The sequence below is a fragment of the Xyrauchen texanus genome, chromosome 14 (assembly GCF_025860055.1).
Source record: "Xyrauchen texanus isolate HMW12.3.18 chromosome 14, RBS_HiC_50CHRs, whole genome shotgun sequence".
Classification (NCBI taxonomy): domain Eukaryota; kingdom Metazoa; phylum Chordata; class Actinopteri; order Cypriniformes; family Catostomidae; genus Xyrauchen; species Xyrauchen texanus.
The window spans coordinates 7,797,905-7,942,083 of record NC_068289.1 but is presented as its reverse complement, the minus strand read 5'-3'; the positions used below and the strand labels follow the sequence as shown (position 1 = coordinate 7,942,083).

Here is a 144,179-nt window from a genome sequence, read left to right as displayed (position 1 = left end):
TTTGTGTTCTGCCGAAGAAAGAAAGTCATACACATCTGGGATGGCATGAGGGTGAGAAAATGATGAGAGAATTTTAAGTTTTGGGTGAACTATCCCTTTAAGCACCTGTATGAATCCGACTGAAATTTTGGATAAGAAGATTTTCTGTGCAAATAAGGACACCATTTATTTGTGAATGAGACTTATGTTACTAGTATTAAATCAATGACACATACCTCTGTATATGAGGAGGTTTGTAAAAGAGGCTTGGTCGTCTGCATACAGGTTGACTAGGAAGTGAATCATCCCCTACAGACCACAAGGCATCTCACACAGACATGTGTGCAAAGCAGTGTACCACCACATCAGTCTTGGCCTAATCCTGCCTGCTCACATTCTCCTGACACACACGTACAGACACACAAACACATATGAAAGCTAGATGGCCCACCCGGCTAAAGACCGGAGGCAGTGTTCAGACCCAAACAGAACTACAATGTGCTGTATGCTGTCGTACAAAGTTACAAGAAGCTGCACCAACATGCAGGATGGGGTGGGGGCTTGTTCGCGGCTAATTAAAGCGTGTCTGCCTGTTAAATAACAAAACTGATTGCAAGGCGATGTCAGAGTCAGAAACATACCATTGGTGTATTATCATGATCGTGTAACTCAATTGAATGGAAGCATGACAACAAACTGAGATGCCGTCTAGCACTCTATTAGGAAGAGTCACCACAGTCTTTTTGCCAAATTCCACAGGTGATAGTAAAGGACAGATCATGAATCACTGCATGTTTAGAGGTATTATGATGTGAGAGAGTGCACATCTTCATTACAGAACATAAATACTATATTCTAGTATATTTGATACACAAGGTATTCTTAAAGCACAACTATACTGTATACTTCACTTTGTTTTCAGAGTTATGTACTTGAAATAATCAGTATTTGTTATTTCTGGATGGACCTTTATTTTGACTCAAAAGTCTAAATTAATTTTCCAATAAGTTCTTCTGTGTTGTCTGTATAACCTTTTTACGTGGGATTTATGCATAATTTTTTGAATGAGCTACTACTTCGTTTTACACCGCTCTATTATCAGCGATTTCAGATTTACCTGCCTCTTAAACATAACATAAATTAAAACCGAACTGTGGTTGGTCATTTTACATGTCACTCAGTTTAAGTGTGCAGTACTTGAGACTATATGATAGGTATACACTGCATACACTGTAAATGATACATAAGCCCTTTGAGATTAGCTGAACAAAGGCGAGAGGAGTGTTAGTCTGCTTATCTGACATGAAAAATCTCTAGAGAATGAATGTAGTTCAAAGCACAGTCACAGGACATTGCTATATGGGGGAAAATGTGTGTGTGCCTTTCTGTCTGTGTGTGCTTGTGTGTGTGTGTGTGTGTGTGTTTTGAAAGAGACTGTCAATTAAATGAACTGCTGAAGAATGATGAACCTCCCTTGAACTCTTGATGAACAATGGAATTGTTTTTTTTAAATAGTTCTGGCAGATCTGTAGTTTATAATTAAAGTTATATATTACTAGCCCAGTCCAGCTAAGTGTTAATAGGTATTTTATGAAGCAATAACATGCAGGTGTGCTCTCTGTAGTTGGACACAATGACACGCTTATAGACACTCTCTCAACTCTTCTCTCTTTATACTTCTGCATGGAAACCTGCCAGCAGCAAGACAGGATACTGAACTATGAATAATCAGTAGAGAGACTGTAAATCCAAACTTAATTAACATTAACGTGACAGTCGATCAATGAAATAGAAGAATACTTAAGGCAAAAAGCTGAGGCACCGCCATTGTTTGCTTTTTCTAAGTCTCCTAACCTCTCTTAATCTGAGACTTTCCTTCATGCGAACAGGTCTGCCTGTAAACTTCCTGCTTTGAGCACAAAGCACTGCCTTCATTTGATCTTTCTCCACTTCAGACATGACAAAGGAGCTGTATGGTTGTAATTAGTGAGAGGAGGAGAGGACACACCTCCCTCGGTCTCTCCCTTCCCCCAGCTGCCGTCCAGGAGCACAGATGAAAGGCTGGGTTTAGTGATTCATATCTAAGTGATGTGGTCCAAAGCAGCAGCAACAACAGCAGGTTCAAATGCCGGCCCCATAAATTGGCACCAAAGTGCACATGGAGCGTGGCGCTGACTGATGAGTTATAAAAGGGGCCAGCTTATCATCTGGATACAATTGTGTCATTACAGCTTACTGCTGTCTATGAGTGTGGGCAAAACTAAATATCCAGTTGATAGCAGTCGGAGAATGGTCCAATTCCTCCCACCCAGATGAGAGGGGGCAAGATTTTGAAGCCACACAAGATGCAGCATTGTGGGAAAACAGGTCTATAGCATGACGTGACCCCTCCTGACCTCCACTTTGCATGTCGATCAGCCACGGAATGACAAAATAATTCACAAGAAAAATCCACTCCCTCATTCCCATCTTCCTCTAATTGAAAATAGAGGGAAGTCATTCCAATCTAATTATGTTTGGGCAGTGATTGGGAATTTAGCAGGAGATGGATCGCACCTGGAATCACACAGTTAAAGCACGATAATATTAGCTAACATATGACAGATATGGAGGACAAAGGCTTGATATACATATAGTACAGCTGGAAAAAAGTAAAAATTAACACCCATTTGAAGCACCTTTGGGTTCTTAAAAGGATAGTTCACCCCAAAATGAAAATTGTGTCAGTATTAACTTGTAACACCTGCTTTTAAAACGCTTTTGGATGCTACATAATGAATTAAGGGACCAGAGACTTTCGCGTTTCAATGAGCCATGTGTATTACACCACAAATCACCATACAGACAGTAAACATACAAAGTACATAGGCATCCAGTTGCAAGGCAAACATCAAAATAGTTCAGACTTTCATAGTAGAGTCTTTGGCTACCAAGAGCTCAGTCTTAAGAGTAATAGGAGCAAGGTGAAACAGTACTTAAGTGCAATATGGATGAGGCCACGTCTGCCTGAATCCGAGCTTCCAAGTGGCTTTTGGTAATGTGAACAAACTGTAGCTGGTGGAACGCACAATAGATGCTTATATCTGGAAATAAAGCAAAGCAATGGGGAATGAAAATAGCGAAGTCTTCCTCAGATACCATGTTTGTTATTTTAGTATTGTGGGGAAATTATGTTGCTGTTGAGAAAGCTGCTTTCTGACCAAGCTGCAACTATATGGGAGTAAAGAATACACCACTTATACAGTGCATGTACTGTAAACAGGAATGCTACTTTCTTGCAATATGCCGTTGTAACACAGTTAAAGGATGGGCAAGGAGGAGGCGAGAACCGGCGTGTCAACATAAATAATAGTTTAATGATAAACTTAAAAGAAGACACAAACACACGCGACGGACATGCCCGTAATTCTCTCTCTCTCGAACCATCGTCACCGGCCGCCTTTATCCCTCGCGCGCCTCATCAGGCCGATTGGGGACCGGGCGCCACCCCCCTCCGCTCCACAGCCGTATTCTTGCAATAACCAGCTTTCTATCGGGAAGACACGCAGGCTTGAATGAATTTTAAGATGACATTTATTTGATAAATGTAAAACAGAAAGTAATGTCTCTCTCTTTGGCGTAGGCCCCGTCCGGCTTGTACCTGGAACCGTCATGTCCTGCCGGAGATAGGAGGCAGGGGCGAGGAGCCTACCCCCATGCGGGACAGGGCTCAACTGGTGGTGGTGGGGTGGTGGAGGTTGCCGTGTTAGCACACTGAAAAAGCAATGTGATAGATTGGGAGCAGACTTATAAAGCAATGGCTTACATGCGATTGGCTAGGAATTACCCAGCTAATGATGTACAGCTGCTAGTCTTCCCGCTAGAACTATGCTGCGCTTCCATTTCTGTGTCCATGTAAACATATTGATTGCTTTTTGCCATAAAATAAAAGTGAATTAGAAGTAATACTATATACAAAACCAAGGCAAAACTACAGTAAAAGTAAGTGATGCAAACTGTGCACTTTAAGCAAAGTCTAAATTCATACAATCACTTTGTGTGATAAACTGACCAAAATTAAAGTTGTTATTCACACCCAATGGCACCACCCATATCAAATTATGATGTCAAACGTAATAGTGTCAAACCTGTGTTGTAGTTGACGTATTTGATGTGAGAAGCTTAACAGTCGGGAGTCACCACTCACTTTCACAATGTGGCAAAAAGCCAAATGAAGATTTTTCCATTGTTTTCTATTTTATTCCACTGAAGAAAGAAAGTCATACAGGTTTGGAACAACATGAGGGTAGGTAATTTTTGAGTGAACTTTTCCTTTAACTTGGGCTTGTGTTCAAATGAAATAGAATTAGTTAAATTGATTAGAGTTCTATTACTCTTTTATCATTATATTTGTAATTATGATCTGTCTGAACAGTGCTTATTTAGCGGAGAAATAATTAAAATCTGAGACACTATGACACCTCCATTTGTATTTTTCAAACAGGAGAGGCATATCCAGTGTTTTACTTTGCCAGCATTTAGCGTCAATAAGGACCACACTGGTGTTATTTCAATCTTTAATGGTCTGACTTATGAGAAATAAGATCCGGACCAGGTATGTGCCTTTCTAACCACAAACATTTCAGGTGCAAACTACTCCACAGAATAGAGAAATAGCGTTTGTTTCATTTATATTTTTCTTGGAGAGTTTTATATTTCAATTAATGTCTAATTATTATCTTCTAAGCCTGTGAAGATGTCATCATAGTCACATCACTCTACTGTGCTGTGGTTTAGAATCTCACCTGAGCTTAAGTTTTTGTAGGCATTACTTCATCTCAGAATACACATTCTTTCGTCTAAACCACCGTCAACATGAGTCATTTTGCTACTCATCTTCCCCTTCTACACTGGTTTGAAATCTATTTATTCACTTGTACCAGTATATCATTTAGACAATTTAACTGTCTCTCTCTAAACCGACCTCAGTTTGATCTAAGAAGATATTTTATTTAGGTTGCGGTCATTGTTTAGCCTAAATTCACGAACAATTGCCCCCCTCCATTCAAGTCTTTGACATCTTACCTCTGGAAGTCTCAAGCAAGTCATTTTCAGTATTTTCAGTGTAGTTCTATCAAAGCACTCTTATACTTTAGGTCAGGAATGTTAGAACAATTCTGAGATAGTTCCATGCCTGTTAAAGATTAGTGCAATGCTTGTTCAGTTTGTGTGGTCTGATTGTCTTTCACTGCCTACTGACCTGCATTTGGCCATAGTAAAGATTACATCTTCATGATTGCAGTGAGATGTATAAACAATAATAATTATCTTCTACACTCACCAACACCCGTACTGTGCCACAAGTTTTTGCATTTCTGATGACCAGTGAATTGCCGATCTAAAGCAATTTACAGTACATTACAATTCACTTACAGTAGAGTACTGCATTAAAATATGACCATAGTGAAAAGTGCTGTGAATAGCCTAGTTTTCATCCACCTTTTGCGCTATTTTGTTATCGACAAAGTGAAAAAGCGCCTTCTGCCATTTTCCCTCTGCCCTTTCCATTCAAATGGCCTTTTATCGATAAAAATGGTGTGCATGATGATGTCATGCCTAAAAAAACACTTTGTCGCATAAGTTTTGGTTTAGCGCAAAATAAATCTGCCCTGAAGCCGTTTCCATTCTGAAATGTGTGTTTATCGCTAATTCGCCTCCCAGATGTCCCTAATTTTTTTCTTCTGAAGTTTGGGTAAAATGGGGAGATTATTGAGACAATTCATTTAAATTAGTCAGCTTATTGTCATTTTAATTAACAAATAAAAGCAATCAGAAGAGGAGGAATTGCAATCAAAAGGGAGCAGTTGCCCCTCTGATAGGACTGTTATATTGGTCCTGACGATGCACCTATTGCAGGTTGGCACCAGTTCTGACCAGAAAGCAGATCATCATGGCCCTGTTCAAGCTGGCAACCTGCCAGCAAAAGTAGTGGGGGAAACTTTTTGTCTCAGTAGAAGGATCATCCATTGGTGTGTAAATGAGGTGAGCACAGCTATTAAAGAGAAAAAATATATATATCAGAGTTTACATATGATACATTCCTGATATTCAATATTTTGAACAAACATCTAATCAAAAGCATCGCCATAACAACTGCATTGTGTCCTGCATATTTCTCCAGCAACTTTTAACGACCAACTGAACTCAATATCATCTAAAATTTATTTTAGCTTCATAATGCAATTTATTTTTTCTGAACAAGCAGTAAATGTGATTTGAGGTAAAGATGGTTAGATTTAAAGCATTTAAACATTTTAAAATGTTCAAAATCTCGTTTTCTGAAAGTGAACTCTGCATTGGACAAATAATTCTTGAAAAAAGTGCAGAACATTCTGAGAATGGCATTCAGCCGACTGTTTTCCTCCACAGAACAGAGTAAAGCTAATTTAAGTTAGAAAAGGCATATATAGGTCTAAAAATATATATCTCTTTCATTTGGTAATTAATTTTTTTCGTTTAATGTTTTCGTTTTTTGAATGGGGTGGAAAAGAAACTTTAATTAATAAAATAAAGATGGAATTCCACGATTAAATTAATCGCAAACAGTGACCATTCATTTGTTCAATGTGTGCGAGATATTTGTGTTGATACTCCTTGAAGTGTCACGTTTGCAGATCGGCTTTATATGCCGTAAAGATAAATCCATAATCAGGTACAATAAATTGGCTTTCAATACTGTCGTCATGATGAACACAGGCTAACGATTGGGGCAAACTCTATCACGTGACACTACATTTTTGCGTTAATGCCAATTTTATCGACAAAAAGTGTTTCCAAACCAGTTTTTTCACGAAATTTGATGTATCGACATATGCACTTGAGTTAAACGTAAAAATATTATGTCGACATTTGTGACATTTTAGCAATAATGTGCATTTCCATCAGCTTTATTTCGATGCACTAAAAATTTTTCGCAAAATATCCTTGGATGGAAACGTAGTTACTGATTGTAACTGTTCTTTTTCAACGAGACTGAGCAGTTGAATTTGCCACGCTCCCTCTTTCCAAAACTCCATGTATCAAAGATGCCATTGAGACCAACAACGAAAAGAAAAGAGTCTTTTCTCGCTGACCTACACAGGCCCCCCGATTGTTTTCTTTTTATATTAAATATCCTCATTGTCCTTCTCGCTATTGTCTCTGGTGCTTTCTTTATACTATTTTTGAATGAAGGGGAAAAGCAACAAATTGCTGAAATGTCAACAGAACGCAATAAGAAGTGTGTTGAAAGACAGTTTTGTCTTCATACACCTAAAGCATATGCTTTCATTTGAAACCACTTTGAACTTTATTCAGCAGGAAACAAATTATAAAATGTGTTTTTGCTACATTTATGACAAATGTGTTTTCTTAGTAGTGAAAGTTAAAATGAGCTTAAAATATTTATGTTGAGTTTATGTTTACAATTTGAATTCCGATTCATGAACAGATTCATTCGGACTCGACCTGTTATGGACTTGGTCTTGAGTCTGACTTGGCCCCTTTTGGACTCGGACTCAACTCAGACTTGATTGTTTAAAGATTGAACTTGACTCTGACTCGACTAAGGTGGACTCGAACCCAACACTAATATATAGTACAGTATTTTAAATCATCTTTGAATGGTCAAAACTGATCTTGTGTGGATTCTGTTCATAGAATGAGTCTTGTAGTCAGTAATAACACATTTTAATGTCACACTGGTTAATGTTTTACAAGTTGTCTGTAACAGACCATAATCAGTGTGTCCTTTGACAGGTTCATCACACAGAGAGATAATTTTACAAGTCACTCAGTTCTGTCTTTTGGGAATGTTGCATTCATACACACTGCACAGCCAGTTTAAGCTGTTTAGATGTGCATTCCAGGTTGATGACAGTACTTGTCTCTTAACATACTGTCCAAAACAATCTATTCAAAAAGACTTGAATCATTTTAAACTTCAGTATGTTTAAATTACCATGTACCTCAACCGTATCTTCAAATGTGCAGGAGAACACGTGCTACACGCTAATTGGCTTGGAGCAGAATGACTCTAAACCTGGCTGAATGTGAGTATAAGACCACATAGGGACCACAGTGCTCTCTCAGAAGCCTGCACATTCATCTTCATGGAGTCTCTGGATGTGGAGGGAGGGGTGACCTCAAGAGCAGATGTGCCGGCAGCCCAGCTGTGGTCACTCATATTGATGAGCACATCTGTGTCCAGCATTTTATTGCTTTATTTAGACCTGTGTGAATCTACAATACAGTCGCTTCTGAGCCTAGTTACATCCTGAGTCTAATCAGAGATGTGACACATGATTTAAGATCAAAGATTTTTGATCCAAGACATTGTTTTGCAAGTGAAAGTCAAGTCTCAGTTCCTTACCATTGAGGTTTAAGTTAAATTTCAATTAATGTTTAGAATAAGTTCTGAATGTTTCGAATGAAGGCACTATAAGCAGACAAACTGGCTAAAAGCATACAAACTGGCTAATCTGAACGTCTGCTAGCTGCCTTGAGACATCACATAAACAACAACACATGGAGACTGTATCACCTAGATATCACATAGAGATTGTGTCTGTTCCCTGAACTACCAAATGCAAACCCCTCCCTAAATAATTTAATTTAGTAATATTTATTAAGATAAAACTTGTAAATAAAAAATACAAATAGAAGAAAACATCATATAAAGCTAAACATTAGACCTCTTTCAATCAAAGCACTAACTGTAAATTAAATGATTAAAGATCATAGTTTGGATGCACTCTGTTTGACAGGAACCTGGCTTAAACCAGATCAATATATTAGTTTAAATTAATCTACTCCACCAGGTTATTGTTATAAACATGAGCCTTGCCTTAAGGTTGATGAGGAGGTGTCGCTGCAAATTATAGTGAAGTTTTTGGTGTTACTCAGAGGACAGGATATAAGTTTATGTCTTTTGAACTAATAATGCCTAATGTGACAACGTCAGATATATTTAAAAAATCTCTGTTGAGTTTTGCACTTGCTACATTATATAGACCATATTCTGATTTTCTTGGTGAATTAGCAAATTTTCTATCTAGTAGTTACTGTGGATAGAGCTTTAACTGTTGGTGACCTGAACATTCACATAGATAATAAAAGGACACATTGGGATTGGCATTTATCAATATTACTCAATCTACACCATCAGCTATCATTCAGGTATAACTATTCTTTCGACCACTAAAGATATCTTCACTAATAATCTTCCAGATTTGTTTCAAATACTCAGTAAACCAAAAAGTCTAGAAGAACTTGATGTAATAATAGAAAATGTAAATACAGTCTACTCTGGTGTCACCCCCTTCAATTAAATATATTTTTTTATTTTCTCCCCTTTTATCCTCAATTTGGCATGCCATGTTTTAAGTCCTCATGGTGGCATAGTGACTCACCTCAATCTGGGTGGCAGAGGACAAATCTCAGTTGCCTTTGCGTCTGTGACAGTCAATCCTCACATCTTATCATGTGGCTCGTTGAGCATGTTAGTGCTGAGACCTATTGCATGTGGAGGCTCACGCTATTCTCGCGGCATCCACGCACAACACACCACGCTCCCCACGGAGAGCGAGAACCACATTATAGTTACCACGAGGAGGTTATCTCAACGTGACTCTACCCACCCTAGTAACAGGGCCAGTTGGTTACTTAGGAAGCCTGAGTAACTCAGCATGCCCTGGATTAAACCTTGCGACTCCAGATGTGGTAGTCAGCGTCTTTACTTGCTGAGCTACCTAGGCCCTCTCGATTAAAGAAAATTAAAGAAAAAAGCACTGCACCACAGTACAGTGATCACTCTCATGCTCTCATAAGAGCAGCTTGTAAAATGGAGCCCGAGTGGAAGAATACAAATATTTACATTTGCATTTATGCATTTGGCAGACGCTTTTATCCAAAGCGACTTACAGTGCAATTATTACAGGGACAATCCCCCCGGAACAACCTGGAGTTAAGTGCCTTGCTCAAGGGCACAATGGTGGTGGCCGTGCGGTTAAAACCAGTGACTTTCTGAGTAACAGCCCTGTGCTTTAGCCACTACACCACCACCAAATATTAGAGGTATTTTGCAGTGCATGGAAGGATAGTGTCTGTAGCTACAATCCTAGGTATTTATTCAGTAGTGTGGCTAAATTTGGTATGGAATAAATCCTCAACTGAACCAGATATTCCATCACAGCAAAATAGTAAGGACTTCATGAATTTGTTTACTGATAAAACTGAAATAATCTGAAATAAAATAGGAATTATGGAATCGTCTGTCACAGTACCACAGAAAACAGTATCTAATAATTTTCCTCACGAGCAACTTCAATCCTTTGCTGTCATAGGTCACGAAGAGCTAACAAAATTTATTGAATCATCATAAGCCTCAACATGTATGTTAGATCTAATACCAACTAAACTCTTAAAAGAGATATTCCCTGTAATCTCAGAACCTCCTCTTAATATTATTAACTCCTCACTATCCTTAGTACATGTCCTAAGAATCTTTAAAATGGCAGTTATCAAACCACTAATAAGAAGCCACAGCTTGAGCATGGAGAATTGGATAATTACAGACTGATTTCAAATCTACCATTTATGTCGAACATACTGGAAAACTGAATGAATTAGAAGTATATTTATCATCTCAATTTCTCTCACTTTGACAGCTATCTTGGATTTATTTTTCTGCCAAATGGGATTGCCTACCTGGGCAAGGATACATACTATGCTACTTTAAAATTTGTCCAAAACGTGGTATCTTATGTGGCAGCATAATTAAGATAACTGCATTTTAGAACAGCCTTCGCGTCGGGAGCGCACCTAAGATGAATGAACTAAAGCCTAGTTTTAACCTTACACTAAGGAATTCCTTTTTTGCTTGTTGAAAATTTGCAAGCTTACAATAGCACAACTGTAGACATGTTAATGGGTTCAATTAGAATTTTAAAGGTGGAAAACCCTAAAATGGGGTAGTGATTCCAGTGCCCTAGGCATATATGACATGCTGGTTCATTAATTTTTTTGCTACTGATGTGAGTGGTCCCAGATTCAAAACCTCCAGCTCTGGTTATACAGCTTTTTAATAAACCAAACAAAATTGCAACTGCATAGGAGTGGATGTTAGAAACAGCGTCAGTTGGCTGCAAGGTTAATCGTGTACTGTTTATTTTGACCAACAGAGGGGGCTGCTCGCTAAAGCAGCTTTAAGTCATTCATCTTCCTTTACTGATTACTTGTTTATGCCAGTTTTGCCATTAAGAACTGGACCAGAGAGCAAGCGCAATTGAAAATATTCATCATCTTTATCTGCTATGAGGTGAGACACATACTAGATAAGTCAGCACATTACAGCATAGATTACAATGTGCCTTGCTGGGAAACAAGTGACTGAAAAGAACTGATCAAAATAAAAGGTATAATTAAGAAAAACTCCATGAGATACCATCTGAGATAACAGATAGAAACAGTTGGGTGTAATAATAATAATTATAACAAAATTAACTGGTTATAACTGGTTATCAGCATTTAAAAATAAAGTTTCACTTTGGAACAATTGAAAATAACTTTGTTCTGGTTTTCAGTTATGTTCTGCAAAACATTTTGTTTATTTTTGGATTTTGTTTTTGTTCCTTAAACCGTTTTTAGTCCCTGGTCAAAATACATAACATCTGAATTTTCCCCCTTTTTAATCATAGATAAGTAACGTGAAATTTCAATGGCATATTTACCACTGAACTACAAATGTCCCCATTTTTCATTTCAGAAATCTGGTCATCTTAGCCCAGGCTAGCAGTTAAGAACCATCAATACAAATGCAAAAACACCTTCTTTTTGGCCAGGTTTTGTTCTAAGTGACGTCACACCTGTTTCTTCTTCGATTTCATATGAAGTATAGTGGGCCTTTATACAGATCATGTCATGCATAATATTTTCCCTTGAGGTCCACTCATAATATTCTTAAAGTTTCAGGCACAACTCATTCACTTCCATAACACACTCACAGTTTGCAAATCAAATATTTAGAATTTTATAAAAATTTTTACTTTTGAAAATGTATTAAGATCAGCACTCAGAGCAGACATTACCACCACAGTCAGGACTGATTTGAGACAACATAAAATCAAAGATATTTATTCTTAGGATAACTGTTTTGGGGTTGAATACGTCAAACTCATTTGACAGAATTTGTGGCATAATGTTGATTACCAAAGAAAAAACTTTCGACTCATTCTTATTCTATAGAAAAAAATTACATTAAGTAAGGCACAAATATTTAAAGGAAAACGTGTCAAATAAAGAAAACATTAAATATACCTGTTAACATAACTCTAGTGTGATAAATTAGAGTTTACTAATCTTGTCTGTGTAAAATTATCCAATATTTCAATTTCATTGTCTTGATGACGGTATGTCGGTAAACCCAGTAGTCTTTCATCCTGGTAACTTTTGCACGATGTAAAGGATACCAAAAAGATAGTTGACACAAAGTCCCTTTCAATGTGTCGCTCCTATTGGCGGCCATCTTGGGAATGCTTCCGGGCAGCCTTTTTCTATGGATACAAGCACAAAAGTACAGCTTCTGTCTATATGAATGGGAAATGACCAAAACAGTTGGTCAAGGCTACAATCAAAGTACAATCAAATCAGAAGTACAATATGACAACAATGATAAATTGTGCCTCTTCAGCTCAGATCATGCTTGAAAGCACTATTTTTCAGGCTGGTAGAGCTGATGTGCATGCATATTCTCAAGTTGATTGACAGGCAATGTCTTTATCTAAATGGTGATTGGATCTTATACCTGTAAGTCGGGACTCCCCTTTCTAGACCCACCATATTGGGTCTTCCTCCTATTAATTTTAAAAGTGCTCTGTCAAAATAGTATCTGGTTGAGCTGACTTTTAGTTTTCCATTTTCATTATTATCATCTGTTTTTGAACAAGCCAAATTTTTGTCCTTGATCAGACGCACGGAGAAGACATGGTGGAATGTATGCATCTAAACAAAAAATGTTTTCACTCTGATCCGGTTGTGAACTGCGGTCCGTTCTGATGAGTGGTTTCAATCTCACAATGGTGTAGTGCAAATGCCCCTCTCAAATTTGTTCCACGTGTGCTGTAGAACTTGAGGCAGTCCAGAACTGCTGTCACGTCCGCATGTGATTTTGAATTCTCCATTGTAATGCAGTCTCATGCATGGGGCAGCGCAGTAATTGGATGGAACTGTTCCGTATCATGAGAATCTAGAGTCTAATAACATAGACACATACCCTCTAACCAATCACATCATTTACACATACACAGATGTACCAAAACATTATGACCACATGCCTAATATGCTTTTGGTCCAATGCATGTGCCACAACACCGCCGACTCGCCGAGGCTTGGTCTCTTCTTGACCTCTGAAGGTGTCCTGTGGTATCTGGCACCAAGACATTAGCAGCAGATCCTTCATCCTCCTGTAAGTTGCGAAAATGGAGCCACCATGAATCGGACTTGGTGGTCCAGAACATCTAAGGCTACTTCAGGAATCTGGAGGCCAGGGCAACACATCGAACTCTACATCATGTTCCTCAAACCATTTCCGAACAATCTTTGTAGTGTGGCAGGGTGCATAATCCTGCTGAAACAAGCCACTGCCATCAGGGAATACCATTGCCATGAAGGGGTGTACCTGGTCTGCAACGATGTTTAGGTAAGTGGCATGTGTCAAACTGACATCCACATGAATGGCCAGACCCAGAGTTTTCCAGGAGAACATTTCCCAGAGCATCACACTCCCTCCACTGGGTTGTCATCTTCCCAAGGTGCATCCTGGTGTCATCACTTCCTCAGGTAAAAGGCACATAGAAAGAAACACTGATCCAGGCATTATCAGCACCAGGGGCGATAATCTTTTCAGTGAATATTGTGGGCTGTGGATAAGATAAATAAGGAACATAATATACCTTTTAATAAAAGTTTTAATGTTACATCTGTGGGGTTTGATACACTCAGATACACTCAAAGATCAGAACTTGCATGCTTTAAACAGTATTTACTTTAAAAAAATAATTGTCCTTTTTGGCTTTCTGTAGTTCAATGCACATTGTGTACAATTGACCGTTTAATATACTATTAATGATTTATCGGGTGTTCTAAGTGATTTTTGAAGCTGTAAATAGTCTAAAATAGGTGCTTATGAGAAAATAAAAATGTTGCTATGATTTACCAAAATTGCAAGTTTCATGGCATTGTGTCTTAATAAAAGAGTTTTGCAAATGTGCTTGCTGGTGACTCAAAGTTTGCAAATTCCTTGAGCTTATTTTTATGTACATTACTCTTTGTTTTTAGGATTATACTGTATATCTAAATATTAAGTCATTACTGCATCTGGATGGACCAACTCAGGGGCGTGTCCAGATGGGTGGCCTGGTGTGACCCTGGCTATCTAGACAGATTGCACAGACTGATCTCATTGGAAAATCGGACATAAGAGGTTAATTGTTTTGTCTGCTAAAATCAGTCTATACTTTCTGAATTTCTGAACTACACCCAGTGGCCGAAGCTGGAACAACAGTTGTGCATATGCACAACAGTACTGAGTACACAACTGCATTCTTCACTTACTTCTTTAAATAGATGTGATGCAAAATGCACAGTTCATCAATTTTTTTGATGAAAGAAAAACCATTTTGGATTCAACCTGGGCCTAGTTTTTAGAGGGTAAAATTTGATTTAAACTTTTCTTTTCAAAATTTCATTTCAACAAATTGTTCAAGAATGCGGCACGTTAGAATGTAATATGTGTCAGACAATTGTAGACATTACTTGTATCGTTTATGCAAATATTTCAACTGATAGCAATTAGAGATGCTACTGATATGAAAAACTCTCCTAGGCATTCTAAAAGTTTCACTTTAAAAAGGTTGGTATCTCTCACACCCACCACCTTACTGCAATTTTAACTAATGTAAATCAACGTCATAAAAACCCCCACGTTTTTTCACCATCTAATTAGATATTATTATATTTATAGACCTCTGTATACACAAAAGTATAATCTAACTGTGGTATGGCTGCATTCCCCTCCTCTGAGTTATAAGAACTTGGCCTTGGGTGAGAAATGTATGAGTCATTAAACTTGTAAATGCTCCATCGCTGCTATTGTTACATGATACACTCCATTTCATAATCACAAAACATTAAATGTACATGACCAATCAGCTGCCTGTCATAGTTTTGCTTTAGAAAGATCATACTTTGTCTCAGTAGCAGCTCTCATGAGCTGTTGAATTGTTAGCGCGTGTGCTGTACTGTTCTGTCGTGAGAAGTGTTTACAATATGCCACTGAAACATAACAGAGCATGTCAGGAGGCCCTCGTTTTTGTTGAAACTGTGATTAAAAGGTTTGCTTTCTCTCTTTCTCTGCCACTCTGTCTCTCTTTTCTTTACTTTTTCACAGTTTCTCTCTCTCTCTCTCTCTCTCTCTCTCTCTCTCTCTCTCTCTCTCTCTCTAGTGGAAAGTCCCCTGGCTTGTACATTGAGAGTGATGGGGTCAAGGCACGCCACTTGCAGCTGTGTAACCACATGAGAGAGAGCAAAGTGGAGGACTGAGGAGATAATAAGAACCTCTGCCCTGTCAGATGCAGCCAGCTGCTGTAGCCCGATTAAAGACCAGCTTTACTGCTCTCCACACCAATCCGTATTTCACACTACTGCCTGCTTGTCTGTTTACTCACTCACTCACTCACTCACTCACTCACTCACTCACTCACTCACTCACTCACTCACTTTAATTTATTCACTTACTCATTCCTTCACTCTCACTTACTCACACATTAATTTATTCACTTAATCGTTCCTTCACTCACTCATTCCCTCACGCACACATATTTTGTTTTATTCAGTCTTTCACTTCCTCATTCACCCACTTAATCACACATTAATTTATTGTCTCTTTATTCATTAATTCTTTAACTCACTCACTCATTCACTCACTCATTCACTTACACATGAATTAATTAACTCTTTCACTCAACCACTCTCTCTCTTACTCATTCACTCACACGCTCACACATTCATTTATTCACTTACTCATTCCTTCACTCATTCTCTCGCACTCACTCACTCATTCACCAGCATACTCACCCATTCATTCATTGTCTCACCCATTCACTCAAAAATGTATTAATTCATTCTCTGTCTCACTCACTCACTCACTCACTCACTTACGTACACATTCATTAATTTATTCATTCACTCTTTCACTGACTCACTCATTCACTCACTCTCCCACTTGCTCATCATTTATTCACCATTACCAACTCTCTTATGCACTTTTTTTATTTATTCACTCACTTAAAAATTAATTCACTGACCCACCCTCTCACTTGATCACTTGCTCTCTCACTCACTCATTCATTCAGACTCCTTCTCATTCACTCACCCTTTCACCAATGCACTTATTCATTCACACACTGGTTTACTCTTTCATTAATTTACTGATTCGCTCACTCAGGTATTTATTTACAAACTCATTCAGACACTCTCTTAATCACTCACTCACTCACTCACTCACTCACCACTTCACTCTATTACTCACTCTTTCACGTATGTATTTCTGTAAATTACACATTCAGTCATGTTGTCACTGACTCACTCACTCATTCGTTCATTGACTCATTGCAGTAATTCATGCATATATTCACTCATTCATTATCTCACAGACTCATTCACATACTTATTTATCTTGTTTTCCCATTAAATGACTCATTCACTGATCCACTCACTCATAATTATGTCATTTTTCCACTCACTCACACATTAATGCACTCTCTCACTCATGCACATATTCACTCATTCACTAGTTCACTCATTTATTTACTTAAAGTCTCCATCACTAGCTAATTCATATATTCACTAACTCTAGTCACTCTCTCATTCACTCACTGATTCACTCATTGGCTCACCTACTCATTCACCATCAGTCACTCTTGCATTTACTCATTATTGTAATTTACTCACTCACTCATTCATTAATGTGATAATTAATTCATTAACTCATTCATTCATTCATTCATTTATTCACTCATTCACTTAATGTGGATTACATTTCATCACTATTTGATATATTCCCTATTGTTGCATCCACACATACTCATAGTAATTCGGCAGTTTCCACACTGACTCATGCTTTTCTTCCAGTCTGGGAAGCCCCACTCATCCATCACTCACACTCCTTTACTGCAGACCCTCACGCCGCTCCCGCATGATGGTTCTAAGACAGGCTGCAAGCTTTCAGTGCAACATAATTCAAAACATGTCTATCCCTGTTAAAAATGTTCCTCTTGCATTATTGGCAAATTGAGTAAACTACAATATTCAGAAATAAATATGAATGCCAGAATGCGCAGTGTTTTTTGTGCGTTGACTTTGATTTCCTTGCAAGTAATTTTCCAATATGTTACCATTGATTAAAATCTTCAAAGAGCAGCCCCACTCCCCTCTTCTCATCATGTTTTGCACAGACCCTTTTTATCAGCCGCTCTTCATGTTTTCCTTGTTTTGGTTTTATTACGCTCTAATGCAGGCAGCGTGTCATTACTGTCTGTTTCTTACTGAACATCCAAAGAATGTACAGTGACTCACTTGTCTTCATGTTTAACCACCAATCTGGCACAGGAGAACAGAGAGAGAGCCTACAAAGGGGAGACTTCCCTCTCAGAAAGAGATCAGACAATTAGCTATCATTGGCAGACACTTGCTCTTTAATGGTTTCGGGGGTGGAGAGGCTTTCCATTTTTTACCACATCATCTGAACAGTTAATAACAGTCATTTCCATGTGTCCAATCCACCTGACAATAAAACCTGCTGAGGTACTGAATGAACTGAAGGGGGGAATCTATCTTTTAAGAATTGACCATAATAAAATACCAGAGGAGACTTTACTGCCTAGCCCTCTATTCAAAATACAAAAATGTCATTTAAGACTAAGCAAATCTCATCAATCAAAAGGACAGGGAGATACCTGTGTGTTCAGTTGTGGTTGACACCTGAGGATGAAGCAAATATCAGGTAACACTTTATTTTGATGGTCCCGAGTAGGTATTTAAATGACTATAAGTGACTCATCAACTGGCTTGCTATAGCTAGTAAACAGTGTCTCAACATACATTCAGAACAAACTTTTTAAACTGCTTTTTAGCTCTGTTTATCTGTGTAAGAGAATACTCTGATGTCATAACCCTTACAGTTGCTGCTGGCCCTCATCCATTGTTTAAAATGGCACAGCTCATCTAGTTGGCAACTATTGCAAGAGAGGAGATGAGAGGTCACACCGCCGAAACAACTTCTTTATTTATCATTTAAGACTACATGTGCTAAAACACACAATAATCCTCAAACAAAGCCTAATAACGACATTTAAGGAATAGTTCACCCAAAAAAATGTATTATGTCATTGTTTACTCACTCTCATGTCGTTTCAAACTGCTATGACTTTCGTTCTGTTGTGGAACACAAAAAGGATTGATTTCTATCATATTTTTACAATGGTGACTTCAAAGTATTTCAAGCTGAAAAAAGAAGGTAAAGAGAACATACAAGTATCATGAAAGTTTTCCAAGTCTTCTGATCTCATAATGTACCAAAGATTTCATTGAGAAACGGACCAAATTTTTTAGTTGTTATTCACTGAAAATCTTTTCATTTACTCTAGCTCTCCTTGTCATGTTAATGAGAGTTTATAAAGTGATGTCTGATTTGTGAACACATCATTCTTTTGAGTCTGATCTTTTCAATGAATTGGTTTAATCAGTTCATGAACCAGACTGTAAAGAGATCAATAGAAAGCAGGAGGCGAGAACCGGCTTGACGATGTAAATAATAGTTTTAATGATAAACTTAAAAGACAACATAAACACACACATGACGGACATGTCCATAAACGATCTCTCTCTCCCGCACAATCCTCTGCAGTTGACCTTTATCCCTTTCGGGAGGCTTGATTAGCCTAATACGGGACAGGGTGTGTAGGATCACGACCTGGCCCCGCCCTCCTCCCTGCCACATTCCTCCCTCATTCTCTCAGGCTGGGGAGCCCCCAGCATGACGTACACCCCCCCCCCCTTTCCCTGGGGGAGGGCGTGCCCTAAGCCCCGTCTGCCGGCAGGTCATCCCCGTCTACCTGAACAAGGGAGGGGCAAGTGGATGGAAACAGAAATAATTAAACGGGGGGGGGGTTTAATAATTAAACTACACTGTTACTTCCTGTAACAGTGTAGTACCCCCCCAAAAAACACTGTTAAAGTTAAAAGAGAGGAAAAAGGCCAACGCAGAGCAGCAGTGAGAGAGAGAGAGGAGAGAGAGATGAAAAAAAACCTCTTACTCGCCAGTTCTCTGATACGCCGCAGCTTGTTCCTCGGCCACTCCTCCACCCTCTTTCGGATGACAGCCGTGCCTCTCTGGGCAGATCAGAGGCAGTCCTCCAGCCCCTGGCGGACGGAACGCCCCGCCGCATTCTCGGGGAACAGAAGGGGTCTCCCCCGCCCCTGGCAGCGGTTCTCCCGCTCCAGGCGGTCGGCAGCGAGCCCCTCCCAGCTCGCGGTCTGCGGTCTCAAACCCTGTTGCGTTTCAGCGGCCGGTAGGCGACTCCTGCGCCCCTGGCAGCGGCACTGACCACTCCAGGCGGTCAGCTAGGAGCCCCTTCTCCCCTCGTGGTCAGTGGCCATCGTCCTCTTCCAGCCGGCTGGGCTCCTCGTCCCCCGGCAGATGGCCGCGGCTGCTCCGTTGGGGTGGACAGTAGTAGGGTGTACATCTACTTTAATGGTGTTTTCACATAATTATTGAGATTTGAAATCATCAGTCTCCATTCATTGTATTGGCATGTACAAAATCACCAGTACGACTGTTTGAAATTTCTCCTGTTGTGTTCCACAGAAGAAAGAAACTCGTACATTTTTTGAAAGCCATAAGGCTGAGTAAATGATGACAGAATTATCATTTTTGGGCAAGCTAATCCTTTAAAAGGTTTTTTCAAATATGCTCTCTATTCAGTTGAGGTCATTAAAATAATCATTAACTAATGCTGGTTCTGTTTCTGAAGCCTAAGATGGCACCAGTGGTGCTTATGGTACAGTATATTCTGCATTACTTTTTGATGTAAGGAGAAATATTTAAGATCAGGCAGGTTCAATAACATTAAAAAACAGAGAGGCACTGGCACTCCCCTTCAGACATGTTCCAATTTGCCCTTTCCTCACTCTCTGTTGTTCTCCCTCTCTTTTATCTTTCTCTCTCTGTCTTCTCTTTTATATTTCTTCTCTCTCACTCCCCTTTTTTGTAGCTCAAGCTTAAGAAAGGGTTTGATGTGACACACACATGGTCATGTAGCTCCACAGTTAATCAGGGTTCAAATGGGCAGCTTGACTGTGGAGGGAAAGTAATGAACATTCCTTGCTAACCCACCTGTAGATAATGAGAGGACTAGCTAATGTTTGTGGCCAATTTACTCATGTCAAAGAGGCAGTTTCACAAATACATACAGTATGTTCCTCACATTCTTTAAATAGAAATATACTAACCAAGTGACACCCTTTTATTCTCCTTCATCTATTTGACTCTGTTGGTCTTTCAGAGATCTGCTGCCAGAAGCACTGTGTAAAATACTGTTCTGTATTTCATTTTATACAGAGAGCAGTGCACAGATTTCAGACAGGCTCATAAAACAGGAGGAAAAATGCAAGGAATGATCTTAATACACAGTGCGGCAGGTCTGTGCACGGCACTCTGAACCCCGTTTGCGGGAGCAGAAATGGCCCCGGGCTCTTGCCATTTTTCTTAACAAAGGGCTGAAAGTATAACTGATTAGTGCTTATCAAATATGCACTCTCTATAGACATAAAAATACTTGCTTTTAACAATAAATCATGCGATATGAAATATGGTGAATGATGTGTTTTATAAACTCCCACATTATGTTCTTTTAACAATCGAACTAACAATGAACAACACTTTTACAGCATTTGTTAATCTTGGTTAATGTTAGATTCAACATATTGTAATAGATATTTAATATCAAAAGTTATCGGCCTATATGTTAACATTAGTTAATGCACTATAAACTAACATGAATTAACAAAGTATAATTGTATTTTAACAAAGATTAATAAACACTGTAAAAAAATATATTGTCCATTGTTAGATCATGATGCCTAATGCATTAACTGATGGAACCTAATTGTAAAGTGTTACCAAAAAATTAAAAAAATTATATGTTAAACTTAGCATACATTTTCACAAATATATTGAATTTATTTTTGTTTGCATGCTTATCTAATGCAATTATCTAATACATATTAGAGTACTAATGTAGTAAAATGCCACAAAATTAAAAAATGTAAGATAAAAAGTGTAAGTGTTTGATTTAGTCATGCTTTATTTATTTGCAGATATAAATAATACATGATTTGTATCATGTTTTTTCATTTTGGTTATGTCATCATCAATTACTATAATTTCTCAGTCTAACATACCTTGGAAAGCTATGTAGACATGAATGGTTTATTCACTAGAACCAAACACAAATATAACCTTCTCTTGTTTTATGTTGCATAGGTTGCCACAAGAAAAATACCATTAATTTTAATGTAAATATGGCAATTGTCTGAATGGACAAACATCAAATGCAGTTTGCTTCAGTGTTACCAAGAAAGTATTTGCCTTTCAAGTTGTTGTTTGACATTTTTCACACTGCAATGTGTGTTTACTGGAATAGATAATCCAAAAATGTAACTTCTGTCAATATTTACTCTCCCCTATGTCAGTCCAAACCCATATGATTTTCTTTCTCCTTCGGAACACAAAAGGAAACATTTGAATGTTTTTCGCAATCACTTATTTCCATACGATAAAATGAAGTTTGGGCATATGGCTGGTGGCTTTTAAAAAAATAGCCATTATGCTTAGTTTACATAACAGAACCCAGAAAAAGTCACACACACACACACACACGTGCACGCATACACACACATATGCTACTTCTCGTTCAGAGCCAGTGTTTAGCTGAGGAAACTTAGAAGCGACTGGTTTTCCACTGACTTGAGAACCAAACAATGATCTAACTGACCACGTTACTACACAACCAGCCCACAAACAAACAATGCACATTGCAATTTTTTTATAAAAGGAATATTCCGTGTTCAATACAAGTTCAGGTCAATCGGCAGCATTTGTGCACAATATAAATATATTTACAACCTGCCCCCCAAAAAAAAAAAAATCTAGATCCATTGAGGCTCTTACAATGAATGGCAGTCAATTACATTAAAATACTCACAGTTTCAAAAGTATAGCCACAAGACGTAAACATTATGTGTGTTAACATAATATAATAGAATACTAAGCTTTTCTGTGTAAAGTTATAACCAATTTTACAACTTTGTTGCATGACAATATAATGTCAACAACACCTAAAATCCTAAAACAACTGTAAAAAATTATGATTGAAAATTTACAGCTCAAATAATACATGAGTTTTAACAGAATAATTAATGTAAGTGCTTTTATAAAATTATAAGCGTCACATTTCTGTGTCTCCATTTACTTCCAATGTAAGTGCTTCATAGCAACTTTGATTTTTGATTTTTTTAAAAGAAAAAGAGGGATGAGTCGAAATAATTTTTTGTGGTAATCAACATTAAACCACAAATGCTGTCAATTAAGCTTAACTTGTAATGAACCCAGAATATTCCTTTAAGATGAGACTGAAGCCATTGTGCAAGTCAATGCAGATTAATGAAAAACAAAAGAGGAAAAGATTGCAATATATCAATGTTTTGAATCACAATGCACTTAATCATAAAGAATAAAGATCACTAATTTGTGCTGTACAACCTCAGAAAACATAAATAAACTCCAGACACTGTCCTCACATCCAATTCCTGTGTTCGCATTCCATTCAGAAGTGATCACCCCTATGCCCTATTCTCTTAAAGACAACATCCACTGCAACAGCACCATCACTATTTGAAAAAAAGAAGTAATTTTTAATCAAATCTAGAGAGGCCCAATATCCAGCAGCCATCACTAAAACACCTTATCCTTGAGTAATCAATCAGTCTGTAATAACATTGTCTTTGTATTTGTTTTGTTTTTGAGTTGCCACAGTATGTAATAGACTGGCATGTCATTAGGTAGAAAATGGCAAAAAAGAAACAGCTTTCAATAGAAACTCGTCAGTCAGTCAGTCATTGTTTAGAGGAATGAAGGCTACGCAATGATTGAAATTGCCAAAAAACTGAAGATTTCATAAAAAGGTGTACACTACAGTCTTCAAAGTCAAAGGACAACTGGCTCTAACAAGGACAGAAAGAGATGCGGAAGGCCCAGATGTACAACTAAAAAAGATGAGGTACATCAGAGTATCTAGTTTGAGAAATAGACGCCTCACATGTCCTCATTGAATTCTACCTGCTCAACACCAGTTTCATGTACAACAGTAAAGAGAAGACTCAGAAGTGCAGGCTTTATGGGAAGAATTGCAAAGAAAAAGCCACTTTTGAAACAGAAAACAAAAATAAAATGTTAGAGTGGGCAAAGAAACACAGACATTGGTCAACAGATAATTGAAAAAGAGTTTTATGGATCTTAACCCCATTGAGCTATTGTGGGATCAGCTAGACTGTTAGATGTGTGAGAAGTTCCTGACAAGACAGCCACATCTATGGTAAGTGCTACAGGAAGTGTGGGGTGAAATGTCACCTGAGAATCTGGACAAACTAAAAGTTAGAATGCCAAGGATCTGCAAAGCTGTCATTGCTGCACGTGGAGGATTTTTGATGAGAACTCTATGAAGTAGTTTAAAAAGTTCCGATTTTTTTTTTTTTAAACTGTAATAGTAATTTTTCACGCTGTCAATGTCTTGAATATACATTGTGATCAGATGAATACCACATTGGTGAATAAAAGTACCAATTTCTTTCCATTAGAGAAAAATCGTCTCGGGTTACATGTGTAATGCTTGTTCCCTGAAAAAAGCGGAACGAGATGCTGCGCTGCTAAGCGCTACGGGGAACAACTCTAGCTGTGAACCGAGCTGAAATAGTGTGTGTAACACGTCAATGAACATTGACCGGAATTTATAGCCTCGGCTGATGTAATCATTAGATGCACCTGCAGCCAGGCTATAAATGGATATGTCACCAGGTGTCGTCAGATACTTCTTTTTGAAGAGCAGTCCTGGGACGTCCCAGTGCGGCAAAGCAGCGCAGCATCTCGTTCCGCTTTTTTCAGGGAACAAGGGTTACACATGTAACCCGAGACGTTCCCTTTACAAAAAGCTTCACTACGATGCTGCGCTGCTAAGCGCTACGGGGAATGCAATACCCACGCTGCCGCACTTGGGGCTGTCCGGACCCCTACGGTTGTGCAGTGTACTCACAAAAACGCAAGAGGTCTCAGACATGAGCTTGAGATGTCGACTCAAGGGCATAAGAGCCTGGAGTAGCATAAACATCTAAACCATTCAATTTTGATGAATGTGTGCGGAGAGGACCAGCCTGCCACATCACAAACTTGTTTAGGCATGGGCTGAGATGTCGACTCAAGTACATAAGAGCCCGGAGTAGCAAAGCATCTAACCCATAAAGTTCGATGAATGTGTGCAAAGAGAATCCTTTCGCAACACAAACTTGTCATAAAAACTGATGAATGTGAGAGGAGAGGACCAGCCTGCCGCATCACAAACTTGTTCAGGCATGAGCTGAGATGTCGACTCAAGGGCATAAGAGCCCGGAGTAGCAAAGCATCTAACCCATAAAGTTCGATGAATTTGTGCGAAGAGAACCCTATCTCAACACAAACTAGTCATAAAAACTGATGAATGTGAGTGGAGAGGACCAGCCTGCAGCATCACAAACTTGTTTAGGCATGGGCTGAGATGTCGACTCAAGGGTATAAGGGTCTGGAGTGCAGAACATCCAAACTAAAAAAGTCCAATGAATGTGTGCGGAAAGGACAACCTGCTGCATCACAAACTTGCTGCAGAGGGAGCCCTCTGGTAGAGTGCGCCCTGAAACCTACTGGCAAAGCTTGACCGCGTGCCTCGTAGGCCCGGGCAATAATGAGGATGCCTCTTTGAGGGCACCCTGCCCACCAAGCCGTGGTAAACCGCAGTGGCCACATAGAACCTGGCAGTGGTGAGGCAAGTGCCCGCTGACAGTTCTTTCTACAGAAAATCCAGAACGGAAGCAAACTGGCAGTTAGCTGGTTCTGTAATAAGAACTTTAGTAGAAGCGAAAAGCATGCAGGCGCATTTGCATTACTACGTTCAACCCCTCCCGATGGGGAGGGGGGGGGACTGGGTGACTCGGGGAGAAGTAGAGGAGACATTGCGCTATCAACAGAGGCGAAGAGGTCCTCTTCTGCCCTGTAAAATCTACCCAGATCAGTTCCAAGTGGAGGGAGCCCTAGCACTTGAAATGGTCTCGAAAACCTCAAGAGAAAACCCTGTGAACCTCATTTGGTACCCTTAGGGGTCAGACATGAAAGGTTTCACAATTCGGGCCAAGGATAAGAAGGTCCTCCCTGTTTGGAATCGCCCAAGGCGAGCCGTCGAGGAGAGGAATTAACTCCGAGAAACATATCCTGTTCGGCCAGCGTAGCGCCATTAATAGGAGGCAAGACCCTTGCTAGTGAACATTGCCAAGACTCCTGGGAGCAGAGAAACCGGGAAAGAAACGCATACAGACGCATTCTGGGTCATGTATGTGTCTTAACGTCCAGACCCAAGGGGGCTGGGTGATTTCAGGGAGAAGCAGAGGAGACATTGCGCTATTCATAGAGGCGAAGAGGTCCTCTTCTGCCCTAAGATCTCACCCAAACTTGTTCCAAGTGGAAAAAGCCTCAGGAGAGAGCCCTGTGTCCCTCAGTTGGTACCCTTAGGGGCCAAACATGAAAGATTCCACAATTCGGGGCAGGGATGAAATATTGCCCTGTGCCTGAGATAGAAGATCCTTCCTCTTCGGAATCGCCCAAGGCGAGCCGTCGAGGGAAGAAATTCGCTCCGAGAACCAAGCCCTGTTCGGCCAGCGTGGTGCTATCAGTAAGAGGCAAAAACCCTTGCTGGCGAACTCTGGCCAACTACTACCTTAGGGTGGAGTTCTTAACTCCCCCGTTGGTATTTTCTGTCTGGACAGTAAATCTGCTCCCATATATGGGCATCCAGGGATATAACTGACCTGAGTGACAGGAGCTTGCCCTGGGCCCTAAGGAGAATCCGACGTGTCAGAAATACAGCTGACAGGAACGTGGGTCTCCTTGATGATTTATGTAAGAGGCTACCACTGTATTGTCCACCCGCACCAAGACATGGCAGCCTCAGGAGGAGGTATTTCAGGGTCAGAAATACAGCGATCAACCCGAGACAGTGACTGTGACAACCGAGCTGACGACCCTCCTATCCCCTTAAGCTGGACGACCACTTAAGGCCGCTACCCCGCCTGTCAGGGAGGCATCTGTCGTTAGCAGCCTGCGACAACAAGCCGCACCTAGAGTGGGACCCAAGGCAGAAAACCAGGGTCTGAACCACATAGGAAGGGAACGAAGCCTGAGGCGCGTAACCCTATTTAGCCTAGAAGAAATCCCCTGGCTTTTGGCCACAACAAAAACGGTCTCATGAGCAGAAGGTCCAGAGGGATCACCGTGGACGCGGTCGCCCTGAGACCTGGAAATCGTTGATACTGATAGCAGTGCAACCTTGACCTTGCCTGACTTTGCTCAGGGTGATCTGAATGGACTCAATCCTAGCGGGAGACAGTTGTGCCCGCATTGTGATTGAACTCCATACGATGCCCCGATAGACAGTGTTCTGAGTGGGAGAGAGGATGCTTTTCTTGGCATTGAGCCTCAACCCCAGAGAAACAGATGAGCTAAGACGATGTCCCTGTGCTGAACTGCCAGTTCCTGGAACTGCGCTAGGATCAGCCAGTCGTCTACATAATTCAGAATGCAGATGCCCCGGGGTCGCAAGGAGCCAGCGCTACATCATGCATTGTGAATGTGCGGGTAAAAAGGGCTAGGCCGAGTGAAAGAACCCAATCCTGGAAGACTTCGCCCCCGGAAGCAAACCTCAGGAACTTTCCATGTTGTGGCAGAACTTCTAAATGAAGTATAGAAGTGCGTCATAAGATCGATGGTGACCAGCCAAACGAGTTGTAGGGCTTGAGACACGACCGTCTTGACAGGCATCATCTTGGACTTGAACACCCACAGGCAGTTCAAGCTTTAAGACCTAAGCCAGACGCCACCCCTCACCCTCCATGGGAAACGGGAAGTATTTAGTGTAATAACCTAACTCTCTCTCTGGAAGGGGAACACATATCATGGCCCCTTTAACCAGGAGATTGAGTTTTTTTTTTTTTTCATAAAAAACATCATAGAAATCCGGTTTACGGTAGTGAGAACACGCCGTTGAAACACAGAAAAGAGGCGAGTGAATTAAATCCTGACGCCCTTATAAGACCCACAGAAAAGAATATATCTGGCAGAAGTTTCCACGCTGCCAGGATCTCTGAGATGGTATTATATTTGAACACTTCCTGTTGAGGGGTTGTCGAGTGTTTCGCGTCCTGAATAAAATGCAGGAACAGCGAAAACACCCAATTTTGACGGAAGCCTCTGCAACCCAAAACACCAAGAGGTGGCGGGAATGGAGGGGCTTCGAGGGGGTACCGGGAGGGGTGAAGTGAAGCACGCGCCCCGTCCCGAGGGGAGCTACCCCCTAATCTAGGTGCAAGACTGTCAGGGTTTTCTCTTACTAGAAATGATAGCCCTGAGGTCTTGCTTCGGGACTGGCGAGGGAGGCGAGACTGTCCCCAATCCCTGGGAGGAGGAGCACGACTCGCCACGCTTTGCTTTTGAGCCTCCGTTCAGACAGGACTGAGGCGGGTCTGAGGCTTGCTCGTCAAGCGCAGAACCCACACTCAGGTCGTCTGGGAGGTCATTCTGGTACGCCTGTAAAACGCATAGTGTGCAGAGCAGCACCAGCCTGACCTGCTGCTTGATAAGCCCTTCCCACTAAAGTGGAGGTTATCCTACAAGGCTTTGAGGGGAGAGAGGGCTTCTTAAGTGACGATGCTGAGCCCGGCGAGAGATAGCCCGCAAGCGTCTCTATTCGACCGGCGGCATCACTGAATACCCCCGTGCCTCAGCACCCATGATGGTCGAATATAATGACGTCGAGGGTATGTGAACAAGGGAAGAAATATATATATATATATTTTTTTTTTTTTAGGGGTTCCTCCATGAGCGAAAAAGCTCTTCATGGAGGTTATCAAAGAAGGGAAGGGACTCATGAGGCGTTCCCTTTCTTAGACTGGAAGATAAAATCTATCCCCTAATTTGGGGGATAGATTTTTTTTTGCGTGGCCAGTCCAATCTGGCAACCGCTTGAGTAACAACATCGAGCAATTTCTCCGTAGATTTTTTTATCGCGGACGGAAAGCTCGGAGGTGGGACGCGCTTCAAGATCATGTGAAGGACCAGCTGGGTTTGGGGAGAGAGTGAGAGAAAGGGATCAAACCGTCTCTTGCTCCCCAGCCAAATCCATGCAAGAGCCCCACGAACGATCTTTATTTATTTTTTTTGTGAGTGCTGACTCCCGGAAGCAAGCGAGGCGAGCACGAAGCACTCTGCCTGTTAAAGCAAATCGCAGTACTCGCACCCGCCCTGCTGCAACGCGAGAGCAGCGTGCTCTTACCCCCAAACAAACAGAGCAAAAACTGATGTGTGTCCTCTTCAGCTATAGAGCAAGAAGAGGGGAACACGCACCGTTTGCGGCTTTCAGTCATTCTCTCTTTTTTCTTTCTTTTTTATATATATATATATATATATATATATATATATATATATATATATATATAATATTTTCTAAACAGAAGAGAAAAGAGAACAAAGGGAACAACGTTCACTGCGCACTGCCTAACTGATCCCAATGCCTAACAGAGGAAAGAAAGTTTTGACAGGGTTTGTGAAACAGAATCGCTCTGAAAAAAGAGTTTCTGACGACACCTGGTGACGTATCCATTTATAGCCTGGCCGCAGGTGCATCTAATGATTACATCAGCCGAGGCTATAAATTCTGGTCAATGTTCATTGACGTGTTACACACACTATTTCAGCTCGGTTCACAGCTAGAGTAGTTCCCCGTAGCGCTTAGCAGCGCAGCATCATAGTGAAACTTTTTGTAAAGGGAACTCTACGATATTCCACAATTTTGGCTGCCAGTGTATATGAACTAAAAACAAAGTAATAATATATATTTAGTGCATTTTCTCTTAGTCATTTATGTGAATAGTTAAATTAACTCAGTAATGTTTTATAACCCCCCCAAATGAGTGAAAGCAATTCAAACTGGAATTATAGTTACTTGAACTGGTAACATGAAATGCTGATATGAGAGTGTGGTAGCGGGGGCGTGGTCAGGCGACTGTCCGGAGAAGGAAGGCTGTAAGGATGCCTGCACCTGTCTCTAATTCCAGTGAGCATGGGGAGAGTGGCCTATAAACGGCCATGCCACTCCCAGAGCAGAGGGAGAGCCAGACTAGAGTGCCGTGTCTGTGTTGGAGAAGTTAAAGTGTATGAAGTTAAAGTGTTTGTGAAGCTGAAGTGTTTTATAAGCTAAGGTTTTGAACTGAAGGCAGAAAATTAAGAGCCTTACCTGTCTCACTGTTTGACCGTTTCCACTGATTACCCTTACAGAGAGTAAGGACTCTTAACCCTGATGCACCACCAACAATAGGTAAGCATAACTGCACTGTCGTGACAGTGACTCTGGGAAAGTAGCTCCAGCGGGAACTGCGGTTGGACAGGAGAGTTTCAGCCACTTCATAACTGGAGCACCCCCACCACTGCACCTGAGTCATGGAGCCCACAAAGAATGACAATGTGGTAGCCCACAAATGTCACAAATGGCTACATCCAAAGTAAGAGCCTACTCGACACACAAAGAAAGGAGTCCATTGTATATATTAAACGCGGAGCTCAAGCATCTCCCAAAAGTGAGGGCCCAAGTTACAAATGGATGAACAGGCCCTCTTTAATTGTAATATACAATCTTGATACCTCCAGTCATGAACCATTCGGACGGAAGAGCTTACACTGCGATTCGAACAGGAGAACCTCATGAAAATAAACATTAAGTATCACAGGGAGTTCACACTGCATTCGAATGGGAGAACCCAAGCTGTGATTCAAATGGAAGAGCCTGTGACTAATGTGCTGAAGCTCACACTGCATCAGAATGGGACAGCCCACACTGTGATCAAATGGGAGAGCTTGTGACCAATGAGCGGAAGCACCCACTGCATCCGAACAGGACAGCATATACTGCATTCCAATGGTGGGTGATGGCAAGTAAAGAGCCTTTCCGAATTGAGATTTGCGACAGGTGAATATTCAAGAGTCACGCCCCTAGACTTTTTATTAAAGGTAAGAGCCAATTGTGCTTGATTGATATATGTTTGTTACTGTGGAGATGGGCCGTGGAGGGGTCTTCAGCCGGGACCTCGGACCCAACTACATCCATGTCACATGCCACGCTGGTGAATATGGGACCTCCTCGTGCTCTTTGAGTGGATGGCTGGACTATGGAACTGGCCCAGCACTCAGTGGGGGCCTGCCTCCTGCCACTGTTGTCCGTTGAAGCCCATTCCATGGCCTAACAACTTCATGCGTCCAACCTCCGGGGGTACAAAGCCCAGAGCAGCATCACTAACACTGACACTCAGTGAGCTCAGCCGCCCGCTCGCATTCACTCAACAGCTCTGCAACACCTGCTGAAGGTGGCTGCTGACTGAAGATCGTGACACCGAAGAGGTACTCGATCTGGTGGTACTGGAACAGTTCATCGCCAGCGGAGTGTGTCCAGTGCCACCGACCAAGGAACAGGAGTGGGCAAACTGTGAGCTAAACCTTTTAACGTGTGGCCCGGAAACTGCATTGCTTTCTTGCTGCGGTCCATTTATATTGCAAGCAACCAGGAAATATTTAACCCTGTTGATCAATATTTCAAAGAATGTCTTCCAGTGTCATTCCCCATCTCTGCACTTGTGAGGCAGCTGTCACAGAGCCTAATCTAGAGTAAAGCTGAAGAGTCACTGGGGAAAGCCCCACTTCACATCTTCCCTGCCTGAAAATGGAAGTGAATTCACTGGCAGAGTTGCCTAAGGTCACCCCAAACATGTTGCAAATGGTGTTAAAAGCATGTACTTGCTGACCCGGTATCAATGTTTCATAAATACTGTGCTCAAATTATTTCTCATGCTGCCTCATTCACATCTCCATGCTGATGTGCCCTATTAAAATAGTCATAAAGAGCAAACTGTGATGGTAGCACAGATCAAGTATTTGTAACAAAGCTGACAGAATGAGGTATGAAGCCTCTGGGGAAGAGCTGCATGTGGCACAGATGTATGTATAAAATTATAGTGTGGAGTTTTCCTTAATATCTGTATCATTTACATTACATTTACATTTATTCATTTTGCAGACACTTTTATCCAAAGCCACTTACAAAAGATCATCACTTCTAAAGCTGGAGTAATTTACATGTCTCAAAAATGTGTTATTCTAAAGTTATTCTTAATTATAGTCACAAAAAAAAAGTAAAATTACAAAAACCCTTTTTTAATGTTATTATTGACCTTTTAGACTCTTGAAGGGATAGATACACAGTTTTGAGGGAACTGGAAGTAATTGAGAAATATTGCGAGCTGAATTCAAACTCTGATTTCCCACATGAGAACCAAGGCTTAATTGTGTCAGAGCGCATGCACCAATATTACCAAGACCTCTATACTGACAAGAAACTAAAGAAATGTAGTATGTATGTCGGAGAGAAATTTAGTAGGTATGTTAACATTTTTAGATTACGTAGGTTCAAGCAGTAGATACAGAACTCTATACCTGGAAAAAAGGACAACTCAAGTCTTTGGGGCACATTAAAGTGAGTTATTACAATGTGATCTTGAGGGATAAGTAAGGACTTAAGACGATTAAGACTGCTGGTCTGTGTGAGTTCTCTTCTGATCATGGCATGGAGGCTCAATTAGTGCTGACTGTGGCTTATCTTTAGAGCTCATCAACCAAACATGAACTTTTCTAATCACCTTGAATTAGATCAGGCGCTGTGTTTGCTGTAGGCCATGATCACCTAGACACTGACAGCTCATTTTCTGATTTAAAATTTATTTGGATATTTTTATAGGACTTTTAACTTTTGAGAGTCTAATGAAGAAATAATTAAGTCATATTAAAAGTGTATAATCTTAAAAATTATAAATAATAATGCATTATCTTTATTTTTATACACAAAACAGTAGTGAAAAATGCTGAATTGTGTCCACCAAATCAACGTAATTTTGTAAAACCTAGGAGGCCAGAACACCAATTAGCAGGAAGCCAATTTGTTGTCATGTGTCAAGAAAACCATCAAACATTAAGGCTGAGTTCAGAATGGTATACTACTTATAATATTTCTACCATTGACACATATGGCAGAAGTTGGAAGAGTAGTAAGGGTAGTGTGACGTTCCGAAATCAGCCTAAATGAGATTAAAGAAAAGACCCTAATGCAAGGGATAGACACTCCTTACCAGATGGTGGCAGTAATGAAACTTTCATTATATGCCAACCGATATAAAACTTCAGAAGAATAAGAAAGGACCCATAAATCCTCATCATTGACTGTCAAGGTAAGCCAGCTTCTTATTTATATTACACATTTTTACCTTATTTTATGACATGCCAATTTTTGTTCATTTTGTTAAATGGTTTAACAAATGAAGCCTAGCATTTCTGCCTTGGCCTCTGTTTTTTTTTTTTTTTTTTTTTTTTAAATTTTATTTTCATTTATTTAACCTTTATTTATCCAGGTAAACTGTTTGAGAACCACTTCTCATTTACAAACATGACCTGCTAGCTATTGGCGGAGAGGAGATGGTAGAGTGATGTAGCCAATTCAGGGATGGAGATTATTAGGAGGCCATGATATATAGGGGCCAATGGTCTGTCAAAGCTTCCCAACATTAGGAAAGAGCGGTTGAAGTTTAAATAAGTTCCTGTTTGGGTCAGTGCCGGATTATATGTGTTTGTGGAATATTTAAGCATGGATTGCTTTGAACCAACCAGTCACAATATGTTGCAGGCTATTTATAGAAAGATGGCACAGTTAAAACTATTTAGACAAGACATTGTAAGAACCTTGTAAGAAAGTTTCATTAATGAACGTTTCATATGTTGATGACTGTTTGATATTTATGGCTTTGAGTGCACTTGAGGCCTGTACCATGAAGGTCGCTGAATGAAGGGTTTCAGGATTGGTTTCAGGTTGAAAATTGGTACCATGATGCAGCTCATCAACTTTCTGTCAACTCAGACTTCAGTCCTGACTTTAAGATTAGATTGCGTGCTCCTACACATGAATGAGTGATGTTTGCAGCGCGCAACCAATCGTGTGAGAGAACGTGATTCACTTCTGGTGAGAGACTCAGCGGGATTTACCTCTCTGCTGAAAGCTGATGATTATGAAATGTACATTTTTAATTGATTCTAGTTTATTCCCATCCCTGCTTTATACATTTTGTCCTGTTTTTCCAGCAGAGGTGCTTGGCATTACGAGTAGGCCATGGAAAGACGCAGTTTGTGATGATTTTCTAGAAGAAATAGCATACACTGTATCACGACTGGTTTGACACTTCATTTGATATGTGCTTGTAAAGGGATTAATGGAAAGGAGGCGAGAACCAGTTTGACAATATAAATAATATTTTAATTATAAACTTAACCAAAAAGACAAACACACACACAGGTGTCAGACAGCTGTCTGTAAATCTCTCTCTCTCTGTCACACTGCCATCTTCGGTCGGCCTTTATCCCTCTGGAGGTCTAATTAGCCTGATTAGCCTACACGCCATAATGGCGATCGTGCCAAATTAACAAAACATTTAAAAAAAGAGAGGGAAACTCCAGCACGGAGTGGCAGTGGGAGAGAGACATAGAGAGATAGAGGGAGAGAAAAAAAACACTTACTCGCTGGTTCTCCGGTACGCCGTAGCTTGGTCCTCGGCCACTCCTCCACCCTCTAATGGACGACTGCCATGCCAGACGGAACACCCCGCCACATTTTTGGTGGACGGTAGGGGTCTCCCCTGCCCCTGGCAGCGGTAACAGCTCCAGACGGTTGGTTGGGAGCCCCTCTTCCCCTCGCGGTTGGCAGCCGTTCCTCCGCCTCCATGCAAACAGGCTCCTCCTTTTCTTGACATCCTGGGCTGTTTGATTCACAAAATAACCTGCGATGACAGCAAAAGCATGTGATGGCAGTTAGTTGTGTTTGATTATCAAAATTGTGCAATTTGAATGCAATTTATTTTAAATCCTTTTTTATTGTTCTGCGTAGATGTTAAAAGCTTCCTATTCACATTTACTAGCGAATTTGGTTCCTTCTTCATATGGCATTTTCATGGGCATGGATTATGATAATTATTAAGTAGTATGCATATGAGCCATATTTATGAATGTTTGGAATACACTAACATACACAAGTTTAACTAATAAATCTAATAAATCAAGGTTTTTGGAATGATTAATTTTATATACAAATTACTCCCAATTTACTCTTATTTTTACAAAAGTTTCATGAAAGAGTTCCAAAGAGTAACAATTTCATATAGTTTAAAAATAATAAAATATAATAAGCACTTTTTATCTGACTGCAGTCCAGTTAAGGAGGAAAAAAAGGCAAAATCTTATCACTGTTTAAACTAGCCATAGAGTTTTTTTCCCCACATGTTGTTTCTTCTAGGTTGTATCTTGACCTTCCTAGTGCTCCTCCCTTCTCTCTTCTATCTTCCTCCTTCCTCACTGTGCGTCATTCTCTAATCCTTGTGAGGCCTACTATTACAAATCAAAAGACCTTCCCTCTGCCTGAGTTTTGTATGCCTTTGTTGATTTTCTAAATGTTTATAGGTACAATCAAAGAGATGAAGAATCTTTATTAGCTTTAACAAAAGAGTTCGCTTTTGAATTCACATTGCAACCTTTTAAGGGGACAGATCAGTTAAAAAGGAAAGAAAATAAAAAATAAGGACAAATGGCAAATATTGTTAAGAAGTAAATATGTGACAGAGCATAGCCGATTTTAGACAAAAACTGGATAGTGGTGAGGTGGGTGTGCTTTACAATAAGGAAAAATCTTAAACAAGCTCAATCCTGCCTGTTCATTTTGAAGGTTCACAAAATCTTATGCATCACAGAACCACATAACGTAAGGGGGCAGACATTGCATGCCAAGTCTGACATTCAAACAAAGGGTGTCACCAAACATTATTACAATGCACAATTCAAAAAGTACTCTTCAAAATGATAGCATTGATATTAGAAGGAATGTGGTTGATTTCCTATGCATTATGATGTCATTGTCAATAACCATGCAAGTCTACAATGCTCATTGTTTATCTAGCTTTAAAATGCATTAAGGGAAGGTTAGGAAGTCAAAATAGCAGAATGGATCATTTTTAGCTGGTAACTTGCAGGTAAACTGATTCCACCACCCAGTGTCATTCATCCCAAAGAATGGACAGATCTTTACATGCTGAATTCCTTGTATAGCTGCAAGCCAATACCTACTAAAACATTCATGTGTGGTCTCTGAGAAAATAAAGAGGTTTTAGTTCACCTGTGTTTGCAAACAAGTAATTAAATGAGCCTTTGACACTCAAGTCCCTCACTAACACTCAAGTGGATCATAATTGATTTAGCATGGTCAAACAACCGTGGCCGAATCGTGTATAGGCCTCAATACACACATCATGCTCTCTGCCTGCCTCTTGTCATGGTTTTGATTCAACTAAGAAAATAATAATTACTTATCTCAGGCTGCAATAAAAAACTGTGTCATTGGAAGCTTTGCGTGGTGTGTACAGTCTCTCTGTCTGTTTGGCCCTGTGCTTGTAGAGACTGGCCCATCACATCAGCTTGACGTGAATCCACCCTTAGGGAAAAACGCAGAACACTTATATCACATCAGGCATTGGCACTGAGGTGCTTGTTTTCCATCGCCTGCTTTCCTTAGCTTTTCGAGGGCTGGTCTTTTTTTTTTTCCTCAATGTCTTCTCAAGCTTCACTGTGCGTTTCTTCATTTATGAGGGTGTCAGATGTGTCCAGCATAGTAGTATTCTCATCAAAACCAGAGAAAACGACATTCATGTGATTGATATACAGGATGCAATACATGCAAATATGCAAATATGCTTTTCTTGGAAGTCACACAGGGAAGAAGGTGACTGACAAAAACTGTTAATGCAAATATGAATATAGTGGCATAAATCATGTTTTTTTTTTTTTTTTTTTATCTCTGGAGTTCATTCTGACAGTTAAATATAGATTACAGTGTAACTGTGCAATTTTGTTTTCCCTGATATCATTACAACACAGATTTTTATTTTATTTATTTAGATACTTGTGAAAGAGTTGACTTTTGTAAATAAATCAAATTGTGTCCGAATTTTTAGAATGTGTCTCACCACAACCAATCGTATGCCTACAAAGGACTTGGAACATGATGCAGAGTCAACATGGACTACTTTTATGATATGTTTGGGACCTTTTTAAAGTTATAAAGTTAGTCACTATCAACTGCCATTGTGCTGAAATGACATGGTGGATATTCATTAAAACACCAAGTGAATTATGACAGAATTTTGTTTTCCCTGATATGATTACAACACAGATTTTTATTTTATTTATGTAGATACTTGTGAAAGAGTTGACTTTTGTAAATAAATCAAATTGTGTGTGTCCTCTTATTTTTTGTTATTTATTATCTTCCACATTGTCATTATTCCAATGTATACTGTTACTCAAAGATAAGCAGAGCTGAAGACACCATAAAGTACCACATCTAATACTCTTATGTTATGCGATTAAAATGCTCACTGGATCCTTTCAACTGATGTGACATCAGAATTAAAAGGCAGGGCCAGAACTGACATCATTGGTGTTTTCATGCTGCTCACCAGTCTGGACAAGCATCAGATGCTTCTTACTAAAATCAGTGTCTCAGATTCTGCAAAACTATATATGTTTAGCTTCCATGTGTTGTATAAAACAATACAATTATGTATTTTGATAAAAGCTTTTGCATAAAGATATGCTGTATGTCCCTCCTCTGGCCTGTTTGTATTATCCAGATATTAATGTGTGCTTGTCTATCAGACTTATGATACAGCATATTTCAGATATTTTACACTTTTGATTGCAAGATCATAATTATGCTGTACTCAAAGGATTAGTTTATCCAAAAATAAAATAAAAGTCATAATTTACTCCTAGTGCTCATGAATGCGCAAAGAATGTCCGAATTTTTAGGACGTGTCTCACCACAACCAATCGTATGCCTACAAAGGACTTGGAACATGATACAGAATCAACATGGACTACTTTTATGATATGTTTGGGACCTTTTTAAAGTTTTAAAGTTAGTCACTATCAACTGCCATTGTGCTGAAATGACATGGGGGATATTCATTAAAACACCAAGTGAATTATGACAGAATTTTCATTTCTATCGGGAAGACATGCAGACTTGAGTGAGGTTTAAGATGCCATTTATTTGATAAATGTAAAACAGAAAAGTAATGTCTCTCTCTTTGACGTAGGCCCCGTCTGGCGGTCCGAGGGAGTTGTACTCGGAACCGTCATATCCTGCCGGAGATAGGAGGCAGGGGCGAGGAGCTTATCCCTATGCGGGATAGGGCTCAACTGGTGGTGGTGGGGTGGTGGAGGTTGCCTTGTTAGCACACTGAAACAGCAATGTGATTGATTGTGAGCAGACTTATACAGCAATGGCTTACATGCAATTGGCTAGGAATTACACAGCTAATGGTGTGATGATGAACCGCTGCTAGTCTTCCCACTAGAACTACGCTGCGCTTACTTTTCTGTGTGAACTGCTCCTTTAACTTATCTCTCAAGGAGCTGTGATTTATTTTGTGTTCTTTATGAATGGTAAATAATGATTTAAAGAGCTACATAAATAGTAATATGATTTATGCTGCAACATGTTTATATAAAGGCAGAGATGATCAGTTTGGCTGCTGTATAATCTGCAGACTGTCGACTGACTTAAGCCCTGAGGGCATCTCTCTGCAGGCTGCAACGATGTACATGTCCTTCCTGTTAAAGCAGTTCTCAATGGGAAAAGTACTTTTGCCAGGGAACAAAAAGATTAAGTATTCTTTTGTGCTCTCTTTTTGTGTATGTTTACTGTAGATAAGATTTCTTGTCAATGAAATTAAAATATGCACAAACGGATAAATCTGTCATGATGCATCTGTGTAATCCTTTTACATGACTTGGTTTACATGATTTTATCCTACACATGAGTGCTTTGTAATGTGAAGTGTGGTTTACTTCATTTCTGCTTCACATACAAAGAGGGTAAAGTGAAATATCACTCTTCAACCATTTATAATGAAGGTCTTTATTGTTTTACAAATATTAAGTTATCCACAAAATAAAATAACTTATGTATTCAAACTTAACAAAAATATACAATTTTAAAATAAAATAAAAATGCATATTATCGCATTTGCCCCGCACAGTATTTCATGTCAGTCACTTCTCCAGGATATAATTGGTCAAAATGTGCAAACAATCAAATTGAATTAAACTTTTGTCCCTAAAATAAACAACAACAGGAACTCCAAGAAATAATTACATGACTTTAAATTAAATGTACTATTTTTATGTTTTGCCATATATTTGAACATCATGAGAAAATGACACAAATAAATAAATACAACAATACAACAGATAGAACAGAAACATAAAGGGATAGTTCACCATAAAATGAAAATTCTGATAATTTAATTGATAAATGTATGACTTTCTTTATTCTGTTAAAAGTTTTTGAAGATTTGTAGAAAAGATGCAGGTTCAGTAGGTCCTAAGAATGGGAGAGGATGGTCTTGGGAATACTCGGGTAAATTCGGCCATTCGTCAACACCTGACAGGAAGCGATCCTTTATAGTTAAAAAGGGCTTAAATATCAGTCTTTTTCACACACAAAGTGATCAATTTGCTTTAGAAGACATTCATGTCACCACTGGAAATAGGATGAATTACTTCATTTCTGACTATCTGTACTTTTTGGACCTACAAATATCTAATCACCATCCTCTCCCATTCTAAGGACCTGCTGCGCCTTGATCTTTTCTACAAATCTTCAAAAGTGCTTTGCAGAAGAAAGCAAGACATGCACATCTCAGATGGCATTTTTGGGTGAACTATCCCTTTAACAGATTAAAGTAAAATGACCAAAAAAGGATTTATTCTTCTTTCATTATGGGACAAAAATAAAAATTGGTTGGAGTTCTCTTTAAAATCTATTGACAGGTAAATGCTGATTACATCAAATACTACAGAAGAGTTCAAATGCTTACTGTTTGGTTTTCATTGGTCAAAATGATGTGTAACGTTTGCAGAAATATGATCCACATGAGTGCTGCAAAACAGAACATTTATATGACTTTTTAACTCATGTGAACGGTATCCTCAGAAAAACAGACAACTCAAAACTAACTGTATATAGGTTTCTTACACTGGCCATGAAGATTTCTTTCACTTTTAAATATCTAACTAATTATTGTTGGAACAGAGTTCAGTGACATATTATGTAAGGATGTGAGCAAATGGAAAAGATATTTAAACAACTTAAAGTGAAGCTTTATATTTTGAAATGCCATGTAGAAAAGTTAGCAGTGTCTCCTGTTGTTGGTGTGTTAAGGGGGCCTATACTGTAGCAACCACATTATGTGTGTGGTGATCAGAATGTGATTTATACATTTGTCTAAAAACCTACTAGCTGACTGACATTAAAAGCTCTGATGAATATGTTCCTGTTACAGTGAACAAAAGCACAACCAACCGTTTGTAGGGAATTGTCATACACACAAGTATCTGTGTAGGTTTGTACTGCTTCTTCACAGGTTCAGTTTAATGATGTGTTTTAAATGCCTTTGTCCAAAGCAAAAGTCCATATTCATGTAATAGTGATGTCCTGGTCACCACAGGACACTTTCAAAAGGACTGATCCACAGCTTGCACATGACTGAAATCCATTAATTTACCTGTGCTCTGCATAAAAAGTGTCAGGGCAAACAAGCCTTTGAAGACCAGTATACATTTTTACCAGCATTAAAGTGGTTATATATACAATCACTGGAAATTTAAACAGACATGATGGCCTTTTTGAATCAACATTAACTGGTATATGATACCGTTCTTAAACTCAGAGTTTGTTTGGTAAACTCTTCTGACAAATGGCTCTGTGCAAAGGTATATGTAACATAATTTCTCTTCTTTAAGTACCGGAATCCCATGCAGCTGCTTGGTGCTATCATACAGGACTACGAGCCATTGATTTCTTTAAAAAACTAAATAAAACAAACAAAACACTGTGTCAATGAGTGTAATGTTGGCAATATACTCCACAATATATTCATATTATTCATTTATTTAAATAAAAAATACTTTCTGAAATTATAAGCAGTGCAGGTCCAAAATCAGTCTCAAATCTTGTGCTTGGACCCATGCAGTGTGCAAAGACGTGCACACTTCTCTAGCACTGAATTCATCTTAGTCCACATTTGTGCTTTCCATTCTAATCATGGAAATGGCAGTCCATTGCAAAAAGGAGGTTTTTATCAGTCTGTCCCTAAATTTAATGTCCACGCTTACACATTTAATAGATTATTACAATTTGACATTTCATTTGCAGACGCTGACCCACTCTGTTATCCGGCACTCTTCGCACACGACGTAACAGCACCAATGGAACTTGCAATTGCAGCGTTCTCTGCGAGTCTGCTGTAAGATGTTGTGGCCCCGCCCACAGCAAAGACTCTCACAGTTATCCATGCCCTGGCTGGTCTTGTTACAGATCCGCCCCTGCGTCCCCGCGGAGTCCGATCTTAGGTCCCTCTCACAGAAATCCGGGGACTTTTCAAAGTAGATCAGATCGTTTGCGTTGGCTCTTCGTCGATGCGAGGGGTGGGCATGCTCCACCTGACCTGTGTTTCTGTTGTGGGCTTTGATTAATGTGGCGATTTTGTAGCGCTCCTTCAGCAGTGAGCCCACCGTTCTGAACTCTGGAGTCACCTGCCAGCAGGTCTTGAGCTGACAACTTCCCGATGTACCATGACATTTGCATTTCCTCCTCATGTGGTCCACCACAACCTTCACACAAGAAAAACAGAGGAGGAAACTGTTAATATATATGGCAATAACTGCCAATCTCTGCCTTGCAACTCTACGACTAACGGCTGGATTACATGTCATGACTTTAACACTATTTTAGCCCTATATTTGCAGTCGTGCAGTAGTTAATCCAGCTTTAAAGCCACGTCTGCACTAATCTATTTTTGTTTGAAAACTCAGTTTTCAATTACCTAACTACAATGAAGAAATTTTTCGAAAGTTTTAGTTTTTGGTGGAGAAAAACATACACATCACCATATGGATGAGAGAGGCAAATGTACAAAAATAAATGCGTTTTTAACCCTTTAACACATACTTCTGATCTTTAGTGACCGGGACCTCATTCCACCACCTGTCCCTCATAAGTTTTTTGGAGTTATGCCCACATATATTTAGTATTCCTCAACTTTTCTCTCCTGAATAGTGTAAAAAAAAAAAAAGAAATAATTGCAAAAATAATTGTAGTTATCAAAATAAGAGTAGTTACCAAAAGTGTAAAGGGTCATTAAAGACCCTAGTTCAGTCATGTCAACTCTTGAAAAGGTTTGCATGTTAATGTAGGTATGACATATTGAAAAGATAATGGTCTTGGCAGACATGATCGCTAAGCTGCTGCAGAGCAAGTATGGAGACTTGCTACTGTTAAAACAAACACAGACATACTGAGTTAAACATGTAGACATGCTGCTGCACAATTGAACAAAACGGAAGACATACTCCCTTAAGCTTGTAGGATATGCTGCTGCTGCACACTTAGATAAAATGCAAGACAGGCTGTAGCAGATATAGACATGTGAAGCTGGGTAGATGGAGGGTTTCAGAGAAAAACTCTTGCAGTTCAAGCAGACATGCTGCTGCACAAAAAGACATACATACAATCCCCATGTAGCAGATCTATACATGTGGATGTGGAGGGTTTCAGGTGCGCTGCATTGAAACTTTGAAATAAAGAAAGTTTAACTTGGAGCGGTTCACTGGAAAAAAGAGTTAGGAAAAGCTGATATCAGCTGTTCTAGGATCATATTACCCCCAGTTATTGGCTAATTTCGAGTGTCAGGCACGTCCGAGAGACAGGTAAAAATAATAGTTCACCCAAAAAGGAAAATTATCTCATCATTATTACCCTCATGACATTCCAGATGTTCTTCAGCAGAACATATTTGAAGAAAAATAGAAAAATATCTCAGCTCAGTAGGTCCTTATAATGCAAGTGGATAGTAACACATTTCTTATGCTCCAAAAAGCTCAGACAATCAGCATTAACAACATCCATATGACTCCAGTGGTTAAATGAATGTCTTATAAAGCGATTTGATCGCTTTTGGTGTGAAAAAGATCAATATTTCAATATTTTTTAACTATAAATAATTGCTTCTGTTAAACATCAGTATGCATGTTCACAAGAGGGCAGAGGTTATGCAGTCCCTCATGTGACGTATTGGCATTGGCATGTTCATGCAAGAAGTGACTTATGCACGACACACCCGAAAGAGCAGCGCTGTTTACAACTGAGTAGGAGGAACGCTGGACAGACCGAACACTGTAATCACAATATTACATTTAAACAAAGAGGTCAGAAGATTTTGATTTAAGAAGAGATACACATTTTAGCACAGCCATATTTATTTGAACCTAAGAACTCTGACCAGGAGCACAGGTAGATGAAGGAGGCTGGACCAACAGCAGCACAACAGGTAATGCAAGGCAATGCCAACATAGGTTGTGAGGGACTGCTGCAATGAATGGAACGTTGCCATGCCATCACTGGAAAAACCACGTGACCTCAGCCCTCTTGTGAATACGCATACTGCTGCTTACCGAATGCGATGATTTATAGTTAAAAGTACTTAAATATAGATATTTCTCACTCAAAAGTTTCCCTTTAAAAGAGATTCATTTAAACACTGGAGACATATGGAGGACATTAATGCTGATTGTCTGTGCATTTTGGCGCATGAAAAATCATGTCACCATCCACATACATTATAAGGACCTTTTTTTTTATCTTTCCTCAAATGTGTTCTGTTGAAGAAAGGGTGAACTATCTCTTTAAGATAGTTACTTGTACATCAGTGTCGACTCAAGACACAAACAGTTTTGAACGATTCAGCATCCATCAGTGTCGACTCAAGACACAAACAGTTTTGAACGATTCAGTCCAATTTGATGAACTGGTTCAACTCGTTCACTCAAAAGAACTGGTTCAAAGTAATGATTTGTTCACAAACTGGACATCTGTCATTTTTAGCTGTAAATTTCTGGCAAACCCAGCTGCCGGTACCGTAAATTGTATGTATTTTGATTTTACAGTTTAGCATTAAGATTAGTTGTCACTGGAATTAAGACACTTAGCTAAACCTGGTAATTAGAACTGGGTGTTCACATACTTATGACCATGTAGTTTATTACCTAAAAACAGCATTTTGTGTAGAGCGAGTCTTTGCTAGGATTATGTATAGCTCATAAAATGTCAGAGTTTAGTTACAGATGAGGATGGCTTGCTCACAAGCTCAGACCTCCCATTATCTCAACAATGCACTCATCTGTCAGCCCCAGTTATAAACTTTTAGATCCAATTACTGAGAGGAAGAGGGGCCACCCTTACTACTGACAGATGCTCCAGCATCCACCCATATCAACAACACAAGCACAAACATTAAGACTTAGCAGTCCCACATTTCACACACTCTGGCTTCCTCACGCACTGCAGGACAAAACACAGTATGAACATCTTTGGAGATAAGTCGAGTTTTTTCTGTCAAAACTCACCGGATTAGGTTTCACTGTATTAGCAGTCATCGCTAAACAAGACTAAACTGTGCTATTGCATGTCACTCAGCCATGGCTTGCCTCATGTTTTTTTTCTTCCTTCTGTTATTCCCCCTCCTGTGCAATGGCGTCATGGATGAGGATCCAGAACATTGTTTTTTTTTCTTCTCTGAAATAAGTCAAAACTAACTTAAATGACCAAGGGTTGCAGTCTGCTGGAAAAGAATGTTCTGATGATCTGCAGACAACTGTTGCCGTTTACCTCGAGCAGGAGTTCACTTTCAGCAGTTGTTAAAACCAGACATCTACCATCCCTGAAGATCATGAATTCTTCAGGCTATGGTTTGCATGCCGGTGGTTTCTATTTCAAGCTCCTACCCACCATAGGTGCTCATGCAAATGCATGAGGTCTGTGTTATATGAATGGACTCAAAGTGGAAAGCGAACCTTACCGAGGCCAAAGATAACTACCATCAATCATAACATTACGCCCACATTTGCAAATCAGGTACTACCAAATCTTTACTGGTTTTGCAAAACATAAACATAAGACTGTCAGATTAATCTCATTCTGTCTATCTCAATGAAACTTGAATTAACCCCATTGTGTTGCAAAAACAAGAATGAACCCTCTCTAGGGTCTCAGCAGGTTTAATGGAGTGCAGTTTATTACCTTTAAGACAACTTTACAATAAGGTTCCATTCGTTAACATTATTAAATGCATTAGGTATTATGAACAAACAATTAACAATTTATTGTTTACAGCATTTATTAATCTTTGTCAATGTTAGTTAATAAAAATACAATTGTTCATTGTTAGTTCATTGTGCATTAATGCAATGTTCCCCTTCTGTCACTCACTTGAGGTTGTGTTGATTGTGGTGACACTAAGAGTCTCTCTCTTGAGAGCATCAGTTGCCTCTGAACTTGAGAAAAGGCCAATTAAAAATTGGTGAACAGAATTTGCATGCCCCTCCCCTGGATATACAGGTATAAAGGAGGGCTCAATTAGGCTCGTCATTCAGATTTAATCTTCGGAGCCGAGTAGTTGAGTGTTCAGCAAGCTGACGTTTCACTACTGTTCCACACACCTCTGCAGAGCTTTGCTGTTGGATCCAGTGGCTTTTCTTTTCTCTGCACGCTAGTGCAGTCTACGCCCCTGGGTGCTTCGATGGCACTTCCAAAAGAGCAATAATCTCTAAAAGAGTAGTTTCTCTAAAAGAGCAATGCACATTGGCATTGAACGTATTTTTAAATATGCATCTTTTTAAACATAACTTTCAGCCTTTGTGTAGTTCCTGGATGCAGCAGATATCTCTCTCTGCTTCTGACGGACATAGACGCAGCCATGTGTGTCTGGGCCACGATGAGACTGAGGCAGTGTTTGTGGATGCTCTTGTTCTCAATGCGAGTACTTGACCATGGCAACGTTGCGGATGCGGCTTTCCTTTCTGAAAGGAAACGCCACTCCAGCCGCCCCCCGCATCGCGCCTTCTTCCCACAGGATTGAGGCTGACGTGGCTGGCAATGGAGGCGATTTGTGGAGTTCAGCGGGAGTGGTTTCACCGGGTAAATCTCCACGAACCACCCGCCCCTAGCACGCTCATTTGGTTCCATTCAGGCCAGATGTGAGACCGAGTTGGTCGCCCCATGGCCAGTCTGATGTCTCCTTCAGACCCCTCAAGCTGGATGATCATATTGCCACTGCATCAGAGAGCGTCGCGGCATCTGACATAGAGGACTCGACTGGGCTGCCAATTTCAGGTCTGCCCGCCCAGTCTGAGGCTGACGCGCAGATGTTCGATATGGTTGCCCGGGCTGCCATGGCCGTGTGGCTGGACTGGAACACTCCGTCCTCCCCTCAGCCCTCACGGCTAGACGATTGGTTCTGTGCCGCTTACAGCCAGGGCCATGCCATGGCCCTCCTGCAAGTCCACTAGGCCAAGGCACTAAAATATCTGCACTTGGGTAGTCCTGATGTGCTGTAGGAACTGTGCTCAGCAACTGACCTCGCCCTCCGGGCCACGAAGGTCACAGCGTGGGCACTCGGACAGGCGATGGCCACCCTCGTGGTCCAGGAACGACATCTGTGGCTGAACCTGGTTGAGATGCGGGACACCGACACAACCCACTTTCTCATAATTTGAACTAAATATATTTTTCTGCAAAGTAGATTACAGAAAACACATTTAATCCAATAACTAAAATATAATACAAATCTAGTTAAAATCTAGTTATTATTAAAATAACAATATTTATAAACAATATACATTTAATAATATGTATATTTAATAATGTAAATATGTTTAATATTATATTTATATATAAATACTATTTAATCATATTTATTTCTCATTATAAGTCTTCTGTCTTTTCATCCCTAAATTTAAGACCTCAGCAAATAGTATTTTTATATTTGAATATTTAAATTATAAAGACCTTTTAATGGTCCTTCATTTTAAAAAGTTAATTTAAACATTTGAATACTTTTTAAAGAACCACAAATACTCTTTATGGTGTTTTTATGGTCAGGATAATCAACACAATCGTTTCAAGAGACCGAAGCCTTCCAAAAGGAAGCTGAATCAGTTCTGGCCCCTGAGGGTTGATGCGATGTGGGTACAGACAAATAAGCATTTCAAATACTTTCACTTTGAGGACCTGACGGATATTTAAATCTCACACCTCCAGCAGTTAGGAAGCGGACCCGTCTGCTCTTGGCATGTCTGGCCCATGCTGAGGGAGATACAGTGATGAGATGGAACATTGTGGGGCCTGATTGTTCTCCTTCCTCTGCCTGGACTCGGCAGCACCCAAGGGCAGGAGTGGGTACATGGCAGTGGAGGAAGTGTGAAAGAGACAGGAAGTTATCTCTTGGAAGATGCGGCCCAGCATAAGTGACAACAGGATAATTTTTCAATTGTGCTCTGTATGATTTAAGACTGGCAAGCCGTCTAGAATAAGGAGCTACGGGTGATATGCAGGGATTAGAGCTCATTCCTGTGTCTGCCATGGAAAGATTAACATATTTTAAAGTGAATCCTGTCACCTGTCTTTACTGCCCTGCTTTCAAAGGAGGAGACTCAATAAAACAATAGGCTTTATCAGCAGCTCATTAGTTTCATTTAATGTATCCTACAGTTTTTATAGGAATAAAGATAAGAAATGTGGTTCATAAACTGAGGCACATAATTTAGAATGTAACAGCATGAAATCATGTGTCAGCAAAGAACAAATCAAACATTTAAACCTTTTATAGAATAGGGATTGGCACAAGTGTTTGGTAGGGACTGCATCAATCATGATAACATGATATATACTGTATAATAATGGACCCTTTTCCACAGATTGTGAAGACACATTTCTGCCTTATTTTGCATTATAAATTTAGCAAAATGTTTAATTATTTAGTGTATATTTCCAACATTATTCTTTGTGTTACATTACCCTGGCATTAATTAATAATAATAATAATAATAATAATAACTAAGCATGTCATAAAATATCGATATATCGATTAATGATTGGCATGTTATTTTATCGATATATTTTTGAGGCATCGATATATTAACAGTAGCCAACATTTAAATTATAAGCCTAATTTGCATGATTTCCAGTTCACTCAGTTGGGTTTCTGTTTAATGTCTGATGTAATAGTGTTTGGAGACCACAAAAAGAGGGTGATTTAACATTGAATGAAGCAGGTTGCAAGGCACATGTATCCTAACACAGGACTGGTATTTTAGAGCTCCTTGCACAGGACGCATGCACACAAAAGTTCAACAATCAAAGTGACGTTGATGAGTTTGCAGGTTAGTGTATAAAACTGAACAATTAGAAAACTGAACAATTATAAACTATTATGCAATTTCTCTGTATGTAGCTTTGAATAGGTTTCATTCAAGCTGTCAAACCAAAAAAGACATTCTTCTAACTGAAAATAAATTTTGTAGGCCATATGAAAGATAAATATACACAAAATATCATCCACTGATGGCTAGAGTAAATAATCTTTGTCCTTTGAAAATTGGAAAACTATGTGAGTTACACTTTGAGGCGCTAGCTATTTTTGAGCAGCCTCCAGAGATGGCGAGCCCGAGCTGTGTATGTACCTTCATAGAAAATAATCATTTTGAATTCTATAACCCACCATGTTATCCGCCACATGTGTAACGCCCTTTAATTTACCCTGCCATAGTTGTACTGAGAAATATGTTTGAAAAGACAAAGACTATTGTGCAATGGGTAACCCTATTTATATCTAAAAACAAAAACCCAGAAAAATTTCTGAAAAATCTCATCTAGAAATGCTTGAAAATGGCATCGATCCCAAGCCTAATATTAACTAGTCTAAATTGCTTGCAGTGGGGTTTCTAAAGCAGCTGCTGTAGGAGTGCCAGCAAATTTGGCATCCTTCTCTCTTTTGATTCAGAAGTTCTGAATGCTGTAATCCATCTTCCTCAATGAAATAAATACAATTTATTAAATTAAATAAATTAAATTTGCTGTGGTCTTCCGTTCACTGCTTTAGGAATTCACTCCGCTATAGTTTACTTCTGAATTCCAAACCTAGAAATGTGAAAAGGGATCATTATGTGATGTTTTTACAGCTTAAACACATTTCATAATTATTACAATGGCATAATGGCTGGTTCCTCATTGGGATAACAACTGTACACAGATAATGCCCTTGGGAAAATGTAATAACTCATAGTTTGCTCTTTCATAGCTCATGAGATTTTTTATTTAAGTATCCACTTTGTGTTACAATAGACACAAATAAGACAAAAGTTCACATGAAGAAAGAATATAGTAAAATGAATGTGAATAATGTATTGAAATTATTTGATGAGACATGTATTTTGATTGCAAACGCTGGTATCTTGGCAATTTCTGAGCACAGTTTGAGACATTTTGAGATCTCTTCGTAAACTATAGAGGACATAGGTAGGTGTGACATTACTGGGGTTTTCCCAGGAAAAAAAAGAGAGTTAATCAAATGTCTCCATTTGTTCTCCTCTTAACCTCAGTTTCTAGGGGAAACAATTGAGGTATTAAAGAAATCTAATTTGTCATTCTTTCTTTCCTAAGGTTGTACACAGTGACTATCAGTCCAGGGAAATCAACAATCTGTTTAGAGAGAATTATGGGGCATACACACACAGGACGCAGCAACTGAATGAAAGCAATGGACCCGAATGCAAGAGTCTAGAGAGTTTGGCTTTTTTAAACTTGATACACCATCTTAAAATTGTGGTGCACATGGAACAAGATGCTGGAAACACAGTGAGATGCAGTACACAACATAATATCTGTATAGCAACATGTGTGGGTCCAAAAGTTACAGTAACACAGCAGAAGCCACTATAAATGGGTCTGCAAGCAAAACATACTGTATTAGGACCTATAAATTTGCACATTTTCTTTTCAGACATGCAGTGGATGTGGATGTTTTAAAGAGTGTGCTGACATATCATTGGTGGAGAGCAAATTGAGAGGCACATCTGGGCCACTTTAATTGAAGAAAAGTGAGACAGACTTTCCCATAAACTGGCACCAGACTGAGATCAAGCAAAAACACATTGGTAGCACATTTGGACCACAGGCAGAATACAGCAAAACAGTTGTAAATGTAAAGCACCTCATTGAGAAACTAATGGTGTGCTTTTTTCCTCCATTTGATGCAAATATCATATTTAACTAAACAAATATTTACATTAATATCCAATAATTTTGAATAAATGCAGACTGGTTTGAATTCTTTTTTTGTTTTTTTTTTGCAAAACAAAATGACATGCCTTATTTCACATTTGGCTGATTTTCCCAGTCGAACGTCCTATGGGGACGCCAAAAGCAAGTGAAACGTGTCAGAGTCAGACGAGGTTTTGAAGGTGAATATTAGATGGATGTTTTAATGAGTAAACGTCACTAACCTAAAACTTTAACCTAAACCTAACCAATAGTGATCTAAATTCCAATGAGAAGTAGCTCCAAACAGGCATCCTTACAACCAAACCAATAGTGTCCAAAAACGAAAAATTACAAGCAATTTTTTAGAAGCAAGCACATCGTTACATTACATTACATGTGAGTCTTTATTATAAGCGTTAATAATTTTTCAAATGATGCGTTTGAGTAAAAGTGTTTCGATGGTGATTGTGAAAGTCGTGATTCGTGTGAAAGTGAATAAAAGGCACAGTTGTTGCAGCGCCTCTAGTGTTAATTTCATCAGGAAAATGTGACTAAACATAGAACGCATCATGTAGTAGTTAGTTTGCAAAAATTTTGTTGTAGAAACGTTCATTCTATGAGACAAGGTTGAATAAATCTATATAACATTTTATACTATTGAGCCACTATTACTGTTACCACTTTCTGTTCTCTTTATTTACTTAAGAATACCATTAGGGAATAACTTAAATTGATTTTGAAACATATCTAATTTCTGTAGTTATACATACTGTATTTCTGAGTGAAACAGAATATTCAGGGGAAATAATAGGAGGGACTTTATTTTATCCATTGGAATTTCATTTGCGTGAAACATGCTAGGCTATAACATTACTTGTCAGTATTACATTTCCTTGACTGTGATCATTGGTTACATCAGCAGAAAGTGGAGAAAGTCCATTTTGATGAAAGATAGTGAAAAAAAACAAATCTTTTGTATCACATCCACTGAGTCGCTGCTAATATCAACAGGGCCAGGGGACAACATTTTTATAATTGGGCTCCCTCTCCCCCTCTCCTCATGAGTAGGCTACACAATATAGGATCTCAGTGGACACCCCTCATTAAAAGGCCCAGGACAACATACACGGTTGATGATCATTTGCGGAACACTTTAATTTGCAGTAGTTAGACTGAAGTACACTGTTATGGTATAAGTGGAGAGTACACATAAGGTCTGGACAGAATGATGACAGGGTGGCTGACAACATGATCCTCCATCTAATAGCTCTTGATGAATTGCTGAATGAGAATTGCTCTATTCCTTTGATGTTACCGAGGAGGCGTTCCATCAAAACCTCAATGTCCCAACACACATCTTTCTTAAAGTCTGATAGACTGTAATCTGTTTTCAATTGATTATGTTTATAACACACACACACACACACATGTTGTGTTTCCATGTTTTATGGGGACTTTCCATAGACATAATGGTTTTTATACTGTACAAACTTTATATTCTATCCCCTAAACCTAACCCAACCCCTAAACCTAACCCTCACAGAAAACTTTCTGCATTTTTACATTTTCAAAAAACATAATTTAGTATGATTTATAAGCTGTTTTCCTCATGGGGACCGACAAAATGTCCCCACAAGGTCAAACATTTCGGGTTTTACTATCCTTATGGGGACATTTGGTCCCCACAAAGTGATAAATACACACTCACACACACACACACACACACACACACACACACACACACACACACACACACACACACACACACACACACATGTTGGGTTTCCATGTTTTATGGGGACTTTCCATAGACATAATGTTTTTTATACTGTACAAATGTTATATTCTATCCCCTAACCCTAAACATACCCTAAACAAAACCCTCACAGAAAACTTTCTGCATTTTTACATTTTCAAAAAACATAATTTAGTATAATTTATAAGCTATTTTCCTCATGGGGACTGACAAAATGTCCCCACAACATCAAACATTTTGGGTTTTACTATCCTTATGGTGACATTTGGGCCACACAAAGTGATAAATACACACACACACACAATTGTATATAATGTAACAAAGAAGAGGAGAGGAATTAGTGTTACTAATGTTTTACTAATGTCAAAACTCTGTATCTTGCCCTTTGCTTGCCTTGCACTAAAAGTAGAAACCTTGCCTGGCTTTCCAGCCAGTCTTCACTGAGTAGCAGGAGCGCCAATGAAAACATGCAAAACATTTAATTTACAACCCTACTAGATGTTGCCATGTAATTGGCAATTACAGCAAATATAAAAACATGCCCTGTTCTTTACACCCTGCCTGTCCGCATTATGTGCCCAGCAGCAATGGATGGTGAATACTAAAACAAAACAATTAAATCAATTCTCTTCATGCGATTTCCTTTTTCCCCCAAGTGTTGCCCTTGCCAGTGACAGACTGTTTAAAAGTTGTATTTGGGGAAGGAAGGGCGAATGTCTTTCTACTTCCCGCTCTGTTTGATGTCTAAAATCTTTTGCTGGCTTTAAACATCTGTTTCCATATAGACAGCAGCCACTAATTAGAGCTTTTAACAAGACTGAATGTCGTGAGAACCAGAGGGTGGGCATGAGGCGACATGTGCATCCCAATAAAGTCACTTCATTCCTCCCCAGGAGGGAGGCAGGGAGGTGAGCTAGTATTGGGTCTCATCACCAAGCCTGCACCGTAAGAGCTGTCTTTGGTCTTGCATTTACAATCTTTGCCATATAAAGCCAGGATCACAACAACATCACTTTGATGCCAAAAAAAGGGAATTAAAGATGGAATATGAATAATATGCTGTTGTCTTCCATAGCTCACTGAAATTAACCTGAGAGAACATGCCAACACTAACATACTTTGGTAGCTGCAAAGTTTCCTTTCAATTTTTTTTTTGTTTTTGTCTGACAATCAGGATTATATGCCAGATAGGCATATTGGCAGAAGCAGAAGAAATATTACTGAACACACCCTCACTGGCAGTTTGATCAACCACACCTCATCAAGCTTCTCAGACAAAAATCATGAACTTCCAGCATCCTTTATAGATCATCCAATGTAAATAACAATTAATCTGTTTAGAAATGGATGACAATAAGGATCTTTCGTTTCGCCGCGCAGAAAGAAGCGCCGCTCCCAAAGGCTGCCGGAACCGGTGTTAGAAGCGACTACCTCGAGCCTCGCTTTCACCCTCCCCGCCCCCCCAGGACGCGCAGTTGCCGCCGAGCGGCCGCACTGTTGCCATCTCGGATGACGAGGCGGAGGATAAGGGCTGCTGTTCCATCATGGCTTCAGACAGCGAGGAGTGGTCAGGCTCCCAAGCCTCCTCCTCGGCCCAGGAATCCAGCAGGACCTGCGCCGGAGTCGAGGAAGAACTAACGCGCCTCCTCACACAGGCCGTCAACCGCCTCGGGCTCGAGTGGTCACCGCCCTCTGAGCAGGCTCCCAACAGACTCGACGACTGCATTCTTCAGAGCCGTCGCCGCGCGGCGCCCGCGGCCCGGGCCACTCCCTTCCTGCCGGAACTCCACGCAGAGCTCTCTAAATCGTGGAACGCGCCTCTCTCGGCCAGGAACCGATCCCATGTCTCCACCTCTCTCGCTTCGGTGGACGGCGCCACCGAGAGGGGCTACTCTTCCATCCCCGGTCGAGGATTCGGTAGCAGCACACCTTTGCCCGCCCTCCGCGAGATGGCGGTCTAAGCCAGTGCTCCCGTCTAAGGCCTGCAGAACTACTTCCGCCTGTGTTGGCCGCGCCTATGCCGCCGCCGGCCAAGCCGCATCTGCTCTGCATTCCATGGCCGTTTTACAGATCCTCCAAGCGGACCTTCTTCGAGAGTGGGATGAGAAAGGCAGGCACCCAGAGGCTGTTTCAGATATAAGGAGCGTGACGGATCTCGCCCTTCGCGCCACCAAAGCTGCAGCTCAAGCCCTAGGGAAGTGCATGGCCGCGCTGACTGTGACCGTGAGACACCTATGGCTAACGCTAGCCGACATGGGTGAAGCTGAACGCTCCACGTTCCTCAACGCGCCGCTCTCTCTGTCCGGTCTCTTCAGTTCCGCGGTGAGTGGCATTGTCTCGGAAGTCCAGAAAGCCACCCAAGCCATGAATCTGTTCCTGCCTCTTCGCGCTAGCTCCTCTGCAGGCCGCCCACGTGACCAGCCTCCTGCACGAGCCTCTTCACAGCGCCCAGCTCAGCAAAGCCAGACTTCTCAGCGTCGACAGGGCGGCCGCCCTAGAACGCGCTCAGACAGCCGCTGCAGACCACCGCACCCCCACGGGCCTCGGCCTAAGATTGCGCTGAAACCTGAGCAACCAAAGTCCTCCTAGCTTTGTTAAGGAAATGACGGCTCAGTCCCGCCACGGACGGACCACCGTCAAAGCTTCGCCCCCTGTCAGTCCCCTTCTCTCAGGCTACTGCAGTGGTGGATTCAGCAGCCAACAAGCCGGTGATACTGCCCGCTTGCCTGCACTCAAATGCCGTTTTCACGGCGACCCAAAGAAATCTTGTGAAAAGCAAACATGCCTTATGTGTAGAAAATGTGCTCACAATCCAGTATTCACCCCTACACACAAGCATTACACTTCCCGTGTCCCTATCAGAGCCCACTCACATAAAGCGGGCACAGCCAGCTCAAGTGTTAGAGTCAATAAACGCGCCCACGAATCCGTGCGCGTGCCCCTTCTCTGCCCGCTCTGTCACACGGCCAGCAAACACCTCTCTGTATGTAAGTCCCATGCCCGTGACTATGCTCGCACATCACTTCACAGATATGACTCTTTCCCCATTCACCTCAATCGGGAAGTCACTCACAGAACAGCCTGTCCCTGCTGTCTGCGAGCAGTCATGCATAAGCACAGTAAGCACGCTCACACATTCTGTTCAGCTCGCTGTGTGCGGCAATCAGGGCGACTTGGCCATTCACCCTCTAGCGTTACGCTTCAAAGCGTGGAAAGCTATCCCAGGGATATCCAAATGGGTGTTAAGCACAATAAAACAGGGCTATTTGCTACAGTTCGATCGCCGCCCTCCCCGCTTCAGAGCGCAGCTCGAAACTACTGTGAACACGGAAGCAGCCTGCATGCTTCGTTCAGAAATAGCAAACCTTCTGTGCAAAAGGGCCATAGAGAGAGTGCCACCTTCTCTGAGCGAGTCGGGGTTTTACAGCCGTTATTTTCTTGTCCCCAAGAAAGACGGCGGCCTCAGACCAATATTAGATCTCAGGGTTTTGAACAAGGTGCTTGCAAAAAGACCATTCAAAATGCTTACAATCAGGAAACTCCTCGCGCATGTGCGCCAGGGGGACTGGTGTATTTCTCTCGATCTGAAAGATGCCTACTTTAAGATTCAGATAAATCCCGTCACAGGCCATTCTTGAGATTCGCCGACGGCCAGGTTTATCAATACACCGTCCTTCCGTTCGGCCTGTCTTTAGCACCCCGTACTTTCACGAAGTGCATGGATACGGCGCTCGCACCCCTGCGGAGTCAGGGCTTGCGAATTCTGAACTATTTCGACGATTGGCTGATTTTGGCACAGTCACATACGGAGCTTCTGTCTCACAGGACAGTTCTCCTCAGTCATCTGAACAGTTTGGGTCTTGCAGTCAATTGGACCAAGAGCTCACTACAGCCCAGTCAGGCAATTTCCTTCCTTGGAATAGAACTAGACTCCATGGCGATGATGGCGACTAGCCGCGTCCTTTCAGATGAACAGCCTCACACCTCTGAAAAAATTTCAGAGAATGCTAGGTTACATGGCCTCAGCCGCAGCAGTACTTCAGCTGGGTTTACTGTGCATGCGCCCGCTTCAGCATTGGCTAAACACCCGCGCGTCTCGCCGGGCTTGGGCCACGGGCCGCCAGCCGATCAGAGTGACTCAGACCTGTATCTCAGCTCTGCAGCCCTGGGCAGTGGCCGAATGGTATCAGCGGGGAGTGACGATGGGAGCTGTATCTCGCCGAAAAGTCATCTCGACAGACGCATCCAACACGGGTTGGGGCGCGGTCTGCGAGGGCTCTCCGGTTTTTGGCCTATGGTCAGTTCAGGAAAAGCTCCTTCACATAAATTGTCTGGAAATGATAGCGGTCGAGTATGCACTCATGCGCTTCCTCCCGGTCATTCAGGGTCACCACATCCTGGTCTGTTCGGACAACAGATCTGTGGTATCCTATCTAAACCGTCAGGGCGGTGTCAGATCCAGGAACCTCTTCCATCTGACAAAACGCATACTGAGTTGGTCCCAGTGCCACTTGCGCTCGCTGAGGGCGACGCACGTGCCAGGCCACCTGAACGACGGCCCAGACAGACTGTCCAGAGACAATATTTCCCCAGGGGAATGGTCCCTGCACACTCAAACAGTCCAGAAGTTATGGAGCATATTCGGCAGAGCAGAGATAGACCTCTTTGCGTCAGAAGAGAACTCTCACTGCCCAGTATTTTTCTCGAAGCGAGGACGCCGCTGACCCAGGACTGGCCCAACCGCCCGCTTTACGCCTTCCCTCCCATCTCGCTATTGCCACAGGTAATGCAGAGGATCAGGGAAGCGTGTCACTCGGTGCTCCTCATAGCCCGGCTGGGAGAATCAGACATGGTTCCCGAGCTTACGCAGCTGTCACTGACAGCCCCGTGGCCCATTCCAGTGAGAGCAGATCTCCTCTCTCAAGCTCGCGGCACGATCTGGCATCCCCACCCAGAGCGCTGGGTGCTGCACGCGTGGGCGATCAACGACTACCCGTCGCTTTGCCAGAAGGAGTAATAAACACTATCATACACGCTAGAGCCCCTTCCACGAGAAGACTCTATGCGTCCAAATGGTCTGTGTTTTCAAAATGGTGCACCGACAGAGACCTGGACCCACGGACATGTGGGGTGTCATCGCTGCTCGTGTTTTTACAAGAGCTGCTGGATAAGGGCAGATCCCCATCCACGCTCAAAGTGTACGTGGCGGCCGTCGCGGCGTTCGCTGAACCCCTGCACGGCCAGTCACTGGGAAAAACGAGCTGGTCATCCGCTTCCTCAGGGGAGCTAGAAGGATGAACCCCCCGCGCCCCCCATCGGTTCCTATCTGGGATCTTTCCGTAGTTCTCGAAGCTATGAAAGCCCCCCCTTTCGAACCGCTTCAATGCGTGGATTTGAAATACCTTTCACTCAAAACCGTTTTTCTAACTGCCCTGTCATCAGTTAAACGTGTGGGAGACCTTCAACCTGTCAGCGCTGCATGTCTTGAGTTTGGACCAAGTGACTCCAAGCTCATTTTAAAGCCTAGACACGGCTATGTCCCCAAGGTGATCGGTACTCCTTTCAGAGCACAAATCATTTCCCTATCAGCGCTGCCAGCATCCGATAGCGAACGCGACGCCAATCTCCTTTGCCCAGTCAGAGCACTGAGATTGTATACTGCGCGCTCCGCCTCTTTCAGATGCTCTGAGCAGCTTTTCGTTTCGTTTGGAGGGCGCACCAAAGGTTTCGCTGCCTCGAAACAGACACTGTCTAGATGGATAGTGGACGCTATTGCTGCCGCGTACACGTCAAAAGACCTACCATGCCCGTTAGGCATTAGGGCTCACTCCACTAGAGGCATGGCCTCCTCGTGGGCATGGTCCAGCGGGATTTCCATTCACGACATATGTGTGGCAGCGGGCTGGGCTTCCCCCTCCACCTTTGTCAGATTTTACAATCTGGAAGTGCCCGCCCTGCAGGCAAAACTACTAGCGGTTTAATACGCTACAGCTCCCCTGGTGAGCTGCACTGACGGGACACATTCCACACAGACCGGCACCGCCGCTCTGTCTTTCCCTTCCCACTATGTGCTTATGTATTACACACACACACTGGCCCGCACTCTTGCCGGCCAAATATTATTCCCCCACTCACAAGGGCTCCCCTGGGTCCCCCCCAACCCCGGGGCTCATGCAGTGGATGCTTGGCGTGCACGGCGTTGACAATGGGTTCCCGTAGCGTAAGCTAGCTTACGCAATACGAGAGAACCTCTCGTAAGAGAATGAATCGGTTACCTTACGTAACCTCGGTTCTCTCTAGAAGAGGGAACGAGTATTGCGTAGCCGGCCGTGCTCGCGCCACGAGCGATTTTCGCTTCATTCAATGAATACCAGGGTTCCAGCCTACGAACTTACGCTTATATGCACTCTAGCCACGCCCATTCTGGTGGGCTTTGATACAGTGACGGCGCGGGCGCCTGTCATTGGACGCAAGTTCACTCAAGTTCGTCTATAGGCTGCAGAGCAACCAATGAGCTCGCTAGCTAGCCCGCTCAAGGTATGCAGCTGCTGCACTGCGTTGACAATGGATACAAAATTACGGATAATTTTTTGGCTTCAATATCTCAGAAAAGATTAATCTTTCCCGTAGCGTAAGCTAGCTTACGCAATACTCGTTCCCTCTTCTAGAGAGAACCGAGGTTACGTAAGGTAACCGATTCGTTTTATGCTACGCTAAAAAATGTGATAACCCTATTTCTACTTGATCTAACCTATAAAAATGTGCTACCTTGGTGTCACCTAATGTGTTCAGGTTGATTTAGCCAGATGAAATACAATTTTGGACTTGAATTAAACCCATTTAATTTAAATGTTACCACATCAAACACATTTTTAAAGGTTACCTGAAAGAACATTTCACTATGTGCACTGAGAAAATTTTTCAAATGTGTTTCATGTGGTAACATCTAAATGAACTGATTTGATTCAAGTCTAAATATATATTCTAACATGACTTAATCAATCTGAACACAGTAGGTTAATCTGACAACATTTATTTTAAGGGTTAGATCAGGTAGAAATACCTAATTAAGGTAACAAAATTGGGTTAATTGGTTTTTCAGTGTAGAGCAAGCAATGGACAGAGAGTTAAATATGAGAACCATCAGGAGCATTTTAGATGGCAAACATCATCTGCTACTTTTTTGGGGGACTGACAAAGTTTGTTTTGTCTAAATAATCAAGGGAACCAGAAATAAACTGATTGATAGATACAGAGACAAATTGGAGAGGAGGAAGCAGCAAACAATGAACAATCTCCATGTGAACCAGCCATTGATGGCCCATCTGAGCTTATCGTAGTCATTTACACTTCAGCTCTATACCATCCCGATAAAGAATGACCACAGATTAATCCACAATGATATCTTACCACCCACGTATAGAACACACAGCTGATGAGCTGTAATCATGTGAGGAGCAGAAATGTCAAAAGAAGGTCAAAAGGTTCATTTTGGTGCCAGAAGCCATAGTTAAGTTCTTATAGTAGGGGTAAGAGTAGAAGTAGTACATGGGTACAGAAGGAAAAATAGTAGAAGTGGTAAAGAAGATGAGGAGTAAGAGTAGAAGTTGTATATAAGAGTAAGAGGAGGAGAAAGAGTGGAAAAAAAGGAATGGAAGAGGCTTTGTTACATCATAACTCCTTGCATGATCATAAACAAAGATATATATGTATACTGTATACAGTACTGTACAAAAGTCTTAGGAACATATTATGTTTCCCAAATACATTTGTCTTAAGATGGTTATATATATCTTCAGCTTTAGTGTGTCACTAGTAAATATACATATTAGACTCACGAACATTCCTTTATGCCGAGTTTTGTGGAGATCACCAACAAAAGAGCTCGCTCTCGTGAGCGACGATCGCAATGTATGAACTTATGTATCAAAGACGCGATTTGAGAGAAGCGCTGACACATCGCCGATGTCAGCAAGATATCCAGAATGTTAAATACCTGGACCTGTCTGAGATTCCAAATTGTGCAATGTGAAATATGTTTTGACTGAATACAACTGCAGCGTTGACCTACAACCAATGAGAGAGCAAGAAACGGGGCATGGGAAGTTTCAGTGGGAGGAGTCCTGATTTACCTGCAACAGAACATCAACTAGCATGGCTGCGGTATCAAGAAAGTCTCATTGGAACGAAGAAATGGAGGAAAAATTTGTGGTACATTGGCAGGAGCACCAGTGCCTATATGATGTTTCATCTGATCTGTACCACAACCGGGTGGAGAAAGAGAAGAGTTGTATAGAAATTGCCAGTTCTCTTGGACATTCAGGTAAGCAATAGGTAGATTTTTCAGTAGGAGGTACTTTTTCATATTGTAACCAATAAAATAAATGATTAAAAACATACATATTATATTCTGAAATGCATAACATATGATCACGCATTTGTTTTCCTATCTCGTATCACTTCTCACGTGTACTCTGTTGTGAAACGTAATTTGGAGTCCAGGCAGAGTAGTCGGGGATTCGTCAATAGTGAAATGTTTTGTAATGTGTCACCCCTGTCGCCGATTCATTGTGTAATTTGAAAACGCTATGACTTCCATAACAAGACAGACAGTTGTATAATATGAGCGGTACCACGATCCAACGTCTTTGAAAGTCGCATAGTGTGTAGGAGGCATTAGCAAACAGAATAGAATAGAAGAACAGGTAGCCCTTCAACTGATGGCATGGCCGCCACAGAGCCCCCCACTGACCACTGAGTCAGTCTAGGATTACATGACAAGCCAGAATCGATTAAAACAGTGTAATTAGATAGAAGAACTGTGGCAAATTCTTCAAGAAGCTTGGAACATCCTATCTGCCAACAACCAAGAAAAACTGTGTCCATGTGTACCTAGGAGAACTGGTGCAAAATATCAATTTAGCTTTTTTTATGCCTGGAATGTTTATGACGTTATATTTCCAGACATCATCATTACGCAACATTTTTACAAGTGCCTAAAACTTTTGCACAGTACTGTATATAGAGCAGGGCTCAAAATTAAGCATTGTCATTGTCAAGTAAATTGGTCATTCACTTGTCCGAGTAACAATAGTTAGGACATGCAAGTTACATGCTCAAGTATCACGTAAAAGTTTATTTTGTATATTTTTCAAAAATTATGAACGATGCCCAACCTAATAGAGTACCTATGCAATCAACTCAATTCTCTTCGACAGAAATGTAAACTGCACTGGGTAAGGGTGGAAGAATATTGTCATATGATTATTTTATATTACGTATGGTAGTCAAATAAAGAAAAGCCTCCATAGCCACCATTAACAGCAGCGATGCTCATTGTTCTATGAAACGAGATCTACTTTTTCATCATGTTATTGCAGCAAGATGTACCATGTACAATAAAGGTTGTACATTATCACAATACCAACATTTCAGTAGTCAGTAGTGAAATTTGACTATTCTTAATTCCAGCTTCAATACACAAACAAATAATAACACTAACTAATATGTTAATTATGGAAGAATGGTTTCAAAATCTTAAGTAGTTATTCAAGACAATAACAAAATAAAAATGTAAAATATCAATGACTAGAAATAGATTAAAAAGAAATAATTTTTTTTAACAGTTGTAACATGGCTCAAGGAATGCATGGGAAGGAGGAAGCTTGGACCGGTTTGACAAAACAAGTAGACATTTATTCACACTTTAAAGAGCAACATGCAGGTTGGACACCCCTATATAGCATAGTGTATGTTGATGATAAAACAACTAGATTTTCTGAACTGGAGTAATATATATTTAGCCATTAACGATATTTTGAGATAAATTGTGATAAAATAACTTCCGCGTCTATAAAGCACTAACCGGAAGTGACGATGGGCGAGGAGTCTGGTCAAGTTCAAGCTCAGGTTACAATGGATTGCGAATGAAGAAACCGAGTTCTCCGGTGTGGACGAACATGCCTATGATGGCCCACAGGCCTATAATTATGAGCAAATTAAGAGTTAAAATAATTAAAAGTAAGACTTACTCTGCTAAGTCCACGTTTCGTTGCACAGAATGTCTGCTAACGTTAGCACTTTGTCCTCCAGTCCAGCCCGCGCCAAAATCCGGTGTACACTTTGACGGTGGACTTGATTCCATCGAGTGCACCGAGGGAACAGCATCAGTAATCAGCCTCACGTGGTCCTTACTCCGAAATCCCATCCGAGACTCCAACAAATCTCCAGGTCGATAATTCTCCGGAGTGAAATGTGCGCCACAAACGACCGAGTGTGTGGTAACAGACGCGGCAGTGAAGTCTGCTCTCTTCACCTGCACAAAACGCACTCAAGACCGAAAAGCCTTGTTTTTTCTAGAAGGAAAATGATGGACACGATGTCCTGACAGGCTGGAATTCGTGCAACCAGCACAAACACAATAATTTACCATTATGGCTTCTCTAAAACTTTCTGTACTGCTCTAACTACATCAACACCCACAATGAGAGCTGACCACGAGCTCTTTTGTTTGCCTCGCCCTACGTCATATGACGCGTTGATAGCGGGAAAGGCGTATTCCAGAGCCTAGCACATTTTCATCAAAATCTCTACATCAAATGAGATTTAATTAGTAATTTCTACATATGTGTTTTTAAAAGACCTCTGCAGACAATATAAAGTATTAATTCAGTTATAAATTCAACCTGCATGTTGCTCTTTAACATAAAATAAAACAATTCCATGTGTTGCATCTCCGCAGACACGCTGAACACACAATCACACAGCTCTGTGCGTCTCTCTCTCCCAGTCTGCCGTTGTCTCCTCTCCTTGCAAACTCCCACCACCCTCACTGGAACACAAGGCTGGTGTGGTGCACAGGTGGAACTCGTTCACCACTTATCTTCCCGGCCTCAGTTTGCCCAGACACTGCTCAGCCTGCCCTGCTCCCCACATACCCCCATTGCCAAACTCAGGCTGGGGAATTCTCTGGCCTGTGACTTACTCCCCCCTCCCCCATTTCTATGTAGCTCCGTTGCCACATCAGGATGGTCTCCGGGTCCGACCCACACCCGCAGGGAGTGGAGAGGGGGAGGGAGGATGGAGAGATCAGAGAGAGAGGAGAGAAAGTTGGGCTCGCCGGCCCCAGACATGCTGTCAACTGGTCCTCAGCTGCATTGACTCCTGGTGGACGGTAGCAGGCTCCTCCGTCTCCTGACAGGACAGACCATCCTTCCTCCTTCTCGGGTTTCAGCACCAATGCAAAGGGGTTCAAGGAATGCATGAGAAGGAGGAAGCTGGGACCGGCTTGACAAAACATGTAGACATTTATTCTCACTTAAACATAACATAAAACAACTCCATGTGCTGCTTCCCTGCAGACACGTCGAACACACAAACACACAGCCCTGTGCGTCTCTCTCTGCATCTGCCACGGTCTCCTCTCCTTAAATACTCTCAAGGCCCCACACTGGAACGCAAGACCGGTGTGGCGCACAGGTGAAACTCGTTCACCACTTATCTTCCCGGCTTCACTCTGCCTTGACACCGCTCGGCCCCAACCTGCTTGCCACAACAGCTTTAAAGTTTTTAACAGCAGTAAGCTATCATCAAGTAAACATTCAGAATTAAATGCAACATAAAACTACTACTGGTCTTTACTCTGTGATTATAATACATTACATTCAATTACAAAACTGCATGAGGTCTATTAGCTTACATGTATACTTACAAGTCCGACATGTTAATACAAATCCCCTTTTTTTCTCCGCTGTTTACGTTCACTTTAGACATAACTCTCTGTGTTTACATGAATACCTCACCAAAACGGGCATTATGGCAGAATTTTTAAAAGTATTTGACCGTTCAGGTGCGCATTAGCACGAGCATGTTCAGCACATACACATATGGCACCTGTCAATCAAACAGGGCGCAGCTGTTACTAGATCGCTAATTATAAAATTACACACTCTGGATTATTTTCAAAAGCAGAATAAGAATATTAACTTTCTAATATGTGACACAGACCTGGGCTATCAAAATGTAGCTGGTTATTAAATTTTTTTTTTGTAATTTACGTTTTAATTGGTCTGCTTGTCCGGTCGGGCAAGTAAAGTTCTCTTTCACTTTAAAGACTTATGCTTAAATGCTTAAACATAGTGTTGTCGACAAATATACATTGTGCCTATGTATAGACTTCTTTACAAATGTAATATTTAAGTTAAAATCCTTTTTAAATGGGTGACTAGTATCCTACAAACATGAGAACTCCTTCAATACAGTTAAAAAAAACATTCCAGGTGGATACCTCATGAAGTTGGCTGAGAGAATGCCCAGAGTGTGTAAAGCTGTTATCAAGAAAAATGATGGCTACTTTGAAGAAGCTAAAATATGAGAGAGCATTTTTAAATGTTTTGCTCCATTTGTGTTAATTTATCATTTTTATGACTTTACTATTATTCTTATATGAGTAGCACAACAGAACTGCAATGTTTTGATCTTTAGGAAGTAATAAGTAATGACTCAGAAAGTTAATTAGGTTCCTTCAGTATTTGTCCTCTACCATGTCTTGATATTCCTCTCAATACATTTTCCTTAACTACTCTATAGTTCCACTAATCTGCCACTTATTATCCAATTAGTCCAACATGGGCAAATAAATAGCACTCCGATCCCTTACATTTCACAATGTCACCAGGAGGGGGTCACTAATCAAAGGCAACACCAGGGAAGGCATATTCTGATAAAGCTTAAATGCCTTTTAAACATTCCCAAATCCAAAGATAACAAGATTCAGAAAACCACATGTTTTCTTTTGCTGGAGTTAAGTTATTGCTCATTTAAGTGTTTTGCTGTTGTTAGGTGGTTCGGGGGGTAGATGCTGTTGCTTGAATAACAGGAAAGATTCATGAGAGCACTAATTGAGCATAGACGGGACACCAACGCATACATTTGTGCGCAGGCAGGAGCTTCGGCAAAAAGTTCAACAAACCTCACACGATGCCAGGACCTCTCTTTTTAAATACCGAATATCACAAAACACGGGAAATGTACAAACAAAAATGTTAAGCTTGGCAAAACTTTTAGGGACAAAGATTTCAAGAGTGCAGCTGCAACATGAAGCGTCCCTTAAAGTTTAGCCGCTGCTCAGAGAAAATCTCTAGCTTCTAGGAACATCAAAAGGTACTCAGCTGCTATTGTCTCCTTTAGTACATGTGACACGGTTATAGTACCTCTGTAGAAAAGAAGCGCTTGTCTTTGAACAGCACTTTTTAACACACCTCAAAAGGGAGAGTAAGTTAATCTGCTCTGCACTCTCTGGAAATGTAATCCAACACTCTCATGATTCATTCAGGCTTAGTGTCACCCACCCACTCCACATCACACACAGTTAGCAGTTAACACTGCGAACATAACATGTCTCTTACCTGCCTGCCAACTTTGTTGTTATGAAGTCTCATCCTGGAGTGAATGTCCCTGTACATCTCACGGGAGTCAAGGAAGTCCTTGGAGAAGCGTTCACCAAACTCCACATTGGGACTGCAACCGCCCCATTCCCAGGAGTCCTGGGGGCCAAGAGTGTCTGCAGGGAAGTGTTCCATCACCCCGTGAACCATCCCTTTACCGCGGTTGATGGCCTCCAGCTGCAGACGGTTGAGTTTCACCCTGAACGCCTCCTCGTCCCCTCGCCGTTTCTCATCACACCCACAGGCCTTCAGTTTGCCCATAGCGCAGGCATTGGACACGGCATGCACCACACCGGCCGCCGCAATGGCGTACGCAAATGCACTTTCTCTGAAACCTGCCAATGAGACAATAAAAGGGATTATTCAGAAATATTTTCCATTCACTGCCCACTTTACCCAGGATTTATTCTCTCTCGGCTTTGTGCAGGAGATCGCTATCATGCTCAGCACAAGAGACACTACAAGTGCCCTGATGCTCGCATGGCATTGACAGCAGTACCAGTATATTTCTCAACACAACAAGCAGAGAGAGAGAGAGAGAGAGAGAGAGAGAGAGAGAGAGAGAGAGAGAGACCTCAGGGCACTAAAAACAACTATTATGCTTAACACAGAGCAGAGCTCATGCATCTACTAAACCCGGCTGAAAAGACCAGCTTTCAGAAGTTTTCATGCTGGTCTAGGCTGGTTTAGGCTGATTTGTTGATTTTGGTTACCAACAAGTTAAACAAATTCTTGTTTCTCAGAACTATAGTTCCAATGTATATTTGGCATAAACAGCATCGCAAAGAGTTGAGTTTGGAACTACAGCTACCCACTTGTGGTTAGAAGCATCATTTCATATTAGTTTCCATTTTTTTTTAGCAATATCTGCCTAGACTTTTTTCTTGACAGCATTTTTCAGACAGAATTTCTGAACTTTGAGAATAGCTGTTATGTATGATTTTATACCTCCTTCAAAAGCATGTGCCATTCAAGCTTTAAAAATTGCTGTATCAATGTCATTGTTAGTCACTTGTCTTTACCACATGACTTGAATAACAAGTGGGCTTAAATAGATATTACTCTAGAGCAAAATATGCAACAGGTGCACAACAATAAATTGGTCACCCTTTCCACCTTTTTATTTAAATGATTTTTAATCAAACTTTTTTGTAATAATTTATTTTCACAATTATTGTGTAGCTTCATCTGGTAATGCTGAGGAAGTCTTGCTTGTTAAGATAGTACAAATGTTAAGATAGTAAAAAAGTCTTGTTGGGACACCAAAACACCAGCATCCCATACTGTGGACCAGCATTCAAAACACAACATACAGTATGTTAATGACCAGCTATGCTAGTTTTTTAGCAGGAAATGCATGCACATGCAGGAACAACAGAGAAGGTGTGGAGAGCTCCAGCTAATGTGGTTAAGCACAGACATGCTCATCTGTAAACAGGCTCTGCGCTAAGCTCTAAAACGTGGCTGCAATTAACCTGGCTACTGTTAGCAGTCGTTTGATCTGCGCTAATCACATGCTGCTCGGCTCCACTTTTCTGGATCTCAGCTCTCATCCACTGCACTCTTTATTGGAAGTGAAGTGTGACAATGTCAGACTTTAAGGCTTTAAAAAAGATTAAAAAAAATTCTTCTGCAAATTGATTTGAACACAGGAGAGCCTATAGTCACATAGACTAGCAGTAGCAAGCTATGTTGTTCTATAAGAATATTTAATTAGGCCTACTGTTTTTTTCTCTCTCCAGGGTTTCTAGGGTAAAGACAGTTTCCAGAGGTGCCTGTATGTGCTATAGCCTTGTTGGGAGCTAATGGCCTCAAACAATAATAAACTGAGGTCTCATAAAAGCCGACTACCCTGAGTCACTTTTAGGTACAGATGGGGGATTAAAGAAGGCCATGCTTAGCAACATGAAAGAGCCCACTAAAGGCTAAATAGTTTATAGTTCCTTGTGCCTGCTCAAATCAAAGGGCACTACTTCAGCATGAAAAAAGCCTTGTAAAGTATACATATAAAATTCTTATTTTGACATTTAAATCATCCCAAACAACAACAGCAACAAAAACAAAATGTTTATCAGGCTGGTAAATGAAAATAAATATATAAAAACATTTATGAAAAACTTAAATCCTGTGACTTCTGCATCATTTACTGTCTCAACTCTTATGCATGCTTGTGACCACTAAAGACCTTTGGTTAATTGTAACAGATTCTTCAATTGAAACACAAAGTTTCAAGTTTGAACAAGTTTTAAACTGGCCATGACCCCTTGTCTAACCCTTTAAAATTGTGTTTAATGCAGATTGGGACTTGTCTTGTTAGGTCTGTAAATGCAGCCTCGCCTCACCTCTGTGTCCTGTTTTGTCCATCTTTACCTTTTACAAATGACTAATAAAGCCCATAAGACTTAAATCAGGTGTGAACCAGTCAAGGTCTGGAATTTTCAGCATTTCACAAAAAGAGTTGCTTGGAGCAAAAGATCTGAGATAGCTGAATGATGTTCAACTGATCATTTCAAAACACACAGGAACTCCCACAAATTTACCCACCCACAGTAACACACACACTGAAGCAGAAGAGACGTACTTGAAAAAAAAAACACACACATGCACACAAACACAACACTAGTTTTTTTTTTATGCTATCCTGTCATGATTCTATGGAGGGCAAACGGCACTTAGGTGCAGCCAGAAGGCACGGACATGGAAATGCTGTTTTAGATTTCCTTCCAAGCCAATGAAAGACCTGGAATAAATCAATCTAACAAATAATTTAAAGTGGAGGCATGCCCGGCTGCGCTGATGGTGGAGGAAGAGGGAAAATGAATTAAAGATTGGACGAAACTGTCACTTTGGGTTACAGAAACTAACTAAACAGGTTTATGCTTTTGCCACTGCAGGTTGGGAAAATGCTGAAAGCATATTCACAGCACTTGCACTGGCAGAGAGTAAAAAGCGTTAGCTGGCCAGGGAACCCCTCATAAAGGATACTTTCAATCAGTATCTAAGAGATATGACAATTGCTGAAGGAGCTTTCCTGCTATCAAACATTTATTTGCGTTTGCACAATACAAACCTGAAGCATTTATTTACCAATTGGAGTTTCTGCCTTTCACGCTACAAATTGTAAGCAAATTGAGCAATTACATAATTAAGTACATTTACCAACTTAATTTGAAATCCAATTTTCCTCCTTCTGCACCTAGAATGGGCCACAACAATTCTCCAAAAAAGACCTTAAAATATCTCAAAATGGTAACACACCAAAATTATATTTGTTTACTTTCTGTTTAACCTAGTTGATTTTGTTGCTTACCCCTGCTGAAGACAATACTCTCGTATGGAATCTTATTCCTGGTCTCCAGGCTGGAGCAGTTCCAGCGATGTCCTCTGAACTGATGCTGGCACTCATGAATGCCGATCTGGATGCCCTGTATGGCAGAGGCTGTCACATCTGGATGTCGCATACACACATCCAGCTGTTTCTTTGTCAGGCCAGGAAGAGTCAAGCACACCGTGTTGGCATTGAGAATAGGGTCAAAGGGGATCTTCAGTCCCAGGATATCATTTGAATATGCCCTAGAAGAGAAAATGTAATCTTATCAAATGGCCAACCCAAATTCATCTCCATGTAAAGATGCTGCAGAAGGTCATAAATACTGCACACTATGTGTATGAATATGTGCTCCTCAAATGATGTACTTGAAAGGTGCTTTAACATCTAGATAAGATTTTATATACAAAGATACCTCATTACTGGGTCAGGCAAAACTGCTGTGATACATTATAGTGACATAAGATGCACTCAGGAGTTCATGACTAATACAAAATACTCCACGTGCCAGAAATAAATAACATATACATGTAGTGTATAGAGCATCCAAAATCTGTTTTATTAAAATTTGGTTTGAGATTATTACAAATTAGTTTACTTGAAAAATGGCAAATAAAACGTTCCTTTCCATAATAGTTATGTGAAACTATATGTGGGCAAAGTAAACTTCAAAATGGTCAAACTGTACGGAGTAACAGTACAATATACACTGGAGGGATAAGGTTAACCTAAAAAATGTTCTAACATTTAAAGTACCTAGTTTTATTCAGTGAAAGATATTGAATATCACTGAATCAACATCAGTTGTAGGTTATCACTTTTTAAAAAAAAAAATTATATATATATTTTTTTACTGTAATTGATATTACAATCTAAAGGAAAATACATACAAACTATAATAGATCTCATTGATATTAAATGAGCCTCTGATGATACTTTTACAATAATTTACAACTGAATAAAGGAGCCCATCTCACTGAACTTAAGAAGCAGTATAAATTATTAAAACATTTTCTAAGAACATCATAACTTCACTTTGCACCACGTTTCCAAAGATGTTAGAAACAATAACACGAGCTTCTAAATTGCGCTTTAAAAACATCTTCGTTCGAATCCATGAAAACAGAATAATATGCCATATCACACACATACTAAATGCAATTCTGAACATTATTCAGTGCGCATCACACGCATACATTAATGAAACATGTTGAAAAGTTACAAATTATCACAATACACATAACTTAACAGACTTAACAACTCAGCAAGTTCTTACCTTTGAACTAGCAGCGACGACAATGCCAATATATAGAAGAGCCGAAATAAAAAGTAATCCATAGTGCTGGTGCTCGTCTGCAAAACTCTATCACAACTCTTCTGCTTATGGAGAAGAAGATCCGTGCAGTGCGCGCACAGCTGTACTGCAGCGATCCGGTTCAGATCGTCCAAATCTGATGGAAAATGAAATGATGCTGGAGAGTGCAGAGCGATGTCGTGATCCCTCATTCATTAAACGGATAGTTTCAATCAGGTGCTTCAGACGCTGCTCGGATTACTTTACAACTTTACTGACTGTGCTTTCAGTATAAAGAGGAATGAATGAACATCTTAAAATACGCTGTCAGGATCCACTGAGATTTCATACGACAGAGGACACACATGAATACATCAGTACTCAGACTGAGCTATCAACTGTCTTCAGGTCTTCTGATTTTTGCTTTATCTTGATGGCACTCAGCCTACTCCACTTTACTCTCTGCCAGCCCACCTCTACGTCAGCACACTCTCACACACAGCAGACTGCCATTCAGGACAAGTGCCTCATTAGAGAAATCCTGACTAAAGGAAGTTAGAGGGAAGTTAGGATAGTTCCCCCCATTGTAATGTATGTTTCTATCTATCTATCTATCTATCTATCTATCTATCTATCTATCTATCTATCTATCTATCTATCTATCTATCTATCTATCTATCTATCTATCTATCTATCTATCTATCTATCTATCTGTCTGTCTGTCTGTCTGTCTGTCTGTCTGTCTGTCTGTCTGTCTGTCTGTCTGTCTGTCTGTCTGTCATATTAATGAAATATTTGAGCAGAATTATTCCGTTCAGTATAATGTAGTATTTGTGAAGCGTATGTATGTGTGTGTGTGTGTGTGTGTGTGTGTGTGTGTGTGTGTTTATATATATATATATATATATATACTTTGCTCTTTTGGAAAGAAATTGGTACTTTTATTCACCAAAGTGGCATTCAACTCTTCACAATGTATAGTCAGGACATTAATAACGTGAAAAATTACAATCACATAAAATAAAATATGTTCTCGTAAAATGTCGTCCATGTGCAGCAATGACAGCTTTGCAGATACTTATCATTCTAGCTGTCAGTTTGTCCAGATACTCAGGTGACATTTCACCCCACACTTCCTGTAGCACTTGCCATAGATGTGGCTGTCTTGTCGGGCACTTCTGATGCATCTTAACAGTCTAGCTGATCCCACAAAATTTCAATGGGGTTAAGATCCATGACACTCTTTTCCAATTATCTGTTGTTCAATGTCTGTTTCTTTTGCCACTCTAACCTTTTATTTAGTTTTTCTGTTTCAAAAGTATCTTTTTCTTTTGCAATTCTTCCCATAAGGCCTGCACCCCTGAATCTTCTCTTTACCGTTGTATATTACTGTTGTGTTGAGCGAATCTATTTCTCAAACTAGAAACTCTGATGTACTTAACCTCTTGTTAAGTTGTACATGTGGCCTTCCACATCTCTTTCTGTCCTTGTTAGAGCCAGTTGTCCTTTGTCTTTGAAGACTGTAGTGTACACCTTTTTATGAACTCTTCAGTTTTTTGGCAGTTTCAAGGACTGTATAGCCTTCATTCCTCAAATCAATGATTAACTGTTGAGTTTCTATAGAAAGCTGTTTCTCTTTTCCCATGTTTGACCTAATATTTACTTTAAGAAATGCCAGTCTGCATATTGTGGCAACTCAAAAACAAACATAAAGACAATGTTAAGCTTCATTAAGGGAACCAAATAGCTTTCAAATGGGTTTGATTTAATGGCAAGTGTTTTCTAGTCCCAAATTAGCAATTTTTTGCATGATTACTCAAGGATAAGGGGTTGGACTGATATCTGCTGGAAATGGGGCCTGTCTAGATTTGATCAAAAATAAAAAAAATAAAAATACTGATGGTGCTGTTTTTTTACATCAGTAATGTCCTGATACTTTGTGATCAGTTGAATGCAATAAGTTGAATGAAAGTAATAATTTCCTTGAGAAACAGTAAAATCTGTACATTAGTATATATATACAGTGCTTTACAAATACGAAATTATAGTGAATGGAATAATTCTACTCAAATGTCAATATATATATATATATATATATATATATATATATATATATATATATATATATATATATATATATATATACTGTATATATATATATATATATATATATATATATATATATATATATATATATATATATATATATATATATATATAATATACACAGTATATATATATATATATATAAATAGATATATACAAAAGGCACATAAGATGTTTCACAAAAACATTTATCTTAAGATAGATATGTATATCTTCAGCTGTAGTGTTTCAGTAGGAAATATACATTTTAGACTCCCAAACATTTATTTTGTAAATAGAAGAGATTAGAATAGAATAGAAGAACAGAGAGCCTTACAACTGATAGTATTGCCCCCTACTGAACATCCAGTTAGTCTGGGATTAAATTAAGAGATAAAATCAATTGAGACAGCCTAAACAGATAGAAGAACTTTGGGAAATTATCCAAGAAGCTTGGAACATCCTATCTGCCAGCAACCAAGAAAAACTGTCCAGGAGCACCTAGGAATATTGGTGCTGTTTTGAAGGCAAAGGTGGTCACATCAAATATTGATTTAGCTTTATTGGTTTACTGGACTTTGAATTACATTCATTTATAAATGAAAACTATTTATGGCATTATTTTTGAAGACAATTTTTTTCACCAGTGCCTAAAACATTTGCACAGTAGTATATATATATATATATATATATATGAGAGAGAGAGAGAGAGAGAGAGAGAGAGAGAGAGAGAGAGAGAGAGAGAGAAGTGCCTTAATATTTTAAAATAAACTGTTTGTCAGTAGGCAAATTTACAATCATTACCGTAATTTCTAGACTTAATTCTTAGTCTCTTTTCTTGGTGTTTGAGTTACCTGGAAAGGCAATTATGCCTACTGCATTTACAGAAAACTCATGACAAATGCAAAATTAAACCACATCTAACACGCTGAGAAAAGAGCCAAAAGCCTATTAAAGATGAAACCTTCCCACGGCTTTTGTAATGTTTAAACTCCATATGCTCGTCTGTAATTCTTCATTTCAAGACTTCAATGAAAAGTGTATGTATAATGGTATCAATAAAGCAAACCACAGAACATTTCTTAAATGCAGCAGAGAGGTTTTAGTCACAGTGAAGTCACAGCAGGGAGTCGGTACGGTTTAAAACTGCAGCCATAAGAGAGGGTGAAAAGCCCGCTCTGACTCCAAATGACTTGATAACAATCTCTGTCTTCAATTAGGCAACCATCACAGCTCATCTTTTATTGCTAGTTTATGACAAGTTAAAAACATTACAATGGACATGTTTCTACTCAAAAGTTACCAATAAAATGTCGCAACCTTCAGGAAAAAAGCATTCTGCTTCCATCTGGTGCAGCTCTTTGCCAAGAGATCTGTGGTCAAGAATTTAACACATGCTGATTAATTGTGTCCAAGTGATACTGGGGAATCCCTTTTGCTATGATCTGTTTAATTCCAAAATGTTAAAGTAATTTAGTATCCGTAATTATTAACAGCCAAATAACACGTCTGATCATTTAAATTAAATTGCTGAGAAAAGACATAATTTAGTAAAAAGGCAAAATCATTACACTAATTTAAAATTGATTATTCATACAATGATTTCAGCCTTGTGATGTAATGAGTCATATGAGTTTCGTTCATTGATTGTACTGATTACCAAAAGAGCCCCAAGTCAAAAGATAATGTTAAATTGGAATTTCCCACGATAGAGAGGTGTGTTGAGAATAGCGTGCACTTTTCCTTGGCGAAATGGTGTAGTACATGGTAATAGCTCTTGTCCTTGTCCAGATGGCCCCACCAGGGACATTTGAATTAGTCATGGTCTGTTAGGTTTCAGAACTTCTACAAGAAAGTATTCACGGGTGATTCAGTGCATGCAGTGAGGACACAGAAATGAATATGTCACAAAAATAAGGAAAGAATGGTAAAAATATGTGCCCAGACTCTTTATTCCCTCTTTAAGTTTTGAGTGTTTTCCAAACCAAGACTTTCACTTAAGTGAAAAAAAAATCATACAAGAAAAAACTATTTTCTATTTATTTATTTTTTTCATTTTAGTTTTAGTTTAGTTTTTCAACTTATTTGCCATATAATTAGTATACACACTGGCAACTTTCTTAGGTACACCTGTTCACCTACATATTCATGCGATCATCTAATCAGCCAATTTTGTGGCAGCAGTGTAATGAATAAAATCACACAGATATGGGTCTGGAACATCAGTTACTGTTCACATTAACCATCAGAATAGGGAAATATGTGATCTCAGTAATTTAAAGTATAGCATGATTATTGGTGCCAGACAGGCTGGTTTAAGTATTTCTGTAACTGCTGATCTCCAGGGAATTTCATGTGCAACAGTCTCTAGAGTGTATAGACAATGGTGCGAGAAGAAAACAACATCCAGCGAGCAGCAGTTCTGTGCTATGCAGAAAAGCATTTCTGAACACGCAACATGTCGACATTGACGTGGATGGGCTACAGCAGCAGAAGACCCCTCTTGGTACCACTACTGTCTGCTTAGAACAGGAAACTGAGAATGCAGTGGGCACAGGCAAACCAAAACTTGAGGGTAGACAATTGGAAAAACATATCCTGGTCTGACAAATCTGGATTTCTCCTGAGGTACACAAATGGTAGGCCCACTGCAGCCTCAGTTTTCTGTTCTTGGCTGGCAGAAAGGGAACCCAACATGGTCTTCTGCTGTTGTAGCCCATCCACCTCAAGGTTTGGTGTGTTGTGCATTTTGAGATGCTATTCTGCTCACTTAAATTTTAGAGAGTGGTTATGTGAGTTACCGTAGCTTTTCTTTAAGCTCGAAAAAGTCTGGACATCCTCCATTGAACTCTTTCGTAAACACGGCATTTTCTTCCTCAGAACTGCTGCTCACTGGTTGTATTTTGTTATTGGCACCATTCTGAGTAAACTCTAGAGACGGTTGTGTGTGAAAATCCCAAGAGATCAGCAGTTACAGAAATACTCAAACCAGCCCATCTGCCACCAACAACCATGCCACAGTCAAAATCACTGAGATAAAATTTTTTCCCCCATTCTGATAGTTGATGTGAACATTAACTGAAGCTCCTGACCCATATATGCATGATTTTATACATCATGGAATACTACACGGAAGATGAGTTTGACCATTCTGTTCAGAACTACAACTGTCCTATATGAAAAACTACCAATATGGCGGTGAGACCGATGGAACGTCATCAGGTCACCATGTTTTTACAACATAAAATCAACATTAAACATTACATAAATTTGATTGAACATTGTGAAGAGAAACTACTTTGGACGAAGATACTGATCGGCTCATTAAATTCAAGCGTCTCCATTCAGAGTGAAAAGGGTATAATTGATAGTATTTGTACTGCTTATTGTGTATGCTCTTGAGAGTTCTTAAGAGCTTCTTTCTAAAAAAATATATTTAAGGAAAAGTTTCAGCGCTATATCGATTAAAAAACATTATCACGAAACGAAAAATTTATAAAATGAACACAACTGTCTGTTCTCATTTTATTTTTGCCATTTATTGTATCTCTGAAATATAGCGGGGGTAAAAATAAATTAATTAATTAATCTAGCACAATGTCATTCATGTGTTCTGTCTTGGTATAACATTCAAGTTGTCCTGACCAAATTCCCCCATTGGCCCTTATCAATCATGGCTTCCTAATAATCCCCATCCATTAATTGGCTCTATCACTCCACTATCTCCTCCACCAATAGCTGGTGTGTGGTGAGAATACTGGTGCACTATGGCTGCCGTCACATCATCCAGGTGGATGCTGCACACTGGTGGTGGTTGAGGAGAGTCCCCTGTTCACTGTGTAAAGCACTTTTATTGTAAAGTCAAAAAAGCACTATATAAATGTAACATTCATTCATTCATTAATTCAAGTTAAATAGATAATCCTAGATTTTAACTTAGTTTAGTTGATGATGATCAAATCTTTAAATTTAAATGTATGCTAATTGTTATCTGTCTTATCACAATTGAATAGAGATAACTATTGGAAATGAAAATGTTTTTTATTAACTACACTTTACTACATGCATTATTATATCAAAACATCAACGACCCTGTGACAGATCTTCACCGATGTGTTGTTTCTTTTCCAATACAGTAAGAAGCATTGTAATGTATTGTAAATGAAATGCAATGAAGAGTAATGAATGAATGATAGTAAAAGTGAAATTAGGAATGTGCATGTCATGATAACTGTAACAGGATGATTGACAGGTCGGTGTACGGTGACAGGATGCACGTAACAATGTGAGTGTGAGGGTCTTTGATTACAAGATGCGATTTTCTTACGTGATAGTATGCCCCAATACTTGCACACACTTTTTTGCTACACACTAAAATGAAGACACTTTTCCATAACAAAAAGAGTGTACACTTTAAGGGCTTATTTTAAGTAGGCGAATTGAGATGAAGCAACAGAAAGTGGGCACTGAAAGAATAGAAGAAAATAAGCATTGTATGAAACAACACAGCGTGAGCACCTCCCAAGAACTGTTTCCCTCTAATCTGCTTGTTGATTTGTGGAGATGGGAATGTTTGTAATCGATTAAATGTTCATTGTGCTGGATCAAAACATTTGGGGGATTTGGAATTTTTTTTTATTGACTGTCTTAGCAACCCAAACAAAGAGTGTATTGTGCTGTTTAAGAGATGTCTTGAATTGGTTTAAAAAAATCTTTATAGGCCATGGAATTATTTGGTCTGTTTTGATTATAGTTATGTTTGTGAAATTGTTCACTGGAGTGTGGTATTATTGGTTATTTATGTACTCTAGTTGTTTGACCTAATGACACGCCAACTCACTTTGAAACAGCACAACAGGAAGTCTTCTCTTTAATGGAAACCTGTAGCTAATTAAGAAGCTTTAAAGTAATAGTTTAAAAGGCTGAGTATTATTCTGCAGTAATAAACATAAGTGGTAACATTAAGGGGTGGACTGCAACACACCACACCATAACACTCTGCTCTTTGATTTCATTTTTCAGGACAATTTCAAATGTTTGTGTTTAAAAAAATAAATAAATAAATTCTATTGACTGTTAGTCATGACAACAGGCCCCACAGTGCAAAAATGGTAATAACTTTAAAATATATCAAATCACTGTAAATGTGATGAGTGAATTTTTTTAGAGAAAGCACTAAAATAAGTACTTTATAGCTCAGAAAAATTACATGTCAGAAATGTTTCTCCTAACATACAGATGTTAACTTAAAATGTGCATAAAAGTACAAGGGAATGTTTTTTTTTTTTTTTTTTCACATTTTAGAATAATAGTAAAGTCATAAAAACTATGGAATAACATAAATGGAACTATGGGAATTACGTTGTGACTAAAAAAAAATCCAAAATAATACAAAACTGTTATATTTTATCATCTTCAAAGTAGTCACCCTTTGCCTAGATTTTGCAGACATTTTCTCAACCAACTTCTTGAGGTATCACCCTGGGATGATTTTTAAACAGTATTGAAGGAGTTCCCATCTATGTTGGGCACTTATTGGATGCTTTTCTTTATTATTTGGTCCAAGTCATCAATTTACAAACCTTTTTTAAAATTTGTATTAAATTTGAGTTCCCCCTCTGTCACTCACTCAATGTTGTATCGATGCAGTGACACTAGGGGTCGCTCATGGGAGCCCCAAACACCTCCAATCTTTGAGAAAAGGCCAATGAGAATTTCTTTTTAAAGATGCGTGAATGTTTTTTAAAGATGCGCCTTTTTAAAGATGCGGCCACAGGCGCTGCTTCACGTGTCTGGGCAGCGATTACGTTGAGGCAGCATTCATGGATGGTTCATGTTCTCATTGTGAGAACATGACCATGGCAACGTTACAGGTCGCGGCTTTCCTTCTTCCGCAGGAAAGCCACTCCAGCCGACCCCCCGTGGACCTCCCATTCCCCAGCATGCTCGTTTTCCCCTGTTGAGCTCAGAGATGAGAACAGCTTGCTTCACAGCCAGCTTAACATCTCCTCGCTCTCTGCATCGGAGAGCGCACTGGCAATGTCGTACGGCGAGGACTTGACTGGGTTCAACCCGCCCAGTCTGAGGCCGACGCAGAGCTGACCGCCATGCTTGCCCGGGCCGCCGCAAGAGTTGGGTTGGACTTAAACCATCCCCCGAGCCCTTGCGGATAGATGATTGGTTCCTGGGTTTGGGTCGCCGCTCACAGCCCCCTCGTCCCTTTTTTCTCGGAAGTGCACAATGAATTAACGAGGTCGTGGAGGACACCTTTTCTGCCCGAACACAACTTCCCTGTTCGTCCGCAATCACTACCCTCGATGGCGGCTGGACAGGCCATCTCCGCTATGCATGCCATGGCCCTCCTGCAAATACACCAGGCCAAGTCACTGAAAGAGCTTCACGTGCGTAGTCCTGATCCCGATGTGATGCAGGAGCTGTGCTCAGCGACCAACCTCGCCGTCAGGGCCATGAAGGTCACAGAGCAAGCACTAGGGAAGGCGATGTCCACCTTGGTGGTCTAGGAGCGGCACCTATGGCTGGATCTGGTCAACATGAGGAATGCTGACAAGGTTCGTTTTCTCGGGCATTTCAGTACAAGATCCTCCCCTTCAGCCTGTCCCTGTCCCCTCGCGTCTTCATGAAGGTCGCAGAGGCAGCTCTTGCCCTGTTAACTTCTACGACTGGCTGATTCTAGCACACTCTCGAGATTTGCTCTGCACACACAGGGACCTGGTGCTCAGGCACCTCAGCCATTTAGGCTTCGGGTCAACTGGGAAAATAGCAAGCACTCCACAGTTTAGGGCATCTCTTTTCTTGGGAAGGAGTTAGACTCAGTCTAAGAAGTCATTCAGGTGGAGTACGGCAGTCCCACTGAAATGGTTTCAGAGGCCCCTGGGGCATATATGATGGCTGCGCTGCTCGGGTTGATGCATTTGAGACCGCTTCAGCACTGATTTCACAGCGCCACGGCACGCCGATCTGCCACCACTTCAGCCCTTACAGCAAGCATCCAGGCATGTCGTGGTTATTACAGATGCCTCCAATCTAGGCTAGGGTGCCGTATGCAATGGGCATGCAGCGGCTGGTTCCTGGACAGGGCCGCGACTGTGTTGGCATATCAACAGCCTCATGTTGTTGGCGGTACTACTCGTCCTGCGGAGGCTTTTGCCATTGATCCAGGGCAAGCGCGTGTTGGTCCGGCCGGAAAACACTGTGACGGTGGCATATATAAAACAGCCAAGTTGGCTTACGTCCGAGTCGAATGCCAAATATTGCCCGCCTTCTCCTCCTCCGGAGTCAGCAGGACCTACGGATGTGCTGTCACGACACTCTGCGGAGAGAGGAGACTCCATCCACAGGTGGTCCAGCTGATTTGGAGTCCATTCAGCAAAGCACAGGTGGACCTGTTGCTTCCCGGGAATCCTCACACTGCCTGCTTTGGTATTTCCTGATGGTATCCCCCCTCGGGACAGACGCGCTGGCACACAGCTGGCCCTGGGGCTGCGCAAATTCGCATTCCCCCCAGTGAGCCTACTTGCACAGACCCTGTGCAAGGTCAGGGAGAACGAGGAACAAGTCACCCTCGTGGCCCCCATACTGGCCCACAGACATGGTTCTCAGACCTCACACTCCTCGTGGCAGCGCCTCCCTGGCAAATTCCCCTGAGGACGGACCTCTTCTTTCGGGGACAGGGCACCATCTGGCGCCCAAACTCAGACCTCTGGAATCTTCATGTTCAGTCCCTTGACGGCCCGCGGAAGATTTAAGTGGCCTACCACTGGTAGTGGTAGACACGGTGACTCAGGCCAAAGCCTACGAGGCAGCTATTTGCCCTGAGGTGGCATTTGTTTGCAAATTTGTGTTCTTCCTGAGGGAGATGTGCAGTCGATCAGTGCTTTCCCTCCTGTGGGAGAGGCTGGAGGGGTGTCTGTCCCCATCCACCTGTGGCCGCTATAGCGTCGCACCATGACGCGGTGGACAGTAAGTCTTAGAGGAAGCACGACCTGATCATCAGGTTACTCAGAGGCTGAATCCTCGTAGACCGCTCCTCTTCCTCTCATGGGATCTCTCCATGGTCCTCCTGGGCCATCGGAGAGCCCCGTTTGAGCTGCTAGAGATAGTTGAGCTGAAAGCCCTTTCCTTAAAGATGGCCCTCCTGATTGCGCTCACCTCTATCAAGAGGGTTGAGGACCTGCAAGCATTTTCTCTCAGCCACACTTGCCTGGAGTTCGGTCCGGTAGATTCTCACGTGATCCTGAGACCCTGACTGGGCTATGTGCCCAAGGTTCCCACGACCCCTTTAGGGGTCAGGTGGTGAGCCTGCAAGCGAATCTGCCCCTATTTGGATTGCACACAGTGCTCTAGATGCTCTGAGCAGCTCTTTGTCTGTGTTGGTGGACAGCGGAAAGGGAATGCTGTCTCCAAACAGAGGCTTGCCCACTGGATCGTGAACACCATCGTGCTGGCATACCAGGCTCTTTGGGAATATGTGCACACTCTACGAGGAGTCTGGCATCCTCGTGGGCACTGGCCGGTGGCAACACTCTAGCAGACATCTGCAGGGCAGCAGGCTGGGCAAAACCCAACAAGATTTTTTGGTCTCTGGGTTGAACCAGTTTCATCCTGTGCATTTTCAGGTACGAACAGGTAACATTACGGGACAGCTGGCCGGGTATACCGCTTGTGTACATCATCTTACCCCTCCGTGAGGTGAAGAGGTGCGCTTCCCATGCGAGTTCACGAACCTGTGAACCCTGGATGCCTTCCTCCCTAGCCCTGCAGCCAGACCCACTGCAGGTACTAATATGCCCTGTACTGGTATAGGTGCTCTACAGGTGCCGACTACTCCGGTAACCCTCTGTGATGTATAGCAAGTCTCCCTTGATAGAGCTTTTTCTGCTCCGGTCGCTGTGTTTGTAGAGCTCCTCCCCTTAGAGGCAGGACCTACCACCGCGCCTCTTCCATGTGCGGCGGATGAGCCCACGTGTTGTATTGTCACATTTTACTTCACCTTTGGCAGGATATGGTCTCCGTGGGGTAATTTCCCCCTGAAAGAATAGGAAAGGAAAAGAACACCTTCCCCGAAGCGTATAATTAGGTAATGGTTTATAGTTTACTGATAATTAAAATATTGATTTATTTAATAAATCTGTCAAAATGTATGTCCTATTTAATCATAATGAATTTCAATGTATTTATTTAAATGACTTATATGTACAAAATGTATATTGATGAAGTATGCGAATAATAAACTGTACTAATCAGGGGCGTAGCAGTCATTTTAAAAGTGGGGGGGGGGCTGTCAGTAGGTGGCTCGCACAGACCCAGCACTTACAGTGCAGTTTTAATATATTACAGTGTATATTAATGTATAAATATAATATAAGTATTATATTAATATATACGTATTATTTACTTTTAATATGTGTAGTATTTTAAAGATTTAAAGATAAAGATTCCAAAAATAATGGGCATCTTGTGGAGCACTTGCTTCTGTTTCCCACATGACAATAAAAGACTGAGCACAAGCTGGTCCTGAATAAAGTATTTAATCAATTTAAATAATGACAATGTGCACATGCAATGTATTATTTTTTTACTATGTTCTTGTGCATTGTGGGATTTAAATGTATCCAAGTGGCTCGACTGTTTTGACTATGTTCACTAAAAATTGTACCATGCCAGAAGGTGGTGACAAATGAGTGTCTTGTGTGTAATGATTTATTCAATGAATCAATGATCAATCTTTTTTAGTCCTTTAAAATGTTTATGTCTACAGACCTACAAAGAGTCTTTAGTTGAGATTTTAAGCATTATAAGAGCAAATCTATAATTTCCCTACAGTTTGTGAGCTACTGAGCATGGCTTTTATCAAAATCCAACAATAATGGTCTTATAATAAGAATTTCAATAATGTCCATTCATTTTTATGTATAAAAAAGTGTGTCTAAATATCTAGTCACTTCAGTAAAATGTAGTAAAAAAGTGTTCTAAGAACTCAGCAGATCTATCTTTTTTCCTAGTTTGTCGACTGAACATCAAAAAAGATGTAAAAAAACAGGAGCTGGTATTAAAAATAGCATTACAAATTTAACACACATCTATTAATCTGCTTCATTTGGCAAAAATAACCGATCAAACTATTACCTCACAAACATAATGCAAAAAGCACAATGAACTGATATAAACTCCACTTACAATGTGTGCTTATAAGAAGGATTGTCCTTGGTTTTTTCTGCAGTGCATTTCACATAATGCTGCCAATTAAGAATGATATGCTGATAAATAACTCTCATTTGTGTGTTTCTCATCTCTAGATTATTCATTTAGATCAGTAGTTCTCAATTTTTTTGGATGAACACCACCATACGTTATTCCCAGACCCCAGGACGCTCCCCTGTGTGACATAATTTAAAGCTGGGACTTTGTGTAATCAAAAAAATAAATAAACAAATAAAACAAAATGTACATTTTTGTGATATTTACACAATTAGCATCATGCAACTTCTATGCATTACATAATTTTACAGTTTTGTTATTTAATAATATTTTTCAGCAGGCTTAATCATCATGAATGTGAGAACAAATCTTGCATTTCTTGAATGCAAGAAGATGGAGGGATATATCTGGGGCCTATACAATTTTAATTTTGAGGACAAACTAATAATGAAAGTGACATTATTTTATTATATTTAAAAAATAAGTGAAATTACCAATAACATGGCGTACTTTGTCCCACTGAAATGCACATTCTACAGTACAACATTGATATTGAGTTGTATGCAGATGTAAATTTACTGATATTAACAACAGTATGGTTATCTATGACATCTATGAAACATTAAAACCTTATTTATGTGGCTAATTTATTCTGACAGGTATAACTCTCCTTTCATCAGGTTCTTATTGATTCAAATGAGTTATCTCTTGGACTGTTTGAAGGCAAGCAAAACCAGTTATAATTTCTTTAATTAAAAAACATTTCTATTTCATCTTTTAAAAATGTAGTGCATTTTGCCCTTATGAATTTGTATCACACACACACACACACACACAACACATATATATATATATATATATATATATATATATATATATATATATATATATAATTTTAACAGTGGTATTTGTAATAAGACCTTGGTAAGCACATGGCTACATGGATGTTCACTACCATGGTTTCAATAAAACAAACTAAGGCATTTTTTGTATTTATAAACAGTAGATCAACCCTAAAGACATTTAAAAAGAATTAATACAAAATATAAACATTTATAAGCAGAAAAAAATGAATTACAGTATATTCCCTCACTCCCCTAATGTAGCCTATTACAATAGATCTGAAGTGATATGATCATATTTATTGATTGTATCTGTCGTAAATGCCTAAATTACATTTAGTGTTGCTATAGTAAATTCAAGTGTGTAATTCGTGCATATCACAGTGTTTTCTCTTGTTCATCTTGTCAATCCTATTTAGAATGTTGGGCTGTTTAATGTGGTTTTAAACTAGTTTACTCACCAAGGGTTTTCATAGAGGTTTGCACCAGATAATTCTGTGCTGAATGCAAATGGTTTCCGAATCTACAAAGCCATACAGGTGCATTAACGGAGATTGTGACTCCACCTGTCTATTCGATGCCATTAATCCAGATACTTCAGATGACTGCAGTACAAATGTGTACCAACCCGTATAATGGAGAACTTGTATATTTCAAGTCTATAAATGTGTTTATGCAACAAGGAACTTGACAATAGATTTGAATATTTTGACTGATAAATGCCCCCCATTTGTGATTTAACAGCCCTTTCTCAAATAATTTGCTCTCAACGCCCCCTGGCATCCTTTAAAACCCTGGGTGGCGGAACTGCCCTGTTGAGAACCCCTGATTTAGATCAACATCAATGCCAATAAAAAACATTTATAAATGACCATTGTTGAAAATTTTCAAGGCTTTATAGAAATTAATGGAGCCGCGTTGATTAGATTGTCTGACTGACGGCCTATAATGTAAGGTTTGTTTCGGTTCATGAAACTCATCTGTGATTGGCTGGATGGTTGCTCAATCAACCCAAAGTAACACAATGCAAAAATACTGTATATAAATCCACCATTTTGACTCAATATGGGTTAAGCTTGGAAAAGTGCAAAAATCACCTTTTTAAAGAGTAAGGGTGATCTGTCCCCCACGTCTCCCGGGGCTGATACGCCATTGGTAATAATTGACAAATGCCTGCATATGAGTGGCATTTTAAAAGTGATAACTGAAGCGCCCCCCTACTGTCCACAGGAGCATTTTAATCATCCAGTTTATCTCCTTTGAGAGCACAGCATCTTCCATAGATCAAGTGGGTCACCAGTTTACATTTGTATTTATAATCAGAGATTTCTGCTGTCAGATACTTGTCCAGCTGCTGAGTCATGACTATTGAAAAACAGCAGAGCGTGGCTTGTTTTCTTTACCGCTTGGGTTGCTGCTAGGTATCACTGATTGAGCAGAATTATGCCTGTTTGCTTTCTTTTCTTGAAACTGTGAAAATGTTTGGGTTGCTGCTGCAGATGATATGACGTTACGTGATGCAGTCCAATACAATAGAGATTAGAGAATGTTTTTTGCCATTTAACAGAAATATGCCCAATATGCATTTTTGGTTGTAATTACAGATATACAGTGGGGTCCTTAAGTCTGAGTGAAAATGCTTCTGTATTGTATTTAGCAAATTTATAAAAAAATAATAATAAATAAAACAGTTACCAACTATAATATAAGCATTACAATTAGATTAAAAGTTTTAAGAAAACATTAACATGAATTTTAGAATGCTTAGTATTAGGTGTGTATCCCTTTAATGACAGCATGCTTTTGAGCTGGCATGGTATCCAACATTTGTGCAAAACCTGATGATCCATGTTATTCCAGCATGATTTGAGAATGTTCCAAAGAACATCTTGTGTGCTTCAATGAAAGCAAGGAAATCTAACCTTTTGTACAAATAAGGGAATATGGCATTGTCGAAATTTAAATAGCTTCTCAAATATTTCTTCTTCATTTAACATCATAACATCTTTGTTTTGAATTTTTCAAAATCCTAAAACTATCTGTTCATTTCAGGATTTATATTTGATATTAAATCCAAGATATTCAGTGTGGATTTTGGACCCCACTGTATGTATTGTATACAGTATGCACACACATTATACAGAAACAACAGTGTACAAAGTATTGTTTACACCCATAACCATTTCACAACTAATTCTTTCACTTGTCTACTGGATGGTGTGGGGTCTTCACTTTGGACTTCCTTTTATGCTGGGGCACATTTCCTTGATTATGCAAATATCCCTGCTTTTGTTATTCATTCAGGAGCAAACTGTTTATCCAGAGAATTATGAAAGCTTAATTCCAAATGAGTTCAGCATGCTGGTGGTTTTTGATCTGGAGACAGAGAAAAAAGATAAACAGACAATGGTAGGCAAAGGTAGAATGAGACCACAAGAGTATAAAACTGAGATTATTTACCTGTAAATTGTGGTCATTAAAGAGATGAAAAAAATTGTCATCATTTACTTCCCATCATTTTGTTCCAAACCCTTTCTTTAGTAGAACACAAAAGGAGACGTTAGGGAAAATATAAGCCTCAGTCACAATTCACTTTTGTACTGTAGGATTTGTTTTTCATATTGAAAGTGAATTGTGATTGAGGCTGACATTCTGCCTAACACCTCCCTTTGTGATCCATGAAAGAAAGTAATTTATTTAACACAACATGAAGGTGAGATAATAATGACAGATTTCATTGTTTAATTTACTGTCCCTTTAAAATGATCCCTTTAAGAATCTGAAGTTACTCAGAGGACATTTGCAAAGAACAGCTGGAAACAGTAGTAAACAGCTCTGGCCTTGCAGGAGGTCCACTGTGCATCAAGATTCTATGAGTAAACATCCCAAGATGTTCTGTGCTCAAAAAAAACTATCTAAAAGGACTTAAAAGGTGCCGAATCCAACAAATAAAAGTCAAGCACAGACTGTATGTCCTCAGACAAACGAAGATTTCATTTGAGGAATGAAAAAGCAGCTTCTGGTCTACTTGTATACAGACGTCAACCAAAGTGCCCTGACATAACCTATAATTGTCTGGCACTGTAGTGCTGATGTTAAAACAAAAAAAGACACTCGGCATCAAATAATACCAGCTGCAGGCTTCCATTTGTACATTCCCTCTATATTATAAAAAATGCACTCTGGAATACCAAAATAATCTGATCCCTCTTATCCCTCTGCACATCACTTCTTCTATCTTTTCTCCAAGAATGTGCTACAAATTCCTATCCATAAAGGCCTAAGAAGAGTTTCTTCCACACTTCAGCCAAGGTCTTAAACCTCACTACCAATCCCATATGACTGTCTGAGAGCTGATGCCGATGTGTGCTAACAAACAAAAGCACAGCTAAACAACTGCATCATTTCTGCCCTGTAAGGTCTCATCCACTGTAGGTACTGCACTGATTGGAACACACTGTCTCACATTATACGTTATATACTATATATATTTCTGCATAAATGGCTTTCTAGTTACTGTGTAACTAGTTATTGTACTTTCTTTGTATATGGATAGTTGACATAACATACTCTTGTTTAATTAAGAAACTACACGGAACATTTGTACTGTACTTTCAAAAATGCATTTGTCACACCATAGGACAATTTATATTTAAAGGGATATTTCAAACAAAAATTTTAATTCCCTTTATATTTACTTACCCTCATGGCATCCCAGATGTGTATGACTTTCTTTCTTCTGCAGACCACAAATGAAGATTTTTAGAAGAATATCTTAGCTCTGTTGGTCCATGTAATGCAAGTGAATGGTAACCAAACTTTTGAAGCTCCAAAAAGCACCTAATGGCAGCATTAAAGTAATCCATAAGACTACAGAGTTTTAATCAATGTCTTCTGAAGTGATCCAATAGGTTTTGTGTGAGAACAGACCAAAATATAATTCAATATAAGCTTGATTACACTTCCTAGTGCTTGACGCATGTGAAAAGTGCTTGATGGTGCTAGGAAGTGTAATCGAGCTTGAAATCATGATCGCCAATGTCAAGATTTTTAGTGAAAAAAACTATATTTATATTTGGGTCTGTTTTCACCCAAAACTGATTGGATCACTTTAGAAAAAAAAAATGAAACCACTGGAATCTTATGTATTACTTTTGTGCTGCCTTAATGTCCTATTTGGAGCTTCAACATTTTGGTCACCAATTACTTGCATTGTATGGATCTACAGAGCTGAGATGTTCTTCTAAAAATCTTGACATTCCACATCTGGAATGGCATGAGGGTGAGTAAATGATGAGGGAATTTTCATTTTTACCCATTTTTGGGTAAAAAAGGCAAAATTGGTAAGAAGCTTAAAGGAATATTATGGGTTTAATACAAGTTAAGCTAAATTGACAGCATTGGTGGCATAATGTTGATTGCCACAAAAATGTATTTCGACTCGTCCCTCCTTTTCTTTAAAAAAAAGCCCAAAAATCGAGGTTAGAGTGAGGCACTTACAATGGAAATGAATGGGACTAAATTTTGGAGGGTTTAGGCAGAAATGTGAAGCTAATAATTTTATAAAAGCATTTACATGAATTCTCCTGTTAATCATTTTTATTATTTGAGCTGTACAGTTCTGTAAAGGTCTTTTTTTTTTAGTTTTAGGGTTTGTTAACATTACATCATGGCAAAAAGTAGTGACATTTTCTATAACTTTACACAGAAAAGTTTAGTATGTTATTTTATCACAATAAAATCATGTTATCACATCTTGTGGCTATAAAAACCCTTCTCAAGCAATACTCTACTCACAGTTGTCTTTAACTTGGTTATATATGGTTCATTCTATAATGCAAAACTCCCTATAATACAACCTTTCTGTAAAATATACCTTGAAGGATGTCAGGAGCAGCATTCTTGTTATTTGAAATGTATTATGAAACCATTAGCATAAGATCTCTGTTTTAACTTGCAAATGAACAATGTCTAGTTAATTTAATAAAATCAATTAAATTGAGCCTCTGTCCTCCCTAATCCCTAATCATCAAGCTTCACACGCATACACACACATGCATGAGGGCACACACACCCTCAGTGTCCTCTGACACATACAGGCTTAAATTATGACAAAAAAATGATCTTTGTAAAATATTTAATTATCATCATTGGACACAGTAGGGTCAACATGTTACTTAAGAATTGGCCCTAGAAGGTAACATATTTGACAATTCCACCATTTTGACTCATAATTCCAAAGGTAGGTGTTGCCTGGCAAACCACATGTCATTTTCTTGATCAGGTTAACCTCAAATTTGAATATATATTTTAGTTAAAATCATAAAAATATTGCAAACTATAACAATGTACCCAACATAGTTGATGGCCAATTAATATACTCCTTGACAATATGCTATTGCAGTTAAAATATTGAAATCAATAACAAATGAATGTACATTCGCCATTATGTTGTGTTGTCCCACACAAAGGAAAATGAAATCACATTATTCTGGTCAAATGGTTTTGGGATACACAATTTTTTATTTGCAGGGGGTGTTTGTTTAGTAACATAGTTGACAGCACTTTTGTGGACATGAACAAAATAAGATATATGTCTTTATTAAAAATGTCAAACTTTTTAAAATAAAAATAGAAAATGTTGTCTTAAAATTTGTTGACTCGTTATTATTGAACTTGTGACCCACTCAATTTAAAAAGCGGGCAATGCAAAAACTGTCAATTAAGAAACATCATGGCAATTTCAAGCAAAATGAAACATGGGTAGTACAAAATATTTGTGTGATATTATAACACGCTTTCCATTAATGGATAAAATTGGATATTTCTGAAGAAAAGTATAAAAAATATATGATTATCATCAATGGACATTGAATGTACCCTATAGAATGAGCCATATGGCAATACAGAAATCTGAATCATCTATCAGAGAGGCTGGATTGCCTTTCCAGCAGTGTAGTTCAAAGGCGCAATTTGAAGAGTTTAAGCATGAAGTCATGACAAGAGACCTCCCCGTTCAAATAGCTCCATCTTGTGTTAAGTGATGGGAAGTGTGTAAAAAAAGAGCACTTTAGTAAGTGTAATTGGGTATGTGCGTGCAGGAGCTGGCATCATCCTTTGAGACCTTATGCCTGCAAACCACAAACCTATAAACACTTCATTGCAGGCCAATTTTGGAATGAGCCATTCCTGATCTAACTGAGGACAGAGGCTCAATTTTCATCTGGCAATCCCAGAGCAGGAAGCACGCAAACAATATTGTTTATTGACACAGACTTGGGACGTTGCTCAGGTCTCTTTACGTTTTAGGGATTACTGAAGTCCGGCCAAAAAGAGACAAATAAAGGGTAACTACAGTATGAATAAGCATTCTTCTGGAGATATTATCAGCACTTAAAACGCTGACATGAGAGGTTAACAATCCACTGAGAGCACTAAACTCCTCAAAAAGAAATGGGGCAAGTAATTGTGTTATTTATCGAGCACTGCCGCTACCATTAGGAGATGAGGCTGTTTCAACCCTCTTCGAAACTGTTGAACTTCCATGCCCTGTAGCAGCTAGGACGCATAAATATCACTCTTCCATCCCATCATGAACCACACAGACTCACAGAATAGAGCCCAAGTTGTAATTATACTGATTACCTCCAGATAAAATCTCTTCAGAGCCTTTATTCACAGGTAGACTTTTATGTGTGTTTTCCTAAAGTAAGCATCTCTATTTAGATAAAGACTGGTTGTCAGAACAAGGGGGAATGCATGGTGGTATTACGTTTGGCTACACACATGCACCTGTGTACACATGCACAAACATAAACCATTTTCTGTCTGTGCTTCCCCACCAGCATTATAGTTCACATTAAAGGGATAGTTCACCCAAAATTTGTAATTCTATAATTATTTACTCAACCCTAATGTCGTACCAAAACCAAATGACTTCCATCCATGGACCACAAAAGGATATGCTAGTTAGTTAGTCTCAATCACCACTCAATTTCATGGCATCTTGTTAGCATACAATCAAAGTGAAAGTTGGCTGCCATTCTGCTTAACATCTCCTCTTGGGTGTACTATCCCTTTTAAGGAATGTTCCAGTTTCATTACCAGTACAAATGAAGCTCAATCAAGTACAACCTAAAATCAATCAACAGCGTTTGTTGCATAATGCAAAATCTACACAATGTATACACAGGACGTTTTCATCTTATGTTTCAAAATTGTGAAACTCGCTGATTTTAGAGAAGCACAGACTTTTTGTCTCTTTTCAGGACACCTTTTACTTGATTAGTTTATTTTTTGTATTGTGTTTTAATTACTCTGTTTTAATGCTTTGTATTCTTATACTCATGTTATTTTTCTATGTAAAGTGCTTAGAGAAGCAACCTTTAAAGGTGCTATATACAAATAAAGCAGGCTATTATTATTATTATGTTGATTACCACATGCAATAATTGTGACTGGTCCCTCATTTATTTAAAAAAAGAAAAACAAATGGTTACAGAATGGCATGTACAATGGAAGTGAATGGGGCCAGTCCATATATGTTAAAATACATACTGTTTCCAAAGTATAGCCACAAGAAACTAACATAATATGCATTGATGTTCGTGTGATAAAATCTCTGTTCTACATTATATCATTTTCGTGAAATAAAATTGCTTTCCGTGATCAGTTTATTGGGTTGTGTTGTCATGATAAACAAAGTTGTAATATTGGATATCATTTTACACAGATAAGGTAGCAATATTATGAACCACAATGATATAAATCCCCCATGAAAATAGTCATATGAGGGCAAAAATGTTAAAGCATAAATACATTTTTCAACAGCTAAAATTAGATAAGATGAATACCACCTGTACAGTTGCACTGGAGTTCACAGTCTCTCGTTTCCAGTGTCTTTACACTTCATTGTCTGTGTGATCAGAGGAAATGAGAGTGTATCCCATCACACTGTGTATCCACCCACAGTGGCAGGCCTTCATTAGTTCCCTGTGTTTTACTATCAGCAGGCAAAGACAGAATGATCCTCTCATCATGTGCATTCCACAGGCACTGTGTCTCTGTGTGTGTGTGTGTGTGTGTGTGTGTGTGTGTGTGTGTGTGTGTGTGTGTGTGTTAAAGTGTACCTCACCATTCAAAACAGCAGCCATTTTAATAGATCTGCTTCTATAAATCTAATGGCTGTCTGTGGAATAACTCTGCTGATGTTGTCCTGCTCTGGGCTGTCTATCATTGTATCTCTCGTTCTCTCATGCTCCTGGCACATTCCCGCTCTCCATCTTCCCCTCCATCTTCAACACTGTTGGCTATGCAGCCCAAATTCCTGGAAAATATTAACTTGTGCCGACTTGCAGGACTCTACTAATACAAAGGCAGTCTTTTCCAACTGCGTAAATAACTCAAAACAACACCTTTTTTTCTGCTGAGTAGCAAAACGATACACTTGAAGCTGTGGTGTTAAAGAAATGTCTCAAATTGCCCAAGAGAGACAGCGTAAAGCATCGAGTCTTGACTCCATGTAAAGTAAGGCAGTTAGAACAACATTCATATGATTTGTTTAATGTCTATGAAAGGAAAGCATGGCATAAGCTTCATTATGCCATCTATATAAATATATCAGTAATGGGATCATCTCTCCAAGTCAAAACTTCATGTGAGAGATACAACATTCAACCTACAATTCTGTTACAGTCTATTAAGAATTTTCTTAAATAAAAGCCTATTTCAAAGTACCTAAAATGTATTTCTATCCGATTTCATTATACTTTTTAAATAATTACCTATTAAATCATTTAAATCTTCTTTCTCAAAGACATTATGATTAAGCAAAATATCACATTCTGTAATGAATTAATGCAAGACAACTTAATAAACAGTTGTTTTGAAGAGCAATTGATAATCTTGCATATCCTTCCACCACATTTCTCATGTACCAGTTTACGATTTTTATTTAAAGTGTAGAACTGACCTCAGATAAATAGAGCTGAATACTGTGGTTTCAAGTCATTTACATTTACTGGACATGCCATTACTTTTCACTATCTTAAGTCCATTATATTTATTGTGCTCCTATTACAAATGCATATGAAAGATGTATTTCTCTATGGTCTGTGGCTCACAAGATAGGAGAACAAGAAGAAAACTTCAGATGATACCTCATGAAGGTATGTTCCAAAAAATGCAATACATTCCAAACAAAGGAAGGGGTGCTTGAGATTAACACTTGATGAAAGTCTCATGGCTGACCCTGTAGTATCTAGTGAAACTCTACATTCTTTATGTCTGTTTCTTAACATTGCTGTTTCTGATTTCATTAATGATACAGACAGCAGAAATATTATATTTCAAATATGATTAATTTGTCTGACACTGAATATGGTGCTAAAAAGTCCTGAATTTGCCCTTTATGGAAATGCAGTGTTTTGATGACCCAAAGATACTACTGACAAATCAAAAGGGACACATGAACTGATCTGTGAAAAGTTGACACTGCCATGGAAACCATATCACAAACAATGGAAATACATTTCTCATACACTGTCATTAACAATCTGTAAAAATCAGTTTAGCAAATTGAGCAGTGATAGCATACTAAAGGCATATGCAAGGTCAATAATATGCAAGCACTTTTATTCTTAAAGGGTCATTTCAACCGTAAATGAAAAATCTGTCATAAGATGTTAGGTATTCCTTTTCACTTTATGGAAAAAAAGGTGCAATGAAAGTTAATGGTGACTGAGGCTAACATTCTGCCCAAACACTTCCCTTTATGTTCCACAGAAGAAACAAAGTCATAGAGGTTTGGAACAACATAAGGGTCAGTAAATAATGACAGAATTAATAATGTGAGTGAACAATTTAAAAACAATCAAAACACTAAAAATGTGTCTTACCATGGAGCAAATGGATGAAAAAGAGTGTTCAGTACCAGTAAAAGTGCATTAAAAGCCCTCAAGATTAAATATTATACCAAAAAATGTCAAATGAAAACAGAGTTTTTACACATTGCTTCTCTTGCATATACTTTTTACCTTTGAAACAACAGATGTTAAGGTTGAAATGACATGCTACTCTTTCTGTTAAAAGTTCTCACATTCAAAGTGCTTTTAAAAGAAATGACAGGGCATTAGTCAATTCACTCACAAGTAGTCATTTTAGACAATATAAATAAGATTATTTTCATTGTGTCCAGGCAATGTCCATTTTACAGAGCGCTATTCCAAATGTCCTTTACTTGATGTCCCTCTCACTTTAGATAGTACAGAGCAAGAGCAGCTTTTGCCATTGCACTGACATCAAGCACCATCATGCTGCTGTGCTTCTATTATCACCATTGCTGCAATTCTGTCCCTGTGTGCACATAGTGAGTGCTCAAGACAGTGAAAGTGCTTCCATTCATTGACTCAACAGAGGATATAACCACTTATAGCATTCAATGAAATGACAAAATAAGCAGGGCTGATCTAAAAGAAACAGACACACAAAAGCCCTCTTCACTCTGCAGATAAGGATTTCTGAATGTCTTGACTCCACAGCTGATGAACCCCTCCTAAATCTTGAGTAATCATTGAGACTCGTGGTTCTAAAGGTATTCTGAAGGGTGCATTATGAGTCAGATGCACCTCTAGTGTTTTCCAAAAACTCAGGGTCTGAAATGTGCATGCACGTTTTGCAGTACATTCTAGAGTGGATCTGGAATGTTCAAGAGTCTTTGCAACAGAGCTTGATTGTTCTAGCTTGACTTCCAGAGGATTTCTCATTCTGATGCACTCTTCTCAATCTCTATATCAAGGGCTTTTGGTTAGTGACACAAACTGAGATCCTTCCTAACAGAACACTTTTTACACTGGACTACGCAGCACCAGTGGAAACGGCAGAGACAGTTTTCCTCCAAGACCACCGTCTCGTCCCAATGTCCCCTCTCGCAACACAGAAGGTCGCATCCACTCACATCTAGAGCAGTGCTGTTACATATTCGCCCCCGTGTGCCCAGGGAACCAGTCTTCCTGTTGGGCAGGCAGAAGTCTGGCGACTCAGCCGAGTAAATGAGATCCTGCTTGTCTGGTGGTTTGATGTTTAGGCCCACTGGAATGAGAGTCTTACCATCATTCCCACCCATCACTTTGGATGCCCCGTTGAAGCGCTCAAGCAGACGGTCGCCCACTTCGCGGAAGAGAGGCATTTTCTTCCAGCAGGTCCGCAGAGTGCAAGAGCCAGACAGCCCATGACATTTACATTCAGTTCTCATATAATTCTTCACCGCCTGCAGTTCAAGACACAAAGATAGTTCAATGAGATTAAAGGAGAAGCTATTCAGAAGGAATTTACCCTCGTCTCTCCCCTCCCTCTCTCCTTTGTAGCCTCCAGCGACCCGAAAGCCAATCTGAGCAGCTGGAAGCATTGATTCGAACAGATCCACACCTGTTGAATATCTGATAAATGCTGCATTAAAATTGTTTTCTCTAGTTAATTCCAAACAAGTCTCTGCGAGGCTTTTGAAAAGAGTTTTGATTTCATGTAATCATTAATTGAAAAACATAGGTATCTGCCAAACATGTCTGTTCCCCCATCTTGTTCTTTAATGTCTATTTACCTGTGAATGACCCATGCTAACAAGACCTGTGGGTATGAGGCAGTAACCCCTGTAAGATGAAGCACTACAGACACTGGGGAATAGTTTGTGTGAGGATTCGGCCAGTGGCCGATATAGACGTGCAATTAATATTGGTGATTTCTTGAAGGAAACTGTATATCTGACCTCCTTAAACTACAGAATTATAAGAAATGAATACAAAATTAAGACTTTTTGTATATCTCAAGAGTTTTTCAAATACAAAATTTCCATTGTACAGTATTACAAAAGTATCTAAAACAGAAAAGGACTAAAAAGAATAGCAAAAATTATTTGGTTTATAAATAGGTCTCCCAAACACTTATCCTACAATTGGCTTATTTATAGCTGTCTGTTCATATAAAAATGGGATAGAAAAATATTTTACAACACTTTCTTCTATTCCCGTTTTTTATGCAGATACACCCAACACACTCTCCCAACAAAATCGTCAGAATTTGTACAACTTTTTTAAATTTGGCTAATTAGTATAATATCATGCGACTGCACTCTTTTGGATTCCTACGACTTTCGCTAAAGCCAATGACGTCGCTGGACATCGTTTCCATCTAATACGCGACAATTACTTACTTCTGTCACACACAACAGCTTCTTATCATGTTTACACGCTCTACTGATTGATTACGTTTAGGGGTTTGGGTAAGGGCATAATATTAATAAGTATGTCCTTAACGCCTCGTGCGTGGAACTCTTGCTTACTTATGTAAATGTTTTAATTCTACCTATTTATTGTTTTTGTTTTAACTCTCATTTTAACTCCCAGTCTTACTTATTCATGTATTTACTTATTCATTAATCATGTATTTACAGGTGCACTCAGTAACTTTTGTCTTTGTGTCATCTTGGACTTACACTGACACCTAGTGGCTTGGATGCAGCATTATTTAAAATCAATAGATTTCAGTTTCAAATGCCATTGTAGAGATTTAGAATTCACATTCAGCCATGATTAGTTAGGCTGAGATATTCTTCTAAAAATCTGAATTTGTGTTCAGCAGAAGAAAGAAAGTCATACACATCTGGAATGGCATGAGGGAGTAAATTATGAGATCATTTTAATTTTTAGGTGAACTATCCCTTTAGAAAAGATTTATCTCATTGATTTCAACCGTGGTATGATTGTTGGTGCCAGACGGGCTGGTTTGAGTATTTCTGTAGCTGCTAATCTCCTGAGATTTCAGCAGCTACAGTTCTGCCAAATGCACAACATGTCAAACTTTGAAACAAGTGTATTGGAGTGGTGGTGGTGTAGTGGTCTAAGCACATAACTGGTAATTTGATAATCAGAAGGATGCTGGTTCAAGCCCCACAGCCACCACCATTGTGTCCTTGAGCAAGGCACTTAACTCCAGGTTGCTCTGGGGGGATTGTCCCTGTAATAAGGGCTCTGTAAGTCGCTTTAGATAAAAGTTTCAGTTTCTGTTTTAATTGAGTTTTTCTAGGTTATTTTTTGAAATTTTGTTTCAGTTTTTTCAGTTTCAGTTAACTATAATATCCTTGTTCCGTCTCACAAATGGTAGATAGGTAAAATGTTTGGGGAACCTACCATACCTAATTGGTGCAATTCTGTTTGGTGGTACAGAAATAACAAACTTCTCCTTTAACTATTACATGTATCTAGAATGAGAGGAGAGGTAAGACTCAGAGAAAGGGGTGATGTGTGTGAACTAGTCTTATCTCAGTCCAGTGTGCCTTCTCCAGCCTTTGCCAAGTATAGTTCCATAACATTTCCAAGCTCTTCCGTGCTTGGGCATTTGAAGTGCACCATCTGCTCATTTGAGCTTGACTATCTCTAAAGGGTTGTACAGGCAAAACAGCACACGACTGTGCTTGTAACACCTATGCATTGATGCAAAAATTCTATCCACTATGATATTTCACCAGGACCATAAAAAAAAAACAATAATCTACTTCAAACCTGCATTCAAACATGAGGGCAACAGGTACTGTATGAAGTTGCTGTTAGCAAACTGTGAAAGTAAATCAAAGCTACTTCACTCGTCAACACAATGCAAATCTTTATGTATTGTTGATGCGTGAACCAAAATGTGTTGCAGGTCTATTCTGATGAGGAGAGAAAGAAAAAATATTGCTAAATGCAAATAATAAAAAATGTACTTGCCATACATTAATAATGAATTTAAGATAACAAGATACATAGGACTATAAACTTCATAATAGATGAAAAAAACATGTATCTTTTATTTATATCTGTGCATCCAATCAAATATTCTGTTTTTTATTTTCAAGTCACTGTCACTTGGAAGAAGCTAGCCAAATTAGGCAGATGCCAACATTGACAGTTTGCATAACATGCCCTAAAATGCAAAAATCATGAAGGTAAAAAGAAAATATGACCCTGACTACATTCAATTTGAAGTTTGTTGGGTCATCATGACCAATGTTAAATATGCATCCTAAAGCAAAAGTGTTTTTTTTTTCCTCAAATAATTTGACCAGATTGACCTGCGACCCATTTTTATTACTTTTATGTATCTTTGTTTTTCTTCTCTGTATCATTTATATGAAAATCACTTTTAATTACCATGTGCTAGGTTAATTACCATGGGCTACCATGCTATATTACAAGTATATGAATTAGAATTTGTGACAAAATAATATAACTTACCAGCCTACCAGCCTCGTTATTATGAAGATCAATCAGTGTGCGAATGTCACTCTTGCCCTTCCTCCGCCTAGCGTCCATGAACTGCTTAGACTTCTCGTAGCCAAACTCCACATCATCCCCACAGCCTCCCCACTCCCACTTCACGCCCTCAGTTGGGCCCATGCTGGCTAAATGCGGGGGTGGTCCTCGGCTCCGCGTGGCCTCACAGCCGCACTGCAGTAGCTCCCCCATGCTGCAGGCCTGGGTCACTGCATGCGTCACGCCCGCCGCTGTGATGGCATACACGAAAGCTGTCTCTCGGATGTCTGTGAACACACACAAACACTATTGACATCAAAGTGAGAACTTCTGATTGTTGACAGCCAGGCTTGCAGTCTTATAATCATGACACTTTAGATATCCTAAAGCTGTATGGACTATTTCTGTAGTAAGGTACACAGCTCACCTACAATGAGAGAACTACTGAGGCACAACCAGGGGGCCAGGAATTGTTTTTTAAAAAAGGCTCTTAAAAGCATGAAATTTAATTATATTTTCCCAATCTGCTGCCATTTTTGAGTAATGCAATTACTCTAGATCTCGTACTTCCATAGGTGCCAGCCAAACACCACCACAGAGATGAATGAGGATGCTATGTAAATACATTAATATGTTAACTATATGCATGCTATTGTAGACAAGGCTACTCAATTTGATACAATATGTAACAGCCCTGTCTCTATATCAACCCCTTTATAGCCCCCTGCTTTAATGTGCTAATCCAAGCACTCATTAATTGTAGCATTCACAACATAAACTTAAGAGGAGAGCAGAAAAGCTGCATTTAACAACTCGTAGTAAGGGAGTTGAAAAGGATGACTTTTATCCTGTGTAAATGCAGTGAGCGTGCAGTCACTTTTCAGACCAGTGCCAATTCTATATTGCATGATTCAGTGAATGGGATTCATTAAAGCCAGTGAAATGGAATAAGAGCTCTGGAAGAGCAACACACACACACACACACAAACACAAACACACATGTTAGTGCGGCTATCCTTATGAGGACTCTCACAAGGATAGCCATATTTTTATACTGTACAACCTATAGATTACATCCCCTAACCCTAACCATCACAAAAAACTTTCTGCATTTTTACATAATAAAACAAACAAACAGTTTAGTATGTTTTTAAACGATCTGAATTATGGGGACACTAGACATGTCCTCATAAACCACATTTATAGCATAATACCCTTGTAGTTACCAGTTTGTGACAAAAACAATGTCCTCGTAAGCAACCCAACCCGCCCACACACACACACACAGATATTAATCCCAGCTGTCCATTCCCATTCCCGCTGTCTTCTTCATACTGTGAAGCAGTGAGTGAGTGAGTGAGTGTGTGTGTGTTTGTGTGTCATTGTGTTCCTATGATTGTGTGTGTGTGTGTGTGTGTGTGTGTGTGTGTGTGTGTGTGTGTGTGTGTGTGTGTGTGTGTGTGTGTGTGTGTGTGTGTGTGTGTGTGTTCTGATACATGTGTGGACATTTTTTCCATACCCCACCTGAAAACACCTGTAGGTTTCTGGTGCACAGAACACCAACAAAGTCTGTATAAACAGAATGCTGTTCACTGGATAATTACCCAAACATGCAATGTCCTCTCAGACAAAGAGAACCTGCCTTCCCTTGTCATACATTAGGTATAGATCCTCAGATTCTGTGGATACTGATAAAAAAGACAAAACTTCACAACCCCTAAATTAAGGTCTCAGCTTACTGTTGGGACATGGATTGTCAGCCTGCTTTGCATTACTAGACAGTGCAGTATTTAGCTTTGGTTGAAGATGTTATAAACCACCTTCATGTGTGTGGCAGGAGTCAATGTCATTGTCTGCTCATGTGCTGTACGATATACAACAATCTATCTTAATGCTGACATATACAGTATTTCTGAATGATTTGTAATTAAAACAAATCTGATTTGTAATTATGTACAAAAGTGAATTGAACAGGAGTGATGTCATTTAGAATCTGGCCAAAAAGGTGTTTTTGATTTTGTTTCAGTGGATTGTAACAGCTCACCTGGGAAAACTTTTAGGAAAATATCTTACTGGCTGCTAAACACCATCTTACTGCCGTTGGTCCATGTCATCATTAGGAGTGACCTGGAGCTCCACCTAGCTTGAGGCCAACAGCTAATAGGCCTTTATCGCACTTCTGTGTTCGCAGAGCGGAAGCTTCACTTAGTAGCGTAAAATAACTTCCGCTGCAGTCTGTTTCAATGTCAGTTCCAACAGCGCTGTGATCACATTGCTTTCATGTACTTACTTTATATAATCTCCATGTATAATACAAGATCCGTTTAAAAAAGTTCACATAAAGAAACGTTTCCATCCCAGAGTCCGATTACAGAAATTAACTGGTTAAATCATTGTAAATGTGGAGTTATATCCTTGTAGTTTGAGTACGATGATTGAAGCTTCCACTCGCGAGTTGCGACTGAATGCAATGTAAATAAAATATAGAGATAAAACTGTCCCAGTGTCTACAACTGTATTATATTCATAAACAGGATAAGAGCATGCTGCAATAGTGAAAACAAAGACATTAAAACACTTAAACGCTGTCTCTTCGGACTTGAGTGGGGCACAATAATCATCTGGGATTAAGCTGAACAGTGCACGCAGCTCCTTGTGAACTGGGAAAAATTTGCGCTGATAATCGCCTTGCTCAGATACTATTACACATTACAGTGCTAGATCACTCATGGTGAAGTGCTGAGTTACTCCAAAGAAAAGATGAAACATCTGATGCGAATCCAAGATGGCTTAATTTATTTAGAAAAACTCTGATCATCCATAGACAGATCGATGGGTGGATGTTTGGTTACATTACTATGTGATGACACGCAGACTGTGATAAAGGACTATTTCCGTTCACGGTATTCAGGTAGTCAAGGCCAGTCAACATGAACACAACTATGTGCAGTTATTAGCGAGCTGGTGCAAATTTACCTACATCTGTACAATCGTTCACGTAGAGACATTTTCCAAGAACATTTCATGCATTTGTTTTGTTTAATTAGTCTAAATCTACTAAACCCTTTTGTCAAACCGGTGTGAATACAATAGACTGGGCTCAGACGTGTATGATCAAACCGTTGTGATCTGCATTCATGTTGCTGTTTACCAGCAAAATTGGTTGTCATATTGACTGAAGTGGTTGTCATAATGAACTAGCTGCTCAAATAGTCTTTTCAACATCACAATATCTTTATTTTTATATGATTCAAACTTTAAAACAATCACTAAATAAAAGTATAAACCTGTTACCGTCTGAGCGCACTGTTGAAATGCAGTGCTGCTGCCATGTTTTTTGACTTCAAACAAAGAATATACAAACTAGTCAGTCCACTTGAGCATTCTCTCATTCCGTCCATCACAACCACTTTTGGGGCAGAAAGATTGGAAGGGCTAGGTTTTTAGAACCTTCTATGCTCCTCACTTTGTATGCTTCTATGACAATACAAACTCAGAATCACATCTTGCATTGCAACGGAAATATGGCGGAGTGCATAGCCGGTGTTACGGTTCAACTGGTTTTCATGTCATCTGGTGTCCTTCTTCCATTTTACACCAAATGTGAGATTTGGCGATTCCAATAACCATGCTTCTGACTCAGTATTTTGCTACAGTGCTGTAGTTACAGTCTGGTACAGTTAGTTACACTTGACACAATAAGCTATTGCATACCAACATGACAAACCATTTCATCAAATATTGAAAAGACAGTGACGTAAAAGCGTTGACAATGGGCAACAATGGGTAATTTTGTTTAATTGCTTCGCTGATCTTATGATGTTTATCTACATTAATGTCACTATTTAGACTTAAGCCTACTGAGCATATGTCCACACTAATAACAAACAAACTCAGTGTGGTTTTATTAATGTTGGTAGTTTGTTCATTCAGTTACGGATTGATTTTATGATATTGCATAATATTTGGGTGCAGCGTTACGACGAGAAAATAACATTCATATTTCATACAATGTCATAATCGGACAAAACCATCCAATTGTAAACTGAGGCACAAATTAACATGGACGCACTGCTGAATTTTATGCACCATTTCACACTGAACACAAACACTCATGATTCATGTGAATACAAAGATGTCCCCTTAAATTGTTGCTGTTTAATAGCTCAAATGAATAGTGCACTACAGAGATGTACAGATCATATTATTGATGGCCGGGTTTGAATCTCCTACCTCAGTTAATCTTGCATACTTCTGCTGTTTGTCCTAATTATTCCACTTACTTTAATCTGTACAATGATGCCAGTATCATGCAAAAGATTTAGTCAGGAGCATGATTTTCAGAATCGTTCACATCTGGTGTAAAACGGAAAAAGGTCACCAGATAACATGAAAACTAGTTGAACCATAACACCAGCAAGTGCATTCACAATTTATAATCATAATCAATCATTATAAACATCTTTGATAATAAATAATCTGACCTTCAGTGCACCTGCTGTGATATAATCTGTCCTCCAGAGCACCTGCTGTGAAGTGTGAGGTTAAATGTATTATAATTACAGGGCGCATTAAAGAACTCATTCTGGGAGATCCATTAGTACAGGAGAAACTCATGTGCAAAAAGGTTAAATACTCTTAATTGTCCATTTACTCTTTTGTTTTACATGTTGCCTCAATCATGTGCCTTCTGCAGTAAAACACATTCACACATCTGTCCACAGAAAAATATGCCTATAATAATTTTTTGTCTGTATTCATCCAATCAACACTATTTAATACACCCATCTCTGCAGTTATATCAGTGTTAGAGGTGTGCAGTGAAGCCATTATCTGTATCTGTATATGTATTTTCTCATATGACCAAATTATCTGTAACTGTATTTAGATAGAACTGTGTGTGGGCGTGGCTTAAAACGGAAGTGCGTTAAAACTAAATGAAACAGCCATTTTTAAATATTACTCTTATGTTTATAGTTTGTATTAATAAAATATGCCTTGTGTATGCCTTTTCATAATAATAGTATAATAATAATAATTATTATTTTACAATTATTATTTAATTAAATGATAATAAATAAAAAAAAATCTTACCAGATGAAGCTGAATTTGTAGGCTACATTAACTGTGGAATATATTGTTAACTTTGGTTTCTCCTGATATTTCAGATATTATTATCTGCCTGAACGTTTGTTCATCTATTAATGTATAACAACATTATTCCTGAGGCAGGAGGTGTCAAGCAAAATGTGAAATGTCAAGCACACATTTTGTAGTGAATAATAAATACAAATTCAACCATTAAATTAAATTTAATAAATACATTTAGCCTAGAAACTGGTGAAAGTCCTGTAAGTCTATCAGGATTTTTTGATAGGGCACCATTATTTAGTTAAATAATAATAATTTTACATTTATACAGAGCATTTTCAGAGCTCAAGAGCACTTCAAATTTATCACAGTTTAAAGAAGAACAAGAAGAAAAAAAGACAGAGCAAGTTTCAGTTTATTTGTTTTTCATAAGCAGGAATATTCCAAATAGATGACTACTATATGGAGCATTTAAACCTTTATGGAGCATTTAAACTTTTTTTGGAATAAAGTCAGATAATTACCTTAATTGCTGATGTGAATATAAATGTGGTTAAATTTAAGAGACGGCTAGATGAGATCTGAAACGATTAGTCGACATTATCGACAACATCGACAATAAAAATTTGTCAACAAAAATGTTCGTTGTCAAATAGTCATTTTATCTCATTTAACGTAACATGAGATCATATTATACTGTAATGATGGCGCGCAAGAGCAGCACTGCCGTTCGCGCAAGATTAAGGAGAGAAAGAATAACACACCCCACAGTCCAGATGACTCTAAACTTTCCAAACAGCTTCAGCTGATGTAGATCACAAAGTATGAGGGAATTATAATGGAAAAATACAAAATAAGCAAATACAGAAGCACTCTCGTTGTGGAATAAGCGGAGCCGTAGCTCTGGAAAGGAAACACACAGGTGTTACATCTTAAATGCAATTATATTTAATATATTTATTAAAGTTCAAATAATACAGAAGCAGATCATGTAAATAACTACAAAGTCTGAAACTGGCATTTCTCTGTGTGGTCAGCGCCTCTTCTATAAGTTTTGCAAATGTCCCGATCTAAGGGGGACAGATTGAAACTGCATCCGGTTGATGAACACTCTGTCACGAGGACGCTCATCACTCGAGTGCACGCACCTGATGCAGCTAGATTATAATGTGATGGCTCATGACTTCGTCACTGTGCATTTCTTATCGTGAAGAAAATTGGCAATACGTAGCTTTGCTAATAAGAGAGAGTTTGTTTTTTAGTGAGTTAAAGATGGATTGAAGTGAACAGAAAGGTGAGAGGGTAGTCTTCACCCCGTTATACACTGAAACAAAATGTGTTTTTTATTTGATATTGTTTTGGCTTGTTTTCCAATATAAACATCTAAAACTCATTTAAAACAAGATACATTCACCTGAGAAGCAGCATATGAGATATTTATACTAGTTTTTAGAGAATAGATCTTGAATATAAGTATATTTTGTCTTCACTGCACTCGCAGAAATATAACCAAGTAAAAGAAAAAAACACAAATACAAAATACACTTGTACATTTAAGATACATTTTCTCAAAACATGTCTTAATATCTTATATGTTGCTTCTCAAGTAAATTATTTTTTTCTTAGACAATTTTAAATGGAAAACAAGAGAAAAAGCAGTGAATTTCTTTACTGAATTAAACTTAATAAAAATATTTTTTCCCCCTTTAATTCAGTGAATGTCATTTATATCGGGAAGACACGCAGGCTTGAGTAAAGTTTAAGATGCCATTTATTTGATAAATGTAAAACAGAAAGTAATGTCTCTCTCTTTGGCGTAGGCCCCTTCCGGCAGTCCGAGGGAGTTGTACCCTGAACCGTCATGTCCTGCCGGAGATAGGAGGCAGGGGGGGAGGAGCCTACCCCCCTGCAGGACAGGGCTCAACTGGTGGTGGTGGGGTGGTGGAGGTTGCTGTGTTAGCACACTGAAACAGCAATGTGATATATTGTGAGCAGACTTATAAAGCAATGGCTTACATGCGATTGGCTAGGAATTACACAGCTAATGATGTGAGGATGTACAGCTATTCTTCTCGCTAGAACTACGCTGCGCTTCCATTTAGAGGATTTTAAAAGATGATTTTGTCCTCTTTGTTGTTAGTAAGCATGTTTAATCTAACCTTTTAATCTGCTAATAATCGTTAGATTAATCGATCATCAAAATAATGGTTAGTTGCAGCCCTACCGACGTGAAATCATCACTTCAGGTCAGGATTTTAAGATCACGCTCAGGTTTAGGCTATAAATAAATGCATAGGAATCACATCTGAATGATACATTAACATAGACATTTCAAGAAGTGGAAAGTGTACATGATGTCATATCTTAGTTAATATTACACTTGACAAGCTCCAGACATGAACAATTTACAGACAGCAAACAGATTCGAGACCGCGGCCATCCGATCTGAAATCACAATGTGCACATTTTTATGAATCCGTTATTCATTTTGAAGTCTTTATTCATGCCTTTCCGAACAGGGTATTCGGCTTTGGGCACATACCTAATCCGGGTCATCATAAATGCAATAACAGAGTGTAATTGGTGCATATTATGGCCACATATATCATATTAGTGCATAAGTGTCATGAATTCAGAGTGCATCAAGACAAATTGCGCATTTTCTACAGCATATCTATTACTTTCAGTCATCATCGAGTGGTTAAAAAGCATATTTTACTGATCTAGTGTGAATTCTACTCATAGAATGAGGCATAAAGTCATTGATAACACATTTTTAAGGTTTTACTGAGCATCCTCATATATACATGTACTTCAAAACGCCCCCCACAGCGGTGCGGCAGGTGTCTGATTGTTGGCAAACAGTACACCGTTGCTTGACTGTTTCAAACTTCTGTTTATCCTTAAACAAAGAATGAAGAGGAACTTCTCCGGAAGTATATTAGAGCCTTAACATGGCAAAAATCACAGCCAATCAGAACATGTTTGATGTTTAAAGGTGAAGTGTGACATCAAACGGAATAGCAAAAATAATTACTGTTTTCAAACTGGCAAGGACGCAACTACCCATTTATGGGGGAATATGCATTATCAACGTTGGTGCCCCCTTGATATTTTTGCTGTCTGACGCATAAGGGTGGAAGAGATTTGGTGCCCACTGGCGTTGCATACTGTGTATTGCACACCGTATTTTTGCGCCCCTTCATTCTCCATCCTCCACATGAACTGTCCCAAAACTTACAACATAGATTAAGTGCATGTTGATATGTCAGGTTGGTTGGGATGCTTAAACAAACAGGGCAATGGTTTGATAGCACCGCAGTCTTAACACTTTCCTTATGAAAAAGGAACTAGAGATCTGGCAAACCAGCCGCAAACTTGCCACAAATTTGCAGCAAATTTGTCATTCATTATTTTCACATGCGAATGAGCTTGTGATTCACCGCAGATGTTTGCCAGAAGTTTGCAGCACTTTACCGATATTGGTGAACCTGCAGCAAACCTTTTTGCCGCAAGTTGACATGAAGACATGAAGTGGGGCTTCCCACTGTGACGTGACAGAAATAGAAACCAAGTGACTGTCCAAAAACTCTAATTATCATGGAGAAAATAGGTTTTATCACTTGTTGTTGTACTGCATCTTACCTGATTAGGACATTAATAAGTGGGTGCTGGTTTTATCAAGTAAACATGCATACCAAGTCAGACCTATCATGATCAGATGATATGTTGTAAACAGTGACTGTATCATTATACATTTGAACTACTACACAGACAAAATTCGTACCTTTGGATCCCATTTGAATCCCATCCGAAACATTCATAAGACGGAGGCTGTCATGATAGACAGAGTGTGAAAGTGATTTCACCTCACCTCCTTATTTATTTCCTCTAAGACACAAATTCCAAACAAATTTTTTGCAGCTGTCTAGGCCCAGGCCTGCCTGTGAAAGAGAGCAAGAACATAGGCTAATGCCAAAAGGGGCTTCTGTGAATTTGCAAATACTTTTTTTAATCCTCAATCTTTGAGTCAATGAAGCATGGCGCTGCAGGATGAAAAGAGATGAGAAGGCAGGCCCCTACAGTGGCTCCACCAGCGCTGACAGTTGGGAATCATTTTGACTGATTTATTTTGCTACCATGTGCTGCCTGCATACAGAGTGGGTTGAGACAATCTCTAATGCTGCACAGATCTTGTTGCATACCTGCAATCCACTTTTATTAACTGAAGGCAACCACACAAACACATGCTCATGGATAGCATGAGTAATTCTCTGATACTGTATGTATGACATAATTACTCTTGCAAGCAATAAAGATCCGATACATCAGGGTTGACTACCCCTTTAAATAATAACACATATTTATAAAGTCTTTCACACTGTGTAGACTGACCCCTGACCTGTTTGAACAGTGGGGTTGGAAATAGAATGTTCTGGAACTAGGACTAAATAATGCCATATTACAGTGTGTGTTTTTTGTAGTGTTAGGATGGTAGCATATATGTGAAAGAGGATTAAATATAGAGAGAGTAAAAATAAATAATAAAGTTAATAATCTCAATCTCCAGGTTTGGAGACATTGTGTTATTTGACACAATCTTACCTTTTTATATTTCTCTCTTTTATTCCATTTCTATCCCTATCTCATTGTATCGAACACACACATACTTACAAACTAGCGCTGTTCTAAAATGTAGTGAGCTGCCTACGGAGGTGTCATAGGCACCAGATGAAGGCTGTTCCAAATGGAAGCTGCCTTCAAAGATACCTTGTTTTTGTTCAATTCTATGTCCGTTTCACGCATGTCTTCCTACAGAGCATGTAGGAAGCAGCCAGTAAGGCAGCTAAATAGGTTTTGGAAAAGAGATACTGAGTTCAAATGTGAGGTCTTGATCACTACTATCAGAATACCGAAGATACCAAACACATCTGCTGAACAAATGTGAAGAAATGTCGTGGTTACTGTTGTAACCTCCGTTCCCTGAATGAGAGAACGAGACGTTGTGTCGAATGGCGTGACACAAGGGGTATTTCTTGAGAGCCTTGAATACCTCTGAACTTGAGAAAAGGCCAATGAGAAATTGGCACAGAGAATTTGCATGTCCTGCCCTTGGACATACGGGTATAAAGGGAAGTGGGAGTGCGTCTGTCAGTCAGGTTTAAGCCGAGAATAAAGTACGGCCATTTACAGTGGTAGGTCTAGTGTCGTGGCAAGAGGAACACAACATCTCATTCCCTCCATCAGGGGTCCCATTTAAAAGCGCCATGTACTAGATCGTGTTAAGTGAACTGCTGACAAAGGTGCAAGCAGGCTGCTGCTTGCTAGAAGCAACTGTATCGGCTGCACATAACCCTACCCAACAGCCTCCCCTCCAACCTCTCTTGCAGAAATGAAAGCACTGACCGAACTGCGCATCTCTGCGGGTCTTCGGACCAGAAATAACACCAATTCGCTAACAAGCACCACATTAGGGCATAAATTTACCTGGTAGAGGGAGCTCAGGCTTGGTTGATCATGTCTACGACCGCAGGTGGTAGGTCACTCAGATCTTCTGCGTCCCATCCAGGGGCCAGACGTGGAGGTTCCAGAGGTCTGGGCGCAGATGCCAGAGGTGCCCCATCCCTGGGAAAGAAGGTCCTTCTTCAGGGGAATTTGTCAGGGAGGTGCTTGTGGGGCACTCGAAGCTGGGGCTAAGAGCTGGGCCTGGGCAGAGGTGGAGCTGAATGTTGTTTGGACGCAGTGGGACACCCTCAGTGGGCAGATGGGGCATGATGTGAGAGATAGCCTCTGTCTGCCTCTTTACCACCGAAAACTGCTCGGTGAAGTCATCAACGGTGTCGCCGAAGAGGCCAAGCTGGGAGACAGGGGCGTTGAGAAAGTGGAAACCCTGTCAACATCGCACATCTCAACCATGTTCAGCCAAAGGTGGTGTTGACCGTCGGTCTTGGAGAGATATCGACCGAATCGAGGAACTACACAGAGGTGGAAAGTCATCTTTAAAAGTATGCGTCCTGAAAAGGACGTTCAACACCTGCTGTGTATTGCTCTTTTGTGAGGGAAAATAAAACTCTTTTAGAAGAAAATACGGTTTTAAGTAACAACACTCTGTCAGACAGAAGCGCTGTCGAAGTGCCCAGGGGCGTGGAGAAAGGGAGAGGGAGAAAGCCGCTGGTAATGCGCCGTAGATCCAACAGCAGTGCTTTGCAAACAGAGGTAAGTGGAACAGTAGTGAACTTCAGCTTGCTGCTGCACAACCGCTTGGCTCCGAAGAAAAAATCTGACTGACAGACGCACGCACGCTTCCCTTTATACCCGTATGTCTGGGGGTGGACCCATTCGACACAATGGTGAGTGAGTGACAGAAGGGAAACAAGGAGGTTATTTCTGACAGTAACAGATGAGGAAGTCTGATTCATTACAGAAGAATATACACTATGATATATTCACGAAGACCCAACTCAATGATTGTTATTAACCTATTGACACCATTCATGCTATAATTAGAATTTCAACTTGAGTACGGGTACATGCTTGTAGACATTCCGATACCTGAACCCAAGGAAAAATGTCAGTAACCTCTTTACACCACACAATACACAATCACCCAACACTGATCGACATTGACAGAAACAAGAGGTCTTGACAGCAAAAATTATGAGGCGCATTCCTGAGGTGACAGGGCAAATTGCGCACGCGGCATCCTTATCATTTCTGGGGTTTCTAATTGGAACCACATATAGTATCGGTACGGTTTTAAGGACAACATCAGAGACAACATGTAAGAGCAGCCGACAGCATTTCCAGCAAATCCTGGCATTCGCAGGCCACTCCCTTGGGCCAAGAAAACAAGCTTTGGTTTATATGTTTTAATAGGGGAAGACAATAGCCCCCAGTTATTTAGCAATGAAAGAAATATGTGAAACACTTTGTACAAACCTTGCACAGTGCAGGAAGTGAACCTGCCTTAGCATAGCTCTCAGCTTTGACACATGGTCATTACAGCAGAGTTGCATGGTAATTGTGGTAAAAGCTTGAAAACAGAAGAGCACTTAAGCCTCACCTATAGACACCCAAGTATTTATGATTAATTTCGATTTTGTCTCGTGTGTTCATTCTGAGCTGGGCCAATGCAGACAGAGAGGAATCATATTGCAATCCGTGTGTGAACACGTCCACACTGGAGGCCAAATCATGAACTCAGTAAGCTCCAGACCTAGATATGACAAGCCTGCATCTCTCTAAATCACTGTAATATGGGCATATATACACTAGTCTAGGCATATATAAACAAGTAAAATTAGGCACAACTTTTTACTGACCATCTCACTTTGGTGGCATAGGGCAGAGATTGGGTAGAAAAAATAGTGCCCTCCTCTGGTGACAACCAATAAAATAATGTTTGATACAGCACAGCATGACTTTGTTTGGAATGGAATACTAGCTTACTACTTATTGCATACTGCAATGTATAATGACCACAATTTCTTTAACTAGTGAGGCAAACAATGGGCACACTAAACATTTCAAACAGTGCTATGCTAAATTGCTATCACATGATCTCACTTTGCTTGTCACATGACCTGATTACATTGCACTTTAGAGCACAATAGCGTCTGCCCATTTTTCAGCCATCTGGGTTCTGGGGTGCTTCTCATTACTTATGGCCCCCAGCTGAACGATTTCCATTCTTTTTGGGGAGACAAAAGAGAAGAGGCCACAGCTGGGGAAGCCTGTCCCCCATTTTTTGAGCAGTCCACTTGTACCTGAGTTGTGGGGGACCATACGTCACTCGTAGGTGCATTGGGGGTAGGTTACGTGACAAGGCACGCAACAGCTTTCCCATCTCACACTGCCAGTCCATGTAACACAGTTCAGCTAGTCGAAGCATTTCATATAGGGACCCCTAGTGTCACTACATCGACACAACTTCGAGTGAGTGACAGATAGGGTACATCTTGTTTAGTTTTGTAACCTCCATTCCCTGATGGAGGGAACGAGAATTTTTGTCCCTCCTGCCACAACACTGAACTACACGCTGACCTTCTTAGTTTATGAGAGACCGCCTCTGGACTGACTGCTGCTCTTCTCTACTTCGGCCACCAAGTGACGTTAAAACAGGCTGTATTTCCATCTGAATGAATACAATTTTATTAAGCTCGGTTCACGCATAGCAAACAGAACAACTGATATAGACAAAAAGTCTACTTTCATAACCTCCATTCCCTGATGGAGGGAACGAGGCGTTGTGTCGATGTAGTGACACTAAGGGTCACCCTTGGGAGCCCCAAACACCACAGATCTTTGAGAAAAGGCCAAAGGAAATTGGCGAGTGGAATTTGCATGCCACTCCCCCGGGGTACATACAGGTATAAAAGGAGCTGGCTCGCAACCACTCATTCATATTTTATGCTTTGGAGCCGAGACAAGGTCCCAGCCATTTCAGCACCGCTACAGCGGCTTAGTTGCCTGGAGGGCGAGATCGGTCACCGAGCACAGCTCCTGCATCAATCCCAGGTCAGAACTACCATCGTGCAGTTCTCTCAGCGCCTTGGCTTGGTGCACTTGCAGGAGAGCCATGGCAGGCAGGGCAGAGGCGGCTTGTCCAGCGGCACTGTAGGCCTTAGTCACCAGTGACACGATGTAAACCTACAGGCCTTGGACGGTAGTCTCGGACGGTTCTGCCAGGTGGTGGGGAATCAACAAGTACCCCCTGGCAGCCCCACCATCGAGGGTTGTGAGAGCGGAGGAGCTCAGAGATCGGGTCCGGGCAGTAAAAGGTGCCCGCCATGACTTTGTGAGCTTCTCATGCACCTCTGGGAAGAAAGGGACCGGGGTGGGGCGTGGCCATAAGAGGCGCTCTGGCCCAGGAACCAATCATCAAGCCGCGAGGGTTCAGGGCACGGCAGAGGGTTCCTCGCAGCTGCCGGGAAAGCATGGACATCATCCCCGTGTCGGCCTGCGACGGGTCGAACGCACACGAAGGTGGGAGCCCCGTTGAGTCCTCGGCATCAGACTGAACCAGCCCGCTCTCTGATGCTGCAATCGAGAGTTCATCTGATTCGCAAGCCCCTAATAAGTTTGCAAACTCGCCCTGAGACAAGCTGGTGGTTTCTTTGCAGAATGGGAGGTCAGTGGGGCATTACCCAGTGGAGCGGCTCCCATTGGAATCCCCAAATTGCCCCCAGTGCGAACCGACGCGGCCTCAAACCCGTAGGTAGAAGGACTGCAGCGAGGATCCATGAACACTGTCTCCGCGTTGGCAGCACCCAAGCACGTGAGGCAGTGATTGTGGGCATCAGAAGCGAAGAGGTTAGGACTGCTACCAGGAATTATACACAAACGGAAAGGCATCTTTAAAAAGACGCTCTCCGTGTGTGCCACTCTTTTAGAGGAAAATATATACACTTTTTAGAGGAAAAATACACTCATTTAGACTGCTGAAGTGCCCAGGGGTTTTCTCTGCACTCCACCGGTGCAAGAGGGGGGAGAAGCCGCTGTAATGCGCCGTACATCCAACGGCTTTGCAGAGGTGAATGGATCAGTTGAGAAATTCAGCTCGCTGAAACACAAACGCTCAGCTCTGAAGAGAAAATCTTAATGAGTGGTTGTGAGCCAGCTCCTTTTATACCAGTATGTCTGAGAGAGTGGTATGCAAATTCCACTCGCCAATTCACATTGGCCTTTTCTCAAAGATCAGAAGTGTCTGGGGATCCCTAGTGTCCCTACATCAAGTGATCTAACTAGTCAAAAGTGTATGGGATAGAAGCAAACAATTATTAAGTATTATTGTACTATGGCTGAACGATTATGACAAAAAATCATTATTGTTGATAATTTCCCTTTAAATTGTAATTGTGATTAGTTTTTATTAATATAATTTACATAAAAATTCTTATTTGGGTTGTATTGTATACTTTATGTTGGCTACGCATCCAAAACAAACTAAGACCTGTCTTCCAGAATAACATAATTGCTGTTTTATACCTCAGTAAATCACTTTAAATTAGTCCTCTCATTTTGAATAAATTATACACAGAAGCGAGTAATAGACATGTCTCTGATTGGTTAAAATGATCATTTCTAACCATCTGATGCTTATAGCACACAAAACTGGAAAGCGCTTTCTCAATAAACTCCATTCCGTTGCTGTGTTCGAAAGAACTTCCGTGAGTAGGCAGACACAGAACGTTTCATCAGTCCACCTGGAAGCCGAATTTTGCTCACAAGGTTTTGCGCTTATACAAATAGCGCATTTGAGGACGAAATAATCACATGTTTTGCCCAAGTTTGCCAGGTTAGTGACATCAAATCTTATACAAATATTTAGAGTTTCGTTTGAGGCATGTAGCAGAAAGTGAAGTGGATATCCACGAGCAGAGCTGCATATTCTGCTTCATTTTCTGTGCTATTTCGTTTATGTGTTTTCGGTGAAATCAATTGCGGAGACTCACGCACCATTATGTAATTATTTTTTTTACATAAAAAAAAACTGTGATTGGTCACTTATCATGTCAGTTAGATGGCGTTCCTGTCTATATGGGTGGTTCTTGGCCAACTGAAGATGCTATAGATCCATAGGTCTGTCTACCAAGACTAGAATGTGCTGTAAGAATAATAAAGAATACAAAAAATATCCTTATTACCTGTGTTAGATATAACTGAAAGTGAAGCCATTAAATATCACACCTGTCTCTGTAAGGGCTAGACATTTAAACAGGTGGAAAAAAAAATATTTGTTTAGCCAATCAGAAGACTTTGAAGCACTTTCTGCCTTTCAATCATTCAGCACATTCACAGAGCAGCCCATATATGGGCAAAAGGATGATAAGAACATCAATCTGAGAGTTTCCCGTTTTGCTCGTTGCTGTGAACAACTAGCGTCCTAGTAACTGTACAAGGTCAGTGTAACTTTTTGGGTTTGCTGACATCAAAAAAAAGCATATTTATTTTTCTAATCTGTGAAATTGAGATGCTCTCCAGCTCCATATCTGATTATAACAGTCTCCAAGTGTATCTTTGTGTATGCGTGTCTTTGGAAAGAAGGGGCGTGTCTAATTCAACGGCTAAGTCCTTTGGAGGTTCTAGAATGGCTAACATTGCTTGCAGCATCCTTAAAGCCATGCCATATGCCTTCCCATACAGAAATATGATATAGTATGTCCATGAACATTTAAACACAATAGTTACTATATTTGGGCATATATGTACGCATTCAAATTTCACTAAGATTAGGGAAAAAAGAACATGCACAAAAAAAAACCATCCTCTCTGGAATTCACTTTGTGTTAAAAATTGACCATTATGCCTGTCAAAATTGACCAGAGCCTGTCAAACAAACAACACTGATAAAATCCACTACCTTCTAATCTACATTGTTTTTCTAACGTATACCACAGAAAGACAAAAAAAAAAAGCTGATTGTTAAATATGTATTAAGAATAGTGTTTTTAAATGTGATCTGACTCTCTGACTCTTTGTCAGATCTTTAGAAGAATTACTTTTTCAAAATATTACATGATGACAGCCACTTTTACATCAACGCCACTGTTGTGGGGTAAGATAATGGCCTCTACTGATAGAGAGGTTTTATTGGGAGGGGTGGGGTTGGGGGTACAATAGTTTTTCCTCTTCAAAGGGCTAAAAAATGTGGCTGATCAATGATTGTGCAAGGCAATTTGGGGAGCATTTTAGAAAGCAATTTAACAGAAGAAAGGCTCTGAAGTAAAAAAAATATCTGACTCAGCTACAACAGCTGTCCTTGTTTTCTCTTGAACTTGGATCAAACATCTCAGAATGAGGGCACAGGTCTCTCGGTCTCAGAACCAGAGTTCATGCCCTCAGAGAGACACTGCTGACCCATAATCGAGAGAAAGATTGATTAAGTTTGTTGAGGGAAAGGTGAATTCATTCACTCTGTGTGAACATACACTCACCTTGCTGGAGGATTTTGCCAAAGTGCTTGTTCTGGCTAGTACAGTTCCAGCGTCGAAAGCGGAATTGGTATTGGCATTCTCGCACACCCAGCTTAGCACCTTTGGCAACTTCGTTGACAATTTCCGGCTGCGTCTGGCAGAGCTCGGCCTGCTTGCCTGCTAGACGTTTTGTCTTCCTGCAGATGCTATTTGGGTCCATGACCAACGGACTCCCCACTGCCCTAAAACGGACAAAACGAAAACACTTCATCAGATGACTCATCTGAACTACACAAGGTATCACAAGATAAAGTGCAGCCATCTTTTAAAACTGCACGACACACAAACCACTTTAAATGATGTAGAGCATTATAAATGTAATGTTCCATTTCTTTACTGCAAGGTTCACATTAAGGTCTGAGCAAATCCTCATTCATTTAGGGGCTTTTCGTGGTTTTAGGCGCACTCATTGTTCCTTGCAGATGACAAAGAAAATATACAGAAAAAAGACAACTACTAGAGTCAGACACACTATAATGTCAGCAGTAAACGTATTACCCCTTTGAACATATACAGATAACTTATAAATGAAAAAAGCTACATCTTAATTGCTGGGTTTCATCAAACGTGATGACAGACGTGTGTTTACACTGAATAAATTGTTTATTTCAACTGCTAATGGGAGAAGAGGCCTCAGGTCCAAAGTGTGGAGTGCGCTGCTAGAGCTTCCCATGACAGCCGCTATGACGCAATGTGCCACAATCCTCCAGTTCTTTCGATTTAATAACTCTGACTCTATCGAAGTGGAGTTCAGCGGCTGTGATCCGTGCAGCTGAAGTCAGTTTTTATCATCACGTTGCCGTCTGGGGGAGCAGAACTCTGTAAGAATACCTCATTGCTTTTCATTCACCCCTGTCAAGGCTAATCTTTCAGACTAATAACATTCATCTGCCGTGCAGAATGTTATTGTTTTAAAACGTCAAACCAACGCTCTTGCCAGTCGCCTTCCATGGCGGTCCAATAAGAAATATGAGAGGGGAGATAACAGATTTTACAAGTGATGCATCCCATCTTGACAGACCTAATATTTCATTTACATACAACCACTCAACAGAGGACTTAAGACACCGAGAGCAGTGTGTTTTGGTGGGATATATGCTCACATGTGCTAAAGGAGATATAAATAATGGACAGAGCGGAAGATGATAAATTAAAGGACTAGTTCACCCAAAAATGAAAAATGATGTCATAATTTACTCACCCTCATGTTGTTCCAATCCCATATGAATTTCTTTCACACTATGTTTGCTCTTTGTTGAATTTAGTTACTTAAAATTTGCTAATGTAACACAATACTTTGAATATTTTTGTCACAGCTTAATTTCATTGTTTGTTATCCATTTGTAAAATGGAAGGTTGCTTCATCCATTTGCGTTGGGACAACTTAACCCTTTTGCACGTATGATCAAACTGGTGTGATTGCACTAGGCTGGGCTTAGAGGCGTATGATCTGCATTTGGGCTACTGTTTACCAGCAAAGGGACTGAAGTGGTTGTCATAATGCACCTGCTGCTCAAACAGTATTCAACATCACAATATTTAAATTTTTTATACTACACACATTCAAGCAATCACTAAATAAAAGTTTAACGCTGTTACCGTCGGAGCTGACTGTTTTGATGTAGCGATGCGGCCATGTTTCTCCACTGAAGCCTTCTCCTATTCTGTCCGTAACTCAGTCTCGCCACTTCCGGGGCAAAAAAAGAACAACCTCTGCGCTTTTACCATAGGAGATCACGTTATGGTCAACAGGCGTGTTATGACAGTAAGTTAACGTTTGCAGATCCCATAAAAATGGATAGGGAGCGCCGTAAACTGACACCTACGTACCTGTCAGAAAATCATCCATGACTTCCCTTATAAATCAGCAATTTTATCATAGTAAACTCCACACATAGTTCACTGCAAAAACGACTGTTTCGTTTAAAACATACTGAAGAGACGCAGACAAGCAGTCAGTTCATTAAGTGATTAACTGTGTCCAAACAGAAGCAGTTTATTTAGCTCACTGAAGCATCTCCTCCATAGACATCCATTCAAATATAACAGCCTCTTGTCTTGCCAGTTTACCACCCATAGAATGTCTATGAGACCGCTGTGTTATGCTGTTTTATGCTAACCTTGTAGGCTCCCCCTTCAGATGGTCTCTGGCTAGGTTTTTTTATACTTCTATTCTTGACAAATTCAAGATCCCATGCTGCATTGCAATGCAAACAATATGGTGGCGTGCATAGCTGGCAATCGAGTTCGCTATTGCGTTATATATCATATTCGATCATTATAAACATTTAAAAAAATCCCATTGTGTGTAAATATTTGCTTTCTTTATAGCAGTATTTGCACTGGTGGTGTTGTGTTGGTTGTCCCTTAATAGTGTGGAAAAGTCTCCCATAATTTTATTAAGTTCATTTAACGTTTTTATTTTTTGAGCGCACAAAAGAAGTTTTGAATATTGAGGGAAGTCTTTTCAATAAAATGGCAGTGGATAGCGGCTCACTATAAAGCTTAAAAAATCACAATTAGAGTAGACAATGCAACATATTCCAAGTCTTCTATAGACATACAATAGGTTTTGGTATGAAACAACATAGAATTTAAGTTATTTTGCATTGAAAATCTTGACGGCCATTGTGTAATCATGTGAAGCTCGTACACATTGCACACGTGTTCATGCGAGAACTCGCATTATTTATAACTAAAACATCCCCTGGACCTATGTCCACAGCTGTTTTTAGGCATCACAGATAAATTGAATAAGTGATAAATCTCTACTAAAGTAAAATATTTACGTAAATGTAATGTAAAATATGTAATGCAATGCAATACTAGAGACAAACAAACAAATAGGTTTTGAAAAGTTATTTAATCAAGTTATTACTGACTTGATTAAATTGACCTGTACAGTACTGGACTCCACTGATCAACCATAATTCAGCAGGTGGGATTGGTTCAAGCGGCTGCTGGCGGGATGGAAATTATAACATAAGGAGCTTCTCAGAAAAGTCTGTTTGGGTGCCAGTGCCGCTTTTGAAAACACTGTCTATGTCACCTATGCCAGAATATGGCACAGCGGCTATGGGCCAGCCTGACACTGTCAAAACTTTTTCTCCCTTTTAAAATCGTTGTGTATTTACTTTGAATCTAAATTTGGTTTCACAGCCGGCCAGTAAGTCAGCCCAATGTAAAAAAAAGTCCTGATGCTCCCTATGACCAGCCCACCATGATTGTCAAGGTTTCCATGGTGATCTATAAATGCCTCTATTACTAACTCAGAAATTGGTGCGTGATTAAGACGTACAGTCTCTGATTATCTGCAAACCTGAGGGCTTCTCAGCGCCAGGATCACGGCTCAAATAATGGAAGCACATTTTACAACAGGAGGTGTAGACTCATAAAAAAGCAGACAGCGTTGGAAGGACTTGCTCTTTCCAAGTCCTGTTTCACTGTCAAAAGGGGCGAGGCGAAGCACTGGTTTTTAACCCTCATGTTGTGTTCTGGTCATTTTGACCCGAAGAGGAAATTATTTTTCCTGAAAATGCAAGTTAATGTTATCCTATTGGACTAAAACTTACTCACACAGCGTATTATAACATCCCATAACATGTTATTATAAATTAATTTCTTTTAATTTATAAAAAAAAAAAAAAAAAAAAAACATTTGTGGGGGGCTTTACACTTTTGGTGGCTTTGTGTCCTCATGCACATGACTGACAATAGTATGTTGCATGTGCCTTGCAAATGTGTGCAATGCATTTGAAACACAATGCTTGATGGAAGAAACATCATCAAAGAAAGATTGTATTGGAGAAGGGTCACTGTGGGGCAAAGACAGTTCTGGTGTGTGTGTTTGATTGTGTTTGTGTGGTAATGTTGGATGGATGAATGGATGTTGGATAAAGATCAGGGTAGGATACAGTTCATCTCTGTGAAAAAGAAAGCATGTAATACTCAAAAGAGTTTGTGCGTGTATGTGAGAATGTGTGTGTTTGTGTGTGCGCGTGTGTTTGTGTGTGTTAGTGCACGTGCGTGTGTGTGTGTGTGTGTGTGTGTGCATGCACAGATTCAAGGCCTTTATGCTTGCAAGTACACATGCACATATGTGAACATTAACATGATGAACATGCTCCTAACACAATTTTTCTCTTAGATTTGATCTCCCCCATTCATTTTCAATGGCCAGTCATTTGACCGGGAAAACCACAAGTAGGACTTCGTGCCATTTTGTACAAAATGAAAGCATTTCAAAACTAATTTCCTGGTTAAACATTAAAGCACAATAGTTTGATAAATAGTACAGAATATGTTCATATTTAATTTAATATTGCCAAAATTATCCACAAATAATACTTTTTTCACTCAAAACTTTTGATGCATAAGCTCAGGTCAATGAGGCCTATGATCAATAAGTCCCAAAAAGAAATACAAAACCTGTGATAATTGAAAGAAAACAAGAAAGATCTAATCAAATATTTAGCGATAATTTAGCATAATGAGAGATTTATAATACATTTGTATAGGCCGGTCATTTTTGACAGGGAACACCATATTAGGTAAAAAAATTTAAACACATTTTTCACAAGGGTTAAAGGAAAAGCTTGAATATCACAAATGTGGCCCTGGGTTTTATGGTCATAGTCTAGGTGAAATAAAGAAAAGTCTGATGAACCATCCTTTGCCTGGCTCTAATTGAAACCAGCCATGACCAAGGCCAAAGACAAAGGAACAATTCTGCAGAAGGGTCGATCTGGACATGTTTCTGACAACTCTAAGATCACTTTTGCCATACAATTTTTCTCATACAATGATTTATGGTGGGATTTTGGTAGGGGACACTGTATCTAACCAGGCGGCTGCACAAAGTGAGAGAGACCACACGCCCTAGATCAAGCACTATCCACATGGCTTTATTTAAAGCCACTCTTTCCTTCTTCTTTATCTGGTGAGACTCCTAGATGTGATAAGCGAGAGATGGGGCCTAATCATAACATTGAAAAGGATGTACCCAACTCATGCAATCAGGAATATCCAAAAACAGCCACACGCATGATGTATGAGAGAGATAATACAGACGGGGAACAGAGGGGGAAACTGTGATTAAGAGAAGTTATCCAAATAATCAGCGCGGACATACTCATGCACATTTATCTTTTTTTAGACTCGCCGTCCTCTGCGCCTGTAGAGACCTCAGGTTACATTATGAATTGCATGGTTACAGATAAGTCTCTTCTTTTTTTACTTCGTGAAAGAGTGAAATTCATCCCTACTTAATCCCCCAAGTATGCTGGATATGAAGTCAGTCACGACAGGGCTGGAACAGCACAGAGTGGCTTGGGTTCACTTCTGTGGTGTGTGGCGCCGAGCCATGGCACAATCTCCTCTTGGAGCACAGCACTAAATCAAGTGAGTGGAACCTCAGCGCTGCACAACTCCATCACAACGATGCTGTCTGTCACATGTAGACAGAGCCATAACTGGGACAGACCCGAGAAACATTACAAAAAAACCTCTCCCTGAATGTCTGGAGACCAGCGGAGGCAGACCCATGCTCGGAGGTGAAACACAAAAGTGCAGCCGGACGGGCCAAGCAGCTGTCATCGAATTGTTATCTGATTCATCTCTCAAGGCTGCTTGATTGGATATCTCTCCATTCTCCAAATGAAATTCACTTCTCCCAGACTCTGTGTGAACATCTGACATTGTGTAGTCTGGTACACACTTATATACGCTGGTTAATAGGATTAAGATATCTGTGATAAAGAATGCCAGGCTCGCGCACACACAGGTCAGGTATGGCAAGCATATAAACCACAACACACAAAAGAGATACACATTAAAGTTGAAGTGTGTTATTTCTGCTCCATTAGAGCTACAAAACTGAATTGAGAAAATAAGCACTATTTTCAATGCCACTGGACCGACAAACAGATAGTCTCACCTTAAAGGGATAGTTCACCCAAAAATGAGAATTCTCCATTCCATTCCAGATGTGTATGAATTTCTTTCTTCAGGAAAACACAAAGAAAGGTTTTTAGAAGAATATTTCAGCTCTGTAGGTCCATAGAATGCAAGAGGATGGTTATCAAATCGTTAAAGCTCCAAAAAGGACAGACATTCCAAAGTAAACTGTATGACTCCAGTAATTAAATGAATGTCCTCTAAAGTGATACGATCGCGTTGGGTGAGAAACAGATCATATTTAAGTCAGTTTCACTGTAATCATTTTCTTCCGAGTTTCACATGCCGGCATGTACAAATGAATGCAAAACCAATGAAGCTTGTGAACAGCGTTTTCTGTAAACAAATCAACTGCACTTCTGGTTGTATCGCGTCATTTTTTCTGTGAACATGCCAACGGGTTTACGTCAAGTGAATGGTGGAGGAAACCGAGTCCTCTTGTGGTCGCACATTGGAAAGCGACTGGAAGTAAACAATTATAGTAAAAATAACTTAAATATTTATCTGTTTCTCACCCAAAGCAATCGATTCACTTTAGAAGACATTCATTTGACCACTGAGGTCTTATGGATTACTTTTACAACAACTGTCTGTGCTTTTTGGAGCTTTAAAGTGTTGATAACCATTCACTTGCATTTTATGGACCTACAGAGCTAAGATATTCTTACACTCATGCACATCTGGGATAGCATGAGGGTGAGTAAATGATCAGAGAATTAAATTTTTGGGTGAACTAACCCTTTAAACTGCTGTTACTGGCCAAGTCTATGCTTTGATAAAAACAAATTGACAGCGCCACAGTGTTTACACTTTTTGGGGAAACTCAACTTATGAATGGTTTACTTATAGTTTTCTCTGGAAAATAAGCTGGGATTGGAAAGTTTTTTAACATAAAAAATGAATTTCAGAAACACTGAGGGGTTTCTGATGTCACTTTTCACAGAATTGTAAGAATTAACACGTTAGCGCATGTGATTATTTTAAAAAGTTTAATGTGTTACATTTTCTTAATTACGTTTAACGCATTTACCATTAATAAAGCATAAACCAGGGCAGAACCTTTGCATTAAACTTGCGCGCACACACACACACACACACACACACACACACACACACAGTAGTGTTTCCATGTTTTATGGGGACTTTCCATAGACATAATGGTTTTTATACTGTACAAACTTTATATTCTATCCCCTAAACCTAACCCTACCCCTAAACCTAACCCTCACAGAAAACATTCTGCATTTTTACATTTTCAAAAAACATAATTTAGTTTGATTTATAAGCTGTTTTCCTCATGGGGACTGACAAAATGTCCCCACAAGGTCAAAAAATTCGGGTTTTACTATCCTTATGGGGATATTTGGTCCCCACAAAGTGATAAATACACGCTCACACACACACACACACACACACACACACACACACACAAAACAGCTGTGTAAGTGATCAAATGATGAGAAAAGGACCTCTAAACGCTATTTGTTGTACAAAACAAGCCCAGATGGGACTTGTGACAGAAAATAAGTACTATGTAAGGCACAATTGAATTACCACAGAAGCACGTCAAGTCTTAACTATCACAAAAATGCAGAACGAGACATTGTTAATGCGGAGTTCAGAGTGGCACTTGACACTGGCATTGACGCCCTAATGTGAAACGAGAATGCGGCTGCACGACTGCTGTAGCAAAGCAGATAGCCACAGTCTGCTGGCTGATTAATATTGTGGTGGATGCGTTTAAGAGATTTAATGCCCATTGAAATGGATATGCAGTCTATGTGGGACTAGATCTTTCAGCTAGCCAACCTCCTACTTAGACTTTTCGAAACTTTAATTGATGCTATTTTAGTGCATTTCTATCTTTATACTGTGGAAGGCTTTGTTTGGAAAATGTTAATAAATCAATATTTTTACATGTTGTTTTGTTAACTTTCCTGAAGGAAAAGTATCACTGTCAAAATCTGCAATTAACCATGATCAACTATGAAAAATTATGCGATTAACCGTGATTAAAAAAAAATGTAATCGACCGACAGCACTAATTTAAATGCAAAATGATCAAGCTTTGCACATGCAGATTGTTGGTTAGAGTGGAAAGGACATTCAGATTTGACTCAGAGTGGATGACTCAAACACCCCCAAACACATAAAAGAGCGTAGGAGAGCGCATGGCGCGTGCACAGGCACACCTGTCGGACAGACTCCTGGCGGGCTGCCAACACATGACCCCAAAGACTCCAGAGGAGGTGAGCTCTCATGTTGCTTCCTCAAGCACTCAGCTCTCAGCCCAGCAGATCAGAGCACAATCAGTGTCCTGAGAGCCAGTTTATCTGCCTCTGTTTCATCTCCTCTCAGCCTCAGTATGTGAATGGCACGCTGTCTGTCAGAGACCCTTGGCACAGCCCAGCACCAGGTTTGTGAGAGGTTTGTGATGGCATGCTTCATGCCCCAAAGAAAGCAACATTGTCTTTTTGAACTTTGTTAGACCTCCAGGTGTATAAGTTATGAGTGTGTGTGTGTGCCTGCGTGCGTAAGAAGTATAAGCAGAGCTTCTGACCTTGGTGTGGATATAAATTAGATGGAAATTTGAAAATTAGGGAAAATAAACAACTCTACTGTTAATGGTAGTGTCACTTTAATTGGATTGCCTCTACTTATCAAACAAGCTACCTCTCCTCAAACACATGCATTTCAGAGTGTTAAGCTAAGGAGAAGTTTATGATGACACCCACAGCCTGGAGGTCCACCTAAAATTCCAACTCTGACCCTCAGTGTCCCTCCAAAACAGACAACAGTTTAACCCTTAGTAAACCTCCTGTAACAGAAGCGTTTAGCAATAACATTCACAGCTTTTATAGTACAACAATACGTTTGTCTGGATAGATTTCAAATTGAGCAAGTTTTGAAGCTTATTTAAAAAAATTCATATTTGTATTTATACAGAATTAATTTGAAAGTATTTTTTTTTAAAGTATTTTCAAAAAGATGGATAGTCTATCTCATAAATGTGCTATCAAATATGATCTGTGTAATTAGTTAATGTGCAAATAATTACTTAATGAAAAGTTAAGTGGATGGTGATCAATATTTTAGATCAAACAGTAGTTTTATCTTAAAAGTTGTTCCTATAGACTTATTGCGCATCAGCTGCCACGTTATTGTTGCTAATATAGTATGTCTGTGGGATAATCACCAAAAATGCATAACATGCCGAAACATTTCTCCAAACCAGAGAATTATGCGACAAACCGGATCTTGTTTTCTCATATTTTCAAATGCGATCATCATTACTCTATTACGCTGATAAAACTAAACGAACTTAAATATGGAGGTTGCTGGACACAGGGTACTTACCACCAGAGCCCAATAATGTTGACTGGACAAAGCAGAATAAAGAAGAGGGCAAGTTGTGTTCTGGAAAGTGGAATCGTCATAGTGAGATAACTATCCTTAAAGTAAGAAGAAGAAAAACCGTGCAGGCTTGATGCTAGTCCAGGGATGACAGAGGCTTGTCCTGTGAGAAAGTTTGATAATTTCTGAGAAGATTCAGCGCCCCAAATAATGCACTTTCAAGAAGCACATCATCTGCTGAAGGCGATCGCAAAACCCGCTTGGACAGGGGTCAAAATCTTAATTCACATGTCTCGAGATCTTTATCCAACAAAACCAGATGAGCTGGGGAAAAATCCAATAACGCGGCGATTTCAATCTGGGAGAAGACGTTTAGATCGCGAGGTTAATGGAATGCGATCAAACCTCCTAAACAACTAAAACGCTGGAACTATTAAAAATTGTTTAGAATGTAAAATATTCCTTTTTTCATATTAACCGCTTAATACAATCTGAGTGCCATGTGTTGAACCTTTGCGTGCGCCCTTCTGCAAGCGCTCCAGATCTCATCATGAACCAAACAGGTAGACGTCTATAAGGCATGTCATGCTCCTCTCGTCACGTTTTTTTCCTGCCTTCAGCTGGGGACCTTTTTCTCCTGGTGTAAGAAACAGAGTGCTCATCATACACTCAGTGACGTCGCCTGGGGCTTGAGTGAGGAACCTTGTCGTACAGGGAAAAAAGGTTCCGATTAACAGGTTCTGGATGGACAGGTAGTACGCATTGTGAATATTGTCCGATGCTGGTAAACTGTTTATTTGTAAATATATATATATATATATGTTTGTAGAGCAGTCTGCTTTGCAGATATAGACCAGCAATGAGAACATTTGTGGAAGTATTGAGACGACATCAATAAAAATATAATGTTTGAAGTTCTGTTTTTTTTTTAATTTTCTGACAAAGTTTTTCTTTTCTTTTTGAGTAACATTGCATAACAATGAAAGTGCAAACTAATATTTTTTTTTAAAGACAAGGGTGACACCAATATACGGATCTGAAGATAATTAATTCTACAATTAAGATTTTGTTTAATTCAAAAACAAACAAATAAACAAACAAACAAAATAAAAAGTTTAGCCAGCGCAACACAGCAAAAAATAACTCCTGATAAGCAAATTATTATTTTGTGAAATTAAAGCCCAGCAGAGATACATTTCAGAACCTCATATACGAATGTACGATATAATAAGTAGCAATATTTTTTTAGCAGTTTTTTTTTATGAAATGGTTTTTGAATACCATTTTTGAACTGTTTTGAAAAAACTAATAATAATAAACAATATATATATATATATATGGAATAACTGAGAATTCCTGTCTTGCTTCTTCAGAACCATTATCAAATAATTATTGAAAGATTTGATAAATAAAAAATGTAAAATATTTATTTAAAAAAAAAAAAAAAGATAAGATTTATTTTGCTGTATAAAGGCAATATGAATAGTGAGGTGAAATTCCATTCAGCGAGTGTTTTTGCATTTCACTATCCTATTGTTTAAATAATGATTTATTAACATATAATCAAAACACACATATTTAGCCTGCAGTGCATTTAAAACAAAGCCATTAATCTTACACATGTGGCCCCTAATAGCTGTCCTCTAATCCATCATAGGCTAAGGTCTGCATTATCACCCTCATTAACTGTCCTCCCAATGTAATTTGTGGCTCTCAAGACTGTTCTTTATTCTGATGTTGTCTTCATTCACTGCTCTTGCTCTATACCTCATCATAGATGGCCACAGAGTCCAGAATTGAAATCCAAGACCTCCCAGCTCTTTTGAAGTCTCCTACTAATTTTCTATTGGATTCTGATTCTGTGACACAGTCAGTCACTTTATAGGCAGAAGCATACAGGTAAAATCAGAGATGGAAGCTGTTTCTGTTGTCATATCTTGTCTGTGATAGCTAGGAGCAGAAATTAGATATGATAGGCTGTTTATATGTTATCTAGGATCAGGTGGCTTTGATTTTCACACTTTATTTTTCCTCTAGCATCAAAGCAACACATGTATAACGGTTTTGTCTTCAGGTGTGTAACCCGCATGCCTTTTGGGATAGCTTAATTTCAGAGGGACAGCAATCATATGGTGAAAATTATTTCTGGTATGATGATAAATTAAGATACATTTTCTTAAAGTTAGTACATACATTATGCCATTATATACATCATTTATCAGGGTTAGGATCATTATTGATGTCATAAATTTATAATTCCAAACTTGGTTCCACATGTTTAAGAAAAACATTTTGATTATGGAATGTAAAAAAAAAAAAAATCACACTCCAATAAATACTATCTAATTGCACAAAAAGGCAGTGCAGTTCCTGTTTCATGAAGAGGCCTCTTTATATTAAAGAAAAACTATCTTATCATATCCCAACTATATATAATTGCTGCATAATTGGAAACATGGCTTGGACAAAACATGCTCTCTTTCTCTCTCACTTTCTCTCTTCATACATAAGTTTGCCTTTGTGTGTGTGTGTGTGTGTGTGTGTGTGTGTGTGTGTGTGTGTGTGTGTGTGTGTGTGTGTGTGTGTGTGTGTGTGTGTGAGAGAGAGAGAGAGAGAGAGAGAGAGAGAGAGAGAGCATGTTTTGTTTGGGAAGAGCGATTCTTCATACTTGGCTTAAACTTTATGGACAATAAAGATCCCATTTCAAAGTACAGCAGGGTGTTGAGCCTGGGGTCTTGGCTGAGCATTCCTGGGAACAGCCCTCTGAAGACCAGGAGAATATCTTCAGCTGAGACACATTGCTGAAATGTCCCCATGCAGAAGATGTCTGTCCACCATACAGACTGGAAAGCAAGCTCTCTCTTTACAATCCTCATTTATTCAGTGCCAAATACACAATCAATCTGTCAGGTAAAACCGGGACCCCACTCATGCTACTAAAATCAAGATCCATTATCCCAAAAAGATGTTAATTATGATCTCCCCCTTTTCTCCTATTGTTTAACATTCTGATGTCAAACAGGGTGGGAGACAACTCCCTGTTACGTTAGCATCCAATACGATTAGAAATCCCATTGCACACAATATTTTTTAAGCATAGTTAAAAATTACGGCTAAATCAAAACCACATGATGCTTATGTGCCATAACCTTTATATACAAGCCACAGTCATTTCTGGAATCCCCATGATAAGTCAAGTTCATGAAATTCCTTCACCACTGGCAGTACAGTTTATATGATAAAACGTCAATATTGCCACACGCTTCTGTATGTCTATGAGCAGGATGTTCAGCATGGAGAGGAGATAGTGTCAAGTCATAAGATGACCTGAACATCAGAGAATGGGAGGGGATTCGGCAGGCATGCTGTTTCCTGGAACTTGCATCAGATGAGTAAGGTTTTGTCTCTTCGGAACATGAGGGCAGAGTAAAACTTGTATAATCACAGCATACTTCATAATTATCTTTTTTTTATATTTATTCCAATAATAAAAAAAAATGTTGCTCACCACAAGATTGAATCATTTGAATCAGTGTTTTTTTGTGGAGGACTTATTTTGCACTCTTGTGTGCTGTCTTTCCTGCATGAGCATAAAAGTTTCAAATGTTTGCAGATCATGAGTGAGCTCCATCATCAGCATCAAACATTTTACCCTTAAAACCAAGAGATTGGAATAATTAATTCCAGGAGAGTTCACACCCTACAAATGCGTCACTTTTAATAATCCATAATAACACCACTTGCAATTTTTTATATATTTTTTTAATTACCTTAGGTTTGGCCCAATGGATAGTGGATAGGGAAAAGAGTCCCACAGTGGTTTTAACTTTACTGGGTGCCACTTAGCATATCGGTACAGTGTAGAGTGTTGTATTAGCCAGCTTCTTCATTTAACACTAACTTGAGGAATGTCTCAAGTACACCGATACATTTGATATGCTTCACCACAAAAATGTGCTGTCTTGGAACATTTCAGATATTCCGGGATGATAAAAAAGGCAGAGACTAAATATGTCTAATTTACTGTAAAAAATTATTTGGATTTTTGTAATAATAATAATAATGCACACACACACAAACACACATACAGTGCTGTAAAAAGTATTTGCCCCCATCCTGATTCATTTTGTTTTTTGTCATTCTGATGTTTCAAAATTCGAACAAAATCCAACATAAAACAAAACATAAAACAAAATACAGTTTTCAATTGATAATGTTATTTATTGAAGCAGTTATACAATACCAACTGGACCTGTGTACAAAAGTATTTGCCTAGTTATGAGTAGTTATTAGATCTCCAAATCTATGAAACTGCATTCATAATGGGGTTCAGCTGGACTAGACACACCCAGGCCTGATTACTGCCAGCCCTGTTCTATCAAATCAACACCTAAATAGAACTTTTTCAGCAGCATGAAGTTGGCTAAAAGTTCTCACCCAGTAGCACACAATGCCAAGGTCAAAATAAATTATTCCAGAAATTATGAGGAAAAAGTTGATTGAAATACATAAGTCTAGGAAGGGTTACAAAGCTATTTCAAAGGCTCCACAGCGAGAGCCATTAACTCCAAATGGAGAAAACTTGGCACAGTACTGAACCTTCCCAGAAGTGGTCGGCCATCCAAATTTCCTCCAAGAGCATAGCAACAACTCATCTAGGAAGTCACAAAAAAGCCAATGACAACATCCAAGGAACTGCAGGCATATATCGCATCAATAAATGTCACTGTTCAGGACTGCAATATCAGAAAGACACAGGCCAAAAATTGCATCCATGGAAGAGTGGCGAGGCAAAAACAACTGCTAACCCAGAACAACATTAAGGCTCATCTGAATTGTGCCAAAACACACTTTGATGATCCTCAAACATTTTGGGAGAATGTTCTGTGGACTGATGAGTCAAAAGTGGAACCGTTTGAAAACAGGGGTCCTGTTACATCTGGTGTAATCAAACACAGACATAAGCATGGTAGTGGTAGTGTGATGGTGTGGGGATGCTTTGCTGCTTCAGGGCCTGGGTGACTTACTATAATTGAGGGAAACATGAATTCTGCTCTCTACTGGAACATCCTAAAGGAGAACGGCCAGTCATCACTCCGTGAGTTGAAGCTCAAGTGCAACTGGATTGTGCAGCAAGTCAAAGTTCCAAAGCATAGGAGTAAGTCCACCTCTGAATAGCTCAAAAGAAGCTAAATTAAAGTTGTGCAGTGGCCTAGTCATAGTCCTAACTTGAACCTGATTGAGATGCTGTGGCAGGACCTTAAACGGGCAGTTCATGCTCAAAAACCCTCCAATGTAGCTGAACTAAAACAGGAGAAGAGTGGGTCAAATTCCATCACAGCGTTGTGAAAGACTGATCTCCTGTTATTGTAAGTGTCTGATTGCAGTTGTAGGTTTATATATATATATATATATATATATATATATATATATATATATATATATATATATACATATGTTACATCTCTTTTGAAGAAACAATTTAGTATGAAAAAATACACAAAAATAGAAGAAATCAGGCTGGGGCAATTACTTTTTCACAGCACTTTATATGCAGTAATTATTACATATTTTCCATTTTGGTGTGATTTTGTGTGTTTTTGTCTATGTTGAGGAAATAGGGTTTTGTTACCATTTAATGATCCTTGTTTTTAAAGTATTATTAGCTTAATATTTACTGAACAACTATATGACCAAAACATGATTTGCCATAAAAATTATGTGGAGTAAAAATATATTGGAATAATGCAGCATGGAAAAATGTAGTCCTTGCACGGTCACAAGTCAGGCTTTCTGGTGAGATACACATTTTCAAGGAGATGAGCCGAGAAGATACTGGGACACACACTGATTACTAGAGTGATAAACTCTCTGCAAATTAGAATCAACGCCTTTTTTTCCTCTCTGCATGAGTAGTTTTTCATCCAATTCTCGTTTCTTATGTTTACTCAGCTTATAAACAGATAAAAAGGGAAAAGTTTAGGAATGTTTAAAAGAAAAGAAAGTGTTAGAAACTTAAACAATTTAAAACTTCTTGGTAGTGATGGATATGATAATAAAACAGATGTTTCTCTGAAACATCCCATTTATTTTATGGGCATGTGGTTTGAAGCAAAATCGTATGATTTTCATGAAGCTCTACATTTCATGGGGAATTTGGAACTCAATGTGAGTATGTAGCGCCACCACGTGTTATGACTGATTTTTGTGTTTATATGCAGATTTGGTTTCAGTTTGTTGGAATGCATTCTGCTACAATTTCAGAGAAACAGACTATTGATGGGTATCCTAAAAAAATGGACATTGTGTAAACTCATTGTAGTTCAATTCATTGTAACTCATTGATTTTGACATGACACCATCAATATGGATGTAAGTTTGAATAGTAGGCAGAAAGGAACCATCTGCTGAAAATTTCCATGAGTAATAACATTCAAATTTAGCCAAGAAATATCTGCTCAAAGAAATTGTCAAGCCTTTCACTCATGCAGTTATCCCAACATCTTGACATTAATATATTCTTATGATAGATCATGATGCACGACTCCTGAATAACACCTTGTCGCCCCCACACCCACACCCACACCCACACCCAAACACACTTTATATTCACTTAACATATGAGAAAGAAAGCCAGAACAACAAAACTGCAATTTAAAGGAAATGAACACTTTTATTGGAATCTCAAGCTTAATGTTATCTGTAAAGACAAAATCTCTCCTTCTGCTAAACATGATCATGCAATTCTTCATCATGCAAATATGATCATGCAAAGCCCTTTAAAGTTCCATGGAAACAGGAATAGAAAAGCCAACATGTCCCAACAGAGACTTGATAGGATTAATCGGGGACTAGGCAGATCACGTTTCTCAATCACATCAGCAGAACTAGGTGAGGTGCTGTGATTTCCAAAGAAAAGGGCTTCCATTGTTTTGTCCTTCGGTAAACATGCAAATACTGTATGCTTGATAACATCTAACACACCCTTGATCATTAAGAACAGAGTTCTCATTGAAGGAAACATACCCTCAAGAATTTTCATGGCTTATAAATGAATAATTTTTTAGTTTTTTTTCTTCATATTTGCATGACTGTATGTTGATGTCTGCCTAAAAGCCAAAGTTCATACCAATTTCCATATGGCTGATGCCTTATGACTCAAATTCTTTCTTGACCTGTTTTAATGTTCAATACAGGCCCTTGGGTAACTTTCATCTTGATGCTCTATTGTCTTGAACAATTATAGCAATCCTGTCATTGGTGAGGGTGCATGGTGGTCAGTGGAAATGATCATGGGGCAAAGTTTCTTAGGACAGACAGACGTTATGATTTTATTTATGATTATTAACAGTCATTAATATACCATTCATGTTTCTATGTGAACCTCAAATGCCAATATATGAAATTAAAACTTGAAATGTCACTTGTTTTTGCTAAGAAACTTGTTAGTTAGTGCCTCAAACTGAGCTAATAAATGCTTTTAAATATTTCAAGAAAGTCATGCCCCTCAAATGAGTGTCCTAATGTTTCATGAAAAAGCCAGTGAGCATTACTGTAAATATTAGCCCATATCGCCCTCTAGTGGGAAAACATACACAATCTCGTGTAGCCTAATAAATTTCACAGGGCATCAAAGAATCAAGCTCATTAGAGACAATAGAAAGTGTTTGTCAAGTTGCTCAATTGTACAATGTTTTCTTTGAACTGAAAAGGAGCATTTTAAGTTTCTACTGACTGCTCCGCCCAATAAAACAGGCGTCATTACGAAGAGTCAGCAACGTCTTATTTCATTGGAGTTCAATGGACTCTGGTTCCGCCTACAGATCTAACTCTCCGCCCTTTGAAGGGATACTGCGGCTCGCTCTTAATATGGTGGGCGGGGCAATCGATATCCTGTGGGAGGAGCGATAAAGCCACTGACACGTACGAATGCCTCATCTCGAGGAAGGCGATACAATGCTGCAATTGGAAATGGAAACATTCAGTGCGTTTTCCATTAGAATTTGAACCGCTTTCTTAATGCTTGTTACTTTGTTCAAAAGATCGCGCTTAAAGGAGGTGTGTAATACACCAGTAGTCGGAGTAAAATGAGGTTTTCTATGCTGATCAGTCTGTTGAGGCCGATCGGGCCGATTGTTATCGGGATCTCTCTGGGATTTACACTCAGTTTGTTGAGTGTGAGCTGGATTGAGGAGAGCTGTGATATTAACACCAGTGGAGATGATGAAGGGGTGATTGTGTCCCAGGATGGAAATCTCAAAGGAGCCCGGAGACCAAACTCTATTTCCACTGGGAATGATGGTGAGGAGGAGGAGGATTTCCAACCCAGAATTATATCATATAAGCCAGTGAAACAGACTCAGCCCAAGAAACTTTTCAGGTAGACAAACAATTCTGCCTGCATCATCTGTCTGTTGATTATGTTTAAACTGTAGTGTGTAACTGTTCATGTTATAGATTATATCCCAGTTTAAAGCCCAATTAATAACTGTTCCTTTTGTGTGTGTGTGTGTGTGTGTGTGTGTGTGTGTGTGTGTGTGTGTGTGTGTGTGTGTGTGTGTGTGTGTAACTTAATGGTTAACTAATAGCCTATCCATAGACATAAACAGTATTCACGTTAACATGATTTTAGTGTGATGCATTATTAATGTTTATATTGTCTTTAATGCAACGTGTATTTACTAGGTATAGACAAACCTGTATTCAGGAATAGTTTTCATGAGTTCTTGTGGGTTCAGCAAACAAATAGTAGTTTACCACTCTTACAGAGAAACTCAAAATCTTAGTTTGGTTTCAACTTCTAGAAACACAAGAGTCACGCCTCTTCACTTCATTGCTATTGTAGATAAAATAAATATTAGCTTTGGCCTTCCAAAAATATTTGCAATATGATAAATGTAGAGGCGATGGTATCTCCTCTCTTTCACATACACTGAAATAAACAGCAAAATTGTTTCAGAGGAATTAGAAACAAGTCTAAACATTACCTAAAGCAATACGTGTTCGTTTTCTTGTTCCCCATGATCTTCTTCAGGGTTCTCAACAGAGGGTGATCAAAGGATGCCAGGGGGCGCTGAAAGCAAATTAGTAGTGAGGGGGTTGTTAGGTTACAATCGTCAAAAAAAAAAAAAAAGTTGAGAACCACTGATCTACTTCATTTGATATGGGGAGTTCTTGGGAACTCTGTAATCCTTAAATGTTGCTTATTTCTCCATTTCAGTCAACACTTAATGAAGAGGGTTTTTTAGAGAGCACTGTTAACCTATGGCATAAGGGTCAATTCAGTTAGCTTCATGTTGCCCTCTTCCACTAAGCACTGGTTAGCCAAGCTTCGTTCTGACAGCAGACTGCTGAATTAATTTTAAGCTCCGGACTGAATTCTTTAGGGTGTTTTGATTCCCACTATCGGTCATAGCTGAATACTTTGGTTAAACTTTCAATTACAAAGTCCCTTGGTTGTTACAAAGTTGCAGTGCATTACAGTCATTAGTAATCAAATTAATAATCAGTAACATGTCTGTTCCAACAGGGCAAAATATATCAGCACAGAGCTGGGAATCCGAGAGCGTCTTTTTGTGGGAATTCTCACCTCCAAAAACACCATCAACACTCTGGGAGTGGCCGTCAACCGCACCATCAGCCATCATCTGGACAATGTTGTGTTCTTCACTGGCTCACGGAGCCGCAAGGTACCCCATGGCATGTCTGTGGTCACCCACGGTGACGAGCGGCTCATCTGGAACATGTTCCAGACCATCAAGTACATACTAGAACACTACATAACAGAGTACGACTGGTTCTACCTCGCTCAGGATGACACATACACACAGGCAGATCGTATCAAGGCTCTGGTGGAGCACTTGAGTATGGACCGGGTGCTCTACATGGGCAGCCCAGAAGAGTTTATCGGAGGTGAGATGCAGGGGCGGTATTGCTATGGGGGTTTTGGCTATCTGCTGTCTCACAGTCTTTTGTTAAGGCTTCAGCCCTTCCTGGAGAACTGCAGGAATGACATTCTCAGTGCCAGACATGACGAGTGGCTCGGGCGATGCATCATTGACTATGCTGATACCAACTGTGTGGAAGAATTTGAGGTGAGATAAGTCTTTTTCAGTGGAGGTGTACTCGTATAGGAATAGATATGGAGTTTTATCTTGGAAACTCTGCTTTTAGACAATCTTAAGTGAGAAGACAGGCCAAATAATCTGTATCTGAACAAAGATATTCTACTGTGATCTAGCTCTAGACCTTTGGCTTGTGATACTGTGTGCAAGAACATGTAACACTGTGTTATCTGGGTGATGCAAGTCTGGCTCATGTCATTTCTCATTCCTAAAACCCACGCACACACTCCCCATTATTTCCTGTCCTTTCTTGACTCTCCTATCAATAAAAGTGCCAAAGAGGCTTACAACAGTGCAGCAACTCACCAGATTTGACAAATTTATTGGAGATTACTACATCAAATCAAAAAGTAAGCGTAAGATGGGTGTTAGTTTTACAATTTAAAGGTGTTTAATTTTTTCGATCCTTAAATATTTTCTCCTATCCCTGTTTACTGTAACTATAAATTAAAGTCTAGCACTGGTTCTGTTGCACTATGACGACATTGATCTGTTTCTTTGAGCATCCCTACCAGCCCTAAACATCAACAATGGCTCAATCAATGAGTTTTAGGGGGGCTATCTGTTTGCCGATGAAGAGCTGTGTTTTCAGGAAGCCTGTTTGGCAACAGTAATTATTTTCACAGTTCTTTTTGGTATCACTAGTAAAACAGTCATTACAAGATAAACCTGTAAGAAGCTGCAGAGGAGTCTAATTCTATAATCAGTATTAGGCTATTATTATTTCAGTTCCACACATAACCATAATTTATGTTATGTTTGGTAGCCACATTTCTTTAGTGATACCTTTGTCTAGACTTTTGTTTTTTGGAATTGCTTTTGTATAGAACAAATTATATGGCCTATTTTCAACTCCAAATAATTTGAATGAGCTGTCAGTGTCACATCTGTAATTTCCATCTCTGTTGCCTTTATTTAGAGAGAGGAGTACTCCCTGTGGTAAACCTGCTGTGTATGAAGACAGAGAGCTCTATACAAGTAGTGTGACTCACACTTACAATGCGGGAACCAACAGGGCGTTATTATTGATGAAACAAAATCTCACTGCATTTCAACTTGCCAGCTTGTATGTACAAAACCAAAGAAAAGATTAAAATGTCTCCTTTGAAATATGTTGCTGTTCTCACCAATTAAAAGGAAGGTCTCCAGTCTGGTGCTTTAGTCTGTCAACCAGTAGCATAAATTCAAGTTAAATTCAAGACACTCACTAGACAGTCTTCCATTTTTTTTAAATATATATATTAGTGCACAGTAGATTGATTCTAGTTTTTGCTACAGTGATATGACATCATGGCTTTTCTCAACTGCTTTGCATTACAACATGCCTCTTCTAACTTCTGTGGACAGATGTTGGATCTACAATGTGAAGCACCTCTTAATGGAGTCAGTGAGTTCTCCTGTATCATTTTTTTTTTTTTTTTTTGGCTTCTTGGTCTGAGTGATGTAAGAGTGGCTCAATTCCTCCACCCACAGAACCCTGTTTGCCCAGAGCCTGTCTGGAAAACCTGTCACAGCTCAAAAAGGGATGGCATGAAAGTGTCTAAAATCTGCACAAGCTTTAAAAATATAATGGTTTGAAAAATCCTAAAAGAGAAAGAGAGTCTCAATAGCTATATCTATCTTTGCTAAAGTGTTGAATTATGTGCTTATTACACTGCAAAAACTATTCTGAATTATTATATTTATATTTTGTTTTCCAATAAAAATATCAAAACATCCTTAAAACAAAATATACACGTATGTACACTGATGAGCCAAAATATTATGACCTAATATGCTGTTGGTCCTCCACGTGCCGCCAAAACCGCTCCGACCTGCCGAGACATGGACTTCACAAGACCCCTGATGGTGTCCTGTGTTATCTGGCACCAAGACATTAGCAAAAGATCCTTTAAGTCCTGTAAATTGTGAGGTAGATTGGACTTGTAGGTCCAGCACATACCACAGATGCTCAATCGAATTGAATTTTGGAAATTTGGATGCCAGGGCAACACCTTAAACACTTCGTCATGTTCCTCAAACCATTCCCGAACATTGTGTGCAGTGTGGCAGGGCACAATATCCTGCTGAAAGAGGCCACTGCCATCAGGGAACATAATTGTCATGAAGGGGTGTACCTGGTCTGTAACAATGCTTAAGTAGGTGGCACGTTGTTTAAAATTGTCCACATGAATGGCCGGACCCAGTGTTTCCCAGCAGAACATTGCCTAGAGCAACACACTCCTTCCACATGCTTGTCGACTTCCCGCAATGTACCATCAATTCCCCAAGTAAACAGCGCACACATACACAGCCATGCACATGTTGTAAAAGACAACGTAACTCATCGGACCAGGTGATCTTCTTTCACTGCTCCAAGGTCCAGTTCTGACGCTCGTGTGCCCATTTGTAGGTGCTTTCGACAGTGGGCAGGGGTCATCATGGGCACTGTGACCCTATACACAGCAGGGTGCAATGCACTGTGCTGTGACAGATTCCTCATGTTACCATCATTAAAATTTTCGGTACTTGTGCCACAGTAGACTTTCTCTCTGTTTGGACCAGATGGGATAGCTTTCTTTGCATCAATGAGCATTGGGTGCCCAAAACCCTGTTGCCGATTTGTGGTTTGTCCCTCCTCGGACCACTGTCGGCAGGTACTTGACATTGCTGACTGGGAGCACCCCACAAGCCTTGCCGATTCAGAGATGCTCTGACCCAGCCATCTGGCCATAACAATTTTGCCCTGGTCAAAGTTGAGACCTGATTGTTTGCTTACCATCTAATCTACCCAGACCTTGACATGTGGCCTTGTTGATGAGGAGATGATCAACGTTATTCACTTCACCTGTGAGTGGTCATAATGTTTTGGCTCTTCTGTGTGTGTGTGTGTGTGTGTGTGTGTGTGTGTGTGTGTGTGTTATAGTTATATACAGTTGAAGGTTATATACACCTTAGCCAAATACATTTAAACAATTCCTGACAATTAATCGTAGAAAACATTCCCTGTCTTAGGTCAGTTAGGATCACTACTTCATTTTAAGAATGTGCAATATCAGAATAATAGTAGAAATAATGATTTATTTGAGCTTGTATTGCTTTCATCACATTCCCAGTGGGTCAGAAGTTTACATACTCTTTATTAGTATTTGGTAGCTTTGCCTTTAAATTGTTTAATTTGCATCAAACGTTTTTGGGTAGCCTTCCACAAGCTTCTCACAATATGTTGCTGGAATTTTGGCCCATTCTTCCAGACAGAACTGGTGTTACTGAGTCAGGTTTTAGGCCTCCTTGCTTGCACACAAATCTTTGATTGAAGTCAGGGCTTTGTGGCCACTCCAATACCTTGAAGCCATTTTGCCACAGCTTTGGAGGAAGGAAGACCCATTTGTGACTGAGCGTTAACTTCCTGGCTGATGCCTTGAGATGTTGCTTCAATATATCCACATAATTTTCCTTCCTCACGATGATCTGTTTTGTGAAGTGCATCAGTCCCTCCTTCAACAAAGCACCCCCCACAACAAGATTCTGCCACCCCATGCTTCATGGTTTGCATGGTGTTCTTTGGCTTGAAAGCCTCACTCTTTTTCCTCCAAACATAATGATGGTCATTATTGCCAAACAGTTAAATTTTTGTTTCATCAGACCAGAGGACATTTCTCCAGAAAGTAAGATCTTTGCCCATATGTACACTTGCAAACTGTAGTCTGGCTTTTTTATGGAGGTTTTGGAGCAGTGGCTTCTTCTGAGCAGTCTTTCAGGTTATGTCGATATAGGACTTGTTTTACTGTGGATATAGATACTTATCTACCTGTTTCCTGCAGTATCTTCACAAGGTCCTTTGCTGCTGTTCTGGGATTGATTTTTGCAGCAAACTACGTTAATCTTTAGGAGACATAATGCATCTCCTTCATGAATGGTATGAGGGCTGCATGGTCCCATGGTGTTTATACTTGTATTCTATTGTTTGTACAGATGAATGTGGTACCTTCAGGCGTTTGGAAATTGCTCCCAAGGATGAACCAGACTTGTGGAGTTTCACAATTTCTTAGCTGATTTCATTTGATTTTCCCATGATGTCAAGCAAAGACGCACTGAGTTTGAAGGTAGGCCTTAAAATACATCCACAGGTACAACTCCGATTGACTCCAATTAGCCTATCGGAAGCTAATTAAGGCTTGACATCTTTTTCTGGAATTTCCAAGCAGCTTAAAGGCACAGTTAACTTGGTGTATGTAAACTTCTGACCCACTGGAATTGTGATATAATCAATTAAATGTGATTTAGCAATTGTTGGAAAAATTACTCATGTCATGTACAAAGTAGTTGTCCTGAACGACTTGCCAAAACAATAGTTTGCTAATATGAAATCTGTGGAGTGGTTAAAAAAAATTCTACTGTACATCATATAATATTTTGATTCTTCAGTGTCATTTCTGAATAGAAGATTCTTCAATTCGTATTTGTAAACATATAGGCCTTTTGAAAAGAAGCGCTAAGCTTTGACTGTTCCTTATATAATTGGCCTGTCCACTCAAACAGTTGAAATTGGCCTTTTAACCTGAAATTTGTAAAAATAATTATTGCATGCAAGAACTATTGAGTATTGATCTAGTGAGGTCTGTCTTATAAATGCAGACATATAGATGTAAGTATTCATACGGTCATTAATTTTAGCATTTTAGCTTCTTTATGTGGCTGTTTCGATTAGAACGGTGCAAATTGGGGATGTTTACGGTTTAGTGTTTTGCCTTGTTCTTTTAATAGCTTGATCAGATTAGATTCACTTTTCTCTGACTGCAGTCTAATCGGCTCAGGTGCTTACTGTCTGCACCTCACTGGCCATTGCACAACTTAAAATAGTTCAGCATTTGTTCTAAAGGGCTACGAGAAATAATGTGAGATAACTGATTTGTGGATCATTATAAAGAATATAATGGTGGTTTTTGTATTATTTGTTTCATTTGTTTGCAACTGTTGCAGTTGTAGTTAGTAGTTAACTTTACCGCTTAATCTCTGGTACATTTGTGGGCTGTTGCCTTCATTTTTTCACACTCATTTTAAAAGCTCACCCTTCACACATACTTTGGGCAAATTGCAAATACTTTAGGCAAAATGTTATCTCACTTTTAGAAACTGAACCAAATATTGTACTTTTGTTTGGAGAGGTCTGGGGTCCTTTGGTTAATCTGTTCTTGAAACAAGTACAGAGACCTCTATTAATCCATCAGAGGAGCATTAGATGTCTGAAAGAGTCATTGAATCAGACTCACAAGACACAATGTACTGTCTCCATTTTGGCATTTTATTCAGTTATAAATCCACCTCTGCCGCTACTGTCAAAGCACCTTTTTCTCAACACATAATTTCAGCGTCTCTATGGAACAGTGCTCCTGCAGCAGCCAAAAGTGGAAACATTTACTTTGCTTGAACATTATTTGTTACAACCTGGAACATTATTTGTTTTGACCAGTGTTCATCAGAAATCACTTTAGAAATCAGTGTTTCCTCTAATCCATTATTTCCAAACTTGAAATAATTGAAAATTAAGACCCCGGTACCACCTGGTATTAAGATGCGTTTTGGTTGATCCAATCACATGTGGTCCGCCCTAAATACAGGTCTGAACGGGGTCTAAAACATTTGGGTCACTGGAACCACATATGAATGTGGTCAAAAACGCATGTGTCCACATCGCATTTGAGGTGTAAACACTAATCTATCCCATTTGCGTCCTAGTAGCAGTGAAACGCAACCCCTCACCTGTCAATCAACCGCTGCGCTAAAACAAGAGTTTAAACAGCCATTTACGAGCGGCTTTAAAAGGGAGTAACTGTCTGATCGGAAAATATAAAAAACCAGATACATACACAATCACGAGAGCTTCACGGATCTTCTTTAGTGTTTCTGATATTAACACAGATGTCAAGTACGAACACCAAGCTCCCTTAATACAGGTAATCCACTAAAATAAAGGATAATTCTGCTGAAAATTTTGCATTTGTGCTTCGATTAAATTGCAACCTCATCTGGGAGAAACGGCTTGAAATGTTTTCACGCTTTCTTACATTTTTCTAAATTTGTTGCGCTTTAATATCATGCAGTAACACACTGATATAGTGATTGATGTATGTCACCATGAAACAGAGTCCCGCCCCTCCAAATCCAAACTCAAATGGTCACAGGAGACACATTTAAGTGACCAGGTGTAAACAGTCATGTGTGATCGGATTACCCGAAACGCATCTTAATACCAGGTGGAAACGGGGCCTAATTGTTATGTAGTGGGGTCTACAAGTCTCAGACCAGTAGTTTTGCTTTTTTTCTGATTTAAAGAATAATCCACATAACAATTTGAGGACTGTTGAATTGTAAATGAACATGAATTTTGGAATTTCCCCCTGTAATAATGACAGCATGCACTCAAGCTGGTATGATCCATGTTACCCAGAATGATTTTAGCATCTTTTGTGCTTCAATGGAAGCAAGTAAATCTGACCTTTTATGCAAAGGAGTTAACATGGTCACTAATTTTCTTATTTGTTCTTTCTTGGTTTAAATTTGTCAAAATCCTAAAACCCAGATTTTCAAAGTGATCTCAGACTTTTGAATCCCAATGTTATTGAATTTAAAATAAGGCCACTAACTCATTAGCCATACTTTTTTGTTTATCTCTTTTTCAGGGGCAGAAGTATTATTATTATGAAATGGGAAAAAATTCTGACCCGAGTAAGGAAGAAAACGTGCAGTTTAAGAATGCTCTGACTGTCCATCCAGTATCTGACCCTGAGCAGATGTACAGGCTACACAAACACTTTACTGAAATTGAACTGCAGAAGACATACGAGGAGATCGAAAAACTGCAGGTACCCTTATATTAAACATATTCAGACTTTTATAGCACTCAAAGATAAGAAGGAACCATTTCCTCTCAGTATGGCATTGCTAAGATGAATTCATTATTTGCAGTCCATTTGTGAAAGTGTGCGTAAAATTGCTACCATCTTATTTTTTCAAAGTGCTTTGGTTATTATACTGTGTAATGCATTTTCAAATGCATTTAATAACATGCTCTATAATTGGGTTGGGTGTAAGCTTAAAGAGAGCATTCGGTCAACATTTGCTCACCCTAGTTTTAAACCCGTATGTTTTTTTTTTTTAGCATGGAACATAAAAGATGTTTGGCAGAATGTTAGACTCAGTAACCCTTTACTTCCATTGTATGGGAAAAAGATGCAATGAAGGTGAATGGTGACTGAGAATGCTATTCCGTCTGACATCTCCTATGGAAGAAAATAAGTTATATGTGTTTGTAACAGTATGAGGGTGAGTAAATTAGTTTTCATTTTTGGGTGAACAGGCTCATTTAAGTGTATCACACACCTCTTATTCTCTACTTTTCAACAGGCAGAGATAAAAAATGTGAGTGTGGTGGCTTTCGAAGGCAACCGTAGTGCCCTGTGGCCAGTTGGTATCAATCCACCCTTCGAGCCCAAAACACGTTTCGAGGTCCTGCGGTGGGATTACTTCACTGAGGATCAGGTGTACTCCTGCAACGATGGCTCGCCTAAGTGTGAGCTGCGTGGAATTGATAAGCTTGATGTTGCTGATGTCATTGAGACGGCTATGAGTGAGCTGAACAAGAAGTATAAGCCCGTTCTGCACCTGAAGAAGCAGCAGCTAATTAATGGGTACAGGCGCTTTGACCCCACCAGAGGAATGGAGTACACCCTGGATCTACAGCTGGAGGCAGTTAACCAGAAAGGACACAGTCGTTCCATCACTAAGAGGGTCCACCTGGTGAGGCCTCTCAGTCGCATTGAGATCATCCCCATGCCTTATGTTACTGAGGCAACCAGAGTTCACATCATCTTACCTGTTACTCTTCAAGACCGAGAGCATGTTCACCAGTTTTTGGAAGTGTACGCCACAAATGCGTTTGAGACCAGCGAGAACACCATCTTGACGTTTCTCTTCATCTACGATCCCATTGAGGCCCAGCAAGTCAACCAGAATGACATCTTTGCCAGTGTCAAATCACAAATCAATGCCTTTGAGCACAGATATTCAACGGTTAAAATCCCCTGGATCAGCGTTAAAAGCGAAAGCCCATCTCAAATCAAATTTATGGACATCATCTCCAAGAAGCATCCAGTTGACACATTGTTCTTCATAGCTACTGTGAATACCAACATCAACTCGGAGTTCCTCAATCGCTGTCGGATGAACTCCATAAATAACTGGCAGGTGTTCTTTCCCATTCACTTCCAATACTACAATCCTGACATTGCTTATCACAGCCAGCCCATTCCCAGCACTGTCGACTTGGTCAAAGAGGCTGGCCATTTTGATCGCAGTTTCTTTAATGAGGCATGTTTCTACAACTCGGACTACATGGCGGCACGGACACGCATGTCATCAGATGTCCAGGAGAACGAAGAGATTCTGGAGAATCTGGATATCTATGAGATGTTTGTGAAGTACTCTAGCCTTCATGTTTTCCGAGCAGTGGAGCCAGCCCTGCATCAGAAATACAGCTACCAATCATGTAATCCTCGTCTAAGTGAAGATATCTACCAGAGGTGTGTACAGAGCACCCTGGATAGCCTCGGATCACGCTCTCAGCTCGCCATGCTGCTGTTTGAACAAGAGCAGGGCAACAGTACTTAAAACCAAACCCGAAAGACTGGGAGATGACTGAGAGGTAATTAACATCTTCCCTTCATTGGGCTGATGCTTTACTAGTTCTACTTGTCTGTGGAATCAAAATGCTGAACAATCAAAAATGCTGTCGGTACCAAAAATTGTATTTAATTTTTTTGTAGCAACAGGGGCTTTATGATCTCCCTTGTTTTTTCTAGCTTTCTCTTATGAGCAACTTGGTTTCTGTTGGCTTTTAGACCAAACAGCTGTTAGCTGTTGAAATGATAACTACCATAATATATCCAAATGACTGTGCCTTAAAAAACAAAAAACTGCCTTTTCATGAGTTCTTGTTAATGAAGATGATAAACTTTTTTTGCTTAAGTCTATTTAAGCATCGTATTTATAAAACATCCCATGTACATTTAATATAACAGTTTCTTTTAAGTTAGAAGAAGCCATAGCCTTATTCTGTGTTTTAGCAGTGGGTTTCTTTATTTTTGTTATTCCTTTGCAAATGCTTCAGTCATACTGTAGGTCACACACATGATGCAAACAATATAGCGTATAACTGTTAAAAATACTTACAAGGTGAATTTTAAGGTAATTAATTGTATGACCGTTTTTGACAATTCGTGCCAAAGAACAAATGTTAACATACTTTACAAGTTTCAAACAGTATTTATTCCTAGACATCCAGGATAGTCACATATGTATTTAACGTTTTTTTTTTATTCTGAACAGAACACAAATACTTTACTGAATACCTATGCAGTAAATATATGTACCTTGTATGACTAAACCGGCCTGAAAGAGATTATTCAGATAAAACAATTCAAAATTGTAGTTTTGCACTAATAATTTCGTTTGAAGTCTACCTTGTACATCAGTCGCACAATACTCGTATCAAAGCATTTCATTGTTACTGTTCCGGTGGGCTGTTTTTTACATGACAAAAAAAGTACCCCCCTCGGAAAGATTGTAGGTTGATTTACTCTGTTCTAGTTTGTTTCGGTGGTTATGAATCATCTTCCAAAGAGAGATGCAATACTAGTGCAATACTATTCAGAGTTATGTTGTACTCTATTGAGTCTTCTTAGAGCCTGCTGATAAAAACACTCCAGATGAGTTTAATACGTTCAAATACTACACGATTTATTGAAATACTTTTTTTTTGGGAAAATATCTGCTTAATTTCCAAGATGCACTCAAGAGAGACTCTATAATGTACGATTGTATGGCAACACATTGAGCTATTTAAGATTAAGAGATTTTTGTTTATTCGTTTTTCAAAGTGTACAATTTATGTATTTTTGCGTGTCTCCTTTTTGTCCTTTAGAACTATCTCCTGGTACCTGTGTTTGCTGTGTTTATGTAGCGTTTAGTTGAGAAGATTTTTTTTATTATTTAATTTAGTCATACATTTTTAAATGCTGTACACTGACATGCATCTTTAAAAATAACTTGTGTTATACCATATCATGATGCTGGATATCAAAATATGTTTGCGTATAAGAGCTGTGAAATAGGTTTTACAACTTGACATGTTTTGGGTCTTTTATAAATAACACATGCACACAGAATGAGCAGATTAAAGCCGCCACTGGCCTTTAGGGGTCAGCAAAGGAGTGTGGGATTAAAACTGCTCTCAGATATGTACCGTGTACTATCACAAGACTGTTTCTAAACCTCACCTTTGTTGATTAATTATCTATAAATATTCTCTACAAATATACTGTATTTTGTTCAAATATTATTTTACAAAATGTTTAATAAAGACTTTTTATTTTAGAGCTCAGATAAAGGTAGCAGCTTGATTTTACTTAATAATGTATGGCTGTTGATGCATAGCCTGTCTATGAACTTTTACATCAGCATTTTAAGGTTAAAATATGAATGCATAAGGTAATGTCTATATAATAAACAGTCATGCAGGGGAACAGGTTGATTTAAAAAAAAGAAAAAAATATACCATGCAGTATGTGTGTATATATATATATATATATATATGTATGTATGTATGTATATGTGTATATATACAGCTCTGGAAACAA

General features: G+C 39.7%; 3 protein-coding genes across 3 annotated transcripts; 1 reads left to right on the top strand and 2 right to left on the bottom strand.

The window, feature by feature from the left end:
- Positions 1–38,526: 38,526 nt before the first annotated feature.
- On the bottom strand, positions 38,527–69,968 carry LOC127655135 (protein Wnt-10a-like). Its single transcript, XM_052142773.1, has 4 exons — positions 69,560–69,968; positions 68,266–68,528; positions 64,917–65,290; positions 38,527–41,272 (listed from the first exon to the last, which is right to left on the bottom strand). Exons 1-4 carry the CDS (start codon positions 69,787–69,789, stop codon positions 40,805–40,807), a joined length of 1,335 nt encoding a protein of 444 aa, XP_051998733.1. The 5' UTR covers positions 69,790–69,968; the 3' UTR covers positions 38,527–40,804.
- A 21,511-nt stretch (positions 69,969–91,479) lies between these two features.
- LOC127655148 (protein Wnt-6-like) lies at positions 91,480–124,011 on the bottom strand. The gene is made up of 4 exons (XM_052142792.1): positions 123,383–124,011; positions 114,032–114,252; positions 96,987–97,291; positions 91,480–93,988 (listed from the first exon to the last, which is right to left on the bottom strand). Exons 1-4 carry the CDS (start codon positions 123,460–123,462, stop codon positions 93,527–93,529), a joined length of 1,068 nt encoding a protein of 355 aa, XP_051998752.1. The 5' UTR covers positions 123,463–124,011; the 3' UTR covers positions 91,480–93,526.
- A 7,285-nt stretch (positions 124,012–131,296) lies between these two features.
- Positions 131,297–143,919, top strand: LOC127655256 (chondroitin sulfate synthase 2-like). Its single transcript, XM_052142943.1, has 4 exons — positions 131,297–131,759; positions 132,909–133,473; positions 140,166–140,348; positions 140,890–143,919. Exons 1-4 carry the CDS (start codon positions 131,467–131,469, stop codon positions 142,150–142,152), a joined length of 2,304 nt encoding a protein of 767 aa, XP_051998903.1. The 5' UTR covers positions 131,297–131,466; the 3' UTR covers positions 142,153–143,919.
- The last annotated feature ends 260 nt before the right edge of the window (positions 143,920–144,179 follow it).

Coding starts and splice junctions, on each gene's coding strand:
- LOC127655256 (XM_052142943.1), top strand. CDS start 131,467: ATGAGGTTTTCTATGCTGATCAGTCTGTTGAGGCCGATCGGGCCGATT. Junction 131,760..132,908: donor CAGCCCAAGAAACTTTTCAG/GTAGACAAACAA, acceptor CTGTTCCAACAG/GGCAAAATATATCAGCACAG. Junction 133,474..140,165: donor ACTGTGTGGAAGAATTTGAG/GTGAGATAAGTC, acceptor TCTCTTTTTCAG/GGGCAGAAGTATTATTATTA.
- LOC127655148 (XM_052142792.1), bottom strand. CDS start 123,462: ATGACGATTCCACTTTCCAGAACACAACTTGCCCTCTTCTTTATTCTG. Junction 114,253..123,382: donor AACATTATTGGGCTCTGGTG/GTAAGTACCCTG, acceptor TGTCCGTTTTAG/GGCAGTGGGGAGTCCGTTGG. Junction 93,989..96,986: donor ATAACGAGGCTGGTAGGCTG/GTAAGTTATATT, acceptor CTTGAACTGCAG/GCGGTGAAGAATTATATGAG.
- LOC127655135 (XM_052142773.1), bottom strand. CDS start 69,789: ATGAGGGATCACGACATCGCTCTGCACTCTCCAGCATCATTTCATTTT. Junction 68,529..69,559: donor TCGTCGCTGCTAGTTCAAAG/GTAAGAACTTGC, acceptor TTTCTCTTCTAG/GGCATATTCAAATGATATCC. Junction 41,273..64,916: donor ACAACAAAGTTGGCAGGCAG/GTAAGAGACATG, acceptor TCTTGTGTGAAG/GTTGTGGTGGACCACATGAG.